Source organism: Peromyscus leucopus, chromosome X, assembly GCF_004664715.2.
Source record: "Peromyscus leucopus breed LL Stock chromosome X, UCI_PerLeu_2.1, whole genome shotgun sequence".
Taxonomy (NCBI): domain Eukaryota; kingdom Metazoa; phylum Chordata; class Mammalia; order Rodentia; family Cricetidae; genus Peromyscus; species Peromyscus leucopus.
In genome coordinates this window covers 9,263,749-9,407,927 of record NC_051083.1, presented here as the reverse complement: position 1 = coordinate 9,407,927, position 144,179 = coordinate 9,263,749, and the positions used below count along the sequence as shown (strand labels likewise).

The 144,179-nt window shown below is 38.8% G+C and overlaps 2 protein-coding genes and 2 pseudogenes across 2 annotated transcripts; 3 read left to right on the top strand and 1 right to left on the bottom strand.

Annotated features, from left to right (window-relative positions):
- The first annotated feature begins 7,409 nt into the window (after positions 1 to 7,409).
- LOC114697632 (disks large homolog 3-like) lies at positions 7,410 to 8,822 on the top strand. The gene has a single exon (XM_037199044.1). The coding sequence runs from the start codon at positions 7,586 to 7,588 to the stop codon at positions 8,684 to 8,686; it is 1,101 nt and encodes a 366-aa protein (XP_037054939.1). The 5' UTR covers positions 7,410 to 7,585; the 3' UTR covers positions 8,687 to 8,822.
- Positions 8,823 to 42,584: 33,762 nt separating this feature from the next.
- Positions 42,585 to 42,778, top strand: LOC114697613 (annotated as a pseudogene).
- An 18,340-nt stretch (positions 42,779 to 61,118) lies between these two features.
- On the bottom strand, positions 61,119 to 61,772 carry LOC114697612 (annotated as a pseudogene).
- Positions 61,773 to 64,250: 2,478 nt separating this feature from the next.
- LOC114697631 (amine oxidase [flavin-containing] A) lies at positions 64,251 to 132,351 on the top strand. The gene is made up of 15 exons (XM_028875899.2): positions 64,251 to 65,518; positions 80,692 to 80,786; positions 86,330 to 86,467; positions 107,640 to 107,744; positions 108,429 to 108,520; positions 114,597 to 114,738; positions 117,128 to 117,277; positions 117,913 to 118,072; positions 118,880 to 118,976; positions 123,257 to 123,310; positions 126,585 to 126,642; positions 127,979 to 128,076; positions 128,903 to 129,014; positions 130,037 to 130,099; positions 130,288 to 132,351. Exons 1-15 carry the CDS (start codon positions 64,279 to 64,281, stop codon positions 130,432 to 130,434), a joined length of 2,751 nt encoding a protein of 916 aa, XP_028731732.1. The 5' UTR covers positions 64,251 to 64,278; the 3' UTR covers positions 130,435 to 132,351.
- The last annotated feature ends 11,828 nt before the right edge of the window (positions 132,352 to 144,179 follow it).

The following is a 144,179-nucleotide window of genomic DNA, read 5'->3' as shown; positions in this document are numbered from 1 at the left end:
GCAGAACAACAAAAAAATGGTTTATAAATTTATTGGATATAGTTAACAAATCTATAATATTTGTAACAAAAATTAACTCAAAACTTTAACACGGTTAATAATCAGAAGGTTACAGAGGTAGCCTTAAAACAAAGATCTTTTCCATCAGTGTTCTGGGCAAATATTCAAATGTGCTAACCTTGCTTTTTAACCCCTTTAGTTCTGCTTCTGACTGTTTTTGTCAACTGAAATATACCACCCCCAAAACATGGTTTTTATGTTTAAAGACTCACCCTGAGAAAGGTTCAATATTACACTGGAATCCCAAATACCCAGTGTAGTCACTGGCCAATTAAAGTTAGGGCCACAACTGCTAAGCATCAAAGACTGGGATATTTCTATGTTATGATGCAATAAGACAATGACCTTAAACAGTCTGGCAAAGAACTTGGAGCAGGTTTTCAACCTCAAGACTCTGAGGGTCAAAAGACCTTTTTACAGGAGCAGCCTAGGGTCACCTGCATGTCAAACATTTGCATAACAATGCACCAAAAAATTGAAAACCTCTGGGTTAAAGAATGTCTCTCTTTACTTAAGATTTATTCAAGTTTACAAAAACTGTTTTAAAGAACTAATATAATCAAGTGCAGGAAAAATTTATCTAGCTTCTTATATGTTTTCAAGGTATAGCTCAAACCAAATAACTAAAAACAAACAGGAGTTGTTTGGTTCAAGTCCTCAAACTGTCAAAGATTTGCTGAAGATGGCATTTAAGATATTTAAACTTATGTGGCAGAGACTCTCAGATCCTAGCAATGATTCCCAAGATTTCCAAGAAGACAATGGACACAGCAAAGGACAACTCCACCTGGACTATGGTAATGCTAACCAGTTGACCACTGGGCGAGACTTCCCCAATGCCTCTGTCATTTTGGTTAATACTTCTCAGATCTCTGACATTGACCTAAGCTAACTGTAATCAGCTCCTTCCCTAAAGGCTACAAATAAATAAAAGTTCCAAATATAAGTTTTTTTCTGTTAATCTTGTAAATTTTAACTTTTGTCCTTAATCAATATTTGTCTCAGCAGGTTTAACAGAGACCATCCAGGGAGCACCTATGGACTGCAAACTGTTGAGCTCTGGACTTCCCGAAACCTGTTGCAAACCAATCCAGTCAATGTAATTGCTCCCTGTCCCTTCACCTGGAACAGCTAAGCAGATGCTCCCGATAAATGCTGCGTTCCCCAGCCTTTGATTAGCCTTTCAGCCTTCCTGGACTCTGACAACCAACACCCTAATTTCAGCTGGAAGCAGCTACAGAAGAGAATACATCGTCCCTGTCCCCTTAACAGGTTTAAAATGCTAAGCCAAAGGCAAGTCCCCTTTGTAGAAAAATGGTTGCTTACATTTCAATCTTTCTGAGATAGTCCAGCAAAAGTAAAACCTTGACCGTGCAGATGAAACACATTATGCTGCCCCATCTGAATGATGGGTCTGCAACACTGGGTTGACCCCATGCATTCATGATGTGGTACTAAACGCAGGAAAAGGATACTGTATATGTTTCAGCTCTTCCGAAACTGCTCTAAAGGTGGACAAATCATGATCCTCTAGAACCCCCAGACACACAGGACACATGATTGTGTCCTCTCTAGTTAAGTATATGGGGTGGGGTTACTTGTAGATGGGGGAAAAAAGAGGCCTAATTTAACATTAGGGCAGCCATGACAGGCTGTAGACTAACAATACTGGGACTAGGGCTCACCATTACCATAACCAAGAAAAGCCACAAACTGTATCCTGCAGGGGACCAATCAGAATTGAGACAAACAAGTACTAAATGCTCTAAAACACAAAGGATGGCTTACATAATTTGTACATAGATTGCTAATTTTTTTACATCAATGCCAATACCAATCACTGTTTGACCAAACTTCTGTTACCTTACTTCTGCCCAATCAGGAGTTCAACCCCCATCTGAATCTGGAATTCCTCTACACCCCCATTCTTTACTCCTTAAAAACCCTGCCATACCTGAGCTCAATGCTCTCCAACTTCTGTGTCTGAATGGACAGAGAGCCCAAGCTCTATTGGTTTTAATGCGGTACTTTTACTCTTGTGAGGTAACCCAGACTCAGAAAGACAAACATGGTATGTACTCACTCATAGGAGGATACTAGATGTGGAACAAGGATGACTGGACTTTTTTTAATTTTTATTTATTTTTAAGACTAATATATATGAGTACTATAGTCCAGTTATTTGCTACAGTTTGAAATGCTTGACTATATTTCAAAATGTACATGTTTCATCTTATTCAAGGACAAAGTAAAATTTGTTTGCTATATGCTGACTCACAGCAAGCAAACCACTTTGTTATTCAACTAAACCACAAATTTTGAAGACCAGAGATTGAAAGGAGAAAACAGCAAATACAGCAAGTGAAAAGAACTAGATGTGTAGCTCACATCTGTAACACCAATACTTGGAAGACTAAGGCAGACTTGAAAGTTCCAGGCCACCTTGTGCTACATAGGAAAACCTTGTCTCAAAAACAAAAAGCATACTGCATTAAAGTCACACTGAAGGCTTTATATTATGTCAATAACAATGATTTCCTAGTTTTGATAAATATACCATGACTATAGTAGAAAGAGATGATAACATTGAGGATATATCTAGGTAAAGAACTACATTTTCATTCCCCTTGTAACCCTAATCTAAACACAGAATTATTTCAAAATTTTAAAAAAAAAGTGCATTAACTCCCCAAACCTAATTTTTTGCCAGCACTGTGTTCTGCAAGATAATGGTTGGCCTCCAACAGCTGGCTCTATGCTTGCTCTGTCAGCTGCAAGCTTCTGGAGTCACTTACCATGATATTTTTTAAATGTTTCTTTTTATTTTTATTTTATATGTAATTGCCTGTATGTTTGTATGAGCATCAGATCCTTGGAAACTGTGGTTATAGGTAATTGTGAGCTACCTAATATAAGTGCTCAGAAGCAAACCTAGGTCTTTTCCGAGAACAGCAAGTTGTTCTTACCCCAATAAGCCAACTTTCCAGATTCCCCAACACCACCACACTTTTTGAATGAAAAGGAAGAATCTTTCTAGAAACAGAGCTCTACCTGCAAACAGAGGCTCCATGTGGTTTGGTGCTTCCTGCCAGTAGTAGCAACTGGATTCTGCAGTTCATCTAGACAGGCTTTTGAGGAATGTGTCTGTCTAGGAAATTTTCACAGCTGGGCAGATTGTTTACACTTTCATCTTCCAACTGCCTTTTATAAAAGCTCATCTGCTACTCCATTAATGCTGCCAACTTAATTCATAAACATGGAGTCCTCTATTGACACATATTGGAAGCCTATAATGGCTGGAATACCATCGAGACATAGTGATTCTCAGCAACAATGTTAATATCCTTGTACCAAGGCATTGTAATGAGGACTCAGGATGATGACATAATGAGATACAGGTTATAATCCCTCTAAATTACTTTGGTGGGGATCTTCTTCAATGGGGTATTTTATGTTAGATGACCCTTCTGTCTTTATTTCCTTGTAGATGACAGATTATTTACATCTTCATTGTGGTAGGCTTCCTGCCTCAAAATGCTATGTTTTTAACCTTATTTTTCCTGTCCATTTCCTGAAACACAGTTTCAGCCTTCCTTGATGTTATGATGTGTTGTTTTGTTTGCAGAGCTGGTGACCCAACCCAGGGCCTCACACACAATAAACAAATATTCTCTACTGAACAATACCACAACACAGATCATCCTGATATTTAAAAGGTCTTCAAAGCCACTTGATTAAGGCTTATTTATTTGCAAGCTCCATTATTGAACTTACTCATGTGACTCTGTGAAAAGCTTTTAATGAAAAAGTAAATTCATTAGAACAAAGTAATCATTGCTTTTTCTCAAGCTATCAAAAACATTCTTTGTCTATCAGATAGAAATAGAAAAAAGATAACATGAAGATATGTTGAACAGAAGTTGTGGGAGAATAGCTAGCTACCTAATATTTTGTATCATTCACTGTAAAATACAAGGAGTACATGCTCACAGAGGAGAGAGATAAGAACTAATTAATTATAGGTCTCAACAAAATATTTATTATAAGTTGCCATTGATGATGTTTGCTAGCTTTTGGTCACTATGAAAAAATACCCAGCATAGAAACATTTTCAAAGGAAGGGGGCTTGAGAGATGGCTCAGTGGTTAAGAGCACTAACTGACCTTCCAGAGGACCTGGGTTTGAATCCCAGCACCCACATGACGGCTCACAACCGTCTGTTAATCCTGTTTCAGGGGCTTTGACACTAGCACCAGTCGTACACATGATGCACAGATACACATGCAGTCAAAACACCCATACACATAAAATTAAAACAGATAGATAGATAGATAGATAGATAGATAGATAGATAGATAGATAGATAGATAGATAAGGAAAGGTTTATTTTAGCTGAATGGTTTCAGAGGTTTCAGCCTCTGGTCAGCTGACTCCATTGCTATGAGCACATGGTGAAACATAGCATTGTGGCTATAGGAGCATGTGGCTGAGGAAGTTGCTCATCTCATTTCCAGTTGAAGGAGAAAGCTAGAGAATAAGAATAAGTGAGGGGATAGAAGGGGAGAGAGAGAGAAAGGAAGTAGCTAGAGATAGTACCTGTCTTTCAAAGGCATAACCTCAGTGGCTTTGTAGTGTTAGACCCCTCCTCTCACTTCCCACTGTCTCCCAAAGATAATGTCATATTATGACTTTATTGGGGTATCGATTCATTGATCAGGTCAGAACCCTTAGGATGCAATCATTTCCCAAAGCCTATTGACTGACAACTAAGTCTTTACTACATGAGCTTTCAGAGGACACTTTAGATTCAAACTATAACATAGATACAGAAGAAAATAGATCAGTGAAAGAGAAAACAGTGGAAGAAGGTAATCTCTACCTTGGAGTGGGCTGTTGAGGGGAAATACCATTGATAAGATGACATTTGAGTTGAGACCTAAAAGACAAAAAAACAGCCCACACAGACTGAAAGGCTTTGTATCTGGAACAGAAAGTGGGGTATGTTAGAGAAAGTGGGAACTAGTCAGGTTGGTGCCCACTGAAGAAGGGGAAAATTGTCTAAGATTTCAGAGAGGAAATGAACAGGGGTCCATTATATGGGTGCTTGTCCGTCATGTGAAAACTGTTGTATTTTGTTCCAAGCACAGGGGGAGCCATGGAAAAGCTTTAAGCTAGGGATGACATGATCTTATTCTTTAAGATTACTTTTGTTGGGTGGTGGTGGCAGCTCATGCCTTTAATCCCAGCACTTGGGAGGCAGAGCCAGGCGGATCTCTGTGAGTTTGAGGCCAGCCTGCTCTACAGAGTGAGTTCCAGGACAGGCTTCAAAGCTACACAAAGAAACCCTGCCTTGAAAAACAAAACAAAACAAACAAAAAAAAGATTACTTTTGTTGCTATTTAGAATGATGTCATAGAGCAGATCAAGAGTGAAAGAGGAAAGTCAATTAGAAGCTACTGCAGTAGTCCATACCTGATTTAGAAAAGCACCAATGGATAATGCTAAAAGTAGGTAGAGGAAAATTATACAAAGAAAGTACTAGATTTTCCTCTGGATTAGATATTCTGGAAGAAGGAAATGGTCTGAGCTAAAAAGATGACTCAGATGGTAACATTCATGTAAAAAGCTAGGTGTGGCTATGCATGCCTGTAACCCCAGTACTATTGGTGATGGAGACCAGAGGATTGCTGCGGCTTGGTGACTACTAGCTCCAATCCAGGTTCAGTTAGAGATCCTGTCTCAAACTGATAAGACAGAGAGTGACAGGCAGGCTCCCAATGGTTTCCTTAGGAGCTTGCACAGGTATACGCGAGCGAGGCGCGAGGCAGAGAGAGACACACACAGAAAAAGAGAGAGAGAGAAAGAAAACTGGTCTACCTCCCAATTTAGACTTGTGTGGTAAGGTTAGCAGGTTGCTACTATGAAGATTTTTTTTAAGTTGTTTTTTTTTTTTTCAAAATATAGCCTCAATTATCAAATTTCAAAAATGTATTTACTTTTATGTGTATGGGTTTTTGCCTGCATGTACCACACATACCACATGCCTGCAATGCCTGATGAGGGCATTGGATCCTCTGGGCCTGGGTATATAAATGGTTGTGAGCCACCATGTGGATGCTGGGAATTGAACCCAGGTCCTCTGCAATAGCAGCCAGTGCTCTTAACTGCTAAGCTGTCTCTCTAGTCCCCCACAATCACAATTAATTAAATAAAGGTTTATGTCTTTGATTTTCAAACATTGATGTTCATTAGAATCCCTCTTAGATTTTTCTAAGATACAGAAACCTGCCTGCATCCCAGATCTACTGAATCTAATTGGAAGGACATAGGGCTCTAGCATCTACCTTTATGGCAAGTCCTTCAGGGTTTTAATGTCATTTGAGACTCACTGTTCAAGGAGAAAAACTTGAGACACACAGACACTGCAATTTGTTTCAAGAATAAGTAGCAAGCCAAGTATAATGGTGCTTTCCTATAATACTATTACTCAGGGACTAAGGCAGGAGAATTGCCCACTTTTATAGTTCAAGACTATCCCGGGTTATATATGAGTTCAAAAACAGCATTGAACATAGAAAGACACTATCTCAAAATAAAGAAAATAAAATACAAAGAATAGATGCTAAATCGAATTTACTTACAATTTCACTAAAACCACTGTTTCTGGTATTCAGATAACAATGTTAAAGAACTCATGAGTATTGTTCCAAACTGTGTTTCTAAAGATAGGTTGAGTGACAGGAAAGAAGAAAGGCATGAAACAGTTTCCAAAGGAAACAATTATCTCTGCTGCCATGATTCTCTGTCAGAATCAATTTGTTCTGTAATAGATCAGGCAGTATAATTATACACACACACACACACACACACACACACACACACACACACGGTTGGCAGGATAAAATTTAGTAAATACTCACTAACAGGCACTAGATAGGCACTGCCAAATGTTATTAAGTATGAAAGGGTCAGAAGCATGAATGGATAAAAGTAGGAAAAATGTGTCTACCATATAACAGGTTTGTAGCATACATTATTTCACTGAGTTCTTATCAAGGACCACTGTAGGACAAATTCAGTATCTTCATTTTAGAGATGACAATATGAGGCTCTAAGACAGTATGTGCTGTGCTGAGTCATATGCCTAGTAAGCAACAGAATAATAATCAGAATTTAAACCATGTCTCTCTGGTTCTAAAACTTGCTTATGTTTTTTGCGGCCATGTGTTATCATGGCCACATGATCAAGGTTAAGAGTGCAGTCATTTGAGTCTCCAGGTTCTTGTATCCTACAGCAAAGAAAAAAAAAACAGGGACACACAATTAGAAATAAAAATAGATGGCGTCTCCTCCTCCATCCCCTCCCCCTGCCCTCCTCCCGCGCGCCCCGCTTTGTGTCCGTGGTCTCCCGCGCGGGACAGAGGGACCGGCCGGAGCCGGCGCTTTCTCGACACTAGACCTGAACTCCGACTGGGCGCCAGAGTACAGTCGCTTTGAATCCAAGATACATGACTTGCGAGAACAAATGATGAACAGCAGCATGAGTTCTGGGTCTGGGTCTCTCCGAACCAGCGAGAAGAGGTCCTTGTATGTCAGGGCCCTGTTTGATTATGATCGGACTCGGGACAGCTGCCTGCCAAGTCAAGGACTCAGTTTCTCTTATGGTGACATTCTGCACGTCATTAATGCCTCTGATGATGAGTGGTGGCAAGCCAGGCTGGTGACTCCCCATGGAGAAAGTGAGCAGATTGGTGTGATCCCTAGTAAAAAGAGGGTTGAAAAGAAAGAGCGAGCTCGATTGAAAACTGTGAAGTTCCATGCCAGGACAGGGATGATTGAGTCTAACCGGTCGGTCAAAACGAAACGTAAAAAGAGTTTTCGCCTCTCTCGAAAGTTTCCATTTTACAAGAGCAAAGAAAACATGGCCCAGGAGAACAGCATACAGGAACAGGGAGTGACCTCCAACACCAGTGACAGCGAGAGCAGTTCCAAAGGACAAGAGGATGCTATCTTGTCATATGAGCCAGTGACACGGCAAGAAATTCACTATGCCAGGCCCGTGATCATCTTGGGCCCAATGAAGGACCGAGTCAATGATGACCTGATCTCTGAGTTTCCACATAAATTTGGATCCTGTGTACAACACACCACCCGGCCTCGGCGTGACAATGAAGTCGACGGGCAGGATTACCACTTCGTGGTTTCCCGGGACCAGATGGAGAAGGACATCCAGGACAACAAGTTCATCGAGGCGGGCCAGTTCAACGATAACCTCTACGGGACCAGCATCCAGTCAGTGCGGGCAGTTGCAGAGAGGGGCAAGCACTGCATCTTAGACGTGTCCGGCAACGCTATAAAGAGACTGCAGCAAGCACAACTTTACCCCATTGCCGTCTTCATCAAGCCCAAGTCCATTGAAGCACTTATGGAAATGAACCGACGGCAGACATATGAACAGGCAAATAAGATCTTTGACAAAGCCATGAAACTGGAGCAAGAGTTTGGAGAGTACTTTACAGCCATTGTACAGGGTGACTCACTGGAAGAGATTTATAACAAGATCAAACAAATCATCGAGGACCAGTCTGGGCACTACATTTGGGTCCCATCCCCTGAAAAACTCTGAAGAATCCCCTCCAACCATTCTCTTGTGAACAGAAGAAACCAAGTCCCTCTTCCCTCCTTCCTCCTCCTTCCTGTCCCCATGGGGACACCAAATGACTACTGTTCTTGTCCCCCTTTTTAGATATGTCAAAAATTGAGTTTTCTAGTCCTGTTCTTTTTTAAAAGCTTTTTGTTTGGTTCTAGTTTATTTTTTGGGATGATGCCATCTCACCCATCATGTGACTGTGCCCATTCCTGCATGGACCTTTCCCAAGCGCTAGCACAGGTGCAAATCCATCAGCGTTCTTTTCATAACCACCCAGCAGAAGCGAAGCGAAGCGAGGAGAGGACCGGAGGACTGATGGAAAGACAGACTCTGGACAACTGCACAGCTTGTGAAGTGAGCGAGACAGCCCGCGTGGGGAGGTGCTCCTGGGCACTTCCACCCTGGACGGCTGCCTTGCAGCTCGGAACGGCGCAACGTAATGGCGACAGAAAGTATCTTATTTATATATAGATATATATATGTAATTTATATAAAATATATAGAAATTATTATATATATATTATACACTCTTCTATAATATATATATATATATATTCACATACATTGGGACTAGAAAATCTATGGAGACGTCCATCAGTGGTACTATGTTATTAGAGAAATGCTTTAATTTTCGTATTCCAATCAGATGACATCTCATGTCCCACCTGGTTGGGAAGGGGTTGACGACAGTACTAAGTGCTGTACCAAAGCACTCACTCGAGTTTGGTCATTCTCTTCCGAGCTAAGGTTCGCTCCAGGGGGGGCCGACCTGCAGCATGGGAGAAGGGGCTTTGGCTGGGAGCTTGCAGTCGGAGACTTGGCTGAAAGCAGAGGCTGCCCCTGCAGGGCGGCCATTCCTGTGCAGAAAGAGAGAATGAATGGCTAATGATGCTCCGGATGACATTGCCTATCGTTTTATGCCGCCTGACGTGTCTGCATGAGAGGTTTCCTTTTTGTTCATTTTTAAGCTGCTCTTAAACCAAAACCATGTTGTGAAAAAAAAAAAAAAAAAAAAAAAAAGAAATAAAAATAGAGATTGTTTATCAAGAAGGGAAAAACATGACAGAGAATGGGAACATGTTAGTGAGCTGGAGATAAGCATCCAATCAGAAAGTGCTGGGCCACCAGGTTCATAACAATTTTCATAACTCCAGACCCTCCCATTTCTATATCACAGGTCTATCTCAAGCATTCTCTGTTTGTTACCTGTAACAATGGGTTTACAGTCTTTCTCAGTCACCTGGTTTCTTTCCTGTTTTAATATTGATGTCCCACTTTCTACATGACTACTTGCCTGCCATAGGTGTGCTAGTAGAGAAAATCAAACCACACACCTATCCCTTTTTCAGCTTATCTTCAACAGGTAAAACTGAAAAACTTGCTAAGAGCTTAAATATTTGTCCCATCTAACAAAGAGAGGTCTTTTATCAGGAATACGTGATCTTAGCATGGCCACAAGACAGGCCTGAGCAATGGAAAGGGCATTTACTCAAGTGTGTTTCTTAATAGCTCTGCCGCAGCATTGTGATTCACAGTGCTGCCGCAAGCCTTAAACTGTTAGGGTTTCCTGAAACTTGGCTGAAGCCTAACGGTAAATTAAGTAGATATATTTTTCTCAATAGAAAAGAGAAGTCAGTTTAAATTGCAGCATCCTGAATACAAGTTAAAGGATTTACAATAAGGCATTATTAAATCCATGTGAGGCCTTTTGTTTTTGTTTTTGTGTGCTTGCTTGCTTTGCTTCTTATAAGATATTGACTCCCTTGAAGCTATCCATTATGATTCAAACGCAGAAAGATCAAAGTGAATTATTCCAGGCTGTTTTTAGTATCACGAAGGTGGCACAGCCTTAAAAAATATTAAGCAATTTCAATGTTATAATTCTTCCAATAATAGAAATGTTTATGCTATATTTTCTGAAACTGGGTTTGTTTGTTCTTTATATGCCACAAGATAAAGTTAGATTTTTTTTTCAAAAAATTAAAGGACCCCTTTCCTAGGAGTATGGGAATAAAACTTTAGTCCTCCCTTCCCATCATGGCAGAGCATTGAAATCATTACCTATTGCTAAGTTCAATGTAATAGTCCCAAGCAATGATTTAACTAATAGTATTCTAGATTAAATGTATAATAGCTTCATGAGTAGTTTTCTATGATTCACAGTTTTCTATGAGGGTATAGTCAGTGTTGGCCAAGTTGATCGTCATCTGAATGATTAGCTGGAGATGGATGATCCAAGTTCAAGCTCACTCACATGGCTGCCATCTGAAGGTCTTATTAAATTCCTTACCAGATTGGTCGTTCCATAGGGCCGCTTGAGTGTTCTGACATGGCAGGTGCTTTCCTCCTTGTAATGTGCATTATACTGTTAAATTGTCATGTGCTATTTGAGCTCACTGGGAAGTTGGCTCTGGAAGTGGGCTGCCCTCTCTCCCCCCATTGCAGATCCAAATATGTTTGCTTCAGAGTATCCTCCAAGGCCCCTTGACTGGGGAAAGGATGGCCCCCTAACTATGACACAGAAAGGAGAGAACCACAAAAGAGCCCTAGAATAAAAGCATTGTGTCCTTGAAAACAGCTAGAAGGTAAACCATTTCCAACAAATGTTATTATTTATTGTTTATCCCATGATATAATGGGAAAGAGAATCTGGGAGAGCAGTCATGGGAAGCTCATTATGGAATCAAGAGAATGTTTGTAACTCCAGCTGGCTGCCTCAACTTACTCAATTGGTTTCTACTGGGCATTGAGTGCCTTATTTGATGATATTATCTTTGTTGTTGTTGTTTTGTTTTCGAGAGGATTTCTCTGTGTAGCCCTAGCTGGAACTTGTACTATAGACCAGGCTGGCCTTGAACTTGGAGATCTGCCTGTCTCTGCCTCTTTGCCTCTGCCTTCCAAGTGCTGGGATTAAAGGCCTGTACTACAACTGCCTGGCTTGATGATATTATCTCCATCTGTTGCTATTTTGTTCTTTTACTTGCAAGCCTCACCCATGGGGACACTGCTATGCCTAGTACTCTCTTTATTAGAAACTCCAGTTGACAGTCTCAGCAGGGCTTCCCCACTTGATTTCTGCCAGATGTTTTGAGCACAAGCGTAATAATGTTTTGCTATCTACCTACCTACCTATGCATGTATGTATGCATCTATCTATCTCCTGCTGTTTATTCTTTTACTATATACTTAACTAGCTCATTCAAAACTGAAACTATGGCTATTGTATTTACAGAATAGGCCTGGGGGAAATGATGCCATACAATATGAAGGAAGAAGCCACAGTGCTAATATGACTTAGTCTTAGAAGTTACATATCAGCACTTTCACCTTGCTCAAAAAGAAGGAAATTAGCCCTTGTATATCAAAATGAGGAGCATCAAAGGAGTTTTGAACTTATTTTAAAATCATCATAATCATTGAAGTAAAAAAAAGCAGTATGTTTTCTTATAAAGCAGAGAAATTACTGGTGGGGGTCTCTTCTGATTTCTAGTAACAGTAGAAAGACAAAAGAATGGTACCCTATCACATACAAAGCCAATTTTATGCAAAGCTATTCAATGAGATATCCCACAGGTTATGAAACAGGAAGGTTTAAAGATCAAATTATGATTCTTGAATCATACATAGTTTGTTAAATACATTTAGAACACAGACTGAAAAGCAAAAGGAAGGAGAGAGGGTAGTATAATTAACTTAGAGTAGTATATAATCAGAGTAGAAGAACTGCAAACCTAACTCCCCCTTCCCAAGCACCCTTCTCCCAATTACTTTCTTGTATGCTATACTACATATATGATATAGTTAGAAAACAGGATGTGTCATGGCATTTCACTGCACAAATAGGAGATTCCAGGAACCAATGATACACAGTTGCTATGCTGGGGAAATCCAGGCACAAGTACACCTGTACAGATACCTTAACTAGGCCAGCTGAATGGTTATGAACTTAAATCATTTGGGGGCTGGCAGTTGCAAGTCTAGAATTACAGTCTACTAGACCTCACCAATGGGTGACCAACTTATGGGCCACATGATTTTATCTTTTTTTTTTTTTTTTTTTTTTTGCATAATAGCATTCTCTTCTACCATACCATACAATCCATTTATTCTGTCTTTAGCCATGTCTTTTTTTGTTACATTTTATTTATGGGGTGGGCACATGTATAGCATAGCATGTGTGTGTAGGTCAGAGAACAACTTACATGAATTTGTCTCTCCTACCAATTGAGTTCCAGGAATCAAACTCAGGTTGTAAGGCAGTGAATTCCTTTATCAGCTGAGCTATCTTGCTTGCCATGATTTTTTTTTTTTTTTGAGATTGCGATAATTTTTGTGTTGTCAACTTGGCAGAATCTAGAATCACCTGGAAAATGGGCCTCTGGACACATGCGTGAGGGATTATCTAAATTGAACTAAGTCTCTGAAAATGTCTGTCATTATCTAGATTCTAATAATTGATGTAGCATTGTAGGTGGGCCATTTCCTAGACAGGGACTCTAGAGAGTCCTAGATCTATACTATACATAATGGAGAAAGCCAAGAGAACACTAACACATGTCATTCTTTGTTCTCTTCTTCTAACTGCAGACTCAATGTAACGAGCTGCTTCAAGCTCCTGCTACCATTACTTCCCTGCCATAATGGACTGTATCTTGAACTACACATTGGAACAAACCTTTTCTCCACTAAGTTTCTTTTGTCCAAGTATTTCATCAGAGCAACAGAAAAAGAAATTAAGACAGAACCTCATATTGTACTTCATTCAGGCTGGCCTGAAACTCACTATACAGGCAGGCTGACCTCAAACTCACAGCAGTCATCCTGCCTCAGCCTTTTAACATAAGTTGCTAAATTTTGACTTACATTTAAAACTTCATATATTTTTGCCAGTCTCACAGTTCCATTACACATTATCAATACTTAACACAACTATGAATTTTGAATGTAATTTATAAGTTTCTAGCATAATGCTACTTACACTTTACATTTTTTTACTTCCATCTATTTAATTTTCTTTTGTATATCAGAATTGCATTATTGAATTATAGTAGAAATATGTGTCATAGCAACTGTATGATCCTCAAATAACATAATAAAACTACATTTCACACTGTTTCTCAAAAAGAGGAGATATCCCATCACTAACTGGGGACCTCTTGTTTTCCCTCACTATGTGTTTGGATTATGGGACCTCTATTAGAAACCGATGTCATCGTTTAACAGAGAGGAGTAGAGTCAGCTGTGGTGCTACACACCTGTAATTTCAGCACTTGGCCTACATAGGGAGACTCTGCCTCATATCTGATGAATGAATGAATGAATGAATGAATGAATGAATGACTGGGAAATATGATTAGGTTACGGAGGATGGCGCTACATAGCAGGTAGTTCATTTGGACAATAGTATAACTGTATCTGCATACACTCAGCAGCCATCCCTGTGCTCTCTATGACCAGTGATGACTAAAGACTCCCCAGAACATTCAAGAAGCCTAGTTTTTATTTTATCTTATTATACTTTACATTTTTATTATCCCTTAGAAGCCCATTTTCTAATGAGACACAGAAAGGGGGTGGATCTGAACAGAAGGGGAGGTGGGGAAGAGCTGGGTGGAATAGAGGGAGGGGAAATCACAATCAGGCCTCAAACTCAACAGGGATTAAAGGTGTGCACCACTACACCCGGCAAGCAGAAGCTTCCACACAACATTGCCAACAAGTAACAGGCTGAGCTTAATGATTTGCTAAAAGTTTGCTTAAAAATGCCTTGCTCTTCTCAGTGTCTAGCTCTACAGTGATATCTGCATCCTATATGAGCACTGCTTTTTGGCTAGTCACACAGATGCATTGGATAATTCCCTTGTAATGCAAAATTTTCCACATATTCTATTAAAAGGAAACCATTGTTTTGAGACTGGGATTTCTGTGTGTTATTTTTCATTGGACAGTTTGACAACATGGCTATCAGAATTGAAGCCCTCCCAGCCCCTTTAAGGTGAAACACCCTGTAAATCCAAGGTCATCACACTGAAAGTTATTGAATACAACTCTACATGCTTCGGTGTCATCATCTAGCCTGTTCCTCTTCTGTTCAGGGAATTCTTCATTGTAAACTGTCCTGAGTTTGGCAACATTGATGACTCTGGAGTCTTTTTTGATCAGCCCCCAGCAACATGGCTATGCCACATTTCAAGGCATCTGAGAAGTTAACTTTGGTAACAGACTTCTCAGGAAAGGCCTTCTTTGACCCCTTCATTGCTGAACAGATTGAAGCTACTGGAAAAGAACTCCTGGAAAGGACTAGTGTTTTGAGACTAGAAGACAAGAAACTTCTGTGGCAACACCTTACAGGCATAATTCCATGGCAGTGGGTCATCTGGCAACACTTCTGGTGGCCCAGGAGAGGAACTTTAGGCCCATCATGGGCATCTTAGGGAGAGTTGCTATGTGGGGCCTGCCAATTTTTATTTAGATGTTCAACATCCAGGTCTCCATGAGTAAACCATCTGTGATGTGGCCTAGTAGTGTCTTTTTTTGGAATGCTTTGTACTTCTTCCTTGATGCCTGTACTGTGGTTGTGAAATCCCTGGGTGTTGGTAATCAGAGGCAATAAAAGAATGCTGAGGGCTAAGAAGAAGATAAGTTCAGAAACCAAAGTGCCTTGGCTCTTGGGAAACAGATACTGTGATAGAGTCTGAAGTCCACAGTACTTACTGGGGGTAAACATGCTTGAAAGGAATGGGAAAGACAGAGGGATGAATTACCATGCAGGCTCAATACAGACTAGTTAGCTCAATCCAACAGGAATCTCAGAATATCATGTTGCCCATCTGAGCTGTTCTTTATTAGGTTCTGTCTTATTTAGGGTTTCTATTGCTGTGGAGAGAAATCACGACCATGGCAACTCCTATAAAGAAAAACATTTAATTGGGGTGGCTTGCTTACAGTTCAGAGGTTCAGTCCATTATCATCACTGCAGGACATGGTAGTGTGCAGACAGACAAGGTGCTGGAGAGGTAGCTGAGAGTCCCACATCTTGCAGGCAACAGGAAATGGTGTGTGACACTGGGTATAGCTGGAGCATAGCCTCAAAGCTCAACCCCACAGGGACACACTTTCTCCAACAAGACCACACCTACTCCAACAAAGCCACACCTCCTAATAGTGCCGCTCTGTTTGAGAGCCATTTTCTTTCAAACTACCACAGGCCCAAATAGCAGAGCTTCTATATCTCTTCCTCATGATAGTCATTGGACAGTGAATGCCCCAGAAAGGCCTGACCTCCAACAATGCATGTAGCTCCTCTTTACAGATGAGGCAGCCTCTAAGGACCAGAAATGCTCACCTGCTGACTGTGCTCCCTGTGGCTATGTAGCAGATCCTTCCTTAAGAGATCCAGGTAGCACATCCTTGTCTCTGACAGGGAGCCAGATGACCCTTTTCCTGTGGGACAGGATGTGGTTTTCCTGACAGGAAGAAAAAGGTGTTTGATTGAGAGACAAGAGCCAAAGAAAGTTAAGTCTGTTGTAGTGTCCACACTTATAATTCCAGAACTTGGAAGGCAGAGGCAGGAGGCTGAGGAGTTCAAGGTTGTCCTCAGCTACATAGTGAGTTTGAAGCCATCCTGGATTCCACAAGGCCCTATCTCAACGACCTAACAAAACAGTTTGGAACAGAGACATGAGCCTATGGTCCCAACACTTAGAAGACTGAGGCAATAAAATCTCTTGAGCCCATAGCAAGACACTGACACCATCTCAAAAACCAAAATATTGGCAAAACAGCAAGCAGTTAGTTGTTGGAACTGCACTGGCTGACAAGAATAGCTGTCTCAGTTAGGGTTTCTATTGCTGTGAAGAGACATCAAGACCACAGCAACTCTTTTTTTTTAAATTTTATTTTATTTTACAATTCAGTTCTACATAACAGTCACAGATTCCCTTGTTCTCCCCCTTCCTGCCCCCCTCCCCTTTCCCCCAGCCCAACCCCCATTCTCACCTCCTCCAGGGCAAAGCCTCCTCCGAGGACTGCGATCAACCTGATAGACTCAGTCCAGGCAGGTCTAGTCCCCTCCTCCCAGACTGAGCCAAGCGTCCCTGCATAAGTCCCAGGTTTCAAACAGCTATCTCATGCAATGAGCCCAGGATCTGGTACCACTGCCTAAATGCCTCCCAAACAGATCAAGCCAATCAACTGTCTCACCTATTCAGAGGGCCTGATCCAGTTGGGGGCCCCTCAGCCTTTGGCTCATAGTTCATGTGTTTCCATTCGTTTGGCTATTTGTCCCTGTGTTTTATCCAACCTTGGTTTCAACAATTCTTGCTCATATAAACCCTCTTCTTTCTCACTAATTAGACTCCCGGCGCTCCACTCGGGGCCGAGCCATGGATGTCTGCATCTAGATTCCTCAGTCCTTGGATGGGGTTTCTGGCACAACTATTAGGGTGTTTGGCCATCCCATCACCAGAGTAGGTCAGTCCCGGCTGTCTCTCGGCCATTGCCAGCAGTCTTTTGTGGGGGTATCTTTGTGGATTTCTGTGGGCCTCTTTAGCACTTTGTTTCTTCCTTTTCTCATGTGGTCTTCATTTACCATGGTCTCCTATTCCTTGTTCTCCCTCTCTGTTCTTGATCCAGCTGGGATCTCCCGCTACAACAACTCTTATAAAGGAAAATATTTAAATGGGGCTGGCTTACAGTTTCACAGGTTTAGTCCATTATCATCATGACAGGAAGCATGGTAGTATTCAGGTAGACATGGTGCTGGAGAAGGAGCTTAGAGTTCCAAATCTAGATCTGCAGGCAGCAAGAAGAGACTGAGACACACTAGGCCTAGCTTGAGCTTCTGAGACATCAGAGCCCACCTCAGTAATACATTTCCTCCAACAAGTCACACCTACTCTAACATTGCCACATCTCCCTCTCAGCACAGGATATAGTTAGTAGTTGTTCACCTATGTCATACTTTCCAGGCAAGAATTGTGATCAAAAGGAACAGGCATGCTTTCCCTGGGGTCATTTATTATCACTATGATATTAGCGAGTCTGCAGTTACCTGCAGTGCTAGGTCAGAATGACCTGTGTGACTGTAATTCCATGCCTTGTGTTTCTTCAGCTTAAAGAATTTTGTTCCCTCATTTCAAGTGAGACAGAGGTGTGTGTATGTATCCAGGGGTTCAAATCCTGCCTCACTAGAAATGGGAGAAAAAAAGGAAAGAAAATAAATCTAACTTAATTTCTAGATTTCTCAGTTTGGTCACAGGTTCTTATCAATAGTTGGCAGATGTGTCAGGAAACAGTAAAATATCTCTAAAGTCTTAATGTAACAGAGATTGTTTCTCACATTATACAATCAGCACAGTCAGCAGGAGACTGCACTCTACAACCATCCAAGTCACAGAAAGCCCCGCCATTCTGACTGAATTTCTGTCAGAACACATGACTTCCTCCCAATTACATATACAACTATTATACAAAATCCAATTACATGGCTGCAACCTCCAGCAAGGGAATCTGCAGACTGTAACCTTCCTGTGTGTGACTGTAATAGAAAAGAAAATCAAATGGAGAGTGAGCACATATCACTGGCTCTGACACAATGAAAAATACCTAAATCTCTGGGTGTGCAGAAAAATCTGGTGAATTTTAAAACTCCTCCACATTTTTGTTTATTCGAGATGGTTATCTTTTGTGGGAGCCCGTTTTCAGGTTCCTCGTGGCTTTACCCAGCATGTCTGCATAGAGAGGATGATTAGGACCACAGGCCTGAGTGCAGGTGTCCGAGATGGTCTGCACTTGGCTGTGCTGGGGGGAGGTCTTTTGCTCCACCCCTTGGCGTCTCTATAAATACCCTGGGGCAGAGACTGTCAGGGCCCGTTGGAATAGGTTCCAGGCCCTCTTGAGGCTATCCTTTATTTTCTATCTTTTTATCTCCGCAATATAAATCCTTCTATCTAACATTTCCTGCTGATCACACTCAAGAAAACTCTGGGGAGCTGTGGGGTTGATGGGTAAATGCCCCACAATCTTTATTTTATGTGTGTGGGTGTTTTGCCTACATACATCTGTGCACCAGCATGCATGCCTGGTGCCCATGGAGGCCAGAAGAGAGAAGTGGATCCCTGGAAATGGAGTTATGAATGGTTGTGAGCCACTGTGTACATACAAGGATTCAAACATAGATTTTTTGGAAGGGTAGATAGTACTCAACCACAGAGCCATTTCTCTAGCCTGTATTCTTGTTTTTTGCTTGTTTGCTTTTTCAAGGCACAATTGGGGTAGAATTCAGGGCCTTGCACAATCTAGGCAACTGCTCTATCATGGAGCCATACTCCTAGCCCCCATCAGTTGATCCTAGGCATATCTGGGCTAAGCAATTCTAAATTTGAACGTGCATGCTAGCAACACATTACAATTGTTTTGGGGAAGAGACTGTTAAATTACACTTTGAGACAATTTGGTAGTCAGAGATTATTGCCTTGGCTTATTTATGAACCTTGAAATAGTTGGACTATACAAAATGATGTACAACTGAAAAGTTATGTTAATGTTAATGTTCACATCAATCAACTCAAGCAAATGGAGTGGTGGTCTATCAAAACACCAAAGAGCAAGATAAGCATTCTTCCATATTCCACTTGAAAAAGTAAAATAAAGAACTCCATGAGCCGGGCAGTGGTGGTGCATGTCTTTAATCCCAGGACTTGGGAGGCAGAGGCAGGTGGATCTCTATGACTTTGAGGCCAGCCTGGTCTACAGAGTGAGTTCCAGGACAGCCAGGGCTACACAGAGAGACCATGTCTTGGGGGAAAAAAACAAACAAACAAAAAAAGAAAAACAAATCAAAAGAACCCCTCAGGATTGTTTCTATGAATCATTTCCTTTAAAATATAAATTAAATGTTTCCATTAAAGTCATGCCATCTAAGCATTCATTCTCTCTCCTTCTCTTTCTCTCCCTCTCCCTCCCTCCATCCCCATCCCTTCCTTGTGAACCTTCTACCTCCCAAATGCTGAAATTACAAGCATGCCCAACAAAGCCTGGCCCCATCTCTTTCTTAGTTCAACAAAATCAGATTCGTTAGCAGACACGTATTATGATTTCTTAATTTCTTAATCTTTCTTAATTCAATAAAGCCATTTACAGACAAGTACTGCACTTTACCTCCTTCAAGTGAATATGTGATTTACACTCACTCTATAACTGTTTGTTAAATGTATATTATATCTGAGACACTTTCCTCTAGAGAGAGAATGGTGGTCATAACAAAAAAAAATCTGACTCATAGCATTTACACTGTAATGCATAAAGACAGGCAAAAAAAAAAAAAAGCCATTCGGTAAAATAAAGGCTGTATCAGGTTGTAAGTATTAAGGAGCAAAACAGAGCCATAGAGCCAGGAAGAAGGATGGGAATTGACATAAGGCTTGTTGCTGCTTGGAGGATGGGGGTGGTGCTGTAGCTCTGTGGTAGAACACATATTAGTACGTAGTATGTCATAGGTACAAGGACTACCAAAAAACGAAAGAACTATTTGGGGAATAGGGTGTGAGAAAATAGGAAAGAAGCTGTGAGCTTCCTAAAGGACTGCTGTGAACCAAGATAAAGGTTGTGGTGAAAAACAAATAAATTAGTACCCAGAGATTGGTGATGATAAAGGTTGTGGTGGGGATAGGATGGAGATCCTGCAAGAACCTGCAAAGACCTGCCAGTGGTAGTAATGGAGATTGCGGAATAGATTTTTGTAACCAGAGAATGTACAGCTCTGGGAACCAGTCTGGAGTCTTGCTCTCCATTGATCTGTCTGCCTTTCCTATACGACTATAAATTCTTTGACGCCAACATATTGAGTCAATAAATGTTAGATGAATAAATCTCTATGAAATACACTTTTGAATATTTTGGTCAATAATTTTAGACATTTTAAAGGACAGTATGAGGGTGAGTTTAAAGTGGGTCAGCTTGGTTAGGCTGAACTATATTTTTCAGAATTTCTTTGTTTCTGTTTAGGGACAGCCACAAAAGAGATCCTGAGAACTGAGCATGGTGGCTATGCCTGAGAGTCTATCACTTGAGAGGCAGAGGCAGGAGGATCAGGAATTTAAGGTCATCCTCAGCTACATAGTGAGAACATGGCTAACCTCGGCTACATGAGACAGAGAGGGAGATGGAGATTCCAGACTCAGGGCAATTTTCAAGTAGTAAGCAGCAGTCATTTTGCAGCTTACAGACATTGTTGGTCTGCTGACTCACTTGTGTGATTGATGACAGCACAAAATAACTTTAAGGAAAATTAGGAAATTGTTTATTCTGAGTCATAATCTAAATATGATTGATTATGACCAAAGAATACAAATTGCAGTTACCCTGAACAACATGTCCTGAAATGAAAACTTTTACATAAACATTTACAAGCGAAGGAGCAAAGGGTGGCATAAATCAATGCATTCAACAAATAACTTGGTGATGATGTTAGGTAGGTGGGATATACAAGACAGGGAACTCTTTCCCATAGTTTTCAGGTGTCATCTAGAGTTGCTGAAGGTGGTGATCTGCTAATCTTAATAATACACTCCAAATGGCCCATTGCCAAGTAATCATGAGAATGTCAGTTCATATCCAAGGGCTAAAGATAGATGGATATTTTTCTAAAAGGTCAAAGATATCCCAAGATAATTTTGGCTCTGGACATTCAACATTCCATCTCTTTATAATCCCCATGTTCTACTATGCTGGAGTCAAACATTCTGCAGGATCTTTAACATAGATGCATCTTCGTGGGGATATAAATACTTCAATTATCAACATTCTCAAAGAGTTAAGAGAAAATAATGGTCTGGAAATTTAGCTCAAGGATAAAGTACTTGCCTAGTATGTCCTATGTTCAATCTCTGGCAACTGCCTCTGACACACACACACACACACACACACACACACACACACACACCAAAAATGTTGTACTCATGAAACAAGACAAGAACACTATAATCAAACATTCAGAAAACAACCCTAATCTAGACCATATACTTGTAGGAAGATCTCTTGGCCCCAGGCATTGGAGGCCAACATGGGCAGCATAGCAAGATTTTATTTCCAACAGTCAAGAATGTATGCAATGACCACATTAAATACAGTCTTTAAGAATTAAAAAATATTTTAGAATTGTTAAATTAAATTTGACCAAACCCACCATGGTGCATAACCAACTGTAACCTAACTTAATGTGGAAACAACCTGCAACTTAACAATATATTCTTATGATAAGCAACTGAGTCTCCACCCATTATAGCAGCTTAGCTTTCAGCAAATCATAGGATACAACCTGCTTAGATATCTTTAAAAGGCAAACACTAAAATGTAGTCAAATCTAGCTATTTTTATGCATCTACTCCCTTTTCCTTTTCTTTTTTCTTTTTTGTTTTGTTTAGTTTTGGTTTGGTTTCATTTTGTTTTTCAATACAGGGGTTCTTTGTATAGCCTTGGCTGCCCTGGAACTAGCTCTGTAGACCAGGCTGGCCTCGAACTCACAAGGATCCACCTGCCTCTACCTCCTAAGTATCGGGATTACTCTGATCTATTATGTTTTCTATAAACACTGCCTGCCCACCCTCCTGAGTGGAGCTCTCTAAACTTGTATTGATTCAGGGTGCTGCCACTATATGAATTCTGTCTCTGCTGATGATAAAACTTTTACTAAATTTAGTTTCTCTAAAGTTTTTTTTCTTCTTACAGAATTACTTAATATGTTAAGTATTATTAATAGAATAATATTACTAGGTAATATTAATAGAAAGGTGCTGGGGAACTAGTTCAGCCACAGATCAGTTTTCTAGCATTCATGAGGCCCTTAGTTCAGTCCCCAGCATCTCAGAGAAAGCAAAGCAAATGAAAGAAAAGAGCAAGAAATAGAAGTCTCTCTGAAAATATAGATTAAGAAATCACATTTTCTCTTTGGCACTTTTTGCTTGCTCTGATGAAATCAACTTCTGCATTCTGAGCTTTGCTATGAAGAGGCATATACCTAAGGGTGGCTTCCAACAGCCAGCAAGAAACAGAGACTTCCCAACAACCAGATGATTGAATTTGGAAGTGGCTGTCTTTTGGTAGAAACTGAGGATGACTGTGGTCCCAGCAGACACCTTGATAGCAACATATAGAAGAACCAGAACCAGGCATACTCATTAAGCCAGCAGAGGTACTCAGAGGTACTCAGCTAAGCTACACTTGAATTTCAGGTGCATAACAGGGACATAATAAAAGTTATGCAAACACATACAAGACATAATATATCCTTTTGGATTTTTTTTTTTAAATTTGAAAACAAAATTTTTTGAGACAGGATAAAATTTGATTATATTTTAGCCCAGGGTAACCTGGAACTTGTAACCTCAGCCAACTTAAAATTATTGATCCTGCTTCAGCTTCCTGAATGCTGGGGTTACAGTTGTCCACCACCATGTGTATAGTGTTTGTTGTTTTGAGTTGCTAAATTTGAGAGGAATTTGTTATGTAGCCATAGATAACTAATACAATGATCATGGATGATTACTAATCTCAAGCCAGTTGAGCTCTATTCAGAATCTACAGAGTCATGCCCTGAGGAAATAAATACACAGAAAATAGGGAGCATCACACTTGGACTATTCTAAATGGTGTAAATTTTGTTCTTTTCTCTCTGTCTGTCCAAATGTGCCATGGAATAAGTTTCTCCAAAGAAGAAGATAGGTTCCCATGAATACTGAACTAACACTAAGGCTGAGAATCTTAAAGCCTTGAAGAAAAGAAAACTTATCAGGCTGGGGAGTTGGTTCAGCGGGTAAAGTGTGTGCTGTGCAAGCATGAGGATGTAAAAGCCAGGTGTGGCAAGTTCAGCGAGAGACCCTATCTAAAAATAAATACAGTTGACAGAGGAAGATAGCCAAAGTTGACCTTTGACCTCCATACATTGTACACATAGTCAATGCATACATGCCACAGAAAAGAATTGGAAAATGTATTTGTCTGTGATAAGACTTTCCTAAGAATTTTCATAAATGAATAATTTACAATGTATCAAGATTCCTAACCCTGAGTGACATGTATAATTATTAAGGTTGTATAGTGTAGGTATGTATGTTGTGAGAGAATTGTTTGCACTGCCACTCTGATGTGCCAAGGAAGCCACCCTGAATCAAGGATGGAGTCAGGGATTGGCTGACTGGGATTATCCATAGAGATGTTGGAGGACTGAGGAAGTCAAATAGAGATGATAGGAAGAGAGAAGGAGAGGCTGAGGGGACTTTCAGGGGCTTTTAGATTGAGAAACCATGAAGAGTAGGGTCTGCCAATTGCCCCTCTGCTGTTCCTTGGATTTATCAGCTTTTTAACCTTAATTTCTGACTCCCAAGTTTTTATTAATACTAGTAAAATTTAGGCAAACGTTACACATGTAGGACTGCCTACAGTATAAGTTAGTTACAAAGAACTGTGAAAAACCATGACCCCTCTACCTTGAGGATTAGCCTTGGTTCTGAACATATATACATACATACACATATATATGCATGTATATATATATACGTATATATATATATGTTGCTCTTTTACTTTACTTTTTGATACATTTGCATAGTGTTGCACTGATCATATAATTAATACTTTTCTTACATGTTGAAGAAATAACTTCCATGAAAATAATGACAACTATGATATTAGATTACAGCTCAAGGATTTCTATGTGAAAAAAAGTTCTATAGAGCTGTTTGGGACTGGGGATGTAGCAAGCATGGCAGAGTGCTTCCTTAGCACTCACAAAACTCTGTGTTTGATCCCTAGCACAGCATAAAACTGAGCATGATGGTGCACACATCTAATCCTAACACTGGAAAGTTGGAGGCAGGAGAATAGGAAGTTCAAGATCTTCAGCTATGTAGCAAATTTGAGGCCAACCTGGGTTCCAGGAGGCCCTATCTCAACAAAGAGCCTACTTTTGTAGTTTCTAGACAGAAATATTTTATATTGTGATCGATGTATCATATGTGTTTAAGGACTCAAAAATATTAAAGACAAGCAAAGCAAGCACATATCTGAGACACTGAGGTAGGAAGATTGCTATGAGTTCAAGGACAACCTAGACTGCAAAAATGAATACCAAACCAGTCAGGGTTGCATAGGGAGATTCTGTCTCTAACTAACTAAATGAATAGTAAGTTAAACCAAAAAAAAATTAATTAATTTAAGGCCTACACTAGCAGTGGTACCTAAACAAATGAAAGCAAGCAGATAAGATTTCATGTAGGAACTAGTGTTTTTGCCAGATCAAAGATGTTACACTCATTGAGACAATAGAGGGGCTCAGTAGCAGGATACTTGCCTAGCATGCCCAATGCTCTGGTTCACTTTTTTCTTTTTATTGTGATGCTCAGGAACAAATGCCTCACACATGCTAGGCAAAGGTTCTATCACTAAGCCCAGCAAAACACTGGATTAGGTCCCCAAGAACCACAAAGAAAATGATTTTTTTCTTCAACACTCATAGTTTCTTATTAGAAATGAACTTCTGTAATAAAAATAGACAGTTTTGTGAACAAGATATTTCATATAGGAGTCACTCTAGTAGTTCTCAAAGAAATTGTCTTGAATGGTAGCTTACAAAGCATCTTTAAAAACAACTAGTGTTGCCAGGCAGTGGTGGCTCATACCTTTAATGTCAGCACTTGGGAGGCAGAGGCAGGCAGACAGGCAGAGCTCTGTGAGTGTGAAGCCATACTGGTCTACAGAGTGAGTTCCAGGACAAGCTCTAAAGCTATACAGAGAAATCCTGTCTCAAAAAACAAACAAACAAAAAAAACAAACAAAACCTACTGCATTTTCAGCTGTGTATGTTGACATATATCCATTATCTTAGCTCTCAGGAGGCTGAGGCAGAAGCATCACGAGTTTGAGGCTGGCCTGAGCAGAAAGACAGGGAAAACTGAGGGAAAATAGAGAAAGGTAAGAATCCTATTATTCTTCTAATTCTGGCTTATATCTCTTGCTGACTGAGGATCAAGAATTTTGATAGAATTGACCACACCATATCAAAGGCTTACTGCAATAGAACTACATTTATGTGCTGAGATACAAATAAGAGTACTAAAACTGATAATAAAACATGCTAAAGATCAAAATATATGTCATAACAAACTCCTATGATCTTGATTTTAGCTTTATTAGCAATCCTTTCTTATCAATAAATCTGAAAGGAACTCCACAGACCATTATACAATCTCATTTATAAGATGGCCTTGAACACCTGATCCTTCAGTTGCCACTCCTTGAGTTCTGCCTAACCACACCCTGTTAGGCAGTTAATATGACTTTCCTGCTGTGGGAGTTTTAAGACGGGATTTCATGTAGCCCAGGTGTGCCAGGAGCTAGCTGAGGCTGGGGGATAACTTTGAACACCAGAATCTCCTGCTCCCACCCTGGAGAAGGAGATTACAGACCCATGTGCCATTACCCTGATTTACAGAATGTTGAGGAATTGAATCAAGGACCTTTGGTATGCTAGGCAGGCTCCAGGCTCTCTGCTAAGAAATTCTTTCAAATTAAAAAAAAAAAGAAGGAACCAATTCACCACTTAATTCTCAAGTGTTTTATGTAATCTTTAAACCTAGTTATACATTACATCCTTTGAACAATGTAACTTCAAAAGCCATAAAATCACACGGGTAGCTATTTAAATGTGTATCTTTTTTATGTATGTACTCAAGTCTTTTTCTTTGAGTCTGTAAACTCAATAAACTCCAATTCTGCTTTACAGTGACTCATCCTGAATTTCTGAGGCATAAGTCAAAACTCTGATTTACTGGAGTCGAGGTCTCTGAAGGCCCTTCAGGCTACACAGAAAGCAACATCAAGTTGCTTCTCCTCCAATTCCTGTGATAGAGCTGAAATGCATAGCAAGCTTCAGGCCATCCTGCTGGGCCTTATAAAAAGACATTGTCTCAAAACAAACAAGCAACTACCAAGTTCAGACAAGTGATAAGACAGAGTAAGTCAAGATACAAAGATAGACAATTAGGTGATATGGAAAGGAAATGGACTCCTTCACTGGAGCATCTGACTGAAGTCTCTTGCCAGCTGGAAGTCAAGAATTCTAACAGACTAATATGTATGTGTGTGCACGTGCCGGCAACAGTGCACATGTGGAAGTCAGAAAACAACTTGATGTGTAACTTCTCTCTTTTCACCATGTGGGTGAGTCCTGGGGTTCAGAGTCAGGTTGTCAAGCTCGGTGGCAAGTGCCTTTACCCATTGAGCCATCTCACTTGCCCCCATATTAATGCTTGCTTCCAATAAAGATGCCCTTAATTCCTACATCTTTGTTGCTGGGTACACCTCGGGAAGCACCTTGCAATACATTTCAGTTCCTCAGCAACCTTTTGAGGGTATCTTAATAATCCACCAAAATGGCTACAGTAAAAACAACGAGGTGAGACTCTTCATTGAGAAATGCATCCCACAGTCTCTTCTTTCCCTCAGCATCATTCTGACTATTAACCCCTATTCTTAAATCTTTTAAAAAACATCTTTTAATACATTCCAGCTCTGCTTTATATTGACTTCTTCTGAAATTGTTTTTTATGACAAAACCAAACATCAAGCTTTACCTGAGTGGAGGTTATTGAGACCTCCCCAGGCTGCTACAAGTTACAGCATGCAGCTGTGTCTCTGTCCCAGCAGCCCACTGACAAATGGAAAAGGAATAAGTCTATATGAGCAGTACTTGGGGGAAGCTATACCTGTAAATCAAATGTAGGTAAAGCTTGTTCATCTAGATTCTTCTTGAACCACAGTTCTTCTAATCTGAAGTTTCTGCTATCTGCCCAAATCTCACTAAGAAAAAAAAAAAAAAAACAAATACAAGTAGAGATTGATGGGAGAATCAGTTTTTAAATCAGATTCCAGCCTGAGGCAAATGTGATAGACCTCCCACCTCAAAGATTCCCCCATTCACAAAAAGGGATGTATCTCAAGGTTTTTCTTATGGAATGGTGGATTTGGGGCAGCAAATGCGGCCCTATATGAATGTGTATTGTTGACACAAGCATGACCATGTCAAAGTCCCCCATAGTAATGGCAAGATCTTCTATGGTTTGGGCTCAGGGGGCTGGAAAGACCTTCCCCTGGTCAGAGTACAGATGTTGATGAACTGTTGACCTTGAGCCAAAAAAAAAAAGAGTATGTTCAGAAAATTGTCAGCCACAGCTTCCTTTCCTGGGTGAGAGGGCCAGGCAAATATCATCATTACTGGCTCTTAATAGCCAAGAACTATTAACTTAATAGCTAAGAACTTAATAGTTAAGAACTAGGCCTCAGTTCACAAACAAAGGGTAATTCAAACACCAATGCCCCTGACAGTAAGGTCAAGGAGAATTGCATGTACCAGGTATGCCTGGGCCAACTCCCGCCCCCCAGGTACCTTAAGGCAATAACCAAAAAGGACAAGGACTGGGACTTGTCCAGACTTGCCCAAGAATGGAAAGCTATAGCCTTAGCTCATCCCTCATAGACCTAACCAATTAGAGATGTACTAATACATCTTGCATTGGCTTGCCACTTGCATAAGCCAATCCTAGGCAGAATGATCACATTGCTTTTAGAATTCCTTTAGTGTGTGTAAAAGAGCCTGCAAGCTTTTCTTGGAGGTTGCCATTTTTGCCTTTTTGTTGAATACGCAACACCAGCATGCTGGTACCTTCTCAAGATAATAATATGATTGCATATATGGATGGTGGTCTTTTGTGGGACATCTCCATGACCCTAACACTGGGATCACTGCAGTCTGAGACTACTCTCCTACAGAGACCCTCTACTGACATTAGTTAACTCACCTCCTCATTCACCTGTATATTAAAAAAGGAGCTGAGGCGTCAGGCTGCTGCTTCATTTCCATCAGATTATATAGCTCACCTGTCCCCAGCTCTTCTGTATGTGTGTCTGTCATTTTTTCATTCCCCTTTACCCCAGTCAAGGCAATATGAAAGTGTTCAGGTAGAGGCAGTGTATGGAAAATCCCAGTTCATTTTTCCAGAATGTAGTGAAGTTGTTTGTCTCTGGATCTATTCAAGTCTTTTCTTTGACAGTTTGCTAGCCAAAGCTATCTCTCATCTTCTTTTTTAAATGTCAGCTTCAAGCCAGGCCTCCTGTGATGCCATTAAGCACACCAGCTTTGTAAGGGAAAGTGATAAAGGTTGGGAGGAGGAAGGTGTGGCAGGGAGGAAAGCTGAGATAACAAGACTGTTTACATTGCATATCAAACCAAATGTGAGGGAAAGGTAAGCTATTTCTTCCTGGCAAGGCACAGCTTATTTCTCATATGTTCTTATTTTCATCTTCAGGTCAAGTAGGGTCCAATGTTGTCTTTGTTCTTCCTAGAGAAAGGGGTAGAGTGCCTTTAGTCTTTGGAAATCTGTGTACTGCATTTAGTCAAAGAGGAAGGCAAAAAGAGATCTCCTGCATGTTTCTCCTTAACTGACTTCATCTTGTTAGTGGTAAAGGGATAGAGACACACAGCTCTACACTGCCACCCTCACCAGCTTGAGAAATCCCCCTAGACTTTGTGCCTTTGCTATGCAATTGTGCTGGAATTCTTGCTACTCTCCTAGCAAAGGTCTTCAACCAGATTCCAGCCTCAGAGGTTTTTTTCTCTTTCCCATGACTCCAAGATTTTTTCTGCTTTTTTTTATACTGACTCATTATCCCCTTTTGAAAGATAAACTGCCTTTCTATCATGTCTCAAACTCAACCACCCTTTGGATTTGAAAGAGGAATATTTTGTACTTCCCATAACAAGTTGCATTGTATTCTAGACCTGTTGAATGTATTGATGGTATCTATGAAAGAATGATGAGATTTGGGTGGCATTCAGATATTTCTGTGTCAGGATCCTATAGGAGAGTCAACCTGTGCATCCTGTAGGAGCAAAAAGAAAATTTTCCTCTGCCACCTGAAAGTTCACTGTAATGAAATGACAACATGTTAAATAGAAAGGACATCACTTCCTCAACAACAATGGAACCATGCACGGTTTAGGAGAACTAGATGAAGGCTGGAGAATTGAAGGTTACGTACTTTTCTTCACAGAGAAGAGGAAGGTCTTGAGGGACTTTAAATGGTTATTAAGGAAATTAATAGATTCAGGGACAGAAACTAGCTTGAAAAACAATTCCCTTTGGCATTTGAATGAGCCCTTGGGACTGACAGCATCTAGAAACAAAGTCTGTCTCAAATAGGCACGGTCTGCTTTTCTGAGATGGGTAATGAGACTTCCCAGTGGAGATGGAAGACAACTGTGCTCCCTTCTGTGACTCTACCCTTAATGCAAATTTTAAAAATTACAGAGAGAACCTCTTTTCAATGGTCAGTGATAATCTTTAGGATATTTTCAGAGCCCTGACACTAGTAATGGAGGTCATAAGAGTATATGAATTTGCCGGGCGTTGGTGGCGCACGCCTTTAATCCCAGCACTTGGGAGGCAGAGGCAGGCGGATCTCTGTGAGTTCGAGGCCAGCTTGGGCTACCAAGTGAGTTCCAGGAAAGGCGCAAAGCTACATAGAGAAACCCTGTCTCGAAAAACCAAAAAAAAAAAAAAAAAAAAAAAGAGTACATGAATTCATGAGTCAAAGGGTGTGGAGTGATCAAGACCCAAGGGTAAAACATTGCCATACAAAAGAATATCCAGAAACAGGTAGAAGAAAAGATATCAGAGATAATCAGAGCTAAATTCAAGAGTATGGCATGTTGGAAGTGAAGGGAAAGGAGCACTTTAGGGACAGAAGGAATTCTGAGTACTGGAGAAAGCTAAATAATATGCCAGCCAAGATATGTTAAGCAGATTAGCAAAGGCAGGTAGAACAGAGTAGTAAGTAGCAATAGGATATGCATTAGGAAACTCAGAAAGTTTGACTATGGAAAGGGACTGAGAAAGCAACTATGAAAGAAAATGAGAATGAATTGAAAAAAACACCAGGTGAAATAGGATGGGACTACAAAAGCCTTTTCTGAAAGGATGATAAATGGCACTGGTGGCAACGCTGGTTACCATGTGGAAAAGTCATGAGCCACAGCCACAACTACCTAGTTACAGAGAGCTTTATTAGGAGTAAGAGGGGGGTGGGGTACAAGAGAACCAGGCCTGGGAAGGAGCACATGCTGAGGGCAGAGAGAAAGATGGGGGGAGAGCAGAGCAGAGAGAGGGTAGGGTCTGCATCCAGCTTTTTAAGGGCTCCCATTATGGAGCTACACCACGCATGCACTGATTGCACATAGTCACCAACACACATTGATGGCATAAGCAAAAGGTAAGTCATGTAGCTAGAGTGAGGGCAGAATTCTAACATTTTCTTCTGCTGCTTTTTTGTTTTTGTTTTGTTTTAGTAGGATAAACATGAGCTGCAAGACCCAAAGTTACAAGTTTTAATTTCCGTGCCTAAGAGATCCATAAAGCAAAAATGCCTCTGACCTGTAAGTCCCTTGCCCCAGAACAGGTACTTCCTGAGATGTTGGAGGCTGTTGTTCATGTAAGATAACAAGCCACATGTTTTCATTTTCTTAAAAAAGTTTGACCCAACAGCAGTGGATGTGCTTGATTACAAGTAGGCAGGCAGTACATAGGCAGGAAGTATGTCAGTATGTATGCTTGCTCCCATTGCATGAAGGCAGCAGGTACATAGCTCACGGCCATTTTCTGGGAACCCTGGAATGGACCTGGCCAGAGTCCATCATCCTGGCCAATATTTAAAGTTTGCTTCAAATTTGGCTCAAAATTGTGACAGTAGCCTTATTCTTACCCAGTGGGACTGACAGAACATATTTACATTTACATTTACATTTTTTTTTTCGGAAAGGAAAGTTTAGAAATAAAATGGTTGACAAATAAAAGCAAAAGATAAAAAGCTAGGGTCTAGTGTAGTTTTTATTTATTTATTTATTTATTTATTTATTTATTTATTTATTTATTTTACTCTTTGGGGACCCAGCACCCAGCTCCAAAATAAATACATGGAGACTTTTTCTTACTTATTTTTACTTATAAATGCCTGGCCTTAGCTTGTCTTGTTTTCTAGCCAGCTTTTCTAACATAAATTATCCTGTTTGTCTTTAACTACATTTTGCCTTTAGGCTTTTTACCTTTCTTTATTCTATGTATCTTTCTTTACTTCTTAGTTTGTGCCTGGCCATGAGGCTGGCCCCTGGTGTGCTGTGGGATGTTCTGTATGTCCTGTGGGAGCCCTTCTTGGGTTCTTTGTGGCGTTACCCAGCAGGTCCGTATAGAGGATGATTAGGACCATGGGCCTGAGTGCAGGTGTCTGAGATGGTCTGCACTTGGCTGTGCTGGGGGATGGTCTGTATGTCAAGTTGCTCTGATTGGTCAATAAATAAAACCTGATTGGTCGTGGCTAGGCAGGATGTATAGGCGGGACTAACAGAGAGGAGATAAAAAAAAAAACAGGAAGGCAAGAGACACTGCAGCCGCCGCCATGACCAGCACCATGTGAAGATGCCGGTAAGCCACCAGCCACGTGGCAAGGTATAGATTTATGGAAATGGACTAATTTAAGCTATAAGCACAGTTAGCAAGAAGCCTGCCACGGCCATACAGTTTGTAAGCAATATAAGTCTCTGTGTTTACTTGGTTGGGTCTGAGCGGCTGTGGGACTGGCGGGTGACAAAGATTTGTCCTGACTGTGGGCAAGGCAGAAAACTCTAACACTGGTGTCCTCCTCTCCTCCTTTTCTCACCCCTCCCTCCCCTCTCAAGCCTAGAGGTCTCTTCCTATTTATTCTCTCTGCCTGGCAGCCCTGCTTATCACTCTCTCCTGTCCAGCTAGCTATTGGCTGTTCAGCTCTTTATTAGACCATCAGGTGTTTTAGACAAGCAAAGTAACACAGCTTCACAGAGTTAAACAAATGCAACATAAAAGAATGCAACACACCTTTGCATCATTAAACAAAGTTTGCACAGCATAAACAAAGGTAACACGTCTTAAACTAATATTACATAACAGGCTAGGGAGATGGCTCATACTCTAAAGGCCCTTGCTATACAAACCTAATGATCTGAGTTCATCCTTATAAATGTGGAAGGAGAGAACTGATTCCACAAAGCTGTCCTCTGATGCCACATGTCTACCTACATGCTTTCCTTCACACATGTAACACACACACACACAACAACAACAACAACACAACATTTGTATTTGAAATCAAATATTGTCTCTATATCAAACTGCTTTCACAGCAAATTGCTGTGGGATGTTCTGTATGTCCTGTGGGAGCCCTTCTTGGGTTCTTTGTGGCGTTACCCAGCAGGTCCGTATAGAGGATGATTAGGACCATGGGCCTGAGTGCAGGTGTTTGAGATGGTCTGCACTTGGCTGTGCCGGGGGATGGTCTGTATGTCAAGTAGTTCTGATTGGTCAATAAATAAAATCTGATCGGCCGTGGCTAGGCAGGAAAGATAGGCGGGACTAACAGAGAGGAGAAATAAAAGGACAGAAAGGCAGAAGGAGACGCTGCAGCCGCCGCAATGACTAGAGATGCTGCAGCTGCCACCATGACCAGCAGCATGTGAAGACGCCGATAAGCCACCAGCCATGTGGCGAGGTATAGATTTGTAGAAATGGATTACTTTAAGATATAGATTTATGGAAATGAATTAATTTAAGATATAAGAATAGTTAACAAGAAGCCTGCCACGGCCATACAGTTTGAAAGCAATATAAAGTCTCTGTGTTTACTTGGTTGGGTCTGAGCGGCTGTGGGACTGGTGGGTGACAAAGATTTGTCCTGACTGTGGGCAAGGCAGGAAAACTCTGGCTACAGCAAATTTTGTTAATTGTTTTGAAATTCTTCACTCTTGGCTGTTTAAAAAACATTTACTATAGCCAGATGGTAGTGGCTCACGCCTTTAATCCCAGCACTCGGGAGGCAGAGCCAGGCAGATTTCTGTGAGTTCAAGGCCAGCCTGGGCTACCAAGTGAGTTCCAGGAAAGGCACAAAGCTACACAGAGAAACCCTGTCTCGAAAAATAAAAAAAAAAAAGAAAGAAAAAAAAAGAAAAGAAAAAAAGAAACATTTAATATTAGTCTTGGCATCAAAAACTAGCAAACTTTTGCTTATGACAAGAATTTAAATATTTTTATCTCTTCCACCTTCTAAACATTTTTAAAATATAAGACTTTTATTCAAATTTTTATCTCTTTCACTTGGTAAGACCTTTATCCAAGTGTTTTTTATTTTTTGAAATTAAGTGTAATTATACCATTTCCCCTCCTCCAGTTGCTCCCATGTATACCACCCTTGATCTCTATTAAATTCATGGCCTCATTTTAATTGTTACCTATATTTTATATATGTATTCTTTAACACATAGAAACAACTTGTTCAGTCTGTATGTTCCCTGTTAGCATATGTTTTAGGGATGACCATTTGGTATTGGCTATCCAATTGCTGTTTCTCCCTTGGGAAGTCTATTTCTCTCACTCTCAGCATTCCTTCATTGCCTATAGATCTTTGTCTAGAGTTTAGGCCCTGTGAGATTTCCCACTGCCATGTTAGCATGTCTATTGTTGCAAATGTTTTAATCTTTCCCCACCAAGTTATATACAAAGGCCCTGCTGCATTTTGGGAACATAAGTGACTTAAATGGCTTATGCCTGCATGCTTTCCTTCATTTCCTTTGTGCTGATTCTTTTAAAACAATCCAATCATAAAAGACTGTGAGGTCCAACCTCAGCCTATAAAGAAAAGGCATAATCACCCCCTGCACTGGAACAAAAACCAAGTGAACTTCTTTTCCTGGTGCACTTGCGAATAGCATATTCCTCTGATCAGAAGTAAAGTTTTGCCATTTTGAGACACATTCATTGGAATGGTGGTCTCTTTCTTTGTAACCAGGAACTTATTTCTAAAAGCTATCAATAGACTTCAAAAAGACTCTGGGGTAAGGGACTCCTTCTTTCCATGTCCACAGAATTTTTCCTGTGTTCCATCCTCTCTTAAACAGAAGGGGAAAAGAAGGTATAGAAGAAGAGGGGAGAACTAGGGTGGGGGAGGGAAAGACACACAGACACAAACACACACATGGGGAGGGAGAGGAGAGAGGGAGAGAGGGAGAGAGGGAGAGTTGCTGGAGGGCTTCTCTCCAGGTTCCACCAAGCCCCGCAGTCCCACGATCCAGTTATAAAATAATCACTCAGACGCTTATATCTCTTATAAACTGTATGGCCATGGCAGGCTTCTTGCTAACTGTTCTTTTATCTTAAATCAACCCATTTTTTTAAACCTATACCTTGCCAAGTGGCTGGTGGCTTACCGGTGTCCTTACATGCTGCTTCTCCTGGCGGTGGCTGCAGTGTCTCTCCTCTCAGCCTTCTGCTTCCCAGAATTCTCCTCTCTCCTTGTCCCACCTACTTCCTGCCTGGCAACCTACTTCCTGCCTGGTCACTGGCCATCAGTGTTTTATTTATATAGAGCAATATCCAGAGAGAGAGAGAGAGAGAGAGAGAGAGAGAGAGAGAGAGAGAGAGAGAGAGAGAGAGAAGAGGAACAAAACAAAGAAGCAAGAATGGTAAGAACACTACAAGGAGAAAAAGTTTAGTTGCCTAGACCCTCCTTCAACTCGAAGGAATGAGGAAAAGGCTGACAGTGCCTCCTCGATTTAATGATAGGGAGTTGAGAAGAGTTTGTTATCCAGTTTCCCAGGCCTCATAAGAGTAAAAATAGCTAGGCAGTGGTGGCACAGGCCTTTAATCCTAGCACTCTGGAGGCAGAGACAGGCAGATCTCTGAATTCTCAAGGCTAGCCTGGTCTACACAGTGAGTTCCAGGACATCTAGGGCTACATAGAGTCACCTTGTCTCAAAAGAAAAAAAAGAATAAAAAGAAATTCAAAGGTGCAGACTTATAAGACACAAGTAATAGTAATAACTGATCATGGAAATTCATTTCATTTATTTAGCACTTTAATATATTTTATGAGGATACTTTAATGGAAAATATTGTCTTAACTTTATGAGAAGATGAGAAGTAATACAAGATTCCTCTGCCTTGGAAAATGATGACAACACTGCCACCTCTCAGAGCAATCCCTCCTCTCACAGACCTGAAATTCATAATCTTCCTACCTCACTCTCTTCAGTACTGAGAAGACACAACACTGTGTAAAGCACTTTTCTTCTCTCTCTCGCTCTGTATGTCTCTCTGCGTGCGTGCGTGCGTGCGTGCGTGCGTGCGTGCGTGCGTGTGTGTGTGTGTGTGTGTGTGTGTCTGTCTGTCTGTCTGTCTGTCTGTCTGTTTCAGTGCTGGATACAGAACCAGGGCCTCATGGATGGTAGACAAGTGTTCTGCTATTGAGCTCTAGAAGGCACTAGTGCTCTTTACCGGAACCAATGCAATAGCACTCTGTTTTCCTCATGCTATCCTTGTCCCCTTTAACCCATACTTCCCATAGAAGCTATAACATAGATTAGACCATTAAGGTCCCCTTCTGAAAACTTTACAATGGTTTTTAACTGCTCAGAAATAAATGAAACCCCAGATCGTAGACATTTATGGCGAGATTCTACAGGGACATTCTCTTGCTCACCTGTAGAAGAAAATTAAGTTTTTTAAAGCTTCATCAGTTCTTGGTTCCAATGGACCCTATAACAAAAGGCAGATTAGCAAAAGAAAAACTACCATGTTATTAATGCATGCAGTGCACTGTACTTGGGAAAAATCACAAGGAATAGTACCAAAGGGTTGGGTGCAGTGGCCCACACTTATAATCCTAACACTCAAAAGCTGAGGCAAAAGAATCACTATTTCAAGGACAGGCTCACTGTGAGACTGATGAGAGAGAGAGGTGAGGGGGGAGAGGTAATGCAAAATACAGGAATGGTTGGTCAGTGAGGTCTTATAACTCTCAAATATGACAAGCTATCACTTTTGCTGTTTGTTGTTAACCTTCAGACCTTGATAGTGAAAACCTATTGCTGAAGACACTGCATACTTGAGTCATAGAACATGACTCAAGAACATAGTTCGGGGCTGGAGAGATGGCTCAGTGGTTAAGAGCACTGACTGCTCTTCTAGAGGACCCAGGTTCAATTCGCAGTACCCACATGACAGCTAACAAGTGTCCGTAACTCCAAGATCTGACACTCTCACACAGACATACATGCAGGCAAAGCACCTATGCAAATAAAATAAAAATAAAAAAGAACATAGTTCTTGTTCTCATGGAATGTAGTCAAAGAAATCATGTTAGTTGTTACCAGGAAACTTTGCCCTCACTAGCTACATTTAATGGTGCTAAAAGGCACTATGCATGCTACTGGATGAGAAAAGTAATCATCAAGTATCAAGTGTGAATTCTGAAAAGTATAGTATTGACTTGCCCAGCAAGATATGCCAACTATTTCAAAAGTGGTGCAAATGGTTGGGAGTAACCAATCACTTTCTCCTCTGAGTTACAACTCACCTGACCAGCTGGAACTCATTCTTGACACAGTTACTTAGGTCTTCTAAAAAGTTGTCTTTTAAATATAAGAAAGCTAATTATACAAGTTCTGGCATGTGTTAACTATTGTCAGGTCTAAGAGTGGAAAACAGATGCAAGCCTCTCAGAGAAAGAATACCACAACCAGGTAAGGACCAGTGAGTTTGAATACTCCTATTTGAATTTGGAACAGTTCCTGTCAGCTCTCAGACACCTAGTCTAGAGTGATGAGAGCAGGGGAACAGTACCTCTGAGTGGTGAGGGGGCTACATCTTCATTTGCATATGAAAGACACATTGCTAGAGTGCCTCCAGGAATCAAAGTATCAAAGCCCATGATGGGAAACAATTCAGTACAATAATACATGTAGTAGGGAAGAAAAAGGAAGACTGACTGAAAGAATAGGAACCAGCTGAACTAAAGAAGGGAAGTAGAGTATGGTAGTGGGGGAAGATATGGGGCAAGAGAACAAAGTATAATAACACATTTATATGCAAACTAAGTGGGTTTTTTTGTATTGACTTGTATGCTAATTTAAAAACAATTAAAGATATACTAATAATGCATGAAAAATACTGGCTTTGAACTCTACTTACACAGCATCTTCAGAAAATAATAATTTTGTAGAGAAATGACAGAAGCTAGAGTCAAGTTTGGTAATTGTAATTGAAGCACTCTGGAGGTGGGTGCAGGAGAATCAGGAGTTCAAGGCCATTCTCAACTGCATAGTGAGTTCAAAGCCAGCCTAGGCTAGACGAGGTCCTGTTTCAAAAATCCAAAAGACATGTTGCCTCACAACTGCAATTCAGTACTAAACAGAAGATGCAGTAGGATCTGCTGCAGATTTAAGGACAGTCTGGCGTATATAGCCAAAGTTCTAAGTCAGTCAGGACTACATTTAAGACCCCAACTCAAAAAAGACAACCCAGAGCCAGAAAAACTAATGTCACATATTCTCTCTCATACGAAGCTCCTGGCTCCAAATCTTTAGGTGTGAGTACATACCCTGGAGTAATTGAAGAAACCAGGTAAGTAAAATGGTACTCTTTCCAGAGTTGGCAGTAGAGGGGAGGAGCAATAGGGAAGGAATTACAAGCTATTGATGGGAGAAATGGAAAAATGAGGGTGTTCTAATTAGGGAGGGAAAGGGAGATAAACACAGAAGAAGGAGAGAGAGGGTAAATATAACAGTAAGAATGTCTAGAAAAGTCATAAAGAATACTATTAACTACCTACCTAAAAATATACCAAACAACTATGATACATATAGGCCTCTGTATACATATATAGTTTTAAATGAAAATTTTCCATCTGGGATGACAATGCTTCATCTAAGAGGACCATCTAACAAAACCCCCAACACCAGGTATGAGAAGACCTCTTGAATTGTTCATCAGGGTCATTCAAGAGACTCCCAAAACATTACAAACTGTTGCTATTGTCTCTGCTTGCCCCAGAGGTGGAAGATAAATCCTATTGCTGAAGACTATACAGTTCAGGAATAGTACCCAGAGCCCCCTGATCAGGAACTGACCTGAATGCCTTGTTCCTGAAGACCAGCTTTCATGATACCAGAAGGTGCCATGGAAGCTTCCAAAGGAGGGAGGCAACCAACAGTCCCACTCAGCCCATGGACCAACCACACCAATTATCAACATGGTTTAATAACTCTAGGCATACAGTAATGGCATACCTTAGTGCTAACTAACAGATCTCTAATTAGACTTAAGACCCAAGACCCACTGAATGAGAGGGAGATCATTCCTAGTATTAAAAATCTAGCCAATTACCCAGGGCTAGAAAGTCATGGATCTTAGAGGAAGATCTACAATTGCCACTTTACTAAAGCTACAAAATCTCTAACTACATTCTAAATATTTGTCCTTATTATATCCACCAGTAAGTGTAGTCCTCACCCCTTATCAAGGAATTTTTTCTTTGTAATAGATGGAGACCAACACAAAAAACCACAAGCAATCAAAATGCAGAGTAGCGTAGCCCAGTCCCAATGGATACATCTACAAAAACACATCTGCACCTAAGTGTCAGAGAATATTGGTTCTTTATTTCCACCATGTGGGTTCCAGGGATTGAACTTAGGTCCTCAGGATTGGCAGCAAGCACCTTCACTCACTAAGCCATCCCACTGGCCCCTGCTGCTTCATTATTGTTTTTCAAATTATTTATTTAGTTCTTTTCCTTCCTCCTTTCTTCCATCCCTTTCTCTCCTTCCTTCCTTCTCTACCTCCCTCCCTTCCTCCTTCCTTTCTTCTTTCTTTCCATCTTAGATATTTCACCCAGGACCTTGCACATACTAGGCAAGTACTCCACCGCTGCACTATACACCATCCTTAAATTTATTTTTAACTGATATATGAAGGCATACAAATTGTACATATTAATGAGTGTTCTGGTTAGATTTTTTTCTTCAACCTGACTCAAACCTAGGCACATCTGGGAAGAAGAATTTCCTCTGTTGCACTTATCTGATGGCAAGTCTGTGGGGAATTTTTTTTTTTATTAATGATTGATGTGGGAGGTCTAATACCACTGGGAGGGGTGGCACCCCTGGGCAGGTCGTCCTGAGTTATGTAAAAAGAAGTCTTCTGAGCAAGCCACGGGAGCAAGCCAATAAGCAGTGTTCCTTTATGTCCTCTGCTTCAGTTCCTGCTATTTCCCCCCCCCACTCCCGTGTTTCTTTTGATCATATAATATTTTATTACAGAAACACAAAGCAACCTAGAACAATGGGAAAATACATGTTGCTTTGTATCAAAGAAGCATTTTCGGGCACGATATATTCTGATTGTATTCATATCCTTCAAGATCCATCCTTATTATAGTTTTTTATGAAAAATATTTCTTGTTAGGGCCAGGAAAATTCTTCTGTGAGTTAAGGCAATTACCTTCAAGTGTAACAACCTGGAATTTTAACTTCGAGGCCCACATAGTGGTAGGAAAGAACAGACTCCTGCAAGTTGTCATCTGATGTGACAATTCTGAATGTGAACCTTGGCACATATACTCCCCCCAACAACAAACGAAAATTTAAAAATTAAAAAATACTTCTTTTTCAACTATGCCAAGCCCTTGATCAACACTTGGCCTTAAACTTGCTCTTTCTCGGCCTACAGCTTTGCTCAACTTATAGCATATCAATTTTAATGTTACTCCAGTAGAAGTTCTTCCTTGTTTCAATTCACTCTTTATGATAGTGCTATATCCCACATCATAATACATAGGGGGAAATTAGTAATAAACTTTTTGAATACTTGTACTGACTGTGTTAGTCAGCTTTACATTGCTATAACAAAATACCTGAGATAAGCAACTTAAAAAAAAGTTTTGGTTTCTTATTTCAGAGGTTTCAGTTGATGATGACTCAGCTCCATTATTTCTAGGACTATACTAATACAGAATGTTATGGTGGGGACCACGTGGTGGAGCAAAGCAGTTCTCCCTCATGTGGCCAGGAATCAAAGAAGAGAAGAAAAGGAGTGAAGGAGAGTACACCCTTCAAGAGCATGCCTCTAATGACTTCATTCTTCCACAGGGTCCACTTTCTACTGTTTCCACACACCTTTCAATAGCCTAATAAGCTATGAATCTATCAATTTATGAGACCAGAACTTCTATGGTCTGATCAATTTCAAAGGCCCTGTCTTAGAACACTGCCACACTGGAGACCAGTCCTTCAACACATGAGCTTTGCAGAGGGACATTTCTTTGTTTTGTTTCTTTTCTTTTCTCTTAAGACAGGGTATTTCTATGTAGTCTTGGCTATCTGTAAATAAGGGCTTGGGACTCACAGATGTCCTTCTGCATCTACCACCCAAGTGCTAGGATTAAAGGCATGAGCCACCATGTCCAGCTTCCAGGGGACATTTCAAATTCAAACCATACCATTATCTATTTTCCCCTTTAGAACTCATATTCCCTGACTACTTCCAAAGAAGAATCTCATAAAGTCCCACAGCAATGAAAGATGGTGGGCTGGAAAGATGGCTCAACAGTTAAGAGCACTTGCTGCTCTTCTACAAGACAGGAGTTCAGTTCTCATCACCCATGTAGAGTGGCTCACAGTCACCCTTAACTCTAGCTCCAGGGGGATCTGATGCCCTCTTTGGCCCTCTATGAGCACCTGCATAAACATAGCACACAGTCAGACACACACACACACACACACACACACACACACACACACACACACTCTCAGACACACACATAAATACTTTTAAATCCTTGTAAACTATCTTAAACATGTGAATTAATCACATCCATAATAGTGAGCAAGAACAGATGTTAACTATTATTAAATTAAAATAATTGCAATGAGAAAAAGTTTGCAACAAAACAAATCTGTGCTACCAGAAAATGACATGATGGCTTTGTGGAGAAAGGATCATTAATTGGGTTTTTGGGGAGCTGGCAATGTTGCTTTATGTAGGTGCTCACTATCTAGGTGTATTCAGTTTATATTAATATACCATTGGCATATGGGTGGGCTATTCACACATATAACAACAACAACAACAATAATAATAATAAATCTTTTAACTAAAAGAAAGGTGAGAGGATGTCTCGAGAGATGGCTCAGTGGTGGGTTAAGAGCATTTGCTGCTTATATTACTCAGGGTTTTCCAAAGGAACAGAACTGATAGAATGATCCTATATATATTAAAAAGGAAAATCTAACAGACCCACAAATCCTATGAAACTCAGGGGGAGCAATTCTAAATCCAAGGAAGAACTGACCTTGATTCAAAATAATGTTAACATAAACCTCTACATAAGAGCCAGGACGAGTAAGCTCCATTTCCGGCTTAGGATCAGGGTCTGGTGAAGGGGCTGTCTGTAGGCACCATGTGTAGATGTAACCAACCGTCTTATTAAATAAGAAACACAGAAACAATGTAAAAGAGAAAGCCGAGAGGTCAGAGCTCAGAGCTAAAATCTCACCCTTCCTCCTGCTGTCCCAGCTTCGCGAAAAGAGACCTACTTCCTGTCGGTTCGTCTTTTTATAGTATGTTGTTCTGCCTTCTCATTGGTTGTAAACCCAAACACATGACTGCCTCGTCACTGTCTGAATGTACAGCCCCCTAGGTCTTAAAGGTATATGTCTCCAATGCTGACTGTATCCCTGAACACACAGAGATCTTATGGGATTAAAGGCGTGTGCCACCACCGCCACACTCTTGCTATGGCTCTAATAGCTCTGACCCTGAACACACAGATATCTATGGGATTAAAGGCGTGTGCCACCACCGCCACACTCTTGCTATGGCTCTAATAGCTCTGACCCCCAGACAACTTTATTTATTAACATACAATCAAAATAATAATTCTGTACAATTAGATTACCACCACAACCATGTCGGGCTGCGAAGGTGGCAAAAAGAAGCCCCTGAAACAGCCCAAGAAGCAGGCCGAGGAGATGGATGAGGAAGACGAGGCTTTCAAGCAGAAAAAAAAGAGGAGCAGAAGAAACTTGAGGAGCTAAAAACCAAGGCTGCGGGCAAGGGACACTTGGCCACAGGTGGAATTAAGAAATCTGGCAAAAAGTAAGCTGTTCCTCATATCTGAGATGATGGTGAGCCTCTTCCATTCCTATTTAAACATCTGGATTCCCTGCCATAGCATCTTTGCCACCTACAGCTAGAATGAAGTGTTACCCTGGAGCCTGTTAAACATCTGGATTCCCTACTATAACATCTTTGCCACCTATAGTTAGAATGAAGTGTTATCCTGGAGCCTGTTGTACATTGAATAAACTTTTGTAAATAATAATAATAATAAAAATAAATAATAGTGGCTCATTGTCTCTAGTGTTCAGCAATTCCTACCTCAGCTGCGAATTTAAAGTAAACCCAGTCCGAAAGCAGATTAGAGAAACAAAAGCATACTCTTTACCCAGGCCTATACAGAGGCCAGACATTATATGACACAGAAATCACTGTCTCCAAAAGAACTGCAACTTATGCCAGTGTTTTTCAATGCTGTGGCAGACATAGTGGTCCTTTTTTTTCAGACTCCATTTTTGAGATTGAGACATTCATTATCCCAGCTGCTGAGAGGATTAGTGGCTAAAAGATGCAGTTCAGTCTCTAAGAGTTGTCATATGCCAAAAAGGACTTTAAGGTCATGCTTAAAGCCATGTCTAGGTGTAGAGCTCATCTGGTGATGGGCAAGGCTGATGGTAAAAGCTTGGTCCCTGTATCTCGAGACTATGCTGAAAGGCATTCTAGCTTCAGACCTTCCACAACCCCAGGTGAGTCCACATAGCACACCTCCACATACTTCTCAGATGTCCTGCTTTCAGAACAGGTTGACTTCTTCTGATGCAGATCTCAAAGATACATGTCCTGCACACCAAACTCTGGCTCAGACTCAGTCTCTGGGGAAGAGGGAGCTTGAACTCAAACAATCCCTTATGAAAATTAAAGGTGTTGACAGTTTAGAAAAGAGAAATGCTGTGTGCACAGTTAAAACACAAATGCAGTAACCAATGTTTCCCTTAGAAGATTATGTTAAGAGTGATAAACTGAGCAGGATATGGTGATACATGCCTTAGTACCCAGCTCTCAGGAGGCTCATGATTTAGAGGCATGCCTGACTAAACAGTGAGATCTTTTATCAACTAAAAATCAAACAAATGAGGGCATTGAGATGGCTCAGTGAGTAAAGGTGTTTGTCACATCAAGCCTGATGTTCTGAATTCAATCCCTCTGGGACTCACAAAGTGGAAGGAGACAACTGACTCCACCCAGATTGTTCTCTGACATCCCCACATACTATGGAATGTACAAATTGACCCATATACATACATACACATGCACACACAAAATAAATAAATAAATGTAATTTTAAAAGTAAAAATAAATAATCAAAAGTGATATATTGTGAAACTTTGGAAGACAACAATATGAAACTTTAGAAAAGAGACTTGGCTATATGTTTCAGTCTGAAGTATAGTTATTTTAAAACTGGAGATCCAGGCAGAAATGCTGAGTTTTCATTTGTGATACATTTTACATAGATAGGCTATAGGTTTATACTTTTTAATATCTAAGAAGCTCATACACACCAGTAAATAACAATAGGAATACTTTAGCTATACAAATGTTTAATGATATAGAACCAGCAAAGACTAAGTACAAACTCCAGTAATAAAAATATAATTAAAACAAAGCAATATTTCCCCCATTAAATTATCACACGCTAAAAAGTCCTAAAATTTCTAAACTTTGTGGGGGGTTGGGAAAACAAGCATGTGCAACAAGAGAGGTAAAAGTCAACAGAAGCTGGGCGGTGGTGGCGCATACCTTTAATCCTAGCACTCAGGAGGCAGAGGCAGGCGGATCTCTGAGTTTGATGCTAGCCTGGGCTACAGAGTGAGTTCCAGGACAGGCTCCAAAGCTACACAGAGAAACCCTGTCTTGAAAAACTAAAAAAAAAAAAAATCAACAGAGTCTCTTTGGGAAGCATTTTTAACATCCTATATGAACAATATTCAATTTTTTGTTTGTTTGGTTTTGGTTTTTCAAGACAGGATTTCTCTGTGTAGCTCTGGCTGTCCTGGAACTCACCCTGTAGTCCAGGCTGGCCTCACACTCAGAGAACCTGCTTGCCTCTGCCTCCTGAGTGTTAGGATTAAAGGCTTTTGTTGTTTGTTTGTTTGTTTGTTTGTTTGTTTGTTTGTTTGAGACAGGGTTTCTCTGTGTAGCCCTGGCTGTCCTGGAATGCTCTCTGTAGAGCAGGCTGGCCTCGAACTCTGAGATCCTACCTGCCTCTGCCTCCTGTGTGCTGGGATTAAATTCAAGTGCAATCATGCCCGGCTTTAAGAATGATGTTCTTTATTAAAGCAACTTAATTTTTAAAAGTAATTCCAAACATATGAATAACTTTGTTCTATATATTTTAATCACACCAGTAGTTCAAATTTCCAAAATATGAGAATATATATGTGCTTTCTTTTTAAAAGACAGTGTATTCATTTGACAAAGTGTTACAGAATCTTTAAAAAGTGATAATGAATTCATAAAAAATTGGAAAATATTCATAATTTACTGTTAAAGTGAAAGATATATACATTCTGTATTTATTCTCTGTCCTTGAGAAAATTTCTCCTCCAGCTTGTAAACAAGTATGTTCTATATTTGCATTTAAACTCCTTTTTCTCCCATTAAGATACTGGAAAAGGAAGATATTGTCTAGGCAGGAAGGATGGCTCAGTGGGTAAAAAGACTTGTTTGCCTAATGAGCTTAGTTCTAACCCACAGACCCACATGGTGGGTAGAGGGAACTCCAAAAAGTTATCCTACATGTGTGCCATGGTACATACACACAAATGAATTTTTTTTAAAGAAAAGATATTGTCTGTATTAGTTTTAGTTTTAAGATGCTCTATATATTAGGTGTGATTTATCTATATTAGTTTACCTAGTATTTGGATGGTTTAATAACAATTTGAGTAGAAAGTAATACATAAGTAGCTAAAACTTTGTCCTACTGTGCTGCACTTTGCAAGAATTTAGGGCTTTTTTATAGATCATTGCTCTTTTTGCTGTAGAAAATGCAGTAAGACTATTTACTGAACTGCCAAAGGGATTTTGCTTCAATAACACATGACCCATGAAGTCATCAGCAATAAAGCTCAAGGATGTTCTGTATTAATATCCATCAGGCTTAGCACTGCACATTAAGCTGTGTGTCATTAACTGGTTGGTCTCATATTGAGCAGCATGCAGCCAGAAGTGAAGGCAATTGCTCTACAGTGTATGCAGCTGGTGTAAAGTAAAATTCACTGTGAGGTCCTCAAAACATAGACATATTCTATTGCATTGCTAGAGAAGCTATTTCTTTCTAGTGCTAATAATGGACCCCATGGCCTGGTGCTTGCTAGGAAACCATCCTACCACTAAGCTATACTTACCATTGTGTTTTTGTAGGAGGCTACAAGATCTTATTATGTAGTCCCAGATGCCCTAGTACTCAAATATAGCCCAGGCTGAACTCAGTTTTATGGCCATTGTCCTGCCTCAGCTTCCCAAATGCTAGGATTATAAGTGTATTACCACTATGTTCAATTTGCACAAGTTTTTCCCCCTTTTCTTTTTATGTTGTTGATTATCAAACCCATATTCTTGAGAGGAGAAGCACTCATTGGATAGTTATAATTGTCTTTCAGCAAACAAGAGGTGAGGGGGATTCTGCCATAATGAGGTGGTCAAAGCCCATTGATCTCCTTAGCTGTCCCACTCTTTTATACCTCTGAATAATGTGATTTGATCACACACACACACAGACAGAGACACAGAGAGACAGACAGAGACAGACAGAGAGACAGAGAGAGAAAAAACTGAAGTAAAAAACAACTGAAAGGTAATGCCATCTATAACATACTTTCCTATTCTCATTGCCTCCAATGACTTGAGTTTGATACATACAAAAGTCTATTCCCATTTAGAGTGGTGGCTCACATCCTGGCACTAAAGGCTGAAGTAAAAGAATCTCCTTAGCTTTGAGTTAATTCTGGGCTGTGCAACTGTATCAAGCCATCAGTAGCTACATAGAAAGTTCTTGTCTCACAAAGTATATTCCCTTACTGAAAGCCGTATGTGAAAAAGCATTCATGTATTATTAAGAAATTTGTTAATTCTTGAACACTTCAAATATTGCTCCCTCACCATATTTACAATTAAAATAGTATGGTGAGAAATACATCACTTGTCTCTTTGCCATGTAGCTGCAACAAACATGCTTTTCTTAATGTGTAAAGAGTGTGTCAAGTTGACATTATTTAAACCATAAAAATGTGTAAGAAATAGACATAGACATACAAAACTAAGAGCTTCATTGCTATTTTGTACTTGAATTTTATTTTATTTTATTGCCTTATGTAGCTAGAGTTTTCCTGCCTTGCCCACAGTCAGGACAAATCTTTGTCACCCGCCAGTCCCACAGCTGCTCAGACCCAACCAAGTAAACACAGAGATTTATATTGCTTACAAACTGTATGGCCATGGCAGGCTTCTTGCTAACTGTCCTTATAGCTTAAATTAATCCATTTCCATAAATCTATACCTTGCCACGTGCCTGGTGGCTTACCAGTGTCTTCACATGCGGCTTGTCATGGTGGCGGCTGGCAGTTTCTCTCTGCCTCAGCCTTCCGCTTCCCAGAATTCTCCTCTCTCCTTGTCCCACCTACTTCTTGCCTGACCACTGACCAATCAGTGTTTTATTTATTGACCAATCAGAGTAATTTGACATACAGACCATCCCACAGCACTTCTTCCCAGTGGGGTATGTTTTTAAAATAACAGGGTAATTGAACCTGGATTTCAAATGCAAGCAGTATTTATTAGAATAATCCATATAACTATTTGCCCTAAGAACAGACTCTTCTCCCAAAGCAGCCATTGACTGTCAATAGCTCCTCAACTAGAAGTGGGTCTTCTCAAGCCTCTCCCCATAAATCCTGGGATTTTGACTGGCTTGCTTTGGTGAAAGTCTTGTGCAGTTAACAATAGCAGCTGTGAGTTCATGCTTGCAATGGCCATGCCATGTCCAGAAGGCAGAATTTCACAGCCCTCCTACTCTAGCTCTTACATCCTTTCTACCCCACCCCCCATTTTGTGATGTTTCCTGAGCCTGTGTTGAGGTGGTTGATATAGATGTCCTATTTAGAACTAAGTACTATGTAACAGGCTTTTGCTTTTGGGCCACCAGATAGCTCCCAAATCATGACATGGAGAATTACTATTAGTTTTGAATGCTCGGCCTTAGTTTGGCTCTTATTTCAATCTGTTTCTTTTTATCTACATTTGTGTCAGGGCTTTCTATCCTTCATTCTTTCTATATATCTTACTTTCCTGCCGTCTCCATGTCTGGCTGGTGGCTGCCTGGCTTCTGGAGCGTGTCCCTCTCTTTCTCCCTGTTCTCTTCTTTCACCTTCTTCCACTTGTTCTTGATTTATCCTCCTACTTATTCTTTCTACCTGTCAAACATGCCTGTCCTCTCCTGCCTAGCCATTGGCCATTCAGCTTTTTATTAGAACAATCAGGTGCCTTAGGCAGGCAAGGTGAAACAGCAACATATCTTTTCATAATTAAGCAAATGCATCATAAACAAATGTAACACGTCCTTACATCATTAAACAAATGCAGGAGAAACAAATGTAACACACCTATAAACATCCTTAGTATTCAATAGAGTAGAATAAGCATATAGAGGAACTAGAACTCTCATAGACGTCTGGAGGGAAATAAATAAAATAGTACTACCATTTTAGAAAACAGTAAGATAGTTTATTAAAACATTAAACTAGAAGGGATACCAGAATTTCATCTTAAAATATGTCTCTGTAGTGGCCAATTTCTTGTAAGCATAACACAAGCTAGAGTTATCTAGGAAGAGAAACTTCAATTGAGAAAACACCCCCATCAGATTGACCTATGCTCAAATCTCTGTTACATTTTCTTGATTGATCATTGATGTGGGAAGGCCTAGATCACTGTGAGCAGTGTCAACCCTGAGCTGGTGGTTCTGGGTGCTATAACTAAGAAGGCAGAGTAAGCCATGAGGACCAAGCCAGTAAGCAACATTCCTCCATGACCACTGCGTCAGTTCCTGCCTCAAGGTTCTGGTCCTGTTTGAGTTTCTGTCCTGACTTCCCTCAGTGATTTAGTGTGACCTGAGAGTTGTAAGCTGAAATCAACACTTTCCTCCCCAGCTTGCTTTTGATCATGCTGTTCATCACAGAAATAGAAAGCAAAACAAGACAGTGTCTTTGACATGAAATATCTTTGATCTGGAGATAATTAAGCAGCAAAAAGAAGAGCATTCTCTAGCTTCCCTCTTTTCTGCCTATGAACAGAACATGCTTTACTGGTGAATATTCTTTATCAGCTCATACAACATTGAAGAAATCTACAAACAAAATTTATCCCAGGATCCCAAGCCAGACATGGTGATTTAGATCTATAATCCTAGTCCTAGGGGACCAATGACTGGAGGACTACAGAAAAATGAGGTAAGCCTGGTATATATAGTGAGTTCCAGGCAAGCCTGTGCTACAGAGTGAGACTCTGTTTCAAAATCAAACAAACTATCACCACCAACAACAGCAAAAAATCCAAAACAATACTGATCTATTAGGATCTTCCCATGTATTTTCCTCCCAACAGTTTTTCACCTTTAGAAACCCCAAATATCTTTCCTTTATCCTATTATTTCTTCACAAGTCTCTCTCTCTCTCTCTCTCTCTCTCTCTCTCTCTCTCTCTCTCTCACACACACACACACACTTTGAATTACTTTGTGTTAAAGTTCTCCCGTGTGATGTGCACTGCACATTTATTAATTTTTTTTCTTTTAATCTGTCTTTTATAGTGGCATTTGTCCCAATTTTAATCTTATGAGAGTTGAGGGGGAATTCTCTTTCCTCCTTAACAAATAGTTACTGTATTAGGTAGCTATTCCACTTGTAGGTAGTTATCCAAGTGAAATGAAAGTATAAACCCATACCAAAACTCATATACAGATATTCACAGTAACTCTATTCATAATAATAGAAACGCAAATTACACAAATGTCCATCAGGAGGCAAATAGGTAAACAAATTATGGGATATCCACAACTGTCAGCATTTACAAATATCTACTACTAGCAACAAAACAAGTGAATTAATAGTATATAACAATTATTTTTTCAAAATAATTATGCCAAAGGAAAAGTCAGACAATAAAACGTTCCACTTGATTCTATATATACAAAATTTTAAGAAATTCAAATTAATCTAGAACAATAAAAAGATGAGTGTATATTTGCAAGTTAAATGTTCTGGTTGGGAGAAGGGACTAAGAAATAAGAAAGCAGCTCAGTCAGGTGGTGGTGGTACATGCCTTTAATCCCAGCACTGGGAGGCAGAGGCAGGCAGATCTCTGTGAGTTCAAGGCCAGCCTGGGCTACAGAGTGAGTTCCAGGACAGGCTCCAAAGCTACACAGAGAAACCCAGTCTCAAAAAACAACAAAAAAGAAGCTCAAATTTAAAGAGCTAGTATGTTCCTCTCTCTTTCTCTCTTTCTTTCTTTCTCTCTTTCTCTCTTTCTCTCTTTCTCTCTTTCTTTCTTTCTTTCTTTCTTTCTTTCTTTCTTTCTTTCTTTCTTTCTTTCTTTCTTTCTTTCTTTCTTTCTTTCTTTCTTTCTTTCTCTGTGTAGCTTTGCGCCTTTCCTGGAACTCACTTGGTAGCCCAGGCTGGCCTCGAACTCACAGAGATCCGCCTGGCTCTGCCTCCCAAGTGCTGGGATTAAAGGCGTGCACCACCACCGCCCGGCACATATTAGTCTCTTATAGTCATTGTGAATTGGAATATTCTGGTCTTCTACATTGAAATGCAAATAAGAGATTGTAGCTAGAGTTTTCCTGCCTTGCCCACAGTCACAACAAATCTTTGTCACCCGCCAGTCCCACAGCCACTCAGACCCAACCAAGTAAACACAGAGACTTATATTGCTTCAAACTGTATGGCCGTGGCAGGCTTCTTACTAACTGTTCTTATAGCTTAAATCAATCCATTTCCACAAATCTATACCTTGCCACATGGCTCATGGCTTAACAGCATCTTCACATGCTGCTTGTCCTGGCGGGTGGCTCCAGGCAGTGACTCCTGCCTTCCTGTTCTTTTATTTCTCCTCTCTGTTAGTCCTGCCTATACTTCCTGCCTAGCCACGGCCAATCAGGTTTTATTTATTGACCAATCAGAGCAACTTGACATACAGACCATCCCACAGCACAGACAAGTGCAGACCATCTCAGACGCCCGCACTCAGGCCCGTGGTCCTAATCATCCTCTATGCGGACCTACTGGGTAAAGCCACGAGGAACCTGAGAACGGGCTCCCACAGGACATACAGAACATCCCACAGCAAGAGATAATATACAATCCAAGTTGTTAATAAAAATTCAAAGCAGAAGTGTTTCTACAGGACCCACTGGAGTGGCTTGCAGTAGTGACTATGAAACCCAAAGATAATTCAGCAGAAAAGAAAATTAGATCAAAATGTTGAAAGGGCTGCTTGCTGCTTCTCATAAAACCTAGAAGTGTTTCTAAGTAAACCATGCCTGTGACATATTCAAGTTGGCAACTTTGTCCTTTGTTCCTTAATTGTGGGTAAATGAAATTTCAAAAATGACAGTAGGAAAAGTAATAGAGTATGGATTTGTCTGTCCCTAGGGACTCCTATTTTAAGAACACTTTCCATGGAAGGTATTCCCTCCCTGACTCAGTAGAAGCCAAACCACTATTCTGATCATTCAAAGAGTAATGACTAAAGTGATCATTGCCACTAGAAATCAATAGGTTTTGAAAAATTCAACAACTGGTGAGTCTTGGCTGACTGTTTAAGGCAGATGATCTTAATGATTTCTGTGCCACAGTCTGGAAAGCAATGCGTCTAAATGAGCAAAATATCTATGTTTACATAGGAAGCACAGTAAAGTATTAAAATTTTATAGTAAAATAATATAGGTGATTTTAATTAATGACTTAAATAGCAAGGTCTAGAAGTGGGAGTTTCATTAATTTTGAAGCATCACATTGATTATAAAAGGATTTCAAAACACAGTTGTATAATAGTTAATGCCTGAGATTTTTGTTGGTGACAAGATTACAAGTGTTATATAGTAATTTATTTTCAATGCTTATAATCAAAAGACATGTCAATTTCAGTCCTCAGTTAATGGAATCTGATAAGTTTTAGGCCTCTCCGCTGACACAGCAAACGGAATCAGAGCAAATTGGGAAGCCCAGGTTTAATGGATAAAGCGCTCCCAGGCAGTTCCCGGGACCGTAGAGAGGAGAACAAAAGAGAACATGTGTCTGTTTTCTGGGATGCAGCTTATATACTCTGTGGGAGTACTCTTGAGCCTCTCTGGGGGAGGAGCTGTGTTTGGTGGGTTTGAAGAGGTGGGTTTGGGGAGGATCCGTGTTTGGCATGGTTGAGGGGTGGGTTTGGGGAAAAAGATGGGGCAGGAGAGTTGAGGTGGATCTTCTACCCAACTCCTTCCAAACAATCCAGACTCTGGGTATAGAGATGCCAGGATGCCAGGGTGCCAGGGTTTGAGGTGGAGCTCCCACCTAAACAGAATCAGTAAGTTTTTTTTTAATTACCAATTTTTTAAAGACAGGGTCTCCTTATGGAGTTAAAGCTGGCCTCAGACTCAAAGGGATCCTTCTTCCTCAGCATCCCAAGTTCTGGTTCTATAAGCATGTGGCACCACCATACCCAGCTGACATATTTTTCTTTTTAAGAATACAGTTTCTGGGGATAGATAGATAGCTCAGTGATTAAGAGTACTTGCTACTCTTGCAGAGGACCAGGATTCCCAGAACCCATATCAGGTGGCTGGCAGCCCTCTGTAACTCCAGCTCCAGAAGATTTGACTACTGCAGGCATGAACATGTGCACAAGTGTGCACTTGCACATGTGTACACACACACACACACACAATTAAAAATAAAGTATATATATATATATATATATATATGTATATATATATATATATATATATATATAGAGAGAGAGAGAGAGAGAGAGAGACAAAAATGGGGGATTTCAAAAGCATAGGTGCTCTGCACTTATGGCAAGAACTATTAGCTTCAAAAGTCAATTCCAAACATGGAAACAATAGAAGTTAGTAAGAGAAATAAATGTAAAAAGAAACAAAACAAGAAAAGGGCTGGGAAAATGGCTGAGCAGTTTTGATCCCCAGGACCCAAACAGTCAAGGGAGAGAACCAACTCTCACAGACTTTTGAACATACTAAATAAATACTAAATAAATAAATAAACCTAAAAAAGTATGATGAAACGAATTTGACTGATGTTCATCTTTAGCTACCTAAACTGTCCTAAAGAACTTGAAGAAAATTTAGAATGGTATATTGAGCAAGCTTATATAATGTATTACAATCTTATTTTTTTTAAAAGAATTTTTTTGAGACAGAATCTAGCTATTAATCCCAGGCTGGCCTTGAACTTTTGATACTTATGCCACCCTCTCAAGTGCTGGGATTATCACCAGGGATACTTTATCTTTGGTTGATTTTTCAGAGTCTCACTGAAAAGTGTAACATACAAAGTAGATACAATTTCAGTTTTGTCTATCAGTTGCCATAGTAGGTCCTATTTACATAGTTGGCCTTATTGCAGGGTCAAATGTGATAAGGAACATAAGATAGACGCACCTGAAATTTGTTGTTTGTTTGTTTGTCAAATTTGAGACAAGGCTATCCTCATTTGCTATCAGCTTCCTGTGTGCTGTGATACATGCATCACACCTTCTTTACTACCTAGGATTTCTGAATAGACTTCCAAAGACTGGATATTTACAATGGTATGGGCTGGGTTAACCGGAGATGATGAAGCATCCACAGATTAGCAGCTGCTTGACCTGAATGGGTATGGAGAAAAACAGTGTTAAGGGGTACCAGCTGAGCACTGAAGCTATGGAAGACGGCAGATATAGTTCAGCGGAGGTGACCAAGACCACAACCTCAGCTTAGTATTAGGTGGGGCTAGGAACAAAAAGATGTTAGCAGCGATATAATAAATATCTGAAATTTCTCTCCTGTCCTTTAGTCTCCATGGACCAAATCAACCAGAACTTTAAAGGCAAGGGCACAAAAATGATGCATCTTAAGAGGGTCACAGTAAGGCAGAGATGGATGGAAAATGGTGTGGAGGAGGGAGAAATGGAGGACAGGACTTACCTCAGCCCTTCTGGACAGTGTTTATACAAAAACAGGTTGAGGAAATTGAAGCTAGTTATCCGGTTTATAATTCAAATTCTTCTTTAAATGGATGCTTTTAAGGAAGGTACGGTTTGCCTCAAGTTCCATATTGATCAAACTGTGTAGATAACTGTTTGTTTATCATAACATTTTACTTTGCCTTTCTGGTTCCAGCCATTGGGGATGCCTGGAGCTGCAATCTCTAAAGTGAAGCTGATTTGAACTTAATTGCTAATCTATTCAAGGAGGGCACTGCCTGGCTTTAAAAACAATTCCTGTTTTTCAAATTGTGTCTTGGAATATTGAAAGTTCAGGGCATAATTTAAAGAAGATTGGACTTAAAGTTGCCTAGAGCCACATGATTCAAAGGGTACTCTGACTCTTGTCTGTTGAGGTGAAGCAAAAGCAAACATGTTTATAAATGTCAGACATGGCCCCTCTAGGGCCTCCAGGGACTATTGATGTAGACAGCCAGAGCCAGCATTTAAAAAATTATCCAAAGGGCTTGATTCAATATCACTGCTGACCTGGAGTCTGAGAAAGAACTGATGTTGATGTGCTTGGAAAGCTTTACCTTCCCTCAATACTCTGCCCTGCACATAGGAACTTCTTTTAAAGGGGCAGCAGTTCTTGGGGTTTGAGGCTAAAAACTTGGTCTTGAACCATAAAACGACTGGAATTAAGGATCTTCTATATCATTACTATGCATTCAGTTCTTCACTGTACACTCAAGTTACTTGTCATTTGTTAATGAACTCAATCACATTTGTGCTTCATGTTCCTGGGGAGATGGTTCTGGGTTATTTAGTTTGATCCACATATATCACATCTCAGTGGGACTCCTTAACAGCACAGGGCATATTTCAAAGTGTTTTTCTTATTGTTTTCTATTTTTCCCAGCCCAGTCTTTATTGTCAACATTGACTAATAACCAATTTCACTCCTGCTGGCTACCATGAAGATCAAATAAAGGTGTACAAAAAATAATAAAAATAAAACATTCAAAAAAAACTTCTGGGGCTGAAGAGATAATAGGTCAGTTGGTAAGGTGCTTGCCACACATGTATGAAGATATGAGTTTGACCCAGGAGCCATGTAAAAAGCCAAACATGATGGTACGTATACCTTATGATGACAGAGCTAGAGAGGCAGAGACAGGCTGGCTGGCCAGCCAGTCTAGTTGAAACATCCAGTCTCAGGTCCGCTAAGAGACCTGCTCAAAAACAAGATAGGTTCCTTAGGAACAACATCAGAGGTTGTCCTCTAGCCTATACACATATGTATGTGCAAATGTACCTGCACACACAAGTATATTCACATGTACAGAAACACAAAAACATGATTCAAACACACTAACTTAGGTGTTGTCCTGGTTTGCTTTCTATTTCTATGATAAAAATCAGAACCAAAGGCAACTTGGAGAAGAGACAGATTATCTACCCCATCACTTAGGGAAGTCAGTGCAGGAACTCAAGGTAGGAACCTGAAGGCCCAAATTGAAGCAGAGATTGTGGAGGAATGTTGCTTACTGGCTTGATCTCCGTGACTTGCCCAGAGGTTGCACTACCCACAAAGACTGGATCCTCCCACACCAATCATAAATCAATGAAATGTTCCATAGATTTGCCCACAGGCCAATCTGATAGAGGCATTCTCTCAAATGAAGTTTTTCTTCCTAGACGACCCGAACTCATGTCAAATTGAAAAAAAAAAATCATAACTAGTTAATGTGTCAAATGAAGATTATCAGCAACATATATATGCTACTTTATCCTTTCTTAGGGAATTAGATAATTCAGGGAATAGGCAAAGTAGAAAGAGATGGCAATGTAGACTCAAACAGAACAATACAATAAGGGAAGAATGAACTTTTCTTGTCATAAGAACCAGATAGCTGAATAAAAGGGATTCAAAGAAGAGCTATGTTTGAGTGCAAATTTCCTTTCTCTGTCCTCTGTGAACTTATAGCCTATAGACTATTCATCTTTTAGTTATATACGAACAGGGCTAGCACTGTACTTCAATGTGGAGTGCTTTCTTAGCTTGTGTAAGGCTCTGGATTCCATCTCTAACATCAAAAAATTATATTGAGCCAGGCGGTGGTGGCACACTCCTTTAATCCCAGCACTCGGGAGGCAGAGCCAGGTGGATCTCTGTGAGTTCAAGGCCAGCCTGGTCTACAGAGCGAGATCCAGGACAGGCACCAAAACCTACACAGAGAAACCCTGTCTCAAAAAAACCAAAAAAAAAATTTTTGAAAATTTTTGTTGTTTTATTTTATTTTATCTCTTTCTTTATCCCAGGTCTGGCTCTTTATCCCTGGACACCCTGGAACTCACTGTGTAACCCAGGCTGACCTCAAACTAACTCATGGTGATCCTCCTGGTACTTCACTCTGAATGCTGAGAGTCCAGGTGCAAGCTACCACACTGCCATTGGACACTTCCAAGTCTCCTCCACCTCCTCATTCTGATCCTTAACCAAAATGCAGAGATGGAATATATGAGAAGAGAAGCCCAGTCATTGCTGAGATGGAACTGAACAGGACTAGGTGGAAGTATTCTTGAACACCCATTCATTTTTCCACACCAATCTAAAGAAGTATATAAGCCAGGTATGGGTGTATATGCCTATAATTCCAGCACTCAGGAAGCTAAGGCTGGAGGATGGTGAGTTTAAGGCCAATTTTGAACTTTCTAAAAGAAGAAACAAAAACACAAAAGACGTATATTAGCTTCTGATGTTCCCAGGAGACACAATCTCACTGCAAACTCCCAGTTCCTCTGGCTCTTACAATCTTTCTGCCAATTCATCTGCAATGATCCCTGAGCCTGAGGTGCAGGAGTTGCCTCACTTGTGACTGGGCTCCATAACTCTGCATTTTGGTTGGTTGTGGTTTTCTGTAATTGTCTCAGTCTATTGCAAAAAGAAGTTTTTTTGATGAGGGATGAGGACTATATTTTTCTGTGAGTATAAGGACCAATATTTAGAATGTCTATCTGTCTATCTATCTATCTATCTATCTATCTATCTATCTATCTATCTATCTATCTATCTACCTACCTATCTATCCATCATCTATCTATCTCACAACCCAGGCCATGAATTGAAAGAGAGGAAGGAGGGGTATATGGGAAGGTTTGGAATATCAGTAAGATGACATTCACCAATTGTGACTGAAAATCCAAATAAGAATGACTTCAAGCTGGGCGGTGGTGGCGCATGCCTTTAATCCCAGCACTCAGGAGGCAGAGGCAGGCGGATCTCTGTGAGTTCGAGGCCAGCCTGGGCTACCAAGTGAGTCCCAGGAAAGGTGCAAAACTACACAGAGAAACCCTGTCTCGAAAAATAAAAAAAAAAGAAAAGAAAAAAAAAAAAAGAAAAAGAAAGGGACTGACAATGTAAAAGAAACTAACAGATGCACATACTCCAACTACTAGCCTCCTTACATCTCATGGTCTCAGATAGCAACTTGAATTCTATCTTTCATGTCTACATTCCAGGCAGCAGAGAAGGAGAAGAAGAAGACAGGATAATCCTTCTATTTAAGAAAACTTCATGAGACTTATACATGATTAGAAATCCCATATCTATTTTTTAATCATTCTTATTGATCAGAACTTTGTCATATTCAACTGCAAGAGAGGGAGGAAAATTATTTGCTTCCAGTCAGATTTTACTATTTAGCCCAGGTTGGCTTTCAATTCTTGATCCTCCTATCTCAGCCTCCCAAGTGTTAGGATTAAGATAATAGGGCAGGTCTTTAAAAAAAAAATGTTCTTTTTTTTTAAAGGTTTATTTATTTTTTATTTATGTGTATGTGTGTGTGTGTGCAAGAGTATATGCCATATGTGTGAAGAAGACACAGAAGAAGGTGTCAGATCTCCTGGGAATGGAGTTCAGGCCAAGTGGTTGTGAGCCCACTGATGTGGGTGCCGGGAACCCAACTCATATCCTCGGACAGCAGCAAGTGATCTTAACTGCTCAGTCATCTCCCCAGGTTCCCTAGAGGTGGTTAAAGCAGTTCTTACAACCTATATCAAGGGAGAAGGGCCGACCCTTTCACAGCGGTTGAATACCAGATGTTTACATTATGATTCATAACAGTAGAAAAATTAGTTATGAAGTAGCAATGAAAATAATTTTATGGTGAGGGGGGTCACCACAACATGAGGAACTGTATTAAAGGGTCACAGCATTTGGAAGGTTGAAAACCACTGGGCAAAAAGAAGGTAAAAGGAGCCTCCTTGCTTTCTCAAATTAAATGCCAAGATGTATATTTTAAGGTACTGTGTCCTGAATGGCATAACTTTTCTTTGGTTTTCTCCTTCTTTCCTCCCTCATTTCCTTCCTTCCCTTTTTTTCAGTGTGTGTGTGTGTGTGTGTGTGTGTGTGTTGTGTGTGTGTGTGTGTGTTAGATACTGAGGATTAAACCTAGAGCTTCATAATGTTGTCCAGATTTGCCTCGAAAATATTCTGTAGCCTACAAAGGCCTTAAAGTGGCAATATTTTTGTCCCAGACTCCCAAATAGTGGGATTACAGGCCTGTGCCACCAAGCCCCTCTCTCTCTCTCTCTCTCTCTCTCTCTCTCTCTCTCTCTCTCTCACACACACACACACACACACACACACACACACACACACACACATTTAATTTTTTTATATTTAATTTTGTTAAATTTAATTTTGTTATATAGTTCAGGCTGGCCTTGAACTCCCTATTTATGCTTCTGGTGCTGGGATTACTAACACACATGGCTCAGATCAAGATAATTTTCTATATTATATTATTAATTTCTTCCAATTTATTTATTCTACTTCTCATTTGAAATTCACTATGTTTTAAAATTAACTCAATGGTATTTGGTCTATTTACTTTCCAGATTGCTAAGTGGTGGCTATTTTCATATTCCACTGGTGGGCAGGCCAATTTTATTTTTTAATTTTTTTTCTGTGTGAGGGTATCACATCCTCTGGAATTGGAGTTACAGACAGTTTTGAGCTGCCATATGGGTGCTGGGAATTGAACCTGGGTCCTCTGGAAGAATAGCCAGTGCTCTTAACTGCTGGCTATCTCTCCAACCCCTGCAGGCCCATTTTTAAAGCTGAGTATATCCCCAGGATCTGTTCAGAAAGAGAGGTAAAGTGGTTTTCCATTCTTTCTGCTCCTGAGAATCATTTTTTTTACCATTATAATTAGTAACTTATATTGGTAAATATTTTTTTGATTTAAAACACTTCTACTTCTAAACTGTTTTCCCCAATAATTGATGCTGAAAAATCTTAAACCTATACAACAGTTAAAAGAACATTTTGTTCAACACCAATAACAATATATCCTCTACCTCAAAGAACTTCAACCTTCATCTCCTAATAAGGTCATTCCTCCCTGTCCTAACTCTAGTACTATTCTCACAGCTAGAAAATTTAATAATAATCAACAGTGTCTGCTCATATACAGCTCATGTTTAAATTTTCTCATCTCACAACAATATCAATAGTTTTTTTTATTTCCAGCCCAGAATCCAATCTTAATATTCTATCTATCTATCTATCTATCTATCTATCTATCTATCTATCTATCAGCTATCTACTATTGCTTTAATGGGGAGCTATACTCCAGTTCTTGCTTTTGGAGGCAGAGTCTTACTATATATTCTAGACTGGTCTGGGACTTACTATATAGCCCAGGTTGGCCTTTAACTCAAGATCCTCATATCTTAGCTTCTCTTATCTTGGGATAACTGTAGCATACCATCATATCACCCAGGCCAGTTGTTATATAAAATGTAGAGTTTTTTTTTTTTTTGTCTGTTGGTCTCTGGTGACTGAACTGATGCTAATTTTTGAAGAATAATATATAAGCAAGATTACACACTTAACTTTAAAGGACATACTACATCAGATTAATGATGACTAGTGATTAAAAGATCAACCATTTCCACTAGGTGGGGACTAGACTGCCAGACCTCTTATCTGTAAAACATTGTTTTTTCCCCTTCATAGTTAATAAAATACAATAAAAATAGGAATAGTTTGAATAGTCAGAACTCAGAAAGGGAGGCCAACCTAATTGGATCTGGATCCTGTGTTGCTGTTGGCTCACAAGGACTACATTAGCAGGCAGGGATTTGGGGAAGGAAAAGTACATTATCTTAAGGTGAATCCACTTTCCTGGGGGTGGTCATCCAGCCAGGTCCCTGACCTGTCCCACTGGATTGACCCATAGAGGAGGAGACATGGGCATGGAGAAAACAAAGGCATCTTCCACCTAGAGGTAGATTTATTAGTACACTAGCACTTGGGAGGATCACCTCAAGTCTGAAGTCAAACTAATCTACACAGTAAGTTCTAGTCCAGTGTGTGTGTGTGTGGGGGGGCTGCACAATGAGACCACATCTCCATTTTAAAAAACAGCCATTTCTTTCTATATTGACTATTGGACACTTTTTGTAAAGAAGTGAGGTGGTATTGTGTTCCCCAAAATATTGTGCACCCTAATAAACTTATCTGGGGTCAGAGATTTTAAAAAAAGATATAAAAATGACAAAAGGTAGATTACTCAATCTATTATAAAAACTTTTAAAAAGAAATTACTTGTTTTAAATAAGATAAGTAATAAATTTTTTTGTCTGAGTTTATCAAATGTTACTGGACTGGACATTGTTAATATATATAATGGAGTTTTTATCTGAATCTGTCAAATGTTAATGGACTAGACATTGTTAATGTAATCTTGATTGTATATGTTGTATATACTTACTGGATAGTTTTTCTTGTATTAGTTATAAGCTTTTTTAAATTTTAGACAAAAAAAGGGGAAATGAGGTGGTATTGTGTTCCCGAAAATATTGTGCACCCTAATAAACTTATCTAGAGCCAGAGAGAGAACAGCCACAATATTAAGCATAGATGATAGGCAGTGGTAGCACACACCTTTAATCCTAGCATTCCAGAGGCAGAAATCCATCTGTTCAAAGATACAGCCAAGCTGTATCCCGTTTTTAATCCTTTTCTCTGTATTTGTAACAGGGATACAGAGCAGAAACACACTGGCATAGCACAATGGGCTTTGGGATTTTTTTTTTTTTTTTTTTTTACTAAGAATCTTCATCTTTTTTTTTTTTTTTTTTTTTACTATGAATGACATTTTATTCAGTCATTTTCTTCACAATTGAAACTCTGGGAATTCAAAATTAACATCTTTGCCTGTGAGCTTCTTATACACACCAGAAAAAGTTTCAACCTTGTGCTCCAAGTTGTTCTGCTGGGCTTTGTCTAAATGAACCTTTATGAGCCGGCTGCCATCCAGTTTCACGCAGATCCTCTTCCCCACAATCTCACTTGGGAAGACCAAGTCCTCGAGGATGGCGTCATGCACTGCAGTGAGGGTGCGGCTTCTGGGGCGCTTCTGCTTATTTTTCGTGTGGCTTTTCCGAGTTGGCTTGGGCAGAATCCTCCTCTGAGCAATGAAGACCACGTGCTTCCCATTGAACTTTTTCTCCAATTCACGAACCAGCCGGACTTGGATTTTCTGAAAAGACTTCAGCTGAGGAACTGGTACAAAAATTATGATAGCTTTCTGGCCACCACCAACTTCAATTTTCCTTGGCCGCGGTGATGTTCAGTTCCCGCAGCTGCGCCTTGAGATCGGAGTTCATCTCCAGCTCGAGCAGCGCCTGGGAGATGCCAGACTCGAACTCGTCTGGCTTCTCGCCACTGGGCTTCACGATCTTGGCGCTCGAGCTGAACATGGCTCGTCGTCCCTGACGGAGTGCCGGCTTCGAAAGATTATTTTTGGTTTTTTTATGAAATAAGGTCTCACACTATAGCCCATGGACTAGAACTCTAGAACTCATTATATAGTTTAGGTTAATGTCAAATTCACAATTCTCCTGCTTCAGCCTCCTGAGTGCTGGGATTATAGGTATATGCCACTATACAAGCTTCACAATTGTTTTTTTTTTTTTTTTTTTTTTTAAATTACATTTGCTTACTTATGTGTGGTGGGGCATACCTATACCACAGTGCACATGTGAAGGTCAGAGGACAATTTGTAGGAGTTCCTTCTTTCCTCTACCATTTGTGTCCTGGGGATTGAACTCAGGTTGCCAAGCTTGGCACTAAGTTCTTTTAATCACAGAGAGCTATCTCTCTGATCCCATTACAATTCTTTTTAATATTCAAATTATTTCGATTTTATTTGGTGACATTACTTACAGCAAATGTGCCTTCTGATTGGTAAATAGTATCTGAACTGATAGACACTCTAAAAAGCTATAAGTTATTGATACAACCATAACTTTTGGTTTCTTTCAGTGTGGTGACTACTAATCTGGTTTCTCGTCAGGCCCTGGAAACTAAGGCTATGGGATTATGATTATAAAACATACTTGCTTCTCTAAGGTATAAGGCTGCAAACCTACACTAGATCCCCTACTTGTCTGGTGTGAATCCTGTTCCCTTAGACCTAAACTATCACTTGAAATACTAGAGAGAATAGCTACAATTTAGTTGTTTGGACTGTTTTGTGATTTACTGTCAGAATTCTTGTGGAAAGAAAGCACTAAATGCTTGGTGGCAAGTGGTAGTTTTTGCTGTATATCTCTTTCAACTGACTTACAACCAATACAGGTCTATTTATGAATTGGAGGGTTTCATAAAATCCATGAAGATGTCTTTATAAGAGCTGAACTATTCTAAAAAAATCAGGAGAGCAATATTTCATCTGTACCCTTTGTATCCCATTCTCGTCCATTTGTCTATCCTTCTTATAGTTCTTGAAAAGTAATTTTTTTTTACATTAGGATACAAATATACATGCATAAAAGTATGCTGTTTATATTCACAGCTTGATTTTATCATTGGATAGTATCCTGAAAACTACTCCAATTAGAGTCCTTTATTTTTAAAATGTGGTGTTTGGGGGCCAGTGAGATGGCTCAGTGGGTAAAGGCACTTGCTCCCAAACTTGATGACCTAAGTTAGATCCCTGGGACCCAAATGTGGTAGGAGAGAACAGATTCCAGAAAGTTCCCTATGATCTCCACGAGGGCCAAGGTACACATGTACCCACACACAAAATAAATAAACGTAATAAAATTTTAATTTAGTGTTTCACTGTGGAAACTCAGAGAACTGCCCATGAATGGACATAAAAATTCCAGAAGCTTTGCCTCCCTAATAGAGAGGCCAAGGGAAGGAGGATCACTTGAACTCAGGAGTTTGAGGCCAGTTTGATCAGTACAGTGACACTCCATCTTTAAAAGAAAAACATTAAATAAATAGTAGAGGTGTCTCAGGTAGCGGGAGGGGTGGATATGATCCAGATACATTATATACATGTATGAAATCTTGTCAACAAATAAAAATGATTAGAAAGATAATAAATAATGAAGTGTTTGTGGAAGAATAGTACTCAATTCTCTCCGGCCTCCCTACCACTCCCTTCACTCCTTAGCCATGCCTCCACCCCCAGCCCCTAGGGCCTGGAACTCACATCGCAGAGCAGCCCTCCCAGAACGCTTGCATTACAAGCGTATGCTGCTGTGCTCTACATTGCCCCACACATTTTCTTTCTTTCTTTTTTTAATTTGCACCTTAGGCATCTTTTAGCTTTCGTTCTTAAATTTCGGTACCACTTAATTTGTGGTAGCTGCGTTATTTTCCTCGCATATCTGTTTAGACTCTGGTGAGGTACGTTTGCTTGAAAACACACCACCGAAAACGAATACGCGCTCCTTTAGACAGGCAGTTTGCCGGCAGCCGCCCTCCCCTCCCCCACCCCGTCCAAGGAAAGTTCGAGGCTGCGCCGAAAGCCCCGCCTCGTGACGTCACCAGAGGACTAGACCAAACTGAGCTAGACAGAGTTCCGTCACTTCGTCCTTTGGGCTTTTCTCCTTTACGTATTATGTTTTCTGAGCCCGCTCTCGGCTCAGAAATCTTCAGTTCAAAAGAAACCATGAAAGCGGCAGGCCAATAATCGACGCCTCCGCGCGCGCGGACTCCGCTCCCCGACGGCCTCCCCCCGCTCCGTTCGCGGTGGTATCGTCCGGCCCCTGAGGCCCGCATACAAGTATCGCGCGTTGGCGGGAAAGGCGGAGCCGCGCCGCGCCGCCGCTTCATCTCCCCGCCTCCAAGTGGGTCGGACGCTTGGGTTGGGCCTCCGGGTGGCGACTGGTAACTGCTGGGCGCGGAAAGCCGAGCGCTGTTGAGGGGAGGGTTGAGGGGAGGGCTCAAGGCAGCCATTCGCTGCGTCCCGCCATTGTGAGAATTATGTCGGGAAATAATGCCGCCGAAAATGAGGCCGCCTTTCCCTCAGGCGGCGGCATGCGTGGCCGCGGTCGCGGCCGCGGCCGAAGGGGGCGTGAGGTAGAATGGGCCCCCGAAACCGGGATTGTCTCTTCCCAGCCCCCTGTGGGGATGTCCCAACTAGACAGCATCTCTAGCAGCTCTTACGAGTCCTCCCACTCTCAGTGGCAGACCGCCTCTCAACCCCATTCTTCACCTCCGATGAGCGGGTCTACCCAGGAGCTGGTTGGTTCCTTGATTTCCACCAACCTTTCTCAGCTCGATGATGATTCTGGCCAGAGGAATGACCCCATCTCAAAGTCTTCTTCCTGGGAATTAAATGCCCACAGCCAGAGCGGTCAGATACCTCCCTCGGACTACTCCATTCTTAGCTCTGTCTCCCAGCACCTATCTGTAATAGAATCCATCCCGGATTCATCCCATTCTTTGGGGCAAAGGTCCTCGGTGATTTCTGGGCAAGTGTCTTCTATGATTTCTAGGCCTGGCACTTCCCTAGAGTCAGAACTAGGGTCTATCCCTGCCTCAGTGATCAGCACTCCCCGAGGGTCCGTAGATGAGCCCACTTTACCCGCAGTGACTAACTACCCCTGGGGATTGCCACTAGAATACCCTACAAACAGTGACACGTCCGTGTCTTCGTTGGAACTACCTGAACCTCAAGAAAATACCCCACGGGTGTCGATAGAAGACGCCCCCATGCACAATCTGTCCGTTTCTGCTTGGTTATCCACATCATCACCTTCAGCACCCTATTTCCATTCCGGGCTGCCGGTACAAAGACCTCGGGTGCTCGATAGCCCAGTACCTACGTCCCCAACACACCCACGGTATAACCCCCGAGGTTTGCCGCAAGGACCTCCTCCTTCCCATGCCCCTCCAGTGCCTTTACAAGAGCCATGCCTGCCTGGTGTGCAGGGCTCTCCCAGGGTATCTCAACCAGGATCAGCTCCGCCCCTGAGCGCTCCCCTTGCACAAGGGCCCGCTCCGCCCTCAGGGCCGGGCTCCCCCTGGGTATGGGTGGAAAGTTCGGCTCCGCCCCCAGACACCAGGCAGGGGGAGGTACAAGGGTCTGTTCCACCCTGGGCGGTCCCCCCTTTTAAACCCAAGTCTCCGAAGAATCTCACCCAAACCATGACGAGTCTGGAGAAGCCTAATATCACAGGCCACATGTTCGACGTAGTCGTGATTGGAGGCGGCATCTCAGGTCAGTTTGGATCTTTAACAGTAGCTTAAGGGGCCCTGGCTGACCAGGGGTAGGGGACTTGCAATGTTCTTGTGTTTGGCAGGGTCTTTTTCCTGCATGTGAGAGTGTTTCTATGGCAGGGCCCCGATCATGCCAGATGGGAATGGGGGTTGGTTTCTTTGCTGGTGGTATGCAGTGGTGGAGGAGGCAAAATAATTTGACTTCTACTATTAAATACTAATGATTAATTAGCTTTTGCTATGCAATTACATTTAGCACATTATATGAGTTTCCTCTGTCCTCAACAGTCTTATGGGTGGGCAACACATCTGCTATTTTACAAAACCAAGAATCTGTGGTTTGAGAGTTTCAGTAACTCTTCTGAGGTCTAATCGCCTCCCTGGGAAGCTGCAGACCTGTTTTCTTCCATTTAAGACCTTTACTTGCAATTCTTGAGGTGGTTGCTTGGCCTCCCTGCTTTCACATCCTTTCTTCTGAACAGAATATCAGCGAATGGATGTCTGTACTGTTGAAGTAGTAGGATTATTTCAGTTATACTCTTCTACAAAGCACCATCACTTAGAAAATTTGAGTAGGTAAAAAATAAGGAGGCAGAATTCTTTAGGAAAAGGTAATTTTTTTTTTTTTAAAGGAGCTGTAAGATTCAACCTACTCCTGGTGTTTTTTCAGAACTTGAATAAAAGTGTAGAGTATTTATTGCCCAAAGGGACTCTCTTCATAAAGCAGGACCCAAGGAAAGTCAGGGAGTACCTTGTATCCCCTTACTAAATAAGAGCTACACTGCCTGCACCATGTCTGGAGGCCCTGGCTTGGATGGCTCATCACGTAAGGGGTATATAAACTTTTTCTCTATTTTCCTGGAGACCTCTTCAATATTTGTATATTAAATTGCCACTTAAATTATCATATTGGAAAATTGTAGGAATTATGATTTGGCTCTAGGTAGAAGCCCAAGCTGAAATGTCCCCTTTCACTCAGGTGCTAATAATTTCAGAGATACACCTGCAAGACCTAACTTAGAGGGAGAAAGGCAGTAGAGGCAGTAAATAGGGTGGCTCCAAATTATCCATTTTAATATATGTCCCCTTTGAGTAGACTATAGACATGCTTATATATTTTAGATGTAGGTAGCTTTGGACTCATCCTCTTCAGAGAAAACAATCTTAATCACCAGATTGGTATGAACTGTTGCAGCAATAGTATGCATTCGTGCTATGCATCAGAAGGAAGCAGATCCTGGTGAAGAGTTAGAAAAAGGAGCATTTATCATTCTTTCCTTCTTTCATTCCTTCCTTCAACAAACACTTGTTGAGTGCCTACAGGTTAGTGGATTGGTGTTTCCAAAAACCTGGTCCTTCTAGGCAAGTACTGTAGAAGCAATGTTGTTGGTCACTAAAATATAAATATGATAATATGTAGTATAAATTGATTAATACATACCACCATTTGCTGTTTTGCTGGGATTTTATTCTTGTCCTGTTCTTGATTTGTCTCCAGTGTTCCTTAAAGAAAGCATTGTCTTTTTATATTTTTTTGATATTTGGTGGTAAGTCTAGCCATTAGCAGCTGAACTCTCTCTCCAGCCTGACTTTTTAAAATTTTTATGAGACAATGTCTCATGTATCTCAGAATGGCATCCAACTTAATATGTAGCCAAGGATGAACGTGGATTTCTGATTTTCTAGCATCCAAATACCAAGTCAGATGTGGGATAGCATGCCTGCTTTATGGAATGCTGGGGATCAACCCCAGGGCTTTATGTGTGGTAGGCAAGCACTCTATCAAGTGAGCTGTATCCCAAGCCTTGTCTTTTGTTTTTCTTTTGTCTAATTGCTTGCTCTTTCTCCTTTATCACATCTGACTGTTAATATTTAGTCATCAATAGAAGTGTATTTAGCATGTAACTGATGAACCTTAAGACTTCAGGTCCCTTATGATCTCATTCTAAGTAAATTACCAGCTTCATACTGAGTCATGTTACAATTTTGCTTTCTTCTTTTGTTTTGTGATGGTCCTGGATTGAGACAGGAACTCATGTAGCATAGGCTGGACTTGAAATCCCTGTGTATCTAGAATGGCTTTGAGCTTCTAATCTCCCTGCTTTCCCTTCCAAATGCTTGATTGCTACCATACCTGGTGTATTGATTTCTTATTTCTTAAAGAAAGCATCCAAATTAAAAAAAAATTGTACCTATTCTTGGGAATTACTAATTAGTTCATTTCCTTGGGGGATATAAAGAACATTTTTTTTTTTTGCTCAATATGCTTACTTATTCCAAACACGAACTTTAAGTTCACCAGCAACATTGGAAAAAAGGACTTAATTTCCCTTAGTGTCATTTCTACTAGTCAGATCTGAGAGATTTTAGGAGCCAAACTGACTAGAAACATTCTTTTCTGTGTTGTCATCCAAAATGTTTTAGTACTAACATAGATGTGGATGTTTGACTCAGGTATTAGATACAGTCTGTATGTTTCCTGAATGGGTGAGAGCATTCTTGTGAACTCACAACACATTTCTTTATGTAGGCTTGGTTATATCCCATGGTATGAATCCTATGATATAGTCCCTTTGTTTCTTTTTTTTGACACAGGTCTGATATAGTCCAGGCTGGCCTCATATTTCACATTTGTCTGTAGTTGAAGCTGCCATGAACTCCTGATGCTCCTGTTTCTATCTCCCAGGTTTTTGGAAACATCACATTTTTTTATTTATTGAAGCTGAGTTGGAAGAATTTTTTTACAGTAATGTTATTAACATAGATTTTAAGCACAAGGGTTAAGGGACAGTGACAATCTGGAAGGAAGCTAAGATACACCCCAAAACATAGGTCTAGGTTTCTCAAAGAAGAGCAGCTCTGTGGCAGTTTTAAATACTTTGGAATATTCCTTAAAACTTCCCTGTTAGGACTTACTACTCTTATGCTACTTATGCAACTATAATCTATGGTCGATAATTAGCTTTTGCCATGTTATGCTTATAATGTAGCTCCCAGAAGAGGACATATTCTAAATGGCATTGCTGAGAACTGATTCACATTTAGAAAGCTTTATCTTTGTACAAAGAATAATAATATTTCTATTTTGTCATTGAAAACATAAGACAGAACATTTATAACAACCATAATACCCTATTTTCTGTCCACCCATCTAATTAATGTTTTTATCCTGTGTTAGTACTTGTGAGGGGAAACAGCCCTGCTTATAATCCATAATCTATAACCTTTTGAAACTCTGTTTTCTATGATACTATTGAATAGTGAAGTTTTATCATCTATTAATCATACCTTTTCCATTTTTTGAAGTCACCTTGAGACTCTGCTGTACTTCTTTCTCATTCTATTACTCCAGTGTTCCCTTAGCTATAGAAAGCTCTCAAGTCTTTAAATCAAATCTTTTTTTCTCTAAACTTATATGCCATGGCTTATCTTTTCATGGATATTTTGCAGTTATATACTGCAGATTCCTCGGTTCCTTACCTCTTTTCTTGGATATCATCTTCTCCATCATTTATGATACATCCTTTTCTATATTTTATTTTATTTATTTATTTCTGAGACAGGGTCTTACATAGTCCAGACTGAATTTGAAGTCATTGTAGCCAAGCATGATCTTGGTCTTTTGATCCTCTTGCCTCTACTTCCTGAGTGCTAGGATTACAGGTTTGTGCCACCATACCCAATTTTGTTTTCATGCATTACTAGCAGTGGAACCCAGGGCTTCATGAACATTAGGTGAACACTACCAAATGAGCTACATCTCCCAGTCATGTCCTTTTCTTTTATCTTTTACACCTCCCTACTATTTTTTTTTTTTTGATGTGCCAGGCTTCACATATGTCAAGCACATACATCTATACTGAGTTACATCCTCAGGTCCTTTGAGCTGGACTGACTCCTCTTCTGCTTCCTCGGTTATCGTGTTAATGCCCCCATCTCCAGGGCAGACTCTTGACTCCTGAAGGTTACCTGAGTTATAATACCTTCCCAGTGGCATTACTTTACAATAATTACTCTCTCTTCACATCCACCCTGCATGCAGTATTCTCCCAGGCTTGATTGATTTACTTTAACCACTTTTTTTCACCTTTCTACTCAAGTTCTTTAGTGGTTTCATATTACCAGTGTCTCAAGACCTAATCTACACTGTCAATCATCTGGCTTCACTTTGTTGGACAAATAGTATTACCCACTTTTCCTCAATATGAATGTGAGATTTAGTGCCTTTTGTCATAGCGCTAGTCTGTTTATTTTGTCCCTTTATGTCTTCCGTGTTTTCATCTTAACATAGAAGTGCTTCTGACAGTGCATTCTATCTGCCCTGCAATATCTGGATGATCACCCTGACTCCCATTGATTTTTCTCCCTTCTTGAGATTTTAATCTATGTTTAACAAGATACATTTATTTTCTGATTCTTACTTCTCAATTTTATTTTTAAGGACAATGTATCACTCTCTGACTTTAGATGCTAGTTCTTAGCCGTAACTGTCACAGATCGAATAAATGACAAAAAAAATGTTTGTCATTATTCAAGAAATTTCTGAAATGGTTCTTTTTAGAGAGTGAAGAAACAGAAAAAGGCCACCTTCTTAGGACAATATGCATTCTTCATAGGGCTTTTGGAATCTCAGAGCTTTAGATCAGGCAATCTAGCTTAATCACCTACAATTGTAATCCTCCTGGCAGCATCTCCTTAGTGATTATCTAACTATAGCTCTGAATACAGTTAGGGAAGGGGGAGCACTCTATTCCTCTAAGCAACTCAAGAGCCCTGACTCCTGAACCTATTCAGACATTTTAGAGCTTCTACTATATGCTGAGCAGTAGGTAGATCACAGGGATAGAGGGATATAAAGATAACTAGCATCCCTGCCAGAAATTGTCCTTATCTTCTTATAATTATTAGTAGGCAAATAATCAACATGAATATAATGAGACAAATATTAATGTTATGATTATGAACAAAGTACTGAGACTTTGAGAAGGAAGTATGATTTATTATAATAGACAGGGATAAGACAATTAAAAAAAGACATCCCGAACAGTAGACACCAGAGGAGCATTGGTTAGGGTCATGAGGCTATATGCCAGACACCAAGTAGTACTTAATTTAAACTCATGACAGAAATACCAGGGGAGGGAAATAGCTTCTCTTTATACCTCTAGGAATATGATTCTGGGAGCAACTTGAAGGATTCAGTGTGCCATGTCTGCCTATGAGTTTTGTACTTCTGAACTGTGAAAGGTTAGCATGTATTTAATGAAAATACCTTAGTCATAGTGCTGAATGGTTCTTGTTTTTTTTTTTTTGAAAAAATAAAATATTTTTTGTTTGTTTTCAAGCAAATACTAAGTGTCATGTAGAAAGAGCTCTCAATATACACATTTTTTATCTGTGAGCCAAGCTCTACTACAATTAGGAGCACTAGCTGCCCAGAACCTGGTACTAGGAGGGATTGAATTTTTTCATGATCTAAGACAGAAAGGTCATTTTGTAAGAAGAATGACTAATGCATTGAGTTCTACATAATATAGTTTCCCCTTTTCTGAAATACATCATCTATAAGAATCATTTCTATGAGGACCATTTTAAACATTTTAACCCAAAACTTGGTAGCACATACTGTATGGTTTTGCAGTGATTAAATAAAAGCTTCCATTTTAAAAGAGAGTATTGGTTTTTGATAGCTTAGTTATTGTATACTCTGAGGTTCAGTGAGCATGAGAATTATGTGCCTTTCAGGATACTTCTTTTCTTTATTTTGATTTTTTTCATTAAAAGCACACCAGAATACTTTCATTCTATTGTATAAACTATTTTGTTGTTTTTAAACAATGATACAAGAATTAAATTTATTTGAATTCTGATTAAAAAATCTTTTTTTAAATGGTCAAATGAACATTCGGATGGATCTGACATTGAATGGGCAGTTTTAACATTTAATCAGTGCTAATTGATTTGAATTTGTATATAACTCTCAGCTAATGTGATAAATGTTTTTTAAGAATAAATCTAAGTATAATCTAATTATATGGACCACAGAGACCCAGTATGAAGAAAAGGAATGTTATAATGCATTATTGATGAAATTGTACCCCATAATCTGTGCAGTTGTGGTGGAGAGATCTTTTAACATGAAAAATTTTGCAGTATTTGGATTCAGCAGTTGCCAGAAATAGTGAGGACATACTGTAGCTTTCTTTCACATACAGGAATTTGCAAAAGTGTTCAATCCTATGATTTAGTAGTGTATATACTTTTTAAGTTTTGCCTAGTGAATGCACATGCATGTTTGAGATGCATGGGTTTCATACTAAGGTTTTTTTTAAAGATTGAAACAAATATTTTCTAAATGTTGTGAGCATTTGAGACAAGTTGAGTGTTAAGCTATTTCCCTCTTTATTGTGGTAAATGCATAATTATAAACAGCAATTTTTGTTTTCCTTTAGATTACACTATCCTTGTTATATTGTCACCTGCATTGTGAATTAGAGAAATTTAAAGTCTTTTAATTGTGGTTTTGTTATTTAGTGGTAAGATTAAATGAGAGTATAGCTCAGTGGTAGAGTACACACATCCCTGGTATAGGCAAAGCTGTGAATTCAAGTCCCAGTACTGAAAAAAAGGATGGGGGTCAAGGGATATAGCTCAGTTGATAGAGTTCTTGCCAACATGCATCAAACCTGGGTTGGTCTCCAGCACTGCATTAACCTATCATGGTGTTATACACTTGTAATTCTACTCAGGAAGTGGAAGCAGGAGGATCAGAAGTTTAGGGTCATATTCAGCACATAGTATGTTTGAAGCCATTGTGGGATACATGAGATCCTATCTCAAGAAAAAAAAAAGATGTTGAATTACATGTAACCTGGTATATCATCTATACATTTCAGTATTTTCTTTTCTTGGTAATTAATTAGCTTCATTAAGGTTTTCATCTTTGGATTTACTTTTGTACCATTCCTTAGCACTGTTTTCTTCCATGCTGTATTTTGGAATTGGTTTGCTTTATCTTTTATATTGACATCCTGTAGTAGCTTAAATTAGCACCCAGATCTCTTAACAGATATATATCCACATTTCCCCATGGCTTTTCTGAGTTAAAAGCCCTTTTCCAGTTGGTAGGCCAAAGTAAACAAAGCTCCACCTATTAACAGTATTTGAGCAAGACAAGAGTGTCGATAAGAGGTTAAACAAGGCTCTTAACTTTGAGAGTTAATTACATATTAAATATGTCTGAGGGTCTTAGTAACTGCTCATAAGATTTCAAAAGGGCCAAAATGGAAGCTCAAAAATGCAGTGAATTATCAAATATCCCAGAATTCTCAGTGATCTAACTAGACCTTTGATCCTTAAAAATACTTACTTTCAGGACAGTCCATTTGAATTCCCTATCTCACTAGTTTGCTTTGAAGGCTTATCCATGGATCTGTATTAACTGTTGTTACTTACTTGGAGGATTGATGCACTAAAACCTAGTAGCTGTTATCTGACAGTAATTTACACATGTGACTGTATTATACTACTATTGCTTCATGGACAGTTACATTGAAAAATGTGAGGTATTAGGTTTGGGAACTCTCATGTGACAAACATATTTGCCTTTAAATGTTTATTATTATTGCCTGTATGGTGTGTGTGTGTGTGTGTGTGTGTGTGTGTGTGTGTGCGCCGTGCGTGTGTGTGCAAGCGCTACAGCACACATGTACTCTTCTTTCCTTCTACCTTTATGTGGCTTTGGGAATTGAGCACAGATCACCAGGCCTGTGCAGCAACTGCCTTTACTAACTGAACCATCTAGCCAGCACATAAATACTTTATCTTTGTACATTTTAGATATATTTATTTTATTTTATGTGTAAGAGTGTTTTTGCTTGCATTTACTTTATGTATGTGTACTGTGTGTATGCCTGATGCTTGAAGAGGCCAGAAGATAACAGGTGATTCCCTTGGAATTGGAGTTATGGATGGTTTTGAATCACCATGTAGGTGCTGGGAAATGAACCCAGTTCTTCTGCAACAGCACAAGTTCTCTTAACCTCTGAGCCATCTCTGTAGCCCACACAACCCTATATACTTTAAAAATAGTGAATTTAGGATACTGTATAGAGATTAAACAGTTGTGATCAGGGATTCTTAACGTTTTGGACAAAATATACCCCTGAAAGCTGAGTATGGTAGCTTACATTTCTAATTCTAGCTCATAGAAAACTGAGGCAAGATAATTATCTCAAATGGAAGTCAGCCTGTACTAAAGAGTGAGTTCCAGATCAGTCTGAACTTCAGAATGTGACTGGTTCATCACCCAAAAGAAGATGCTAAGGAAATGGCTCTTGTGTAAAAATGTTTTCTCTACAAGCTTGAGGACCTGAGTTTGGAACCTAGGAAACCACACAAGTCAGCTATGGTGGTGCATGTCTGTCTGTAGGTTGAATACTGGATGAGCTGGTTTGGGCTAGGGCTATGGAAACAGACAGATGCTGGGAACTTATTGGCCAGATAGTCTAACCAAAAGACAAGCTCCAGGTTCAGTGACAGACACTGCTTCAAAAATAAGTTGGTGAAATGGTAAAAGAAGAGTAAAGTCAACTTCTGGCCTCTGCAGATGATCACATGGGTGAATGCATCACAGGCCCCTACCACAAACACATGGTGGAGGGGAGGGAGAGAAATGGAGAGCGGGGGTGTAGGGAGAAGAAACCACACAAATATCCCCTTGAAAATCTGATAAAAGCTATTTGAATTTTTCACTTTAAAAAGGTCATATTTTTATACATAGACTTTTTTCCTTTTGTACTGGGTTAATAGTGTATGTTCTTGAAACCTTTTCACTGTTGTGCTGCCTGCAGTGTAATTTGGACTGACTCTGAGATCTCACAGAAGTGGTAAAACATACAAATTGTAAGAAAATCCAACTGGATGTTAAAATGCATGCTCTTAATCTCAGCATTTAGGAAGAGACAAGAGGATCAGGAGTTAAAGGTCTTCTTTGGCTACATATCAAGTTCAAAGCCAGCCAGAGTTATATGATAATTTGTCTCAAACAAATAAGCGAACAAACAAACAAAAATAAGTTTACTAACTCAAGAAAGTTAATAGTAAATAGACTATGATGAAATAATCAAAACATTCATACTAAAACTAATGAATGTAAATTTTCTTTTTTTCTGTTTATTTCTTTTTCTCTTTTTTTGAGACAGTATCTCATATATTCAAACTGGCTTCAAAATCATTATGTAGCTGAGGATGACTTTGAACTTCTAATTTTCTTGTACCACATCCTAAGTGCTGGAATTATAGGTTCCAAGTCAGTTTTTATGGTTCTGGGTGTCAAACCCTTGATTTTATGCATCCTATATAAGCACTCCACCACCTGAGCCATATCCCCAGCCAATAAGATTACTTTTAGTCATTTTGAAAGATCAATATTTAAAGATTATACATTTTGAAGTGAAACTGATGATAATAAATATGCATTTATTGTTTATTATGTATTCATTATAGATTGTAAAGATCATTGGCCTTTGAAGGCATTAGATAAAATTCTGACTCACATGAAAGAAACAAGTTTGATCACGGGGTGTTCTCTAGTTTATGTTAGTTAGTTTCTCTATACAGTAACTTGTGTAAAACATAAGACCCCTCTATGTAGCAGGAGTTAATATCTATGAATCTGAAGTGCTGCTGGTACTTGCTGAGCATCCCTAACTTGAAGATAAAAATTCTGAAAGTTTTTGAGTGCTCACAAGATGCTACATGTAGAAAATTCTGCATCTGACATCATGTGGCAGGTTATAGTCAGAAAGCACATGGGAAGTATTGCATAAAGCTACTTTAAACCTATGCATATATGGTGTATAATGAAAATAAGTGAATTCAGTGTTTAGACTTGGGTCTCTCTAATTCTCTCTCTCTCTCTCTCTCTCTCTCTCTAATTTGGACTATATATGGACTATATTTATTTATTTATTTATTTATTTATTTATTTGTGTGTGTGTGTGCACGCAAATAAAATCTAAGCAGATAATCTGAAATCTAAAAGACTTAGCGTCCTAAGTATTACAAGATGAGGGCTATTCAGCATATGCTTAAGATTGATTCACAGGATCAGGGGCACAGGGAAGGAACAGCTAATTCTGCTTACAGGAAATTGCAAGTGAATTATTTTATGGAGAAAGTAATAATTGACAAAAGTTTTCTGGACTTTCAATAAGTTATAAACTATAATGAAGATGACATTTAAATTGATCATTTCCATATTAAATGAGTTAACTGTGAGCTGTGACTTACGTTGAAACACTTTTTATTGTGTATCCACATTTGTTCATTCGTTCATCCATTTATTTATCCATCTGTTCATTCAATATTTGTCAATGGAGTGTTTACTATGTGCTTTCAGTAAAATTTGTAAAGGTTCCATTCTCTGTTTTCCGGCTTTGAGAATGTTGCCTAGAAACTTTAGTGGAAGCTGATGTTTGATTATACTTTTTATTGTCCTTGGAGTGTTCAGTTCAAGAATCCAAGTTAGTAGTTAGATAGGAATTCTGTTGGTCAGGGACAACATCACAAAATAGTAAGGAATTAACTGTGCATATTCTGGGGTGATGATCAATATGAAAAGTTGGAAATATTACTTCTAATAATAGAATAATTTTGTGAGGTGTTAGAGGATAAGCCATGACCATTTCAAAGCTTTGCTCCCATGCTTAACTTATAGATGTTATGATGTTATTTAACCTAGAGCCTTGCCTTTGGGAGCTTATTACTGTAACTATTTGAACAATCTTGAAAGTGATTAAATCAGTTCTTCCTCACTGTATTTTGATGCACAATCTTTTAAAGAAAGAATAACAGAGTGTAGAGAAATGCTGAATTTATTGAGTCTTATTATTAATTATTTTGCTGCAGGACTGCTCAGGGCCTTTAATATAAACAGCGTTCTCTGCAAATTTATCCCAAAAGGAGAAGTAGTATAAGTATCCCAACTTTTATGAACATTAATACTCTTCCTTGGAGTGTCTTATCTGAGGATTAGTGTTCATAAAACTTCTGGGGGAATTATGGCTTTAAATTTAACTTTTCACTGTGTTCAGAATTTGAGGATGTCTGGGTGGAACATTTGAAGTATATTTGTAATTTCAGTGAAAGATTTAAACAAATAATGAATTAAGAAATAATTACATTCCTCAACTTAGGTGAGATTTATTTATCTAAAGTGAAGATAAATGCTGAGCAATAATCAAATAAATTAAGACTGTCTAGACAACCAGTCTGTTGAATTAAGGGCAAATTTAAGTTAATTGTTAGCTTAATTCTATTTATCACTTGAGACTGCACTATGTTTTTAGCCTATTGAAATGGAAAGGATTGTAAGATTGGCTTTTTAAAAAACACAGAATGATTTATCTGACAGCACAAAATCCAGACAGGTATAGATTAGACAGGTAGACAGACAAACAGGAACAGTTGTATGTACAGTAACAAGCTTCTGTTCATACTGATATACTTTGTTCTTGTCTGTTAGCAAGCATAATACTTGTTTAAAAATCAGAAAAATTGACTATTAATACTTAGAATATTTTGACTCCTTTGGGCATATCATACACAGATATTATATATATATATTATTATATATTATATATATATATATATATTATATATATATACTGATAATATCTTTTAAATTTTCTTGTCTTGAGAAAAGGTAAGAAGGCAAAAAAGCTCATGATCTTACTGCCTAGCTACATGTATACATGTTCAACCTAAACACAGTAAACTACCTGTTACAGGGTATGGGGTGCACATCTTAATCCAGCAGAGACAGAACTGCGACTTCTGTGTACTAGGTCAACCAAGGTATAGGAAGCTTATCTGAAAAAAAAAAAAAAAAAAAACAAACAAACAAAAAACCAACAACCACAAAACAACAAATCTGTTACACCACATGATGTTTTTTTTTTTTTTGTTTTTTTAGTGATTGCAGCAGTATTTGACACCTGCAACATAGCAGGCTCTATTGGGAAGCAAGTTTTCATCAAGTGCATAGTTGCATGGTTTGTAATCCAGCATTGAGGTTGAGGAAAAAGAATCTTTTATTTGAGACCTGCTTGGGCCTCATATCTTGATCCTGTCTGATTTGCTCCACATTCATTGCTATCTGGCCACACTAGCCTCATTGTTTATGGCACACACACACAGAGCCTTTAGACATTTCACAGTGTACTTCAAAAATAGGATCCTTGCTATTTTCTCATAATTCCTTTTCACCTGACTACCTGTTTAAAAAAATTAATTTTAACCCTTCCCTTCCCCCTTCTCTTTTCTTTCCCTTCTTCTCATTACTTCATTCTTTCTTTGACATGCAGCTGGGCATGCTGCTGAATATTTGAATCACAATACTCAGGAGATTGAAGCAGGAGGATTTCTGACAGTTCAAGGCCAACCTGAGCTGCATAGCAAGACCCTATCTCAAAAAAAAAAAATGTTCATGTGTTTCCATTCGTTTGGCTGTTTGTCCCTGTGCTTTTTCCAACTTTGGTCTCAACAATTCTCACTCATACAAACCCTCCTCTTTCTCGCCAACTGGACTCCTGGAGCTCCACCTGGGGCCTGGCTGTGGATCTCTGCATCTGGTTCCCTCAGTCATTGGATGGGGTTTCTAGCATGACAATTAGGGTGTTTGGCCATCCTATCACCAGAATAGGTCAGTTCGGGCTGTCTCTTGACCATTGCCAGCGGGAGCGGGGAGAACAAGGGAATCCATGGCTGATATGTAAAATTAAATTAAATTATAAAATTTAAAAAAAGAAAGAAAAGAAATGGAAAGAACACACCTTTCTAGACTGCAAAGTTTGTGCTTTACCTGTTGGCATAAAAAAAAAAAAGAACACTTCTATGTTTTTTTTTTCTTTTTTTTAAAGAGTTATTTATTTACTATGCTTACAGTATTCTGCCAGCATATATGCCTATATGCAGAGGGCACCAGATCCCATTACAGATGGTTGTGAACCACTAATGTAGCTGCTGGGAATTGAACTCAGGTCCTCTGAAAGAGCAGCCAGTGCTGTTAACCTCTGAGCCATCGCTTCAGCCCCATACTTCTATGTTTTCTAACTTTCCATTTGTCATGAAAATTCCTTATTAGTCATTGTCCTCACAATTAACATGAAAACTGAAACATTAACATTAATTTGTTCAGCATCATGGAAGAAATGTTTTGCATAACAATCATTCCTTAATATCTAATGAGGTTTGGTTTCAGTTTTCAATCTCTAAACAACAACAAAAAACCAGTTTATAGCTGATAGAATCTGAGGATAGGGAGGGCTAACACTAGTTGATTTTCTTAAATAACTTCCTGTTTAAATTCCAAGACCAATTATTCAAATTCATATTTAGGGCCACAGGGAATTTTTCTTCATTCTTTATTCACATATGCCAAAAATCATCCCATGTCTTATATCACATTACACCCCTGACAAGGCCAGGACAGCAGTGCTAGTGATAGCATCAAGTAAATGCTAATAAAAAACTATTTTTCATTTCTTCCTGTCTTTGTAACATATACCCTTAGAAATTATCAAATTAATAGGATTTATAATCACTCTAAATAGTGCTTCTCTTCAACCACTTTTATAGATATCTTGATTTATTTTACTACTTTCATCTCTACTGCTACTCTCTTTATTCTAATTAGCCTTTTTCCCTTATATTTACCTCTGTAGTATGATTTATTTCATTTGTAACAAGTGGTACAAAAATAAAGAGGTACTAAGATAGCATTGGAAATATAGTGAATGCAGATTGAAAAATAAGTATATACAAGCATGTATTTCCTTGCTCTGAGAGCTGAGAGTTCATGCAAGCAATGGCACTCTAGTAATCATGAACACACGAAGCACCACATTTTGATTTCTAATTTTATTCCCCAAGAAAAGGGACCAAGGCTCACTACAGAAATGGGTGATTGTAAGGCTTGGACAGGCAGGGAAGATACTGTGAGCTTGGGGCAGCCTGTGGCACTAGAAAGTAAGGAAGTTTGTGCACATATACAAACACAAACTAATAGAGGCATGCCAAAAGGCACACAAGAACCAAAGAGTTCCCAGTGAATAATTTGAATAATTTCAGCAATAAATAATACACTATTGAATTATATACTGAAGTACAAAACAAATATCTGTGAGTCCATACTAATGATTGAATAAATCAACAAGGAAAAGAAACAATTCTGTATTGTTGAGGAATTCTCAACAATTTATATAAATACAGTACCCTCAAAATGGTGGACCATAACTTCCTGTTGTTCAAATGCAGAGTATGCATAGAATTCCTTCCAAAGAGTACAGAATAAAAAGGAGAGTGAATGTATAATTTTTTTAGTGGAGGATCCTGGGAACCCTTGCCAATCTAGGTGATTAGATTAAGGTTATCATAAAGGATCATATGTACTGATAACATGTGTCTGTGATTAAATGGTAATTTATAACACTGTCTTAACTTTTCCACTGCTACAATATTGGATTTGAAATGTACCTTTTATAAAAGCTTTTATTTATAGATGAGAACCTGTTCTTAGCTTTGAGCTAATGGATGAAGTTAAGCATAGCTCCTATCTTTAAGAATCTTAGAATCTACTGAGGGAAACAAGATTATATCATGTAATACAGATATAAATAATAGGAGGTGCTGATAAAATTTAAGTTGAAAAAAGTCTAGATATCTGCTGCTGGAGGCATGGAAGTTTTACAGAAAAACAAGTTCTTCTGTTTATTTAATTAGCATTTTTTAGTGCTAAAGATGGAACTCTGGGTATGGGGCATGGTTGGCAAATGCTCTACCACGGAATCACTGAGTCGTATACTTGTTTATACAGTCAATTCCTGGAAGAGGGCTCAGAAGATTCTCTAAGTGTGATTTGACTACTTTAGGAAACAAGATACATTTTCAAAAAGATTACTATTTTTTTTCTAATAGCTAACCTTAAATACAAGATAGTCATTTGGGGATCCTTTATGATAGCTAGTAATATTGATCAAAATTTCTTAGAATAATAGCAAAATCAACAGATTAGGTGTTCTGTCTTTTACTCATTTTTGGGGTAAATCTGGTCAAGTCTGGGATGTCTGGCATTTAGATATTAACATTTCTTTTCTTTTCTTTTACCTTTAGGGTTGGCTGCTGCCAAACTCTTATCTGAATATAAAATTAATGTCTTGGTTTTGGAAGCCCGTGATAGAGTTGGAGGAAGAACATATACTGTGAGGGTAAGTGATTTCAATACTTGTGTCACTTAAAACTGTAAATGGGGCCACTTGAAGTCATAGCACTTGAGGAGATCTCATGAGATTACACAGTTAAGTCATTTGCCCACCAAGTCTAAACTATTTCATCAGGTAAGTGACCTTTTCTTTATTTGTTTATTTTTGAGACAAGTGTTTTTCTCAGTATCTAAGGCTGGCCTTAAACCCATTATATAGTCCTGGCTGACCTCAAATTCATTCCTGTACCTCAGTCTGCCAAGTTCTGGGATTATAGACATGTACTACTATGCCAAATGTGATCTTTCTTTTCAACAAGTGCTCACTAGATAGTGATGGCCTCTGACTTCAATCACTCGCATTTTAGTAAACACAACAAATGTGAACAAATAACTTAATTACAGTGTTATAATCTCTAGATTAGAAAGTCAAGTTGAGTATATAGTACCTGAGGTAATAATTTGGCTGGACTAAAAGTAATTTTGTATCCCTAATACATACACACACACACACACACACACACACACACACACACACACACACACACACACGCAATGTAGGTTCCTTGTTTATTCAGTAGTATTCAGCTTAAAGAAGTATAGTGTGTATACTATGCAGAAATAAATATAACATATCTTTGTGTACTTTTTGCCCTTGGCCTCTTTGCTCAGGTCAGGTCTGGCTAGATATAAGAAGCACAGTTCTTGTTACATCACTGCCTTTTATACATGGACCTACATTAGCAGTCTGGAAAATTGCAGGCTATTGCTTAATGTTATGGTGTTTACAAGTAATAGAATCTGTGGGAGCTCACAAAAGTACATATGGAGAATATATAAGGAAACAAAACCAAAGGTGGAAGTTTGTGGGACATGTAATGAGACAGGAGACAAGGGGAGAAGTAGCTAGAGAAAAGCCATAGAAGCTAAGAAGGAGCACCAGACTAAAACACTGCTATGCCAGACTGCCACTGGAGGGAAGAGGAAGGAATGCTCAACAGTGCCAAATAATGTAGGATGAAGGCAGAAAAGACTCCTTTGCTTATGGCAGTTAGAAATTCATTAATGAGCCCCTTTGTTAGAGCATACAGAGTGGTAAAGGCTGAGTACTGGTAGTATAAAAAAAGCATATTGTTTTAAAAAAAAGACTAGAAGGAGAGAATGTCTGCTTACGTAGATATTTTTGTCAGGATAATAACTGAATGGCCTATACAATGATAGTAACAGTGGTTTAGGCAGTGAAAACATTAAATTATTTCACAGAACTTTAGTGGTAAATAGATATTCCAGGATAGTACAGGAGTTCAGTTTTGTCATTAAGGCTTCAGATTTTTTCCTCCCCTTTGTTCTACCATTCTTTGCATGTTATCTTGTTACATTTCAGTAACAAAGTGAGTACTGTGGCTCTAGTGGCAAGTCTTCTCTCAAGGGAACAAGAATCACTGGCCTTGTTACTCACAGCAGTAAGCACTGCACTTGAGAGGCCTAGGCAAGAGAGTAATGAATTTAAGACCAGCCTGTGCTACATAGTGGTGTCTTGTTTCAAAAATAAAGAAAAGAGGAAAGAGAATGAAAGAGCAGCACCATCCTTGACTGAGACAAACAGAACTTTTCCTTTACCAGTAAACTTCAGGCAGACATTTGTCTCATTAAGCAGAATGGCTATCAACTGTAGGTTGAGCCTGGAAAAGCAAGTATTTAACATTTCCAGGCAGCAGAGAAGACTAGGCATAAAAAGGGAGTTTGGAATGGCTACTGCAATAGCTGTGTGATAACATCTGAACTAGGATGGTGCAGTAGCTCTTGCAGTCATACCATGTCATGCATTCTTTTTGTTATGTGCATCTACTTCACTAGACCCATGAGACCTGTTTTTATTTTGCTCAGCTTTAATAGTGTGGCCTACAACCTTGTTACCCCACGTGTGGTCTATAGACTTGCAGCCTTGGTATTATCTGGAAACTTGAGAATAAATTCTCAGGGCTGCTGAATCTCCATTTGCTTTTTAATAAGCTTCCAAGGGAAGCTTGCAGATATGCTGCTCTGTGGTATAAAGCATGCTTGATTCCTTTACTTTAATGTAAATCAGCATTAAATATATTTGAAGTATTTCTGAGTGTTTCATTAGATATAGTCTGCCATTGGTTTTGGTTAAGAGCACTTGTTGCTCTTGCAGAGGACCTAGGTTTGATTCCAAGCACCCATGTGGTGGTACTCAGCCATTTATGAGTCCAGTTCCAGGGTCTAAAGTCCTCTTTAGACTTCTGTGGGTACTAGGCACACTTATGGTGCATACACATACATGCAGGCAAAACATATGTATACATTAAAAATGTACAAAAGGAGTGAGGAGATTGCAATCTCTTCACTATACCCACCTGAGTCTACCTTGCATAAGTACTACTAGCATTTCACATGCAAGTCTTCTCAGCTGAGTGATAAGATATACTCATATGTCTTTCAAGAAGCTCCTGTACACTTTCATTTTAATTTTCTGTTTGTTTTTGAGACGGGGTCTCACTATGTAGCACTGGCTGTCCTGGAATTCGTATGTAGACCAAGCTGGCCATGAACTCACAGAGACTCACCTGCCTTTACCTCCTGAATGCTGGGATTAAAGGCATGAACCAACGTATCTGGCTCTTCATTTTAAATTTTTGAGATAGGGTCTGGCTGTATAATCAGGCTGGTCTTTGAATTGAGATCCTACTGTCCCAACCTTTGAAATGATGGAATCATAGGGAACCCCCACAACCAGCCCATTTTCAAATTAAATTGAAGGCATTGCATAGTAGTGAAAAGACAACTTGAATATTCTATGTTCACTTAATAGATGTGATTCTTCTTTCATTTCTGAAAAATAGTCTTTCAGTTTAGAGATAGTTATTGTTATTCCTTAGCTCTACTTTTCTTATAATTTAAACCTTTTGCTTATTAAATAGGAATATCAGTCATCCTGCAGATTTTCAGTTAAGAGCAAGTCATATAAAGGAAATGAAATTCCAACATGCTTATCCCAGTCTATGTTATTGACTTGAGCTACTTGGCCATATTGCTCCATTTATATATGTCAGTAGCAGACAGGAATTAATAGTGTCTATTCAGCATCGTACTCTTTGGTATATGAGAAAGAAATCTTAGAAATACTTAGAAATGAACACTTAGCATTTATATTTCAAATGCCTAGAGAGAGAGAAAAAAAGGCTTATGAAGGGTCAGAATGGTATTTAATAGAAAACAAAATCAAATATTTTTGAGAATTGATTCAAACAATGCAGTCAATCAGGATAGTTTTGGAAGAATCATATAAACTATTTGGCTCTTAAAAAAACAAAATTTCAAATTTGATATTGCCATTTGACTTCTGATGGATTTTTCTACAAGTTCAGAACTTACCATTTTTCTTAATTAAACCATCTATAATTCTACAGAATCAAATTAATGAAGTTGAAATGCCTGCAAGGCCACCACAAGGTCAACATATTTGTTTCCTAATGGAAACCTCAGTGGCCTCTTAGGCTGAATAACATGTTCTAAATAAAGAAAGAACAAGCACAGCATGATAGAGTACCACATTACACTTCTTAGTGTCTTCCTATAGAACCCAAGGAACCTCATTTGAGTATTTCTAATTTTTAAAGAAGCATTTTCTGGAATGCCTCACTCTTTTTCCTGCTTCATTTAGGATTAGAGAGTGTCAGTATTCTAAAGAAATGTTTGGAAATTCCCAGGAGTCTCTTTGTTGTCTGTGTTAAAGCAATAGAAATTTATTGGTGTACTGACTCCAGTTTTATTCTTAAAAAGGTGTTGGAAACTAAAGAAGCTTTAGGAAATAGTATTAACAGTTAGTGAAAGAAAATGTGAAGATTATGATACCCTGATTAAAGAAATCAAAAAGCCCTTCACTACTACTGCTAAAGCAGAATGGAAACCCTGAGTAACTCCTTTATTGAAATAAGTAAAATGCTAACTAAAAATCACTGTGTTGATCTGTCAAGGAAGTTAGAAATTAGTAGATATAAGTGTTGAACAAACATCTCAAAATCGACCATCCAAACTGATTTTTTTGTGTACTGGGCATGAAACCCAGAACATACTAGGCAAGAACTGAATCACTGAGGTACAACCTCATGCCTAGAGTAATTTCTTGTTGAGGAGCATAAAACATTCACTTTGGAGAGCTGCTGATGAGTTGCTCAGTGGCAGAACAATTTTCTACCATGCTAAATGTCCTGTGTTCCCTTGCCAACAATTGCAAAAGCAAGACTTCTACACAGCAACTCAGCAAATACTTGTTTAGTACTTCCAGACCAACCTTCATTCTGCCCAGAAGTTGTTTTGCCTTTGTCTTCAAAATATGTTTGGAATTCATTGTTTCCTGCTATTGTCACTGCTACATTTACTCGTTCCCTATGATCAATTTTATCACAGTAGTGAAAGTGAGTTGTTCAAATCCAAGTCAGATCTTAGTACTACTCAAAGCCTTCCAAATGCTCACCTTCTTACTTTCCAGTGTCCTGAGAGGACGCCCTAATTGACTGTCTCCCTTGTTCATTTTAACTCAGCCCAGGGAAATATGTGTATGAGAAGAGGTTTTCAACCCTTCTCTTCAGGTTGGGCTGCATCTTAGAACTAAGGGTGAACTGCAAGAAGACTAGACTACATGTGTATTTCCTCCTGGCTTCAAATCCCAGATACTAAAAAGAAATAGTTATCTAATATTATTAGTAGCTCATAAATCTTTTCTGAGAAAAATAACTCCCAGAAGTTTACTTATTTCTGCAAGGTTTTCAAGTACAGTGATTACTACACAATAAAAAATAATCAGACAAGTAAGGATAAAAGACAATGTACACACACAATAACTGATGCAAACAATAGAATAGAAGTATACCTGAAAGAACTCACTAAAATGCATAACGGAGTTGTAGTTCACCAACATTCAACTTGTTAATTAAATAAAATGTATTAATAAAAAAGCCGGGAAAAGTAGAGAGCTGCATTTAAAAGGGAAAAATAAAATTTGTAAATAATTAAATAGTTATGTGAATTTTTTATACTTTTAAATATTCTTTTGCCATGATGCATTTTTTTTCCTTGGAAATGTTTTAGAATATCAGCAGAAACACACAAATGTGGGCTGATTTAAGATTTCATCTGACGGAAATCAGGGAATTGGGATTAATAAATCCCTGGGTGACTCCTAAAGCAATAACCCAAGAGAAAAATACATGTAATAAAAGTTAAGTGATTTGCAAAGGATCTAGATCAGCATATATAGTATATCATCAGATATACTATAGTGTTTTTTATGTGTTGTATTGCTGAATCAGCCTCACCAGTAGCTCTACAAATGGACATGCCTACGGAATTGTCAGACAGTGTTCCCCAGTTTTTGAGTCGAAGAGAAAAAGGTTTTGAGTTTCAAGTGTACATTATAAAGGATGTGCAAGACACAATGAAGTTAGCAAAATAAACAGAATTTTTCATGACAAAAGATTTCTTAATTACAAAGTTTAAGTAAAATCATCACTTTTCCTCTTTCTGCAGAATGGGCATGTTAAATGGGTGGATGTTGGTGGAGCCTATGTGGGACCAACCCAGAACAGAATCTTACGCTTGTCTAAAGAGCTAGGCATAGAGACTTATAAAGTGAATGTCAATGAGCGTCTAGTTCAATATGTCAAGGTAAGCCTGACTTTTTATTTGTATGACCAATTCATGAACATTTTATTTGAGAATGATTTGGTTTGTTTATGAAGACCTTTTTCCCCTTTTTAAAGTTTATTTTTAAATTCTTTTATCATGTATTTTCAATTTACATGGTGTGATGCATATTACATAAATGTATTATCCTATAAGCATATGTTGTATGTTGAACATGTTCCTTCTCATACTCTTCTACCTTTCTTTCTTCCCCCTCCCATTAGCCTCCTTTGTTCCCCTAGATAGTTTTGATTCTTTCATAATTTTATGTATCTGTATAAAATCTAGGAACTACAAATAAGATCAAACATAATATTTCTCTTTCTGAGATTGTCTTAATTGCTTAATGTAATTGTCTTCAGTTGCACAAAATTTCTGGCATAATTTCACTGCTCTGTATAGCTAAAAAATCTGATTATTTATATATACCATATTTTCTTAATTCCTGTGACACTTAGGTTAGTTCCATAATTTAGCTATTATGAATAATGCTGCAATAAATATTTATGTGTAAGTATCTCTGTGATATTTTGATAAGGAATCCTTTGGGTAAATACCCACGGATGGTAGATGTAGGCCATATGGTTGATCTAATATTGGTTTTTTTGAGAGACCTCCATACTGATTTCCATAGCAACTACAATAGTTTACATTCTTACTAGAGTGGTGTATAAGTGTTTATTTTTTGCCTATATTCTTCTCATGATTTGTTGTTATTTGTTTTTTAGTGATGGTCATTCTCGCTATAGTGAGATGGAATCTCAATATAATTTTCATCTCTAATGGTTATTGTATTTCACCTTTTGAAAACTTATCTGTTCATGTCATTAGTTAATTAGTTGAATTCTTTGATTTGTTATTGTTTAGATTTTTGTATTGTTTTTATAAATTCCAGATGTTAATTTTCCACCAGATAGGCAGAAGCTTTACTTTTCACTGAAGATATTTTTTTTCATGTGCAGTATATTCTAATTATGGTTTCTCCTCCCTCATTTCTTCCTAGATCTCCCCACCTTCCCATCCATCCAACTCCACACTTTCTCTTTCTCTTTAGAAAACAAACAGATAAATAAACAAACAAGAATTTAAAAAAGAAAAGAAAAAGCATAAGAAATACACATACAAATCATAAAAACATAAAAATCAGAAGCTGTAAAGCAAAAGACCAGTAAGATAAATGCCCTAACAAAGCAACATGAGACAAAAAAAATCTACAAATACCACTGCTGGACATGGGGTCTACCCTTAAGTATGGTTTATAGACCCAGTGAGATTCCATTGGAACAAACTAATTTTTTCTTTGCAAGTGGTTGCCAATTAGAAGTAGCTTCTTATCTAGGGATGGGGACTCGTGTCCACTTCTTCTCAGCACTGCACCATCTGGCCTGGATCTGTGCAGGCCCAGCTGAAGCTTTTTAATTTCATGAGGTTTCATTTGTCAGTGTTGGCATTATTTCCTGAATAACTGGAATTATTTAGAAAGTCCCTAAATATGCCTAAATCTTGAAGTGTTTCTCTACTTTTTCTTGTAACAGTTTTCAAAGTCTCAGGTCTTGGATCCTATCTTAGTTATTTTTATGTTGCTGTGACAAAACACCATGACCAAGGTCAGTTATGAAAGAAAGCATTTAATTGGGTTAATAGTTTCAGAGAGTTAGAATCTTTGATAGTGGAACAAAGAAATGGTGGCAGGAACAGCTGAAAGCTCACATCTGGATCTTCAAGCAGGAGACAGAGAGAGGGAAGGGGAACGAGCACACTGAGAATGGCACAAGTTTTGAAATCTCAAAATCTATTGCTAGTGACACATGTCCTCCAACAAGGGCATACCTCCTAATCCTTCCAAAACAGTTCCACCAACTGAGGAACTACTATTCAAACATATGAGCCTATGGGGCCATCTCCAAAGTAAATTCTGAGACTCAAGGCAATCTTTTAATTGTCACCACCTGTAAAATCAAAAAGCAAATTGCATACTTCCAAAATACAATGCCACAGAATATATTTTACCATTCAAAAAGGGATGAATCTGGGCATAGCAAAGAAATACTGGACCAAAGAAAGATTGAAACTTGGCAGGGAAAACTGCAAATCGTGTAGGTCCATGTCTGTTGTCAAAGAGCTTAGATAGCTCTGTCTTGCCAGCCTTGCTGCCTGCAAAGATACAGCTCTCTCTAGGTGGTTCACTCCATGCATGCATGCATATCTCATGGCTCTGGTACTTCTAATATCTTGGAGTTCCCAACACAATCAAAGTTTCACTTTCACATCTTTACAAGGCTTCTCAGGTCCTCCTTGCAGTAACTCTCCTGTCCCACTCTTGGCCTCAGCAGCTCTGCTTAACCGTGGAGGAAGATTCCTCAACCTTTTAGTCATGTATCTTTCATGATTCTAAAGCCAGAACCATGTGGACAACACTGCCAAGTTTGACTACCAACTTAGAGTGGACCCAACATCTTTGAATAACTTTTGTAGAAGCTTTGATTTAGTGTTGATTTTTAGGAGCAAAAAATTCCTTAGGCCTTTTGCTTTCACAAGTTGGAAGCTTAGATTGATGGGGTCTTGTTCTGAGGACATTCCTCCCTTTATCCTAATGCAGATGAGGCCTTACCTTGATCTCATCTCTTTCAGGAAAAGTCTTGGCTCCAACATTAAATTTCCTAGTGCTCTTTTTCTCTTCAAACTATTTTTTTTTTGCCTCACTTGCTCTCTTTCATGGTAGACTTGCCTAAGAGTGATTATTAATAACCAAGCAGCAGAGTCAATATGCTGCATTGAAATCTCTTCTGCCAAAGAAAGTAGTCCATTGCATTTTAATTTAGCCTCAAGCAAATTCTTAGGACAAGGGCAGAAAGCTGTTATATTCTTTACCAAAATATCACAAGAATGGTTTCTAGCCTAGTTCATGTTGTTCTCCTCTAAAGCCTCTTGAGCTGGGGCTCTTATGCACTGTATCTGCCATGATCCTACCAGGATGGCCTATTAAGCCCCTACTTACAGTGTAAGTATGGTCCCTATAGGCTCATATGTTTGAATACTTGGTCCCCAGTTGGTGAAATTGCTTGAGAAGGAATAGGAAGTATGGTCTTGTTAAAGAAGGTGTGCTACTAGGGATGGACCTTGAGGTTTCTAAAAAATTGTGCCATTCCTAGTGTGTTCTCTCTCTGCCTCATACTTTCAATCAAGATGTAAGCTCTCAGTTGTTCTTGCCAACAGGCATTGATCCACCATATGAATTCTAACTCTCTGAAATGTTAAGACCAACTAAGTGCTTTCTTTTATAAGCTGTCTTAGTGGTGGTGTTTTGCCATAACTAACACCATGAAAAGTAACTATGATACATACCATAACCCTCCCAGCCTGTACCCTACTACCCTTCCTAATGCATTTGCATGCCATAGGCAATAGGGTTACTTGGACAGACACACACACACACACACACACACACACAACACACACACACACACACACACACACACCTGTGCATTCTTCCATAGTCCCAAGCAACTCCTGATTCACCTAGGATCCAGTTCTAAAGGCCCTAAAGAGCACAACATTTTGAGGCCATTTTAGCTTTTGAATTGGTTCTTCTGAATTTTCACCCAGCATGTCTTTGAATACTTTGTTCATTTGCTTTGTACGTGGATTTTCCTCTTGGGGAGTATAGCTTGTTTGTGTATTTCCTAGTGTTTAAAGAAGAAATTGTTTAAACTCAGCTCCTCAGATCCACCTAAGAAACAATAGTGTTTTCCACTGTTATTGTTTCTCACTGAAGCCAAACATGTAGTGACTGGAACCTAGAGAAATGCTTGAGAAATTAACTTTACAATCTATTATTCTAGGCCACTTCCTGAAACTATGAGGGAAGGAGTCATTTATTCATACCAAATGACAGGATTTCCATACCAGTCACCACACCTATTTGAAAAAGACACATCTTTTCCTGACTGTATACCATCATGTTGGGTCTGGAGGCTAGAAGGATTGGGAATTTTCTAGGAATTAAGGACACTTGTGATCTATGCACAGTAATATACAACCAGGAGGCCAGGAATCTTAGCAAATTTGATAAACACATGGTTTGGGATGTCTAGGAGTGTGACAGTAACAGGTGAGAAGACAAACAAGTAGCCATTAGAAATATTGAGAGCTCAGAGGTTAAGAGATCAAAAAAGTATTAAGAGGTTTTACAAAGTGGTGACAGCTGAAAGTATATCTCAGGGGCAGAGCATTTGCATAGTATGAATGAAACCTTAGATTCAGTCTTAAACACCATAAAAAATACAAAATATTTTGAAATGTTGGCTTCATTAAGCCATAGTAAAAAAATTTCCTATTTTCTTATTTCTGCAAAGCATGGCATTTTCCTAGCCTAATGGGTAATAATAACAATAAAAATAATAGCAGTTCCCATTTACAGAAAACCTTTTACATTTTCATATTTAATGTGAAGAAGGAAACCAAATCTTTTGTGCTCAACTATTTAAATAGTCATGGCAATCTACTCTGCTCTTCAGCCGGGTAGTGTGATAATTAACCTGGAAGCCAATTGAGTAGACTCATTCATATTATTTATTCCTTCAGTGAGTCAGGTACTGAAAGATCTTTATTGTTCCTAGAGGCTATGAATAAAGAACTAAGTCCTTTTTATGTATGAACTCACTATATTCTTAACTCGCTATATTCTTATATCTGTCTCCTAGGCTGACATGATTTTCCCCATTCTACAGATGAGAAATCTAAGGTTCAGTCAGGTAGAGTGACTTGACAAAGCTGTAAAACTAGTAACAGTCTGCTAATCCTTGAAAGCATCTTCTTTACTTCACTATAAATTCCAGGAAATGAAACTGAGGGAGTGAAGAGAAGAGCACTGGGCCTCTTCTGTTTGTAAAATATCTTACCATCAGTTTCAGTGAAGACTGGCTGATAAATAAGCAGATGCAGTTAGTGAAAGACAATGATTTTTTTCACTTCCTTTGTCAGTTTCATGTTCCTTTTTGTACATTTCAAACAATGAAAATTTGTAGTTATGTCCTCAACTAAGTATTTTCTGGTCTCCCAGTTATGTCCACTCTAAAGCATGAGAGCAATGTAAGAATTTGACAGGGGCACATGGTGAATAATTCAATGCCCTATGTTCATTCTCTCTCTGTCTCTCTGTCTCTGTCTCTCTCTCTTTCACTCTCTCACTCTCCCTCTGTGTGTGTATGTGGGTGCCTGTGTGTCTGTGTACATATGTGTGAATATATGTGGAGGCCATTCATCAACTGTCTCCTACCTTATTTTTGAGACAAGGTCTTTCATAGGAATCTAGAACTTACTGATTCAGCTAGACTGATTGGCCAGCAAGACCCGGGTATCTGTCTGCCTGTCTGTGCCCTCCTAGTGCTGGGATTACAGATGCACCATGCTGCACTCAAGCCTAGGGATCCAAACTCAAGTTCCTCCTTGCACGATAAGCACTGTACTGATTAAGCCATCTCCCTGGACACCCCCATTATTCTTTTAAAAATCACATTTAATGCATGTGTGTGTGTGTGTGTGTGTGTGTGTGTGTGTGTGTGTGTGTGTGTGTATGTTCATGTATCTGTGCACATATTAAGGTACAGGTATGGAGGTCAGAGGACAACTTGTGGGAGTCACTTTTCTTCTTCTACCATGTATGTCTCAGGGATTGAACTCAGGTCATCAGAATTGATGGCAAGCCCCTCTACCCACTAAGCCATCTTATCAGCTCTTCACCCCATTATTATTAATTGAGACAAAGTTAGATTAAAATGAAAAACTGGTGTTTAAGAATCTGGATGTTGCCTTCAAGTTATAAGATTCCAGTATGCTTCCCAACCTTCCTGACAGGACCTTTTGAATTTAGTATATTCAGTTAAGTATTGAGCTTTTTAATACTCATGGAATTTTCTGGATTTCACAGGAACTCTTAACTTTTAGAAATGCTTGTGTAATAATTTTATGATTTAAAAGAACTCTACTTCAAGCTTTAATAGAGGATGAGTTCATGATGTCTTAAGGAAATGCTCATGATATATCATGTGTCTAAGTTAAAGAAAGAATTATTTTTAAAAAGTGGCACTAAGGTTGCCTTTATTGTTGTTGAGTCCTTCTCTAACATTAGGTAAATAAGATCTTTGATATTTGTTTCCAAGAAAAGGTACAACTTCATTTTCCTGAAGATGGGACATACTCAACCCTTACTATAGTGCTGGGATTACAGATGCACCGTGTAAGAAGTACTTTAATAAGTAGAGTTATTTTTCAATATAACATTTTACCAAATGTTTCTTTTACCAAAACATAAATGTCACTGAGCTGTTACATATAAGCTACTGGAAAAAGGCATCTTGTGGCCTTGGAATTGATACTCTGAGGTTGCTTTCAATATGTAGTTATTAGCTTCATGTGTAGGCACACTTGTGAGACTAAGGTGGGAGGATGGTAAGTTCAAGGCCAGTCTAGGCTATATAACAAGCCCTTGTCTCAAACAACAACAAAGTTGTTATTAATCTCTGACTCGTTGCTGTCTCATGGCCATGCACATCAACAGAATAGCTCTATTAGGTCATAATTATTAAATATGGAGTCTGTGGCAGGTTTAGTGATAAACTCATGCATCATCTGCATTTTGGACAAGTGGCATATTTGAATCTTTCCAATAAAGTCATGCTTGGTGATACATGCCTGTAATCCCAGTACTTGGAAGGTGGAAGCAGGAGGATCAGGAGTTCAAGACAAGCTTCAATTACATTAACAACCCCCACCCCCCACCTCAAAAAATAAAACAGTCAATCAGCCTCTGCCATGTTACTTGATTCTTCAAGATCAGCACTACTCCTGTAGTAATGATAAGGGATAAGGGTGGGTTTCTTCTATGGAGCCTCCACTGTGTTCCAGGCCTGGTATCAAAGTTTTTATTTTTGTCATTTCACTTAACTCTTACTCTCCTGAAGCTCTTATATAGGGACTATAGCCTCATATAATGGAAAAGGCCTGAACTTCAGAGGCCAAGTAACCTGCCAAATAAATAAGGTCTACTGAAAAGGAATGCAGATCAAGGTCTTTCTCCTCTTCTGTGCTGTCAGGGGGGCTGTGGACTCCAGGAAGCTGCTTTACAGTTTGTATTTGTTCTAGTTCTTTTGATGTTTCTTTTCTAAGCATTATCTCATGTTTGCTCCTGTGTGTCCATGTATGGGGCTGGTAGGCTTTTGCTCATTTTAAAATAGCAATGTAACTAACTACCTCTTACAATACTAAGTGTAGTGGATGTTCTCAGTATGATGAAGAAACTATAAATGGAGATTCTTATGGTAAGGAAAAGTAGGAAGATATTGTATTGTTAATTAATGTTATATTGAAAAATAACTCTACTTATTAAAATAACTCTACTTATTAAAAATAACTCTACTTATTAAAGAATCTCTCAGCTCTCACTGTTCTTTATACTTCTAGGGGAAATAAGGGTTTGTCCAACAGGATAGTATATCATGTTAATGACTTAGGGTTTCTATTGCTGTGAAGAGATACCACGACCATAGCAGCTCTTATAAAGGAAAACATTTAATTGGAGATGGCTTACAGTTTCAGAGGTTTAATCCATTATCATCATGGCAGAAAGCATGGTGGCATACAGGCAGACATGGTGCTGAAGAGGTAGCTGAGAGTTCTACATCTGGATCCACAGGCAGCAGGATAGTGAGCCACTAGCCTGGCTTTAGCTTCTGAAACCTCAACACCCCCCCACCCCCCCCCCCACCCCCGATACACTTCCTTCAATAAGGCCACATCTACTCTAACAAGTCCACACCTCCAATAATGCCCCTCCCTATGAATCTATGCAGCCCATTTGCATTCAGACCACCACAGTGAATAGCACAAATTGCCTTTGTAACTCTTTGCATTGTCCTGTAAAAGCCCTGGATTCTTTTATCTAATAAAATGCCTTGGCATGATAACAAAAATGATTACAGTGAACATATGGGTGTTATGAAGTGTCTTAGATTTACTACTGCTGTGATGAAACACCTTGACCAAAGCAGTTTGAGGAGGAAAGGGTTTATTTTGCTCACAGTCCCATATTACAGTTCATCAAAAGCAGTGAGGACAGAACCTGGAGGCAGGAGCTGATGTAGAGACCATGGAGGGGCGTTGCTTATTGGCTTGCTTCCCATGGCTTGCTTGCCTCCTTTCTTTTAGAACCCAGGAGGACCACCAGTCCAGGGGTGGGACCACCCTCAATGAGCCATCCCACATCAATCACTAATTAAGAAAATGCCCTACAGGCTTGCCTACAGCCCAGCCTTATGGAGACAGTTTCCATTTTCTCAAATGAGGCTCCTTCCTCTGATGAATCTAGCTTGTTTCAAATTGACATAAAACTAACCAGTACACAAAGTTTGATGTCTTCTTCTTCCTCCTTCTCTTCTTCTTCCTCTTCTCTACATCTGCTTCTTATTCACATTCTCCTTATTTTCATTCTTTCTGAGACACGGTCTTGCTGCATGGTCAATTCTGGCCCCAAATTCACAATGATTTTTATGCCTAGGTCTTCCGATTGCTGGGATTACAAGCATGAGTCACAATTCCTGGTTAAATGTTGTAAATTTGGTATGTCTTTATTGGAGTAAGCATATATGATCTGTGAAATTAATATAAATTAATCTTGCCATTTTAACACAAAGGGTAGACTTTAAATATATCAGCTAAATAGCTAAATATGTTTAAGATACTCTCTGCTGTTTTTTTCCTCTTTAGATGATAAGGGAAGCATGAGATCCTGAGTGCTTATTGGAGTGATTTATTTCTGACATTGATAAATAAGATGATCCATCATTATATTTGTTTTATGAATGAATTCCATTGAGTTATAGAAACTTTTTGTTAATTTTTGCAGTGTGTGGTGAAGGATGTGGAGAGGGAAACCCCAGCCTGAGCCAGAACAGGCATTTTCAAGACTGCTTTGAAGTAGAAATTGAGATATTTGTGCATTCTCACTTTCTCCCTACATTTCACATCCTCTCTAAATAAAACTGGAGTCAGAAATATGCACTAAACGTTTATTTTTATAGAGTTGTGTGATAAAGCTTTATTTAAAACTTGAGAAGCTTAGTAACAGCATGGTAAACATTTTTTCCTAGTGCTCGATTTTCTATTCTGACTATGGCTATTTACTCCACGTTTCTAAACTCAAAAATGTTTCAGAATGTGTGTGTCCCAAGTACATGTTATTATTGCCAAGAGATGAGCTTGGTTTCAGCCAAAGTGTTCTGGAGAAGACAAAAGGCCTGCTTTTGTGTTACTTTGTCTCAATGCTTACTAATATGACCTTATTTTTCACTCTTGGTTTAAAGGTGTTTCTTTTGAATAAGGGGTATTTAATTTTATGATTATGTTAGCATCTTTTCTATACTAATTTATAGAATGTGTTTCTTTTATCTCAAGTTGTATTTTCATTTTCAACCGCTTTCAGAAACCCCCCCCCAAAAAAAAACCCAAAAAACTAAATGCATCCTTTCTGAGTCCATGACACTATTATTGTCTTCTATACACAGTGTGCTTATAGATGTTTTAACTCATTTGAATCCCCCACTCATAAGTAGGGTTTTTGTTTGTTTGTTTGGTTTGGTTTTTTTGAGACAGGGTTTCTCTGTGTAGGCCTCACTGCCCTGGAACTCACTCTGTAGACCAGGCTAGTCTTGAACTCAGAGATCTTTTTGCCTCTGCCTTCCAAGTGCTGGATTAAAGGCATGCACTACCACGCCCAGCGAGTAGGTATTTTTTTGAAACAGAGGCTAAAATATTTAAATATCTTTAGTTTGATATATCAAATATACAGTATAAATATGCATGCAGGTAGCTTATAAATATTTCTGAGTAACTTACAAAGAGAGAGAGAGAGAGAAAGAGAGAGATTGAGAGAGAGAGAGATTGAGAGAGACAGAGAGAGAGAACAGACAGATTTTCAAAGGACTTAATTTACTGCTTGTGGATCACCAGAGATCTAAATGACAGAAGTATAAGTTTAAAGCTTTACATAAGGGCTAAGAGTAAGGGTACCTCAAGGTAAATCTTTTGCCTAGCATATGTGACATTGGGTTTTCTCACAGCACTGAATGCAAAGGCTACTATCCATTTCCTCTCAGAAGCTCCTTTCTATAGTCTATATATTCTGGATACCACACAGATGTGGTTTCTACAATAGAAACAGTCTATTTAGTCAAAGTGGCAACTCATAACATAGCAAAGAGAGGTTAGTATGTTTTTTTCTCTCTCATTACTTACCATTTTAGTTATATAATTCAATGCCATTAAGTGCATTCACACTGTTGTACAACAATCTCCACTAACTATGCATAGAACCCCCCTTTCTCATGGGTACTGGCAATGAAACAAAGGGCCTGGTACTATCACTGACCTACATTTCTTGCCACACAGAGCCCTTTTAATCTTTGCATGCTCCTCTTCTTTTTCCTTTTCCTCCTTCTAATCCCTTCCACTCTAGTTTGTTTGTTTGTTTCTTTTGAGACAAGTTCTCACTATCTTGCCTCAATCTCCAAAGTATTGAGATTACAGAGATTCACCACCATTCCTGGCTTTTCTGTCATTTTTAATCAGTGATAATTCACTATAGGAATTATCTCTAACCATTCATTGAAAAGTACAAGAATTGCCCTGCTGCCTAGGAGTGGTTAGATGTCGAAGCCTGCCAACAGTCAGCTGGGTAGCTGGGTAGAGGCATGCAGATTGAAGAGACAATAAAGAAGACAGAAGAGAGTCAAGAGGTCTGCCGGTCAATGCCGGACAGCCCCGAATTTATTTCACAGCCAGCTTATATACAGTTTTGAAGGACAGAGGTAGAACAATGCACAGCACAGGCATTCAACCACTATCTATCCTGCCTTGCGTCAAGAAGCAGGCAGTTTCTTTTTCTATCTCAATATACCTCTGGCTGACATCAGCAGCCTGCATCTAGCTAGATAGTGTATTCCTTCTTGTGGGCTAATCATGACTTTCTCACAGCCTTAGAGCAAACAAGTCTGAACTCTACTGACTCAGAATAGACTTCAGATTCAAACTGGGAAACTGAGTCAGTTGTGGGCTCCCATAGTTAGATATGAATGATTTCTCTTACATTCAAGTTGTAGATCTGCAATCACCTTCTCAGTTGTAGCTTTGGTATTTGGGTTAATAGAATGACTTTCTGAATGGAATGAAACATTAAATAAGCAGCTTTCTCCAGAGAAATTGCATCAGTCTCTATGATACCATCTGAGATTAAGATACCCTCTTTCTTAGAGAAAACTGACTCTCCTTCCCTTAACAGCTATCGAGTGCTAATAGTTCCTCAACTAGGCATGTGACTTCATATCCAACTTCTGTGTAGCCCCTGATAACTCAACCATGCTCCAGTGGAAGGTTAAGCAAAAAGAATATTTGAGCAGCACAAATTAGTCTTTTTTTAATGGACAAAAGTTGGACAAATAGTGAAGGGAGATGGATATGAGAAGAGTTGGCCAAATATGATCAAAACATGTTCAGAGAACTCATTAAATACTTTTTAAAGAAGAAAAGCAAAAATGAAAGAAAGAAAATCTTTCCTTTTCTCTGCTTTCTGCTTACTTTCTGTTTCCATCTCTGTAACTCCTACCTCCACCTTATAAAACATATACAAACTGCAGTCAAAAGACTCAATATTTGATTCTATATTTTCAAACTTTTTCAGAGTTGCATTATAACAATTGAAACCTGAAAAACATTCCCATGTCTTATGAATCCCATTCTGATTCCATTCTGGGCACTTCCTGAAGAAGTGAAGTTCAGTTGTCCCATGTTGGTCTAACCAGAAAGTGTTTCTGTCATTACCCAGTACTCTGCCACCTGATAAGATTGGTGCTGCAATGTAATTCTCTGTCTCAGATATAGACTCAAAACATTTTCACCTCTAGGTCAAATTTCAAAAAGAATACCTTTTGACAACTTAGTGGATCTCAGCATTTTAGTGACTATTTCTACTAAGATGAGAAAAAAGTTTTAAGAATGACTTTAGTTCAAGGTCTTATAGAAATAACAGAAAAAGACATTGTGAGAGCCTCATAATGTATTATAATTATCCTTCCCAAATAGAATTTGAAGTTTAAAAGATGCAAATAATGATAATAATGTCAATAACTAGGAATTGAGGAGTCCAGTACTATTTCTATAGAACTTCCTTTTATTTTTTTGCTTTGCATTTGAGGTTCATGCAATCAGAAGAAAATTCTCAATGGAACCATATGAATATTCTCAAGTATTAACTACAACTCAGTATAGGATATAGCTTTGTCCTGAAGGTTATGAAAATAAGTATTTTTCATTTTGGAAGATTATTTTCATGTTGACACTTTCAAAGGGAATGATTACTAAACTTTCATTCCCATAACTTTCCTGTAATTTGTCAGACTCACATGATACACATGTGAATCGCAAGATGAGATGTAGTTTTATGTGTTTGTCGAAGTACTCTGTGACCTATTTTCCATAGCTATACCCAGGAGGTAAATGTCTAAAAAAAATCAGACTTAAGAGACAATAGGAGGGAATCAATTTGGCAACACTTGCTGGCTAGTGTGATAAAAGGAAATCCTGGAGCACAAAAATGGGAACAGTTTCTAATTAATTATTTGGGCATTTACTAATGGGATAGTCTTCAGTACCTGTGGCAATTTAAAAAAAAAATACTTTTCTGATGTTCAAATAGTAGGAAGATTGTATTTAGTCTGATGGCTGCAGGCACACTCTTCATACTTCACACCATCATTATCTTCATCTTCATGATCCTAGAGCATTTGCCCCATCACTGGAATATACAGCAGGGACATACTCAACTAACAGTCTAGCTAGCAAACTTTGCTCTGCCCTTGGTCTTTTTGATCTTCTATGCCATATTTTCTCACTTTGCTGTCTTGTGACAAGGGGGGACTGCCCATGACAGAGATTCTGCACAGAGCACATGATGCCCTTTTACTTTTAGCTGGATATGCAAGCCGTTTCAGTTTATTTCACCTGTTCTACTTAGTGTAATGGAATGATGTACCCTCTTGTCCAGAGGGTTACATATGAGACAGTCTTCTCATGGGTTATAGGTAGAAAGTTTTCTCGTGTTGTCTCAGTCTCCTGCTAGTGCCAGCCAGAATGTGAAAAAATAATATCTAGGGAAATATTTTCTGAGTGTTTACTTTCTAAAGAATATCAATCTAAAATCATGCATTGCAGGAGTTTGGTAGTCAATGGATATTTTGGAAATACTCCATATTCTAAACATATATTAGAGAGTCAGATTCCCATTAGCAAATTAGAAGCCCTACAAAGTCAGACAGTAAAAAAGATTACTTCACTATAAGCTAAGATCTTCCAGATATATGACCCTAGAGCCTATTTTCATATAGCATCTGGTAAGATTAGTGTGAGAAATGCTAACATGTGAAATGATTTTAGAGATTTACATTCCCAAAGAGACTGAGTCTTCTATCTTTCTCTGTTCACTTCATCATCCTTCACATAGTAAGTTCTAGTCAATTTGAAAGTAATGTTGGAAAAAGTTTGTATGTAGAACTGATAATAAAAGTCATTGCTGAGCTGGGCGGTGGTGGTACATATGGTTATTCTCAGAACTCAAGAGGCAGGTGGATCTCTTGAGTTTGAGGTCAGCCAGGACTACACAGAAACCTCATCTCAAAAATTCAAAAACAAACAACAAAAAGTCAGTGCTGAGTTGATATTTTACTAGAAGTTTTTTTTGGGGGTGCGGGGGAGGGGAGGGAGGCAAAAAGAGAGACTCATTTGTGTTGAAAATGATCAGACATTTTCTGGGAAAGCTAGATTGATACAAGCTAGGCTGTAAAAAGCAGACATTTCATTTCCCACTTTACATCTTTTTTTTAAACAAATATTTATTGGAACTCTGCTAGTCACAAGGCAATATAAATAGAGCAGATACAAACACATTTGAAGCATAGTCTCTTTTTTGTGTGCATTGAGAATAATCTGGAAAGTTAACCACATATATAAATCAGTATAATATAGCAGTGAGCCTGGCAAAGGCCAGAGGCCATGTTCTTGTCATTCAACAGAGGATGCACAAGTAGTTCATGACCTAGGTATCTAGGTGGGATTCTTGAGACCACATCTTTCCAGGTCACATTGTGTATTTATATGTATAACTTCACTTACATGTGTGCTAGACTGCAGCCATAGTAGGTAGCTGTAGGTAGGAAAAGTAAAAGTAGTTACAAGTCAGAGGGAAACTTTTGTCTTTTGGATAAAGTAAATGAGGATATAGATTGAGTTCATGTATGGGTGTGGTTGGGTTTAGTATGGGGAGGTGTATCAGGTTGTGACAGACTGTTAGAATATAATTGTCTCCTGGCAACTCTGTTGGAATTCTCTCTGCCTATGTCATGGGCTTAAGAATCAGGGAGCACTGAGATGCCGTGTTATCAATGGATATTTTACTATACCCAGGTCTAGGAGCATGCTTGATACGTTCTCAAAGGAGAATCCAGCTCAGTGGCATTGTAGGCTTGATCTTGCTATCTCTTGCTAACATGGAGATTAATGGGGTTGTAGTTGGGATGACAGGAATCTGAACTAAGAAACATGAACTTAATTCTGTCTGTTAGGCACTAACAGGGTTTAAGCACTGTATGTATCTACACATGCACACATACCTCTCTACAAGTATGGTAAAAACAATATATATTATAAATGACTGAATATCTTCAAAGACATATAACTTACAAAAATCATCCAAGGCTACCCAAATTATATTACCTTATGATTCATCTTGCTAATGGTACAGTGTTATCTAGGAGCAATGAAAGCAAGAAAAATCAGACATGGCATCTGAAGTATATCAAGAATGTAAGAAGAGTAAAATGAGTAATTCTCTAAAACAAGTTAGGAAGGCAGGCATAGTGATGCAGGCCTATAATCATAGCGGATAGGTAATTGAGGTAGGAAGATTACAAATTTGAAGCTAGCTTGGGTCATATTATAAAAATTGTGTCTTCCCACCCCCTAAAAAAGAAAAGTAGAAAGAATAGCAAATGAACAACTCTAACAGAAAGGATCACTTTCCTTAGTGTTTGGGGTTGTTTTGACAGGAAGGCTTTTGCTGGTTTCAAATTTGTGATCCTCCTACTCCTCAAACCTTCCAACTGCTGGGATTATAGATATATCCTATAATATCCAGCTTTATTATTTTTGAAGTTTAATGAACATAAAGATAAAACAAAATGTGTTAGAAAAAATATTTATAATTTTGACTTTTTATCATTCAAAGAATGCCATTACCCATGACAATAGGCATAATGAATGAGATGATTTTTTAATAAATCCTAAATGTAATAATAGCTAAACATTGGTGAGCATCAGGATGATCTACTGTTTATTAAACATATAGATTCCCTGGTCCTACAGCCTGATATAGTAGGCCTAATGATAGGATTCTTATACTCCACATTTAAGTAAGCACCCTGAAATATTCTGAGGAAATCCAGAAATACTGCAGGTAAAAAGAGTTTAGGGGATCGGTGGGGACTGGAGAGATGGCTTAGTTGTTAAGAGCACTTGCTGCATAGAACTAGTCTGAATTTGGATTGCTGGGACTGATTTCTAAAAGATTGTCCTCTGACCTCCATGTTCATGCTGTAGCATGTGTGAGCCTTCATACACACAAATAATAATAATAATAATAATAATAATAATAATAATACAGAACTGAAGCCCAGAACAGCTTATGATATTCAGTTTATATATCTCTGCTCAGCAAAGTTTCTCAGTTTGATGTTTTAAATTTCTGTATATAACTAGAATCCCTTGGGGAGGACCACTTAAACATTAATTTAAGTCTCTTCAGTCTTGATGTGGGTGCATCATTTATACCTTAGTGTGATTTTTCTTTTTCTGGAGTCTGGGCTACTCAACTCAGGTATCAACTGTGTTAACTGATTGCTGTGCAAATCTTTAGATGGGGTGCGGATATGTTAAACACCAGTTCATGAGCAAACATGCAGAAGTTGTGTGAGATGTAAACCACAATCATACTCCTGAATAGAGGGAACAGAGTCATAAAAAATGCAAACTATGGCACTGTATAAATAAATATAAATATAAGAACAAAACCTGAAGGTAGATAAATTGCCCAGGGAAATAGAGTAAAAAGGAATAGGTTGAGAATGGGACCCTGGAACACTGTGGATCAAAGAATGGGGAGAGAATCCTGGGAAAGTAGATGGATATATGGAAAAACCAATATAATTCATTGGAGTGCATGGGATATAGCGACTTGCTAATGGGATGGATAAAATTCATGGCTTCAGATCTGGCTATAAGGAGCTCAAGTGAAAGGGGAGTCTATGAATTCTGGTGAGAGTGATACAAGTCACGTTATAGGAAATAAAGAGATATGAAGAAACGAGCATCATTTGAGAGTGATTAATAAGAGAGAGGTGCAGGTGTGAGGGTATGGCTCAGTGAATAGAGTGTGAGCTAAATGTGCTGAGTTTTTGGTTGTGATGCCCAATACCAAACAGAAAGAAAATCAGCAAGGAAAAACGGAAAGAGAATGGCAATTTAAAAAAAGTTTTTTTCATGTAAAATGTGAAAACTTCTTCTAGGTAAAATGGAGTTATTTATGTTTGAGGAGAACTTGGCTACTTGCATTCAGAAACAAGAAGAAAATTATTTTGTTAACTTTTAAAACAATATAATGATGCTATCTGAATTAATGGGTTTCTTTTTAGATGATTCCTTTATTTCCTCCACTATGAACTGTAGGAAAGATTTCTCTTATGGGCATTGTTATAAAACAGTGGCACAGGCAAGTCCCAAGGAATTCATATGGGTTTTAAAGGCATATTCCCAAGCCAATAAAGAAGCTATTTATTTTTTGGATGATTAAAGAAAGTTATTTGGCAGCTTCCCCAGTTACTTAAAATACTGTGATTGTTCTCATTTCCTTTTGCTTAACTAAAATATGAAAGTATAAAGAAGAGAAACTTTTCTGTGTGCAAGTTAGTAAGTGCTACTTGCTTAGTATAAACAGCATATCTTGTAGTTTATGAGAGCCATAAACTGTCATGTCCTGTTAATAACCTCCAGTTATTATGAACATTGATAGACTGAACATGTGCTTCTCAAGTGGACTTAAATATTTGGGAGCATGATTCCAGGAACATTGTGTTCTACTCAGCATAAATCATTTCTGCTGTATCAGTCCTTCAGTGATTAAAGGCTATTTTGGAAAGATAGTATGGTTTTAGAATATAGGCATAACATGAGCAATTGCTACTCTAGGTTCTTTATCTCCTTTTACTTTAAAAAAGTGATAGTCATTTGGATGTAGTATTTTAGAGCCCCTGCCTCACTCTCAGGCCATGAAGGCATTTCTTGAAGAGAATTTGTTTGGATTGAGAAACTGCTGACACCTCGCTGAGAAACTATGGAGTCTCATTGTAGGACACAGAGGGAGCCTGAGCATGTTTCTCTTAGTCAAGAGACATTCCCAGGCCCTCTTCTGGTGTGTGACACATATCAGTGTAGTCTCCAGTTGTGTAATCTAGAAGTAGCCATTGATAAATAATCCCTTTTAGGTATTTGTGAGAAAGGAGGAAGCTGTTGCCTTAAAGTTGCCAGTTCCTTGAAGCATCTGTGTGCTTTTGTAGCAGTTTTATGTTTTCTGGAAAATGAGAACAGAAAAGCCAGAAACTGATAGAGTTTCTGAAACTGATAAACTACTTGGTGCCTTTGTCAGCAGGATAAAAGTTCACATCTTTTAGACTATCTGTGGCTTCCATTACTAAGGAGATTGCCAGGCTATGTTCTCCCTTTACCCTGTTTTTGACCTTTTCTGGGTCTTTGTGTATTTATGAAGGCTTGGATTGAGGGACCCTTAAGACTTTATGTAACCACACTCAAGTTGATATTGTTCTATGAAGAGAATTTCATTAGTAATATGACACTTATAATATTTTATTGAATATTAATGAGAATTTTTTAAGTACTTTTTTTCCTGGTCTACATGTTGAGATCTAGGCCAGCCAAGGCTACATAGTGAGACCCTATCTCAAAAAATTTTTTTTTCAAAGCAGAGATCAGTTTTGTATATGACTATTGTTTGAGTAAAAAGTCATTTTATAGAGCAAATACAATTTTTTTTTTTTGAGATTTCAATTTAGGGAAGAATTGTAATAAGAATCAGCTGTTCTGAAGGCTTCCCAAGCTATTAAGTAAGTCCAGCTTTTCTCCTCTCCAGAGTTATTTTTGTCTTGGGTAATATGTTTCTATTTCTTTCAGAAAATGTGTTAGCCTTTCCCAAAGATGGCCACATTTCCTTGGCAAGCACAACCTTGGTGCTTCTTTCTCTATACTTTACTCTTTAGAAACAGAAAAGATACATGGAGAAGATTTCTAAGTTTCACATGTGAGCATTCTCTTTATTTTATTGGGGAAGTTAAAAATGCATCTAAAATAAACCTATCTCCACGTTCCATCAACCATATAGGAGTGAAGAAAACACATTTTATGAAGAAAGGCTTTTGGGGAGGAAATTACCTTCATACTATTTCCTAGCTGCTGTCACTAGGCTTTAGTTTACTTATTTATAAAATGGAAATATTAGTGGTCCTTGCCCCTGCAGAGCTGATGTGAGCATTACATGAGATAACGCATATGAAGAGTTTCAGCCACTGCCACGCATGGAGAAAGTTCAATAAATGTTTGATGATGGTCATGACAGTGATAAAGGATTGGGAGTCCCAAAAAGTTATATTGTAGCATTTCAACATAGCATTTTCTGATAAGAAATCAGATCACATAATCAACCAAGGTTATTTGAATTTGCTAGTGGAAAGGAAATTTGCTTCTTTGTCATTTAATGGATGCCATGTTCTCTTTTTCAGTTGTGGGGGTGGAGAGAGTATGCACATACAGTTATGCCTTGTGCCTCTGCCTTAATAGTCAGGATTTTTTCTTGAACCTTTTGAAAGTCTGTCACAACTTGCAGTGCATGCAGTTGACTTTCTGCAGATATTTATTAATATAAAAATCAAATTTTCATGAGAAATTCTACTAGCAGAAAAGACTTATGCTTTATGAATTTTGAGAAGTCCTTTATTTTTAACCATAATTGCCCCTTGGTATTTGCAGAGGATTGGTTTCAACACTTCCTGTGAAAACCAAGATCTGGGGATGCCTAAGTGCTTAAATAAAGTGGAATGTTATTTGTGTATATCCTATCTGCATTCTCCTGTGTACTTTAAATCATCTCTGGATTGCTTCTAATATCTAGCATATGTAAATTCTATCTAAATAATTGCTATAATTTTTTTTGTTGAGGGAATAACAACAAGGAAAAGGTCTGTGCATGTTAAGTATAGCTTTTTTTAATGCTTTCTATCTGCAGTTGATTGGATCTGAGAACCACTAAATGAATTAAATTTGCAGATAGTACCTTATAAATGACCTACTCTTTCTCTTTTTCTATTTACCCTTATTTTTGCTTAGTATAACATGTGTCACACAATAACGTTAAATAAATGGTTTCTAAATATCAAACTATCTTGACATTAGAAATCTTAGTACTAAGCTACACAAAGTTATTAGAGGTAACAAATGGAATTTATGAGGCTGGAACATCATACTTCAGAATCTACAGAAAGCAGGGGAACTCTGACAAGTTAGGGACAAGAATCATGGTCTTTACAACAGGAACCATCTGTTTGGCATGCTGTCTCAGGGAAGAGAGTTCACTTTCTTCTGTACTTGGGTTATGATGAACTAACTATAGGGTCAAATCTTCTAACAGTGTATGGTTTGCCAAGGTCACATTACAAGCTCATAGCTGGACTAGATCAGGAGTTGGGAGGAATCTAGCATATTCCTGTTTTAATGGCAGTGGGCATCATACTCCTTATGTAATAACTACAAAGAGGAGTGGCAATTCCCCAAAAGGAAACAAGGGTACATTTAGAAAAGAAAAATGGGATTGAAAAACGAAACTGGCAAAAGCCTGTTGTTCCACATTGCTAATAGTCTGATTCTTTATATCAGACATAGTAGTCTAGCCAGTCTTCATTTATCCTGGGAAAACCTTTAAACCTGGATCTGAGATGTGACTTGTATGTATCTAAAGATAGTCTTCCTTTATTCATGCTGTCACTCACATAGGATCACATTTCCAGAGAGATTTGATGAGAATATTATGGTTTCAGTATTTACACTAAAATGAGTTTTGTCTTTATATATTTATTTGTCCTAATAAGTAAAAACGAGTCAAAATTTTAGCAATCTTATTAAAATTAGGCTTATTTAGGTAAAATATATTTACATCAGAAGGAATGTCTTTGATACTATAGAGGATCCTGTTGCTTTGAAAATGTTTTAGGTTGGGGTTGGAGGATGGCTCAGTGTTTGTTTTTTGTACAAGCATGAGAACCTGAAATCAGACCCCAAACATATGGTTCCAGACAAGGGGTGCAGAAGCAGACAGGTCCTAGAGACTTGGTGACCAAGCAGTCTGGTCAAACTAGTGATCTCCAAGTTCAATAACAGACCCTGTCTCAAGAAAATAAGGTGGACAGCAATCACATGAGATACCCGAAGTTGACCTGACCTTCATGTATATCCACACAGGCAATTCTGCTGGCACACATTGTAGACACATATACCATACTTTATGTCTCTCCTCTTTCCCTCCCTCTCTCCCTCTCCCCTCTCCCCTTCTCCTCTTTGTCTCTGTCTCTGTCTCTCTCTCTCTCTGTCTCTCTCTGTCTCTCTCTCTCACACACACACAAAGAAAATGATTTATATTAATTGGTTTTTATCTTTGTTTACTTTTTTTGTGTAGTCTTAGGGGTGGAACACAAGGCCTTATATATGCTAAATAAACACTTGACCATTGAATCCCCAGCCCTCTTTTTCCTTCTTATTTTTAACAAAGAAGCTCACTAAATTCCTCAGATGGCAACTTGGAATCTTCTACCGCAACTTCCTGAGCTTGTGGAATTACAGATCTGTATCACAGGCCAACCTGGTCCTGTGGCTTTAGGATGCCTTGTAACTTAAGTATTATCCATTTCAAATTAATTCCCTTTATTTTATCTTCCAGGGGAAAACTTACCCATTTCGTGGTGCATTTCCACCTGTGTGGAATCCCTTGGCATATTTGGATTATAACAACCTGTGGAGGACAATGGATGAAATGGGAAAAGAGGTAAAATGTGTGTTTGATTTGCACATAACATATTGCTGAAGAATGAAACTGATTAATATCCTTGTAAGGTGCAGGGGGCATTGCTGATATGCATTGATGCATGCCCTTTCTAGTGTAATCAGTAACTCTGCAAAAGCTGGAAGGATTTCCACTTGACAGATGGAGAAAATGAATGCCAAGTGTTTATATAATTTACTCAAAACCATGCAGCAAGGGAACCAGAATTCAAAACCACTCTTGCTTATACTACTGCCTGTGTGGCTTCACTTCTATGCCTGTGGGCATATATATGACATTTCTGCCAAATATCTACTTAAAGTTATGGATCTACAATGCCACTTTAAATAGTAAAGGAGAGAAGGACTTTCTACATCAAAGTTTATTTGGGGGCTAAAAATGGGTGTGATCTTCCAATAACAGTATTGATATTAATAATGACCATCATTATCCCAATTACAAATAAATTTATATGTGCTGTAGTTATAATTACTATTATTACTATTGTTTGACAATAGTATTAAGGCATAAATTCCAGATTAATCTCACCTCTCTATGCACTTCCAAGCCAATTGTAGACACCAAGAAACAAGTTTTTGGAGGTTAACATGAAGGCTTCTCTGAAGAAAGCAGTAGAGCAGTGGTGGCAGTTTCCTTCACTCATTAGTGTATGACCTTTCATTGCAGATTCCCACTGATGCACCATGGGAAGCACAACATGCTGAAGAATGGGACAAGATGACCATGAAAGAGCTCATTGACAAAATCTGCTGGACAAAGTATATTTGAATGCTTAAAATCTTATTTTAAAAATCTTTCCCTGTGATCCTTGGTATCTTGTCTTGAATAGTAGTGCTGTTCTTAGCAACTTATAGGGAAAAGTTAAGAAATATAATAATCTTATTAGTAGATTTGAGCAAAAAATGAATCAAAAACTTAAGAAAGTAGGTACATAGAGTAGAACATCTTTGAACAAAAGGGTCATATCTTGAATAAAAAAGGGTAACTGTTTTTATGTTGTATAGAGGTTACTTTACAAAAGCAGTGTTTGTAAACATTATTGCAGTCCTTGAGAGTACCAGCTCCAAGACCATACCCAGGGTATGCAAAAAAAAAAAATCCACAATGTCAGTGAGAAAAAAACTTTTTCTACCTAAGTGGTAGGAAAGGAGCACACACGTATTCTGATGGTAACTTCCTTATTACTGCATCCTGAAATCTCTTCTTTGTTTTTACACAGTTACATATTCCCAACAGAAAGCTCTTTTTTTGCGCTGTCTGGGTGTGGCTGGGAGTGAATAACCATGGCAATGCTCGGCTATCAGCCAGGCTCCCTGATGTGCAGGCTGTAAAGTATGGACAGGAGGCACATAGTGCTCCACAGTTTTTCGAGGGACAATGACCTTAAAAGGGTCCCAGGACCTAAACATAAACAACAAACTGTTTGTTAGTTGGCTGAACCTTGAGTCGTATATCATAAAATTGCAATTAGAAGTTTGTGCAGAGAGTTAGAATTTGTGTAGGGAGTTATGTCTTTAATGTTAGTTATCAGCCAGAGTTTAGCAAGCGGGGAACTGACTCCAAAGTTGCTTTATGCCTGACTTTGGTTCAACAACTAGGCATCTGGGAATCTGTCCCAGTGCGATTCATTTGCAGGGGCAACTAGTCAACTTTGAATTTTCTCTGAGGTTTTAAATCAGCTAATTGTATGTAGCTGTCTATAACTGGGGAGATACTGTTGCTTTTTTTTGTAAGCCTGAGCTAATGATATACAACAGATTTCTAAGTTTCTCACAGTTTCTGTCTAACAAAGGCCTAGTTATGAAAAATATCCTAGTATTATTTTGATTCATCAAAATTACACAGCTTAAGAAGAAAACGTCTTCCTGACAGTCCACAGATAAATATGCACAGTATATTCATGGAGAAAACACCATCAATCCAGGCAGTGGGAAAATCCTATAGCTTTAAGGAAGAATTCTAGTAGCGCATGAGAAAATTATAGATAGAAGCAGACAGTATTCATAGTTTGTGGCCCTGTATGCCTTGCTTGACGAGGTTCCTCCATCAGAGTTATTCATTTGGTGGGTTGACCTTAAGAATATCAGTTATCATCTGTTGCATATTCTTACGGCCTCTGGCAAAACATATTTTTAAAAAATCAATCCCAGATGCTAGGAAGATGGCTCAATGGTAGAGAGTACTTAACAAGAGACCTTGAGTTCAGATCATAGCACCCTTGTGTGGTAGCTTACAATTGCCTATAATTCCAGCACCACGGGATCTGACCGTCTGTTTTGGTCTGCAAGGATACTCAACAAATGTGCCCCTTCACTATATTCAAAAATGAAAGTAAAACTGATTTTTAAAAAATAATTTCCATATAGATATAGATGTGAAGCTATTCTAAGTGAGTGAAAATATAAACCATTCAATTATTGTAATTAGGATTTATTATTAGCTTGGTAACTTACAGTTTACTATTACAGTCATGATTTATAATGATAGTGATATCTTCTAAGAAATATGGTATTAGTCAATTTCATGGATAAATATTCCAGAGTGTATGTGAACTAAGATGACTAGTAGGCTATATAATCTTATGGAAGGAATACCATATATGCATCGTTCATAGATCAAAATGCTGTATGGTACATGCTTATATTTATTTTTTCTATATTTGGATTGGTACATATAATATTTACATACTTATTAGCATATATTTATCCTGGACCTACTATGTGAAGGCACTCTTACAGACACTGACTGAGATATAATGGTGAATTTGTTAGTATTTAGCTTCTCATGTAGATACATCTTCTAGCAGGCAAGATAAACATTGAACACATAATTACATAGTGCTAGCAAAGTACCTAACAAAGGGAATTTAGTTGTTTTAAGGATAGAAAAAAAATCATTCCTTGGTGTAGCAAATGAAGCTCCTGTATATCAATTAAGAATGAACCCACAGCTATATAAACCAAACTTAAGAGTCGACCCATGCGCAGCAGTAGATATCTCTCTCTCTCTCTCTCTCTCTCTCTCTCTCTCTCTCACACACACACACACACACACACACACACACACACACACACACACAAATGTTTTTTTTCTAAATTTTTGTCTTATATTGCTTTGTTTGGACATTTTCTTCTGTCTTACTAGTTTTTTTGCTTGGATATGATAGTCCAATTTTGTGTTTTTGTGGCCTTGCATGTGTGTGCTGTGCTCTTTTCTTCTAAATTCTGTTGTTTTATTTTTATTTGCCTATTTGCTTTCTAAAGAAAGAGAGAAAGAAGGTGAAGGATAGATTGTGTAAGTTATAGTATCTTATAGGAATGGCCAAAGAAGGCTTACAGGGGGGCAGGGAGAAGAGTGATATATTTTCTTCTGGGAATGACTCATAGGCTCAGATTTGGGGACAGAAAGGGCAAATGTAGACTAGATGTAGATGGCATCTCCTAGGAATTACCGACAAGAACAGGGAAGGCAGGATTAGTGGGCAATGTGACAAGATGTGTTATTCCAGGAATGACTCCCGAGTTCTTGGGGAAGAAAAGGAAGAGTAGGTAAGAATATACGTTACAGAAGTGACTCCAGAGCTGGGTGTATACACAGAACATTGAATGGTACAGGGGCATCTTTCACAAATGGCTTGTAAGAGCAGATAGGTATAAGATGAAATGGAGATGGGGTAAGGATAATTTTCAGGAATCATTTACTGGAAAGAGTCTGGAAGATTGAGGGGTAGACCTTGTTTGGGGGTGGGTATTTCCCAATAATAATAACAGGATCAGAGCTTCTATCCAGGGAAAGAGTTAGTGTGATATTGTGTTGTCTTTCAGGATTGACTCACAGGGGCATAGGGGATATGGAAGGTATTTTTTGGCAATAATAGTAACTTCCTAACATGAGGCTTTCAGGAACGGTCTGTACAGACAGGGAAAGACAAGAATGATGGATATGGTTACTAGAGGTGCTCTTCCTTGAACAAACTACTGCTTGCACAAAGTAGGAAACATGGAAATTTGGGGAAACAAGATAGGGAAGTGAGGGAACTGGAAGAAGGATGGTATAGAGAAATGTTATTTTCTAAGGAAAAAACCAAGACCCTGAGGGCAGGGTAAGTAGAGAAAGGGAAGTTTGGTATTTATCAAGTAGGGATGACCTACTTGAGATTGAAGGAAGAAAAATTTGTTATGTCATCTAGCAGCCACCCTTAAGGGCTTGAGTAAGATAGGATAGGTTGGATGTTGTTGGGTGGAATGGTATCTTCCAGGAATGAGCCACTAGGACAGCATGGAGAAGAAGGTTGGATGACATCGTCCAGGAATGAGAATAGATGCAAAAATTGTGTATCATGATGGGATATATTATAGGAATAATTCATAGGGGCAAAGGACAATTGGAGAGCAGATTGTGGATGACATAGTACTGTTGAAACTAAGAGTGAGACTGATTGTGGTGGATGATCTCTTCCAAGAATGACCTGTAGATACACAGGGAGGCAGGATGTATGAACATTGGGGGTGGTGGTGAATATTTTCTAGAAGGGACTACTGATAAGGATGATGGGAATACAAAGAAAGTAGCATAATTTTAGTAGCTTATATTTTCTAGGACTTGAGCCAATGAGTTATGAGAAATTCAGTAAGGGTAGATGCTGGAATGAAATGATATATTACAGGAGTGACTGATAGATACAAGGGGTGAAAGGGTGGGTGAGTGGTGTTGGGATATTGGTATCTTTCTGCTGTGATCAACTGAATTGTAGGAAGGAATACAGGAAGGGTGAAAGTTGTGAGGTGGGATGAAATTTTTCAGCAAGATGCCAGCCAGGGTCATGGAATACAAAGAAAGATGATTCTCATGGAAAAATGGGAAATTTTCTGGTAAAGAACCAGGCGTAGAGAAGAGAAGGGAGCACTGCAGTAGTGTGGCAGGATGGTATTCCAGGAATGATCCACGGGAGTTGGAAGAAATCTGAAGTGTAGGTAGCTGGATAATGGCTCAGTGAATAAAGTGCTTGCTCTGCAAGTGTAAGAACCAGAGTTTTGATCCACATAGAAGCTGGGCAGGCATGGCAGCCTGCCTGTAATCTCTGTGCTCTAGAGTCAGAGACAAGGGATCCCTGGGGCAAGCTGGATAGCTAGACTAGCCAAATTGGCAAGCTCCAGGTTCAGTTGAGAGATACTGTCTCAGTAAAACGAAGTGGAGAGAGATCCAGGGAGACACTTGGCTTCAACCTCTGCCACCTGCCCCGTGCTTGGAGATGAGTCCATGTGAAAACATATGCACACACACTACACATTTACATGCCCAAACAACAACAAATAGAATGCACCACAGTGATGAAGGGAAAGTATGGGTGTATAAATGTGGTGGGAGAACATGTTCTAGATAGCCCGAAAGGGTGAGATGTTATCTTCTAGGTATGGGCCAAGGTTAGAGGTAATCTTGATGTTAGATTAATGTGGGAATAGTAATATCTTCCAGGAATAAGCCATAGCAGCATTTGAGAGTCAGGAAAAGATAGATAGGGTTAGATGCTAACTTCCAGGATAATTCATAGAGCCAAAGGTGGAGAGATATAAAAATACATATTAAGTGGGGACATGGTATTTCCTATGAAATGACCCAAGAAGCACTGTACCTTGTAAGAATGACCACAAAAGCATGGGGAAACAGGATGGTTGGATTATTTCTGGAGCAGCATCTTTTCAGGAATGGCATATTGTTAGCATAGGAGAGAGTAAAAAGTAGATATAAGTGGGATGTTAGGAATTTCTTACAAAAAGGAAAATGAGGAAGATGATGTTGAAGAATTATGTCTTCCAGGATTAACCAAGAGGAAGGGGAGAGGTTCAGACCTGTGAGTGATATAAGGCAATAGTATTTTCTAGAGAGAAAACATGGAGTGGCTTTTGGAAATGGCTTGAGAAGGGAAGGAAATTGGCACATATTAACAAGTGAATGGTCCGTATGCCTGGAAAATAGAGCAAGTAGTATAATGAGTAATTGGAATAATAGGTTGAACAACCTATAATGCATCTATTATATTGTCTGCATGCAATGTTTCTCCATTTTAGGCCATTGAAGAATTTTTTAATTTTGTGTTCTTAAACTTAGTTTAGCTTAGTTTAGTTTTGCTTGTTTTTGCTTTTGTGAAATAAAGTTTCATTATGTATGCCAGCGTGGCCTCTAACTTGCTATCCTCTTTCCTCTGCCTACTACATGCTGAAATTACAGACCTTGTTACCATGCTCAGCTTGCCACCAAAATGTTTTTAAAGTCCTCATTGTGTTTAGCATGGCAGAGGGTATTAGAAGTGCTATAGAGTGATAATACGGAGTTCACCACTCTCTCTGTCCATGTAAGAGATTATACCATCGCATGGACCAGAGTGGAGGCAGAAGAGATGGAAAAGTGAGGAAAATCTTTAAAATAGGTGAGAAGTATGCCTAATGATCAAGGATATTGAATCTTTAGATAGACCATATTTGGGGCTAACCATATTTCTTAGTAGCAGGAGAAAACTTTTTCTTTTCTTATAAGTTAACAAATGCTTTCCTATGAACGTTAAGACCATGAGGTTTTTGGTTTTGTTTAGTTTTGTTTTCCAAAACAGTAGAAACACTTTCTGTTCATGTTATATTACATTTTGTAAAGGTGCATTCCCCTGAGTTCTGTATGTATTTTTAATTATGTTATTATTGATTTGTGTGTGTCGGTATATACATTTCACAGTATGTATGTGTCACATGTGTGGAGATTAGAAGATAACTTTCAAGTCTTAGTTCTCTCCTTCCTCCTGTATGCATTGACATGTGATTTCCACTCTTACTCTGGGAACAGAACTGCTAGAGATTTTGCTTCTCTTTTTGTGAACATCAATGTGACTTCTGAGCCTCATGAGGTATCTGCCCTGTGGTTCTTGTGGTATGTGAAGCAGTGTGGTGGCACCACTCGGATATTCTCAGTCACCAATGGAGGCCAGGTATACCTTGTCTGTTCTAAAACTAACTTGCCCAGAACAATGCCTTGATAATTCCTTCATTGTTTATAATCACGTATAGTAGTATAAAATGATCTAAAAATATATCTGAAAAATTTCTCATTTCCTTTATTCCTGAAAAGTTCATTGCTAAAGAGTGTTTGTTTCATTTTGAATTAATTAATGTTTAATTTTGAATGTTTCATTTTGAATAATACCTTAATAATTAAATTCCTTCCTTTAAAATGTTGGAAAATGAAGCTATTAATGTAGAAGCAGCTAAACTACTAAATATAAGTTAATTTCCAAAAAACGTGTCATGCTTATAAATTTAGTATACTTAAAATCATCTCTGATCTTTACATAGGCTTCTTTATCCCACCTGTTTCTCTCGGGTATTCTTTCTTATTAACTACTGTAGAACAGAAATTACTCTGCTAATTCACACAAGTGATTTGTGTCCGCTCTTTTCAAAGTAAAGGTATATATTTTAGAATTTAGCTGTCCCCTTGCAATTTTTTAGGCTTCCATACATTTCCATTACTAATGAGTGAAGCCACTTAATTCATTGACTAAATACATAATAAACTAACAGCAAGGCCAAAATCCTAAATCCCAATTGCTTAGACTCTGACATTCATTGCAAACCTATCCCTTATCCAAAGAGAATGACTTGTCTAGGAATACTATGCCCGAGTAGGATGAGTTTAACTAATTTGTTGCAGATAAATTCTAGTTTATGCTGTTACCTGAGTCTCAGAATTTTGAATGCATTTTATGAATTTAGACTTTGTCTCCAAAGTAAACTATTAGTCTTCTCAGGTGGTCTTCAGAAGTCCCCAAATTAATATAGGACATTTGCATTTTTAAAGTGTATACTTATGGACAGAAACTCAGTGTTAGTCATTTCAACTCATATTTTACCTTCTGAGGTATCTTAACTCATGGGTTATCTGTATCCTTCATTTGTAAGGGACAGAAGACTTCTAGACAAGCCCTATATGATCTTTTAGAAAGTAGAGTTTAGTTTTAAATCTCAAGCAACTATCACAATATCGTTAAAAAGACCTTAACATTTACCCTTTTATAATCCAACAAATTCTAAACACAAAAGAGAAGATAGTGAACAGATAGAATTAGTCCATGATTTTTCTACTATACTAGATTTCAAAGCACCTATTTGGAAACATAGACCAGATTCAGTGTTAAATAATTCCAATTTCTTCAGAAAGAATAAATGATAAATTTAAGTCTTAACTACTCTGATCATTTTTATAAAGACTTTGATGTCCTCACTAAACACCAGTTGCAAAAGTTACTGCATGACTATTCATAAGTGAGGTATCATAATTGTCAGCTGTGGCCTGTCCCTCAGTTTACTGACATGCATTTCTTTTTTTTCTATTTTCTTTTCTTTTTTTTTGGGGGGGGGGGGGAGGGTGTTTTGAGACAGGGTTTCCCTGTGTAGCTTTGCGCCTTTCCTGGAGCTCATTTGGTAGCCCAGGCTAGCCTCAAACTCACAGAGATCCCCTGGCTCTGTCTCCCATGTGCTGGGATTAAAGGCGTGCACCACCACCGCCCGACTCTGACATGTATTTCTAATCACTCAAAAAATCTACAGAAGGCTAAAAATATTCCCTATGTTGTAACCAAATATGCTGTATTAAGAACTTATCCTTTTGGCTTGAACAATATCCATGCTAAGAATTGCAGGTGACAGAGGGCAAAAAACTTCTGATCCTTTAGTGCTGCTCAAGAGAAATACTTAGCAATGTTTAAAGGAATAAACAAGTTGCTTAGCCATAAATATTCTGCCTTGACTATGAAACTTACAGTTAGTTTTAGAAGAAGATATTCAAAAGCTAAAATTCAGGTTCCTAGGATCTGATTTGGCAATTTCTGATGGGGCATTGCTAACCCTAATAGCATGCTGAGCTTGTTCTTTTAGACTCGTGTCATCTATAATATAATATTTCCTATGTCCTTACCTGCTCAGGCAAGTAACTCCATGGGGAGTTAGAAACCACATCCCCTAAGATAAGCATAGTTACCTTATCTTTCCAGGGTTCCTTACATACACCATACTTATGCAAATTTGAAGTTCCCAGGCTTGCTATTTGCATTTGATCAGAGCAGCATTGGCATAGAAGAACATTTTTTTTTGATCTCTGATTTTATATAGTAGCGATGGCTTTTCCTTGCTAGAAGCTATGCTGAGGATGATAATTGAGGTGCCTTGGCTTACTCTCCCTATCCTAATGATTCTTCCTATAATTGGCTATGCCAAAGATAGAGGTCTGGCATTTACCTTCTTGGAGATTTATCAATTAGTGGCAAATGTTCTACCATTCTCCTTTTATAACTTTTGTTTTTTGCTTACCTTCTCCAATAGGAACGGAAATTTGTAGGTGGAGCTGGCCAAGTAAGTGAAAAGATGATGGACCTCCTTGGGGATAAAGTGAAGCTGAGCTCTCCTGTTACTTATATTGACCAAACAGATGACAACATCATTGTGGAGACACTGAATCATGAACACTATGAGGTAACCAATTATAGTCAAAGGAGTTTATAGTAAATAGGTTTTGTGCCTTTCGCAGCTTCTAATCATATCTACTCTAATCAGTCATATTAATTAACTCTAGTATATGTCTACCTCAAGATTTGGTTTACTTACTGTCCTAGTTTGCTTCTCTGTTGCTGTGATAAACACCACAACCAAAAGCAACTTGGGGAAGAAAGGGTTTATTTGGCTTACAGGTCTTGATCCCAGTTCATCATGGAGGGAAGTCACTACAAATATTCAAGCAGGAGCAGAGGCAGGAATCATGCAGTGTGCTGCTAATCAGCTTGCTCCCATGACTTGTTCAGTTTGCTTTCTTATACTACTGAGGATCACCTGCCCAGGGTTGATACTATCCACAGTGGGCTGGGCTGTCCCATATCAATCATTAATCAAGAAAATGCCCCACAGACAAGCCCACAAGCCAATCTGATGGAGGCATTTCCTCAGTTGTGGCTTCCTTTTCCAAGCTAATTCTAGTTTGTGTCAAGTTGACAAAACCAGCCTATTTTGTTGCTTCACAGTGACTTGATTTGATATTTTTTAAATGATGCTTTGTACCCTTTGCAAAGGCTTCAGCTCATGTTTGAGGTGATATTTTGCATATTATATTTCAGTGTAAATATGTAATTAGTGCCATCCCACCGAATTTGACTACCAAGATCCACTTCAAACCAGAGCTTCCACCTGAAAGAAACCAGTTAATTCAGCGTCTTCCAATGGGGGCTGTCATCAAGTGCATGGTGTATTACAAGGAAGCCTTCTGGAAGAAAAAGGGTAGGTTGCTCTTATTTGTGTTTAAACTATTAAGTAAAGAAACCATATTTTAGGGATATTGAACAGAATATGCTCAATAGAAAAAGACAAATGTTTTTAAATTTGCAGAGAAATTGTAAATCTGTCTCTAAATTTCATAAAATGGCCTCAAGAATAATTGTTGACAATGGGAGAAAAAGATGGGCATGCAATGGGAATATCAATTATGGGTCCAGCACTGTCAAGCTCCTGGCATTTATCTTGCTGCTTACTCTTCATGAGCAGAATGAAACCAAGGGGCCTTGTGGAAACAGTGCTGCTATGAAGCCAGCTATTCCGGGACTTCACCAGCTTATTAGCATCATTCTCCAAACATAAAATGGTTATAAGGCTTTGTGATAAATACTTATCAGGGTATTGTGAATATTAATGAGGCTTTCCAGATATGGTTCCTGCTCATATTCAACAGAATTCTTTTCACAGCTTCTAGTGTTAATGGAAGTGATTCCTTCCAGCACATCCCATCTCTTTCTCCATGTGTTCCTGCATTCAGGGCTATTTTACCATTTTCCCCATCTTACCATTTTGCCATGTATGAGTCACAGCCCTTTATGGAAAAATGATAGAGGTGGGCCATTTTCCACATAAAGAATAGATGTCCTTGTATAGTCATATGTTTCTTTAAAATAAAAGGGTCTAGAGTTGGAGCAAAGACTTAGTAGTTTAAGATTTTCCTTCCTCCTTAGTAAAAAAGTTTATATACACTCTGTATATGTGTATATCTCTAATGCTGGTTTCAGTTCCTTAATTAATTTTCTCCTGGTTAAGACTATTGTGGATGCATGATAATTGAAGATGAGGAAGCACCAATTTCGATCACTCTGGATGACACTAAACCTGATGGGTCACTCCCTGCCATCATGGGGTAAGTTAGAGCTGGGAGCAGTTTCTAATTTGTTTTGGTATAGGTGCTGGCAAAGCATATTGCTTTATAATTAAGCTCAAGTAATGATAAGTATAAACTATATCATGTTTCCATGTATTAGCATATCCATAGCATTGTTTTGTGTTTTGTTTTCCACAAGAATACTGGAAAACTACTAAACTTGACACCATTTTTAACTTGTACTCGCTTACCTATTCGCCTATAAAAACTCACATGCTAAGGATAGAGTGGAAAAGGCAGCCTGACAGACAGTATCATAGTCAACATTTCCTAGAGACAGAATGTCCACAGTCATTCTGGAAAGAGAACAACTTTACCCTATAATACTTTCCAAATACAGCATCTCTGGACTTGATCTGCTTTCCAAACACTTGTTGAATACAAATATCAGTATCAATATAAGATGAGCCAGGTCACAAGTAGATGGCCTGCAGTTATCAATCACCAGCAATGCTTCCTTTATCTTCAGAAGTACCTATCTTTGTCCTTCTAAAATATCCTATATGCATAAAAAGCCTTTTATTGTGCTGCATTATAACAAAAGAACACGTGTTAATAACAGTCAAATGACTTTTAGAGACTAATGGTTTCTGCTTTTAGGAAATGCAGACCTCCTTCCTGAAGAGATAGCTGAGCTCAGTGAACATAACATCATGCCATTTTAGGAAAGTTACAAAAAGAAAGGGGAACCTAAGAAGCAGGCTCTGCCTGGATTACTGATAAATAAATAAAATGGTTTATAGCTACTTGTCTGGCTGTAATGTAAAAAATAGCACCAAATTCCTGAGGCAGGCAGGAACAAACAATATAGTGACCATAAAAAAGCAACATATCCTCTTCATTTTTAGTTCCATTGAGCAAGACAGGATCCAGGCAGTTTAGCCAGCTTGGCATTTCTATAGGCCAACAAAAGCAGATCAGGATGCAAGTTTCAGAAAGTCAGTGATAGTTCAGTTATAGGTGGAAGAACTTGTGATGTTCTTGCCTTATGCTCCACTGGGGTTGCTTTGGCTTTATAACAGGAACATATGTGTTGGAACCCTTCCAAGTATGGCTGAAAGATATATTTTGTTTTATTGATAAAAGATGTATATCTGGGTGAAAAATGTTTCAGCACATATCTACTTTGTAGAATGATGAAATCAGGTTTGTTAGCATATACTTTACCTCATATGGTTATTTCTTTATGGTAAGAACATTGAAAATCTTGTTTAGCTATTTTAAAATATACAATAAATTAGTATTAACTATGGCTACCCTACTGTGCAGTAGATCACCAGAATTTATTCCTCCAGTTTAACTGGTACTTTGTTTATGTGAGGCCAGACTTCATTTTTTCCAAATATGAAGAATCACTGAAAACAATAGTGATGCAAGGGAGCTCTCTGCCCGCCTTCTGTTTACCTAAATGCAGGGCAGAGTTTTAAAAAGGTAGAGAGTCTTTCTATCCTCCCCTGTATCTCACTTATGTTAGGAGATAAGTTCTCCTTTATTGGAAGCAGCATTTTATTAGCTTAGAGCCAGAGCTAGAGGAATCTGCAAGCTGACCTCCAAAAGTAGCTTCCAATGTGTTTGCCTTCTCATGATTTCCCATCTTCATAAACCTAAAACTGCTTTCCTTTGTTTCTAAAATGTGTTGTTCTTCGTTATATAAGTAGTATAAGCCAGATTTACTACCTCTGGGATACTTTTAACAGTATGTTGTCCAAAGGACAAACACTGCAAAAGATAATAAACTTGCTCATTTTTTTCTTTTGTAAATCTCTTTTGTTGTTATTATTACAACAATATGAGGGTTGAGAAGAAATATTTTGTCTTTCATTACTGTTGTTGACCAGCTACTCTTGTTATATTAGGGCAGTAGCCTCTACCCTCTCCTTTTTTGTATGTACAGCACTAGGTGTTCAACCTAGGGCCCTGGTACATGCTATGCAAAGGTTTACTACATTTTGTGCAATTTATTTTGATATAGGGACTCACTAAATTACTCTGTTGCAAAACTGGTTTTAAACTTTCCTACTTCAGACTCCTGAGTAGCTGTAATTACAGGACTGTACTGCCAGACCCAGCTCAATTGCTTGTTTGCCCTTCCTTCCTTCCTTCCTTCCTTCCTTCCTTCCTTCCTTCCTTCCTTCCTTCCTTCCTTCCTTCCTTCCTTCCTTCCTTTCCTTTCCTTTCCTTTCCTTTCCTTTCCTTTCCTTTCCTTTCCTTTCCTTTCCTTTCCTTTCCTTCTGCTCTCCCGCCCGCCTGCCTCTTGAGGCAGGTTCTCATATAACCAGATTGGAGTCCAACTTGCTATATATGTGAAACTATCCTTTAACTCCTGATCCTCTGGCCTCCACTTCCTGAATGCTGAGATTACAGGCATGTGCCACCACATCCAACTTTGTACTTTGTTTTGATAATGAAAACCTTGTAGATATATCACCTCCACTTTGTTCTTTGCATTTGGCCCTAAGAGTCAAAAACAGAAGTGGTAATTAACCAGCACTGTGTTTATAATAATCATCATCTTTTTAGAACTATTAAATGTCTCCAATGCAACCCCAGCATATTTGATTTCCACAGTAAATGGCTAAAGAAAATTGAACAATATTTGTCCATAGTTAAAGTGATTATTGTATTCCTAACTTGAGATTTGACAGAAATAAACAATACTATCTTTGAGGTCAAAGCCATACTAAATCAGCTGACTAATAATTGAATTTTTCATCAGATCTTGGTAATTTTGTTTAAAATAGTATACAAGTCAAAACTTACTGATTGTTGCATAAACCTAAAATATAACCAAAACCATTAATTTTGAGCCAAAACTAGGAGTGCTAACTCAAGCAGACTTATGATTATATCCCATAAAGTTGAATAGTTCAGTATTATTTTTAATTCATTCATTTTTAAATATTAAGACACAAATGATGGATTTCATTGTAGCATTTCCATGCATACTTTGTTTTTTCAGATACTCTTCTTCCATTCTCCATCCCCATCCTCCAGCACCCCTCTTGCTAGTCCCTTTATTCAAATAATATGCAACTTTCTCTGAAATTCCATCCTGTGTTAACATACTTTTTGTATCTTTGCTTCTCAGAACATTCTCTAATAACAATCCTAAAAGAGTTGCCAGTCAAATTGATGAACACTTTTATTGAGAGTGAGGAGAAAAGGAAGTATTCCCTTTCAGCCTTGATCTATCTATCTATTGGATGTCTCTAGAACAAAATAAATACAATTTTTAACCATTTTTAATGAAGAAATAGTTTCATCACACTTTAGTTGATTTAGATTTGTAGTGGGGACTGGATAATAAATACAGAACTTTCTGCATACTAATCAAGTGCTTTACCACTGAGCACAAATACCCCTGGAATTTGTAAGATTTCTCTTTCTATTAATAGTGTAAGTAAGGATTTCATCTCACAATCAAATTCTTTAAAATGTATGTGCAGTTAGTATTATTGACATAATAAATAGAATCTATTTGACTAAAGGAGCCAGATAGAGTTTTACTGAGTTATTTTATTGGGAGGCTCTATTTAATCAGATCCCAAGGAAGCTCACTTAGAAATAGAGATATGGGTACAGGAGATTTATTGGGGTAAACTTTAGGGATTACTGCCTTTGTGGGAGGGAAGGAATCAGGACCAGCTAGAGAGAGAGTTGAATGTCAGTGTTGTCCAAACCAAGATCTCAGCCATCCCATGGAAATCTGGAAGCTGGAATGACCTTTCACAGTTGTCCCAGACTTAGACAAGGGAATGGGCCAACTTAATCATTGGGTGTCAATTGCCTCTCAGGAAGGGCAGGATATTGACCCAGGGAGTTATCTGCTAGTGATTATAATTGCCGGGGAAGGATTTATCTGTGAGCTAAGAGCACCAATTACTGGTTCTGAAGAGCACTTGGGCAGGGTGTGAGGGGTGTGCCAGGGCATTTATGATAGGCACGAATTAATAATTGTCCAGCTTTTATTGAGTGTCGTTATCAGGATAATTATCTAATGCAACCTTAATATGTTCAATGCCTAATTCCCTATAATATCAAATATGGTGTTAAATTTTACAAGTAAAATATTGAGTAAGAGGTTACCTGTTACTTGGGAGCTTACAGCCTATCAGAGTTTTAGTTACAGAGGGAGCCTAAAGACAAGATGACACTTGCTGTAGGAGAAGGGGAGGGTTGGGAGAGCTCATTAATGCTGAGTAGGTAATGGTATGCATTTATTGTGACAATAACCATTCAAATGTGGCTTCCTTCTCCAGCTTCATACTTGCTCGGAAAGCTGATCGACTTGCTAAGCTAAATAAAGAAATAAGGTAAACAATTTATATCTGATAAATCAGTAAGAGTTGCCTTTACATTCTGTTTGTTGTACCAATAATAGTAGAACAGCAGCAAGAAAAGCACAATATTTTACAAATATTCTCAACCTCAACAAACCAACTTTTTTTTTTTTTCGGTTTTTTTGAGACAGGGTTTCTCTGTGTAGTTTTCATGCCTGTCCTGGATCTCACTCTGTAGACCAGACTGGCCTTGAACTCAGAGATCCGCTTGGCTCTGTCTCCCAAGTGCTGGGATTAAAGGCATGTGCCACCGCCGCCAGGCACAAACCAACTTTTAAATACTTTGCTATGTTCTCTTTGGTCAAGTCAATGTCTGTGTGCATGTATTAATTTACTTTTACATATTTGTGTTCATTTTATGTGGTTAAGAGGTAGGTTTTCTTATGAGATAATTAGAGGTAACCAGAACACTTAGGCTATCTAGAGCACTCATGGCTTAAGCACTTTTCTTAAGAGCACTACCGCCTACTTCTGAATACTGTCACCTTGGTGATAAAGCTCTAACTAGGAAAAAACTTAACATGATGTGTGTGCGTGTGCGTGCGTGTGCGTGTGTGTAGACTTATGCATGCCATAACACGAGTGGAGAACAGAGAACAATTTTGTGGCATCAGTTCTCTTCTACCTTGAAATGTGTTCCAGGGATTGAACGCAAGTCAATCAGGATTACATAGCAACATGTGTACCCACTGAACCATCCTGCTAACCCTAACATGGGAATTTTGGAGGGTCACATCCATTCAAATCATAGTCATTGACATGTGACAAAGTCAAGAGTAGCAGATAACACATCCATATTTTTTTTTCATTATACCACACTAAGCTTGACATTTTCTTTTGGATTTCCTGCCTTTCCTTTCTATTAATAATAAAATAAATACCAGACTGGAGGTAGACATTTGGTTATGATTCCACATACTGGCGGAACTGTAAAGTTCTTGTATGACAAAACCTTTACTGAATATATCAGTGATGAGAGCAATGGTTTTCAAAACTGTGTCCAACTTTCCCAAAAGGTATTTGGAAAGTGGAAAGTCTAATTTCTTGAGGCTTATAGAATATGATTCCATAGGTCTGAAGTAGAGACTGAGAATTTGTATTTTTTAACCACCTGCTCAAGTGATTATGATGAGGAAACAGATTTATAAGCCAGTGGATAGACACAACTGCAAAATGATTTGCATGGTGACCTCATTTGCCTGCAATTTAAAATATATTCTATTAATTTTTAAGCCAAACTAATCTAAATGCATTACCCTGAGTGGAGAATGTAGCTCAGTGGTAAAGCACATGTTTTTTTGTATGTGAAGTTCAGTGTTCCATCCCTGTCACACACACATAAAAACTTTTTAGGTATTAACATCATTGTCTTCCATATGTCTTCTCAAAAGTTTTAATTTTAATGAGGGAAAGGAATGGGAAAGATAATTCTCTGGTGTGTTTGTGCAAACTTGTCTTTGGCTCATTTAATAATATACAGTAAATGATATTTTATTATGTTTTCATTTATGATTAAAAGTTAATTACAATGAAAGTTGATTTTTAAATTTAGCTCTACTTTAGTAAAGATTTTATTATAGTCAAGAAAATAAGTTAAGTACATCAAGCTTTTAGAATACTGATTGGCAGTACTCTTACTTGACTTGGCAATATTTTTAATTGACTCCGAATGTCTGAATTACTGCCTATAATCACTCATAAAGTGAGAATCTGCTGTCTCTTTGTGGCATAGAAAAGAGGATACCATACTGAAGTGAGCATAGAATTTGACTCAACACTTATTGAGCATCCACTATGGGCAGAATGCTCACAATAGTAAAGGAATTACTATCCCATTACTTAGCTGAATGGTAGTAAAGGAATCTGCAGCTCACAGAACTTGAGCTTCATCTCTTGAATGGAGAATTTAGATTAGACAGAGAAAGCAAGTAAGCAGTTAAGTAGTCTTAAGACTTCTTCCTGTATCTTAAGGATTTAATCAAGCATTTTCTAACTGTCCTAGAATTGACATATCCACTTTAAATTATGTGACATCATTCATGAATGACATTTGTCTCCTTTAAAACTTTGCATAGGCCGGGTGGTGGTGGCGCACGCCTTTAATCCCAGCACTCGGGAGGCAGAGGCAGGAGGATCTCTGTGAGTTCGAGGCTAGCCTGGGCTACCAAGTGAGTCCCAGGAAAGGCGCAAAGCTACACAGAGAAACCCTGTCTCAAAAAACCAAAATAAATAAATAAATAAATAAATAAAAAACTTTGCATAGAAACAGTATAGCAATAAGTAGCATTTAAAATTCCACCTCCTCTTCTAAACTTAACCATCTGTACTTATACGATAGAAGTTCTAAGAGTTGTATCAGTGGTATAAAAATAATGATATCAAGAACAATAAGCTTACATTTTGTTCCACACTATTTAGAAAAATTTGGGTTATGTTTTAAAAATATTTTCTAATGCAATTGGCAATGTAAACTTCTATATTTTTACATTTGTTTTCTTTATTACTAGTAAGCTTAACTTTTGCATGTATGTGTGCACTCACATATACATATTCTTAACCATTTCCCTCATCTGGTCTTAATGTTTGTTTTATGGATTTGAATTACATCTTTTGATTCATTTTCATAAAAATTATTTTCTGATTGTTCATTAGCCTTTAACAAATATTTCAGAGACATTTTTACATATTTAAACTATATAAAAACTGAAAAGAGTAAATGTGACTACTATATATTCAATACTTGAGATAGAGCCATTAATTTATAATGTAAGATGAGTAAATTTAGTAAATTATGTTTTTAAAAAATTCACCAGGAATAATTGTGAGTTTAAATTATATCTTCTTTTAAGAAGAGATTAGCCAGACATGGTAGAATATACCTGTAATCCCAGGTCTCAGGAGGCTGAGGCAAGGGGATCAAGGGGATCACTGCAAGTTTGAAACCACCCTCATCTGTATAGCAAGTTGCAGGCTATACATAGTGAGACCTTGTCTTTAAAAAAAAGAAAAATTCTGTTGATTCCTCAAATTACTGTGTTGAGACATATGATGTTAATCAGCATACAGAAATCCACTGAGGCATATAAGTCAAGTTCAGGGATTAATTGACTATTTGTTTTATAGTTACAGAAGGCTATTGTTTCATTTTTCTTCAAGGGAGTCATTATCAAGTACCCTAGAACTTAATGCATTAATTCCATGCCCATCAGTTAATACTTATGTAACATGTCTTTGCTCTTCTCTATAGGAAGACGAAAATCTGTGAGCTCTATGCCAAAGTTCTGGAATCTGAAGAAGCTTTACATGTAAGAACCCTCAGTCTCTAACAGGCTTTGCTCTGTTGGTTCAGAGTGGTAAATTAAAGCAAGTTCTGGTTTCTTGTAAGTCTTAAGCAGAGAATAGAAATGGGTATGTTTAATTTATAGAATTAATTTCAGCAATCCAAAGGCATTAAAAACTAGTGTCAGGTACATGGAACTTGTGATATGGCATTACTTTGGGCTTTTTAAATGTTCACTGCATAATAGGCATGCAATTGTAGTAAGAGACTTGGAGCCATAATCATTATGTCATGGATTATTGAGATTGGTCTGCAGAACAGAGACCCTGTGCTTCTATCATTGTCAAGTGCTTGCTGTAAAATAAAACCCCAGATATGTCATCATGTGTTGCCGAAGTCACTGTGATATATATTTAACACACTGGTCTTAATGTTTGCCCAGGTCAAAAACGTACTAATTCATTTCTCCACATGGAGACACAATTCATACCTCATTTGGCACTCCTAGGGTTTTTTATACTGCTTCTGAAAGCAATGAGAAGGAAATGGTTTCTGAAGAGTCCACCAATAACTTAAGACTTTTTCTGTGGATTGTTGTTTAAACTGTGCATATAATAAACATTTAGAATGTGACAGGGAAGTCATGGAAGTCTCTTTCATATTCTCCAAGGAGCACTTTCATCTTAATTGCTTCCTTTGAGCAGTATTTTTACCATGTACTTTTCCAGCTTAGGGAAGAGATCCTGAAAAAATGCTTTGTGCTCATTTTCTACTTGCTCCCTCCTAGTCTGCCATTGTTAGTGATACCTGGGTGGATTGGAAAAAAAAGTCCACCGTCTTAGACACTCCAGAGTTTAGAGAAAACATTTCCAAAAACTGATTGTTAGTAGTATTTCCTGAAGACTTAGCTCTAATCTTTAGAATCAGCCTGAATGAGAATGTCCTCGCTACCAAGTATTGGGCTATATCTTGACCCCCTTAGGCAAGAGGTTAAGAAAATCAGTGTCTTTATTTTACAATGTACTCTTTTTTTTCTTGCAATGCTGAGAATTAAACTTGGGGTCTTGTGCATGCTAGAAAAGTGCTCTACCATTCAGCTTCATCCCCAGACTGATTTCTTTCCCTCTCCCTCCCCTCCTACTTCTTTCCCCTTTCCCTTTCTTTCTAATTTTCTTATTCATTTTCATTGTGCTAGGGCTCAAACTCAGGACCTTGCACATGCATACCACTGAGTTCCATCCCTACTTTATGCTTTAAATATAAACTTTTTGTTAGTGGAAAATACATAAGAGCCTTCACTGTTGATAGGTAACAGTTCCACTTTTATTTTCTTTTGTAATTTTCTTTCCATTGAACTACAGCCAGTCCATTATGAAGAGAAGAACTGGTGTGAGGAGCAGTACTCCGGGGGCTGCTACACAGCCTACTTCCCTCCTGGTATCATGACCCAGTATGGAAGGTACTGCCCAATCACTACACCAACTCATATAGGCTGGCACACATTTAAATAAGCTGTGTTCAATAGGAATTGTAGGACTAAGCAATATTCTTATTTGTAAATCCCAGATAAATAGCTTATAACTTAGTGGTTGCCCCCAGAGAAATGAATGTTAACACATAATACTCTGTAGCAGAGTACTATGCAGGACTTCAGATGTCAGCAGCATTTATGAGATAAAGACAACTACATTGTCCTTTGGGAAGCCTTTGGAGCTTTCCTCACCATTTATTTTCACAGGGCTACCCACTCACAGGACAATGAATATATTTGTCCAGCATGTCTGTCTTGTCAACAGAGGAGCATCAGATATTCTTCTTCAGAGGGAAGAGTTCTTGGTGTATACCAGCTAAGTTAGAAGGAGATGAGATCTACATGGCCTGGGAGTCTACCTTTACTTAGAAACACCGTGATTCTTATACATTGTTATTTCTTTGCCTTATAGGCATAGGATTTAGAATCACTTGCTCAGTTTCAAGAGATACCACATAGGAGAACTGTAACCCACATGTTCTCACAGACTGAGTGGCTGGCTGAAAATAGGTCATTATTACCTTTAGTGAAGAATAAACTTACAGTCTACTTCTTTCAGGCTTGATAGTTTAGATCCTTGTGCACAGGTACAGGAAACAAAGATAGCCTTTTACTTTGGGCTGAGATTCATGTGTGTTTTCTCCTTGTTTGGTTTCCCTTCCTTTGTGGACTAGATGAAGGCAGTAAGTGATTGGCTCATTTCCCCTCAGCACCTTCCTATTTAACTCTGTGTGACCTCTTTATTTCCTTGAAGGGTGATTCGCCAGCCAGTAGGCAGGATTTACTTTGCAGGCACAGAGACAGCAACACAGTGGAGTGGCTACATGGAAGGAGCAGTCCAAGCTGGAGAACGAGCAGCTAGAGAGGTAAGGGAGGAATCAAAGGTGCACTCCTTTTTCAGATGTAAATGCGTCTTGGGAAGCAGTACTGTGAATTGAATTGAAGGCATACGTGAGAGATATGGGCTATCAGTGAGCCTAGCCCTGTGGCAGCATTTTTTTGGGGGAGGGGGTTGAGACAAGGTTTCTCTGTAGCTTTGGAGCCTGTCCTGGACTAGCTTTGTAGCCCATGCTGGCCTCGAACTCACAGAGATCCGCCTGGCTCTGCCTCCCCAGTGCTGGGATTACAGGCATGCGCCACCACCGCCCGGCGTGTGGCAGCATTTTTGTCATTTGCTCTTTCTGGTTCTTTGTTTTATGTTTATATGGATATATACTTGGGCTATTTTATTGACACAGTTGTTCATATTTGTAGGATACACATTGATATTTTGATGCCTATGAATAATGTACAATGATCAAATCAAGATAATTAGCATCTCCTTCATATCAAACATGTATCATTTCTTTGAAACATTCCAAATCCTTTCCCCTAGCTCTTTGGAACTGTATAGTAAATTCTGATTATCTTTAGTGACCCTATATTGTTATAGAATGTTAGAATTTATTCTTCCCATTTGAATTATGTTTTGGCACCTGTTATCCACTCTCAGTAGCCTTACTCCCTGTTGCTTTTCTTAACTTCTAGTGGCCTCTGTTCTTTTTTCTACTCCTATAAGATCCACTTATTTGGCTTCTGCATGTAATGGATAGCATGCACTATTTGTATTTTTAGGCATGGCATATTTCATTTAAGGTTTTGTTGTCCTCTAAGCTCATCCATGTTGTCACATTGACAACATTTCATTCTTATTTAAAGCTTAATAATGTTCCATTGTATGTGAATAACAATTTTCTTTATTCATTCATCCATCTGTTTCTTGACACTGATAGTCTATGTACACATTTCTTTGACATCCACCTGTGGGTTTATCAATGTTTAATATGACTTTGAATCTGTCAGAAGTATATAATGTCACATTATAATGCCATAGTCACTTTTCTTTCAGGTCTTGAATGCTCTAGGAAAGGTTGCCAAGAAAGACATATGGGTTCAAGAGCCTGACTCCAAGGTAGGTTTGCCTATTCCATCTCTATAGACAAACTACAGCACATAAAAATTACATTTACCTTCTTTCAGCCTTTGCTTTTATTATAGATGCAACTGTCTTGGGGATAGAAATGCACATTATTACAGATAGGCTTTGTTTCTTCTAGCCGTGCAAGAATTTCTGTTAATGATCTGTGTTTATTCATCTAGGATGTTCCAGCATTTGAAATTACCCACACCTTCTTGGAGAGGAACCTGCCTTCCGTGCCTGGTCTACTAAAGATCACTAGTTTTTCCACCTCTGTGGCTCTTCTCTGTTTTGTATTGTACAAGTTTAAACTGCTGCCACAGTACTGAACTTTTTCACCCTTGGACCTCCTGCTTGATCATCCTTAGCACCATCACCATTAAAAGAAAAATGTGGATGAATTACAGCCCGTGCTATTGGGCCATTTAAGTGCACTTGATTTAACCCTCCTCAGTTTAATCTTAGTCTTTGTAAAGTGATAACAATCCCAAGAATCACCTAGCTAATTATAGTAAGACCAAGTTTCATCCTGTTTATTAAACTAATTCATTTTGGTTGATAAAATGTAATCCTGTGAATGTTTAATTTCAAAAAGGTGAAGTACTTTTGAGGAATAATTTCTGGGTTATTTTTCTTGCCTTTAATGCAAAATGGTTGATGGTTTCAGAAATAAAACACTTGATTTACTGTAACTTTCACATACCTACTCAGATGTGCAAAGTAAAGTGGTGGCTGAAATGTTCCTTAGGTGTCCTCACTGAGTGTTTCCATGTGAGACAAACTACAATAGGCACTTCCTTTTCTGGACTGTATCTAAACACGAATTAGCCCTTGTCAGTAACATTCTGTGCTGATTTAAGGAAAGTAGCATTTTTTTCCCTGTGGTCCCTGGCTGTCTGATCATAGAATTAGATCTCTAAGCCTACCTGTGTCTTCAATATGGTTAAATATTAGTATGCCATTTTCTCTCAAGTACCAAAGGACACATGAAATTTTCTCTGTTGTTATTTATTGAGACAGTCAAATACAGAAATGAAATTAGGGCTCAATCTGATAACATTGCTTGTTTTAATTATTAGGTTTTATAACAGACATTAAACTGAATGATTTTATATATTCAGACTGAGTTCTCGATCTTACAAGTATTGTGGGCATGGAATGGTGCCTATCTCTTCTCTTTCCCATTTGAAAAACTGTCAATTAAAAAAAAACCTTTCCAAAGGTTTCAACCACAAAGCACTTCCTTTTTTAAAAATAATATTTTTTATTTAAGAAGAATTAAAATATTGCCAGCACATGCCAGCCAACCCAAGTTTATTGCACTAGCTTTATGCTAAATGCAAACTTAAACCTCTGGGTGCTGATGTGAGGGCTTGAGATCTTTAAAGTTTTGTCCATTCTAAGAGCAGAGATCTAGATTTTCTGTCCTGTTTTATCTTACAATTCAAAAGCATTTTAACAAACTTAAAATATTCAGTGATATCTTAGATATTCTCCAGTACAGAAGAAGTTGCCTGGATTCATATCAAACTGCAGTGAAAATTCTCATCACTAATCTGTTAGAGTTGTGTGTATTAACTTACTGATTAACTCAGTCCTGACACACCTTGAGAAATGATTTAAACAGCTGAACTGGCAAGGGTTCTAACAGTATTCAGATTATTAGTATTGAACTATTGAATGTTGAAAATCTGAGTTTGCAGTTTACCCTCTTCTGCCTCTTAAAAATCCAATTAATCCATCCTAATGATATCCATCCTATTAAACTATGGCGTGGGTATTAAAATGATTTCTAGTATATATGTGCTTAGACATGTAAATGGGAGTTGAAAAACACCCTATGTGAGGTTATCTACCACAAAGATAACATAGGTCTTTTCTCTGAAACAGAGGGAAAAAAGTCATTTTAAGAGGTTGATAATCCCCTTCACAGTTCTGCAGCCAGTTGGCCTTTCTCCATAGTTAGGATGAGAATTAGATTTAAGAAGTACACGTTTTTGTCACAGCTGTTAAATATGGTCTCGTATTATGATGAAAAAATTAAACTTTACTGAAGGACTGTGAACTATATTTTGTTTGATGGTTGTGAACTTGGTGCCTAATGTTCCATGTCCAAAGTTGGCCCCAGTGCTACATGTGGGCGTATGTATTTGTATATGATTTGCCACCGAAGTAAGATTCTGTCTGTATGGTACTGGGTTTTGTTGTTGTCAATAAAATGTGATGCCAACCTTCCTTCAAATAGACTTTTTGTTTTGCTGATAGTTCTATCTATCAGAAGGTTCAAAATGGGTTCTCATAGCCAGAAGTCTATAGAGGATGAACTTCTAAAAAGCATTTGATATTGAGACTCCAAATTCACATCACTGGGTTTCATCTTCAAGTTATGAAGGTTGCCCTGGAATAGATCAAATGCTATAATACTATAGTTTGTCTGGCTGGGGCACAATTGTGGATTCTACAACAAGTTGTGGATTCTTTCCTAATTAGCTTATGATGCCTTGAACAGATCACTTGGGTTCTCTGCCTCAGTTTCCCCATCTGTGGAAAGATGATCTTGTGCTAGATGTCTTCTCGGGATTCTCTTCATTACAGCATTATGTGATTGATGCATTCCGTTTCTAGTACTATTTCACTTATCACTTTTTGGGTTTTCTAGGAACAGACTGATATGCTGAGTCAGAGCAAAAAGTTACTGGAGACAGCATCCTAAGCGGATGAGGAAAGCAGGATTGTGCCGGGGAGAGTTAGCCTGCAATGCAATTGCAACTGAGGACTCAGGACATTCTATTGGGAAGATTGTTGAGCTGCCTCCATCAAGGCAAGATCTAGGCTCTTTGTCCTTCTATCAGCTACTCTCTGGAAGGGAGTGTGTCCACAGAAGAGGCAGGTCCAGGAACAATTCCGAATGAGAAACTGCAACTGTGATTTTCAGGCCCTTATAAGAAACTGGGATCAGCCTCTATCCTGGCAGCTGGGGGATCCAGGACACAGGACAGTGTCTAGTTCTGCACAACATAGAAAATGGCCTTATCTTATATAAGCTATTGTGGACTTGAACTTTGGTTGTATAGAGTGGCACTACCTGTCTGAACTTATCCCTATTAAAAAGGTTTTATTTCGACATTATTTTTTTTATAAAGGATAAAGAACAGTTTGGAAGGAATCCTGAAAATGAGTTAAAGGAGAACCCTACCTACACATTACTAACAAAAATCAAAGGGATACATATATGCTTACAAATAGTTGTCTTTAATAGTCAGCTAAAAATGAATAGCAAGCCTGAGAAGTAGAGATTAGATGACATATGAGTTGTGTGTTACTCTGAAAGGTACAAATTCCTTTTGATGACTGCCGGTCATAGAAAATTAAAAGTGCTTCTGAAGATTTGGTTCACATGACCAAATTATTCTCAAGTACCTCATTAAAAAAAAAAGAAATCTATTTTATATCATTTGAATGCCAAATTGTTTTTGGATGCCTTTTGTTCTCACACAATACCAATAACCACTGAGTGAAATTACTGGGATGGATAAAAGAGGGGGCAAAAAGACAGAAGACAGCAAAAGCCCTCTTTAGTGCTAGCCCTAGTCTCTGTCTCTGTCTCTGTCTCTGTCTCTGTCTCTCTCTCTCTCTCTCTCTCTCTCTCTCTCTCTCTCACACACACACACACACACACACACACACCATTCATATGTCCTGCCTATATAGCCATATCCATATCTCCATGTCATGGCTGACAAAAGCGGTGCTATATACCATACCATGTGGGACAGAGGTGGGGAGGATTCTCACTATTCTGTAGAAACCACCACTTTTCATCTGTGCTGACTGATACATCTCTAGTAAACAGGAGAACAACGTGAAATGGGTTAAATTTAAAACTACTGTTCGCAGTACACAGAAAAATCCATAAACAGTCCCTAAACAGAAGGACTTGGTGAGACCTTGAAAAGAGGATGAAAGTAAAGGAAGGCACTATGTAACAGCAACAGTTTCTCTTTCCTCTAAAAAACAAAGAAAGGCACTAAATAACAGCAACAGTGTTTTCTCTAACTCAGGGCTTTTGTATCCTATGGCCAAGGCCATTCTCTTCACAGTCCTAAGATAAGGCAGGCAGGCCACAAAGTGATAACCGTTGCTTTTGTTTAAATCAAAGTGATTGATTTCAACTGGAGTCAAGTTACAGAAGGTAGCTTTGGAGGCCTCCTGTAAAAATATGAGAGAGAGAGTACTTCTAGACCTCCCTTAATTCATGTGTAATCATTATGTCCACTGACTTGAACTCCTTTACAGTCACACCTCTGCATGAGCCAGTTTTTCCTAATAATAAGCCTCAGATATTTCCCATGAACCACTGAAGTCCATGAATGAAGTCCGGAAGAATGGAGTGGTATGGCATGGGTGTGAACTGGGGGAAAGGAGCGCTGATTGAGGATGAGGGGAGAATGGGAGATTCTAAAAGACCCACAGAACAGCACACCAATGAGAACCCTAACAGGTCTGTAGAAACAATGTGGAATCATTTGTTATTAAAATGCTCCTTGGCAGCCACTCAGAATGCTTACTTTGCAGGTTTCACTGTAGTGGTGAGCAGGCAAAGCCTCAACATATTTTCCATCAACCTTTTAAAATAGAAGCAGAAGCACTTCTTAAATTGTGTGTAACACAGATTGCTAAACAGTCTTACTAATAAAAAAAAACAACCTGGAACCAGATATTGGGGTATAAGCTGAAAGATCAGAGTGATAAAACAAGCCACAGCCAATCTCACCTTACCAACTCCTCAGCCTCCAGAGAGCTTCCTGTATACCCATGCCTTATATACCTTTTTGTGCCCTGCCATCTTATTTCCTCTCTCCACCCAGCTCTATCTCTTCCTGTCTACCTGTACAGATCTCCAGACCTCTATGGTTAACTAGTGCTGGGATTAAAGGTGTGTGCCACTACGAATGGCTGTGTTCCCAGTATGACCTTGAACTCACAGAGATCCAGATGAATCTCTGCTTCCCAAATGCTGGGATTAAAGGCGTGTGCTACCACTGACTGGCCTCTATGTTTAATATAGTGGCTGGCTTTTTCCTCTGATCTCCAGGCAAGCTTTATTTGTTAGAGCATAAATAAAATATCACCACAATTGTGAGCAGTCATGACCTTGGGTTTTTTAAAAATCACTTAACACCTATGTGCTAGGTAGCCACTATGGGATTCAGTAGTGAATCAGACATGACCTGCCTCAGGGAGTACTCATGTGATTAGAGACACTAAGTAATCTATTAACTGGGGTTCTGTTCAATTCTATTATAGAAAGGCACGGGTTCTATAAATGGAGGGTAAGAGAGATTTAAGGAGAGGTTATTAGGATGTAGTCTCAAGGCTCCAAAAACATCACCAGATGTAACAAGTCAGTAAAGAGTCTGCAGAAGATAAAGAGTGAAGAGGAGATGACATGACTCATCACAAGAAACATCAGTAAGTGTTAGATTCCATTTGTCCTGTTAACAGCCCAGTGCACCAGTCTTTTTACCCACTTCCCCTCTCTGCACGACCCCTTCCTGCCTTTGGAGATCTTCAAGACTTTCATACAGAATATTTTGACCATATTCATCCCCTCTCCTCCTAACACCTCCCATTATACTCCTACCTCCATACTCCCCAACTTCGTGTCCTTTTTTTCTTCTTTTTTAAAAACTCATCTTCATTGGCAGTGACTCCTTATCACCCAGGTCGTGTGCTGTTGAGTAAATTTGTTTTAAGAGAGTGCCATCTACTGGCCAAATACTGTTCATTTCTGATGGGAATTCTCAAGCATTCAGGACCATTGGCCTTAGCAAAAAACAAGAGGTATTACCTGTACCTACCTGTGATGGCTTCTTTTGTCATAGCCCTTTCTCTGCCCTATTCTTTGAGTATGATTTTATCCTGTTAGAACTGCTTGTTCCTCAGACTCTTGTGTCTGTCTGAATAATAGGCAAGAAGGAAAATTCATGGATATTAAGAGAAGTGGGATAGAAAGGTCAAAGGAGAAAAAAAAATATCAAATGCTGCCTTAGCCTAGAGAGGTGGAAAATTATGGAGGGACATTTGGCCAGGGGTATGTGGTAGAGACAGAGGTCTACATGACTTTTCGGGTTTGGAAAGCAAAATTGTGTTTGTTTTAGACACTCTATTATTCTGGACCATATCAGATGTCTTTAAGGCACCCTAGCTTATATTGGACTGTTAAAATTTGGGAAACATACAGCTAATAGTTTTGGCATCTCAAGCAGGACCCATGTACCTACAGGGGATGAGGGTTCACTTAAGGGACCTAAATGGAACTAAACAGAAAAGAGCCTTGATAAGATCCACATCCAGGATGGTAAACTGTATCCTTGGTCAGACCCTTACTAAATATATCTACCAGTGACCTTGGTTTACATTAAAAAATGGATAGAGATGCTCAGTTTGCCCAGTGTAAATATTTATCTGCCTATCATATACCCTCATAACCATGAACCAGCAAACAATGGGCTAGGCAGATGTGACCTCTCAGTGGGCTCAAGAAGGCAGATAGCAGCCAGCAGTGGATGGGCATAGTATCTAGACTGTGCTGAAAAAATCTAAATGTATATATGCAAGGTGGGTTCACCCAGAGATGGGGCAAATTCACACAGGCCAAGGGGAGTTAAAAAGAGCAAATCAGCTTTTCTCCCAAGCAGCCTGACCACCTTTGCTGTGACAGCCATTTAACTTTCTGTACAGGCTTCATCAAGTGCTGGATTGTCCCTGTAACAAGTGACTAAGTACTTGGTAGCTTAACATGACACAAGCTTCTTTCTTATCTTTTAGTTCTGCATTTCACAAGTTCAAAATGAGTCTTACAGAGTTAAATTGAGATGCTGGCAGTTATAGTTTCTTCTGGAGGCTCTAGGGAGAATCTGCTTCTTGCCAAGGCTGCCAACATTCCTTGGCTGGTGGTTCCATTACTTCAGCACAGGACCCTCCCTTCATTTTGTTCCTCCTGTCTGTCTTAGAAGAATCCTGTGATTACACTGGCCCTACCAGGATAGTCTCTCTATTTTAAGATCCTTAGTCACATGTGCAAAGTCTCTGTGATAGAAGAGGACAGATTCATTGGCAGAAGGATTAGGATCTGAACATCTTTAGTAGGGCCATTATTCAATCTACCTTGTGGGCCTTGATAGTGAAAACAAAAAGTTAAATGTCATATCTGCCACTCCTCAAATCCTTGCTGTTCCAGGCATGGAGAAACACATAAAACCTTTGATGATTTCAAGCATTATGGATTCTGCCCTGCTCCCATCCATACCTAGCTTTACTGTCTTCCACATTCGTGCACAAACACAGACATAAACACAAGTCACATGCACACACACACACACACACACACACACACACACACACACACACACACAGAATACCCAGGGGTCCTGGAGATTTTGCTATGTCCAGCGTGGGATATCTGAGGGAAAAAAATCTACATATACTATGGTCTTATGTCTGTTAACTTTATTCCTCTAGGACAAAATTCTATCAATACAGTCACAGCTCCATCAGGCATTCAGGGCAGGAATAACTCTAGGTGCATCAAGCTCCTTATCCATCTATTCTATTTCTCTGAGGTGAAATCCTGTCTCCATAGCTTCAGTTCCATCCGGTTCCCTCTCCTAGTCCTGCTAACAACTAAGCTCTTATGCTTCCAGCCTCATCTTCGTCCTCTGCTACTATTCTCTACTCCTAGCACTGATGGACTTTTCTGCCTTACGGTCTACAAAACCTCTGTCTTCCTCTTTTCTCTGGCCACGCCTTCTGTCTGCTCTACAGAAAATGCCTGCCCTTTCTTTCACTGGCCAAGGGTTCTCTGCCTCCTCAGGAATGTAGTTCTACCTCACACCTTGATATGTAAAAACCTCTTTTGTTCTCAGTCAACTGCTCTGGAGAGCCTTAGTCCCTGAGGCAGGGGAATGGTCTGAGCTTCATTTGCACAAGAAGCAAAACTATGTGTCTCCAGCCAGCCAATCTCCTTGGCTCAGCTGGGCAGTTAGTTACCTAGAAGTTCAGCAGGTCTGAGGAGCTGAACTGTTAGCCAAATGGTCTGGGCACGCAAGAATTTCATAGCAGAAGACAGCTGAAATATTATAAGCTGGATAACACCAAATATTCATAATAAATAGCTTGCTTTTTGACAGACCCTTGGCCGTTCAAAGTATAGCTTTAATACACAGCTGAATCTCTAAATATATTCTTGTGGCTGGCCACACACACACATACACACACCTGATTTGAACAATTTCCCAGTTTTGTCTTTTAGATTAAAAAAAAAAGGCTAGGATCTGGCATCCTGAGGTACAGCATATTCTACCTTCCATAAGTATATAAACGGCCTCTAGGTTTGCACCTTTTTTAATACACTAGAGAAAAGAAATGTTTATACACTAATGCCAATGACTGAATTCCTTTCAGACTGCACATGACTGAAATCTGGGCTTTCATAGGGACCTGAGAGGCCTCCTTTTATAAGGTAAAGCCCCAAACAAGAGCATCTTACTAGGCATTTGCCAGTGTTCACTGTCCAAACATGTTAGAAAGGGTCCAAGCAATCAAAGTTTATCAGACACATAGCAACATGGTGGTGGGAATGGGGATTGGGTGGGGGTGGGGCTTTACATCAACAGAGTTTAGTTGGATGTAGATACTTTTCTCCTCTGCTTCCTGCTCCTCCAGCCCCTCCTCCACATTTTAATTTTTTTTCTTTTTTGTGGGAGAAGGGGCACAGGGTTTGGTGTAACCCAGTCTGGCCTTCAAAATGCTTATGTAGCTGATAATGACCTTGAATTTTCAATTCTCATGTATCCACCTCCCAAGTTCTAGGATTACAGATGAACACCCCTATGTCTGGTGTCTTAAGATGGAAAATTAGGGAAGAACTTACAGGATTTGCACCTGGAGTTAGGTTATATTTTTGTTGTACCCAGATCGTAACCCCCAGAGAGACCACCAAGGACGAGCATACCAGAATGCAAAAGCAAGGTTTACTTCTGCTGCAAGTCATGACAGGGATCTCATCTCAAGCCATCTCAAGTGAGGCAGGGAAGAGCTACTCTTTCTTGGGGAAGTTAGTTTTTATAAGCAAAACCCATAAAATTTCTTAGAGGGGAGAGGGTTAGTATGGGTCCATCCTTGATTGGTCCAGTTTTTCCCGGGCCTGGACTTTATCTTATTCTAGCTTATCTGTTTGCCCTGTCAGGAGTTTTACAACTCATCTCCGGGGTCTGGTCATGTTATCTCCGGAGAGGGGCATCTTGTGGTTAATTGGTTACCATCAAACTTCCTGACTTTGTTCTTTTGAGTTCCTGGGGCTGGCACCATCATTTCTGGGGACTTGAAACTGGCCTGGGTCTATCTATATTGAGATATCTTTGTCTAAGGCCCCCTTTTTGAGACAATAGAGTGAGGATCTTGTTGTGCCTAGATCACGTCCCCAAAGCCACCACTGGAGACTTTAGGTACAGAATGCAAAAGTAAGGTGTATTCTAAGTTTACAAGCCTCCAGGGAGGCTCTTCCAAATCTCTCACTCACAGCAGGGAGGTTGGAAGGAGTGCTCCCCTTTCTTTGTGAAGCTAGTTCTTAAAGGCACATACTATATAATTTATTTTAACCCACCTCCCTTTTTTTAGTCTTTTGGTCGAATATCCTGACTTTTCCAAAGTCCCTATAGCAAATACAGCCACCTGGGGAAAAGGGGTCTAAGTTCTTATCTACACTTAGGAATCCTGGTTTAAGCTTCTCTTTGTCTGTAGGGGATAGAGTGGGGGGTTTTACTGAGGTATCACAATTTTAAGTCAGGTTTAGCAAGGCAGAAAATTGTTTGGAATTGGAAAAGTTTATGACAGCTGTGGGCAGAGTGAGGGTAAGATCTTGAAACAAGCCCCAATAAGCAATTGTTAGACATTATAAAGAACATCATTTTCCCCCTTCCCTTTCTACCTTCCAAACCTTCCCATATAATCCTTTGTGATGGCTGTTCTTGGTTGTCAACTTGATTACATCTGAAATTAACTAAAATCCCAAAACAGAGGAACACACCTGTGAGAGATTTTTGTTAAATTCGAAGTGGGAAAATTTACTTCCAATCTTGATCTTTAAAGTAGGAAGATACACCTCTAATCTAGATCTTTTGAGTTTGGAAAACCCATGATAATCTGGGCAATACCTTCTTATTGGAGGCCTATATAAGGTCAAGGAAGAAGGAAGCTTTTGCCCTTTGCCTGCTGACTCTCACCTCCCTAGCAAGTCCATTTCTTCACTGGCAGCAGAGCCTACTTCTTTGGGATTCTAGCATATATTGAAGATAGGCTAAGATATCCAGCCTCATGGACTGAACAACTACTAGATTCTTAGACCTTCAGTTCATAGGCAGCCAGTATTGGACTAGCTGGACTACAGTCATAAATCATGTTTACATATCATACACACACACACACACACACACACACACACACACACACACACACATATATATATATATATATATATATATATATATAGAGAGAGAGAGAGAGAGAGAGAGAGAGGAGAGAGAGATGGGTTGTGACTCCTTTGGGGGTCCCATATCAGATGTCTTAGATATCAGATATTTACATTACTATTCATAACAATAACAACATTACAGTTATGAAGTAGCAATAGAATACTTTTATGGTTGGGGCTCACCACAACATGAGGGACTGTATTAAAGGGTCTTAGTATTAGAAAGGCTGAGAATCACTGCTCTAAAGAAATCTGACTAATATATTCTTTTTCAAATTTATGGCCTCTTTTCTTTAATTGTTGCATTGATATATGCATATACATATATATTTCTAAATACAATATGTTCAGCCTGTGTAATGTCACTGGTGTGTATGTTTTCAGAGCTGACCATTTGGTATTGAATAATCAATTGATGTGCTCTTCTTTAGAGACTATTTCTCCCACATATTCTGGACATTAACCCTTTGTCATATGTATAATTGTCATAATGTATAATTCTCCCCTTTGTATGGACTTCCTCTTAACCCGGTTGATTGTTTCTTTTCTTTCTTTTTTTTTTTTTTTTTTTTTTTTTTTTTGGTTTTTCGAGACAGGGTTTCTCTGTGTAGTTTTGCGCCTTTCCTGGAACTCACTTGGTAGCCCAGGCTGGCCTCGAACTCACAGAGATCCGCCTAGCTCTGCCTCCCGAGTGCTGGGATTAAAGGCGTGCGCCACCACCGCCCGGCCCGGTTGATTGTTTCTTTAGCTGTGCAGAAGCTTTCTAGTTTTATGAACTCCCACTTGTCAATCATTGACCTTAATTCTTAGGCAAATGGAGTTCTGTTCAGAAAGTCCTTTACTGTACCTATATTATGTAGGGTACTGCTTATGTTTTCTTTCAGCAGTTCTAGTGTCTCATTTTTCACACTTAGGTCTTTGATCTATTTGGAATTAGTTTTTGTGCAAGATGAGAGATAACTTGTGGTTGATATTTTGTGTACTCCCAATAAACTTATCTGGCGGTCAGAAAACAGAACAGCCACTATATTAGGCAGTGGTAGCACACACCTTTAATCGAGCATTCAGGAGGCAGAGATCCACACTGGAAACAGCCAGGCATGATGGCACATGCCTTTCATCCCAGGAAGTGATGGTAGGAAGCAGTAAGGTATATAAGGCATGAGGACTAGGAACTAGAGCCTTTTTTAAGCTTTTAGCTTTTAGCAGTAGTTCAGCTGAGATCCATTTGGATGAGGACTCAGAGGCTTCCAGTCTGAGGAAACAGGATCAGCTGAGGAATTAGTGAGGTGAGGTGGCTGTGGCTTGTTCTGCTTCTCTGATCTTCCAGCATTCACCCCAATAATTGGCACTGGGTTTGTTTTTATTAATAAGACCTTTTAAGATTCATGCTACAATAACTGTCTAATTTCATTATTCTACATATGGATCTCCAGTTTTCCCAGCACCATTTGTTGAAGATGCTTTCTTTTCTCAGCTTATGTTTTTGCTATCTTTGTCAAATAAAATTGCCAGGGCTACATGTTTGGGTCTTTAATTTGGTCTCATTGGTCTGCATATCTGTTTATTATGCCTGTACCATATTGTTTTTACTACTATGGGTCTGTATTATACTTTAACATCCAGAATGGTGATCCCCACCAGCATTGTTTTTTAGTTTAGTTTGTTTGTTTGTTTGTTTGTTTGTTTTTGCTCAGGATTGTCTTGACTATACAGAATCTTTGTGATTTCATATGCGTTTCAGGATAGTTTTTAAAGAACTCATTTTTATTATTTCAGAATTTGGTATTACAAGAAGCTGCATTTACTGAGATAAGCAGCCAGATTATTTTAACTGGTCTCCCTTGGCTTAATTCAGCAACAGAAAAGTACAGTTTTATTTTTCTAATTCAGGTATTTTGGGGGAGTACCATAAATTATTGTAACTATACATGTATACTTTGTATAATATTCAACTCAGAGTAAACATACCTACCTCTTCACAGTTATTTTTTGTAGTGAAGCATTCAAAATCTTCCTGCCTGTTTTTGAAATACATATTTTATCATCACCAATCATCATCATACTGTGAAACACAGTACCAGAATTACTTTGCCTAACTGTGACGCAGTGCCCATTAATCAATCTCACCTATTTATTCCTTCCCTTCTGCTCTCTCTAGTTTCTACCTTCAACTTCTATGAGATCAGTACTTTTAGATTTCATGTAAAAGTAAATATGTTATTTTGCTTAATGTAATCACCTCTAGTTCTATGAATGCTGCCAAAAATCAGAATTTCATCCTTTTTATAACTGAATAGTAGCCCATGGTGTGATATGTAATACATTTTTTTTTATCTATTTAGCAGTCAATAGACACATAGGTTCTTTCCATTTCTTGGCTATTACGAACAGTGATGTAATAAACATGGGCATATGCATGTAGCTTTGACATAATATTTCATTTCCTTTAGACAGTTATCTCTCACCATATAAAAAACTCAGCTCAAGGTGGATTAAAGACAAATATGAGGTCTAAGTGTAATGAAAATATACAGAGACATTGGTATGAGCAAGAATTGTTTGGATAGGAGCTCAAAAGAACTGAAACAAATGCAAAAATACACAAATGGGCTATAACACCCTAAAAAGCTACACAGCAACAAGGTAAAATCAGCAGAATGAAGAACTCTTAGCATACTCTATCTGACAAAGGGTTAGCATCCAGAATAGATAAGGAATTCAGGATAATAGCAAAAAGAAAAAAAAAACATAATCTGGTGGAAAATGGACAATAGTCTGAAACAGAAATTTCTCAAAAGAAGATCTACAAGTGGCCAATTTTGTAAAACAAAGTGCTTGACATCACTCACCAGCAGAGAAATGCAAATGAACACCATGGCCAGGTACCACCTCATTCCAAATAAAATAGCTATCAACAGAATAGAGATCCTCAGCACCCACAAGAAAACAAACATCTGAAACTGCAGCCCCAGGGGATCTGATGTCCTCATCTTGCCTCCATAGGCACTACATGAATGTGGTACATAGACATACATGCAGGCAAAACACCCATACACATAAAATAATTAAAACAGAAATCATGCTGGTTTGTTTCTTACATTCAACACCAAACTGGAGCTACTTATTATTATTAGATGCAAATATGGGTTTAGTAGTCCCAAATATCTTCTTTCTTTTAATTTTTTAATAGTGTGTGTGTGTGTGTGTGTGTGTGTGTGTGTGTGTTTGAGTATATTTATGAGTACCTGATGCCCATGAAGGCTAGAAAGGGATGTCATATCTCCTGTAATTGGAGTTACAAATGGTAGTGAATACCATGTGGGTTCTGGGAACTGACCTGGGTCCCCTGCTCTGAACTACTGAGTCACCTTCCAGTTACGCTCCTCCTCCAAAGCACTTCCTTTAGAAATAGATTGCTGGTTAAATTGCCCTACTTTCAAAAAGAATACAAATGTTAAGAGCTCACATTTCCAGAGACAACTAGACCTGGTCTTCAATCTTGATTTTGAGTATATGTTTTTCTTATGTGAATTTAAT

Excerpts from the sequence above, each read along its gene's own strand:
- LOC114697632 (XM_037199044.1), top strand. The coding sequence starts at position 7,586 with ATGATGAACAGCAGCATGAGTTCTGGGTCTGGGTCTCTCCGAACCAGC.
- LOC114697631 (XM_028875899.2), top strand. The coding sequence starts at position 64,279 with ATGTCGGGAAATAATGCCGCCGAAAATGAGGCCGCCTTTCCCTCAGGC. Across the intron at positions 80,787-86,329 it reads GAAGAACATATACTGTGAGG|AATGGGCATGTTAAATGGGT; the intron begins GTAAGTGATTTC and ends CTCTTTCTGCAG. Across the intron at positions 86,468-107,639 it reads GTCTAGTTCAATATGTCAAG|GGGAAAACTTACCCATTTCG; the intron begins GTAAGCCTGACT and ends TTTATCTTCCAG.